This window comes from Orcinus orca, chromosome 8 (genome assembly GCF_937001465.1).
Source record: "Orcinus orca chromosome 8, mOrcOrc1.1, whole genome shotgun sequence".
NCBI classification, from domain to species: Eukaryota; Metazoa; Chordata; class Mammalia; order Artiodactyla; family Delphinidae; genus Orcinus; species Orcinus orca.
In genome coordinates, this window is record NC_064566.1 from 81,534,728 (window position 1) to 81,678,906 (window position 144,179).

Below are 144,179 nucleotides of genomic sequence, written 5' to 3' on the forward strand. Positions count from 1 at the left end.
GTTCTTACTAGTTATCTATTTTATATATATTAATAGTAGTGTGTACATGTCAATCCCAATCTCCCAATTTATAAAACCTCCTTCTTTCCCTCTTGGTAACCATAAGTTTGTTTTCTACAGCTGTGACTCTATTTCTGTTTTGTATATAAATTCATTTGTACCCTATTATAGATTCCACATATAAACAATATCATATGATATTTGTTTTTCTCTGTCTACATACTTCACTCAGTATGCCAATCTCTAGGTCTATCCATGTTGCTGCAAATGACATTATTTAGTTCTTTTTTATGGATGAATAATATTCCATTGCATATATGTACACAGTTTCTCTATCTATTCATCTGTTGATGAACATTTAGGTTGCACCCATGTCCTGGCTATTGTAAATAGTGTTGCAATGAACATTGGGGTATGTGTATCTTTTTGAATTATGGTTTTCTCTTGATATATGCACAGGAATGGGAATGTGGGATCATATGGTACCTCTATTTTTAGTTTTATAAGGTACCACCACACTGTTCTCCATAGTGGCTGCACCAATTTACATTCCCACCAACAGTGTAGGTGGATAACCTTTCCTCAGCATGCTCTCCAGCATTTACTCTTTGTCGATTTTTTTGATGATGATCAATCTGACTGATGTGGGGTGATACCTCATTGTATGTTGATTTGCATTTCTCTGATAATTAGTGATGTTGAGCACCTTTCATATGCTTTTTAGCTATCTGTATGTCTTCTTTGGAGAAATGTCTGTTTAGATCTTCTGCCCATTTATTAATGGGTTTCTTGTTTTTTTTGTATTTTTTTTGATATTTAGCCACATGAACTGTTTGTATATTTCAGAAATTAATCCCTTGATGGTTGTTTCATTTGCAAGTATTTTCTTCCATTCTGTGGGTTGTCTTTTTGTTTTGTTTATGTGCAAAACCTTTTAAGTTTAATTAGGTCCCACTTGTTAATTTTTGCTTTTATTTTCATTACTCTAGGAGGTGGTTCAAAAAGATCCTGCTGTGATTTATGTCAGAGTATTCTACCAATGTTTTCCTCTAAGAGATTTTGTCTGGCCTTACATCCAGCTCTTTAATCCATTTTGAGTTTATTTTTGTGTATGGTGTTAGGGAGTGTTCTAATTTCATTCTTTTACATGTAGCTGTCCAGTTTTCCCAGCACCATTTATTGAAGAGACTGTCTTTTCTCAATTGTATATTCTTGCCTCCTTTGTCATAGATAAAGTGACCATAGATGTATGGGTTTATCTCTGGACTTTCTATCCTATTCCATTGATCTGTAGTTCTATTTTTGTTTCAGTACCTTACTGTTTTGATTATTGCAGGTTTGTAATATAGTCTGAAGTCAGGGAACTGGATTCCTCCAGCTCCGTTTTTCTTTCTCAAGATTACTTTGGCTATTTGGGGTCTTTTGTGTTTCCATACACATTGTTAATTTTTTTGTTCTAATTCTGTAAAAAGTGCTATTGGTAATTTGATAGGGATTGAATTGAATGTGTAGATTACTTTGGGTTGTATAATCATTTTGAAAATATTGATTCTTCCAATCCAAGAGCATGGTATATCTCTCTATCTGTTTGTGTTATCTTTTATTTATTTCATCAGTATCTTATAATTTTCTGAGTACAGGTCTTTTGCCTTCTTAGGTATGTTTATTCTTAGGTATTTTATTCTTTTTGATGTTATGGTAAATGGGATTGTTTCCTTGATTTCTCTTTCTGATCTTTTGTGGTTAGTGTATAGGAATGTAAGAGATTTCTGTGTATTAATTTTGTATCCTACAACTTTACCAAAATTATTGATGAGCTCTAGTAGTTTTCTGGTAACATATTTAGAATTTTCTATATATAGCATCATATTATCTGCAAACAGTGACAGTTTTACTTCTTCTTTTCCAATTTTGATTCTTTTATTTCTTTTTCTTCTCTGATTGCCATGGCTAGGACTTCTAAAACTATGTTGAATGAAGGTCGCAAGGGTGGACACCTTCTTCTTGTTCCTGATCTCAGAGGAAGTGCTTTCCATTTCTTACTGTTGAGAACAAAGAAGCAATTCTTAACAAGCTATCTCCCTAGGGCTCAACACAGGGAGAGCTGACAGAAACACTAATCTCTCAGTTTTTCTCTGAAAGAGGCCTATTTGCATACTTTAAAAGCTGCAGCCTGAGAGTCAAGCTTTTAATTTAGTGTACATCTAGAGTATGACTGTGATCCTTTCATTAGACCCAGGAGTCCTATGGGTGCAATCTCTGTGTTCTCCCTCTGACCCACTCCAAGTACCTAGAGTCTCCCTGGAAGAAGCTTGTTCACAGATCTTGTTCTCCAGCTTTTGTAGCAGCCACCCAGGGAATGTACCCCTTGATTGACTGGCTCCATTAGCCAGATGGGCTTCCATTCCCTAGCCCTGCAGAACTGTAGCAAGGAAAAAAATAGTTCTTTACCAGTTATCCTTCAGGGTTCAGTGCAGATAGTCTGTCCCTGAAATAGGCCTATTTGCATACTTTAAAATCCACTTCCTGAGCATCTGTCTTCCAATCTAGGTGTTGACTGAGATCATCACCCTTGGAACACTGACTAGTCTTGACACAATCTCAACTACTAGGAGCTGCTAAACAAAGATGGTAGCTTGGACAATCACAAAGGATTGAGAGAGAATCAAGAGCTTGGGCTGGGCTGAACAATAAGTTTTATCTCCTCCATGAGACCACACTTTCAAGACTGGGAGAGGTGATTTTATATCCAATGTATAGCACCAACATAGAGAGTTTAGGAAATTGAAGAAACAGAGAAATATGTTTCAAACAAAAGAACATGATAAAACTCCAGAAACAGATCTTAAAGAAATGGCCATAAATAATTAAAAAGATAACAGTATTAAAAATAATTATAACTATAATAATTTGTTAATGGATTCAGAAGGTAAAAATATGTAAATTGTGACATCAAAAGCATAAAATGGAGGGAGGAGAGTAAAAATGTAGAGTTTTAAGTTTTCTATTATTTATATGTGAAATCCTAAAAAAAAATAAAACTCATAGAAACAGAATTTTGAAAAGTAGTTGCTAGAGGCTGGGGTGTGGGAGAAACAAGGAGAAAATGGTAAAAGTGTACAAACTTTAGCTATAAGAAGGTCTGAGGGGGTTTCCCCAGTGGCACAGTGGTTGAGAGTCCACCTGCCGATGCAGGGGACATGGGTTCGTGACCCGGTCCGGGAAGATCCCACATGCCTTGGAGCGGCTGGGCCCATGAGCCATGGCCGCTGGGCCTGCGTGTCCAGAGCCTGTGCTCTGCAATGGGAGAGGCCACAACAGTGAGAGGCCTGTGTACCACAAAAAAAAAAAGAAGGTCTGAGGAGATAATTTAAAATATGGTGACTATAGTTGATAACACTGTATTGTATAATTGAAATTGGCTAAGAGAGTAGAACATAAATATTATAAAAATGAAGATAAGCATATGAGGTGAAGGATGTGTTAATTAACTGGATGGGGGAACCGTTTCACAATACATATATATATCAAATTATTATGATGTACATTTTAAATATCTTATAATTTTATTTGTCAATTGTACCTCAATAAACCTGAAATTAAAAATAAAATAAATAATATAACAAAAACAAAAATCTGCCTCATATTGCTAACATAGAGCCCTTACTTATAATTCATTTTTATATTAAAGTTAATGTAGTTTCAAATATATTTTATATATAGATAAATTCCATTAAATTCCAAGGTAAGGGATGAGGTATATCATTTCTTGTTCTTTCCCTCTTCCCTTCATGTCTAATACTTTATCTAATAGTTCTTTGAATAAATGAAATAATATTAAAATCACCCATTTAATTACTACAAAATTTTCTTCTGCAAAAATATTGGTGACTAAATGATTAAAGATATTTATCAGTATGAGATATTGAATTGCTCTTGAATTTAAGGTAGCCATATTGTCTGGCTGTGTGTTATGTACATGAGGTTGGCCCAACTTGATATAATAAAGGGAGAAACCCAGAAATTTTCTAAGGGAGAGCACAGTAATCTTTATCAATGCCCTAACCTTAACCATTTTGCTTCAACTATTTTGAACTTAAAAGTATTTAGACTAGTCTTGGAAATTTCAAGGTGAACTCTTCATCATGTAACATGACTTTATCATGTCAGCTTATAAATTGACCTTCATCTGTTTCATTTCTCATTTAATTCTCCATCAAATTAGAGAAAAAATATAGTAACTATGACCATTTCCTTTCAAAGTTACTTTAACAGAAGACAACAATATACAGGTAATTGGATCTCTGAAAGTAAAAATGAAAGTACTACCTAAAGTAAATATCTTCTCACTAATAAAAATGTGTTGTTCTCAAGTAACTCAATAACAAAGACAATCTAATAAAAAAAATGGGCAGATGACTTGAATAGATGTTTTTCCAAAGAAGATACAAATGGCCAACAGATGTTTTAAAAGGTATTCAATATTACTCATCTTCAGGGAAATGCAAATCACAACCATAAGGAGATATCACCTCATACATACCAGGATAGCTATTATCAAAAAAGATTAAAGATAACATGTTTTTGAGGGTGTGGAGAAAAAAGAATGCTTGTACTGTGCTGGTGGGAATGAAAATTAGTACAGCCATTATGGAACATAATTGTTCTTCAAAAAATTAAATAGAGGTTCTTCAAAAAATTAAATAAAACTGTTATGTGATCTAACAATTCCTCTTCTGGGTATATACCCAAAGGAAATGAAATCAGTTCCTGGAAGAGGTATCTGCACTGTCATGTTCATTTCAGCCTTATTCACAATAGCCAGGACATGGAAACAACAATCTAAGTGTCCACAGATAGATAAATAAAGAAATTATTGAATAAATCCAACCTTAAAATAGAAGATCTTTACATTTGCAACAACATGGATGAAACTGGAGGACATTATGCTGAGTGAGATAAGCAATACACAAAGAGAAATACTGCATGATTTCATTTATACATGGAATCTTAAAAATATTGAATGTGTAGAAGCAGAGAGTAGAACAGTGGTTATCAAGGGTGGGGAAATGGGGAGATGTTGGTCAAAGAGTACAAAATTGCAGTTATGTAGAAGTCTAGAGATCTAATGCACAGCATGATGACTGTAGTTAATAATACTGTATCGTATATTGAAAATTGCTAAGAGTAGATTTCAAGTGCTCTCACCACACACGCAAAAAATTGTAAATCTGTGACAAGATAGATATGTTAATTGGTTTGAAAGTAGTGATTATTTCACTATTATATGTATATTAAAATATCATGTTGTATACCTAAATACATACAATTTTTACAAAATAAAAAATGAATAAAAATGTATTGTGATTTTATTTTCAAATCTATGTTGTAAATTCATACATAAAATGAAAAGTAATTTTAAAAATTATTTTAGTAAAGTGAAAGTCAGCACCACAAATAACTTTTACATGATTCTGACTAACTGGCATAAAGGAGTCATTGATATGCAAAACCTGTCACTGTCGAGCTTGCACCATCTGTAAAGCATAGAAAGTAGTTTAGTTATAGTATTATGTATTTGAAAGTGTAATTTTAGTTTAGTATATTTTTGTTACACAAATTTGAAGTACAAATGAAAAAGGAATAATAACAAAATAATGAGGCTCTCAACACAGCAAGCAAGTTGGAAATTCACCAATTAACAATGATTGCAGATTCTGTACAGCAAGTATAGCACTTACTGTACACTTTAAATAAATGCCTCTTTAAGGAAACTGCAATTTAATATTTCTCATAAAAATATAGAAAACAACACGGTCTCAATACAAAATAAAATAAAAACACAATGATAGACAGCTGAAGTAATTGCTGTGTTCAAGTTATCTTGTCCATTTTTTCATTAAAAACATATGCCCTACTTTCTTATTCCCAGCTCCAGAGATGAAAATATATATGTGTGTGTGTGTGTGTGTGTGTGTGTGTGTGTGTGTGTGTGTGTGTGTATTGCATTTTAGATTGAAGCCATGCTCACATACCTTTACAAAAAAAAGAAATAAAAGGAAACTAAATTGGAAAAGAAGTAAAGCTGTCACTGTTTGCAGATGACATGATGCTATACATAGAAAATCCTTAAAGATGCCACCAGAAAACTACTAGAGCTAATCAAAGAATTTAGTAAAGTTGTAGGACACAAAATTAATGCACAGAAATCTCTTGCATTCCTATACACTAGCAATGAAAGATCAGGAAGATAAATTAAGAAAACAATGTCATTTACCATTGCAACAAAAACAAAAAAAATACCTAGGAATAAACCTACCTAAAGAGGCAAAAGACCTGTATGCAGAAAACTATAAGATACTGATGAAAGAAATCAAAGACAACACAGATGAGGTGATATACCATGTTCTTGGATTGGAAGAATCAATATTGTGAAAATTACTATACTACTCAAAGCAATCTACAGATTCAGTAAAATCCCTATGAAATTACCAGTGGCATTTTTTGCAGAATGAGAACAAAAATATTTACACTTTGTATGGAAACACAAATGACCCCGAATAGCCAAAGCAATCTTGAGAAAGAAAAACGGAGCTGGAAGAATCAGGCTCCCTGACTTCAGACTATAATACAAACCTGCAGTAATAAAGACAGTATGGTACTGGCACAAGAACAGAAATATAGACCCATGGAACAGGTAGAGTCCAAAGATAAACCTATGGTCACATATGGTCACATTATCTATGACAAAAGAGGCAAGAATATACAATGGAGAAAAGACAGCTTCCTCAATAAGTGATGCTGGGAAAACTGGGCAACTACATGTAAAATAATGACATTAGAACACTCCCTAACACCATACACAAAAATAAACTCAAAACAGATTAAAGAGCTGAATGTAAGGCCAGACACAATAAATGTCTTAGAAGAAACCATAAGCAGACACACTTTAGCATAAAGTGCAGCAGGATCTTTTTTGACTCACCTCCTAGAGTAAAGAAGATAAAAACAAAAATAAACAAATGGGATCTAATGAAACTTAAAAGCTTTTGTACAGCAAAGGAAACCATAAACAAGATAATAAAACAGCCCTTAGCATAGGAGAAAATATTTGTAAACAAAGCAACTGACAAAAGATTAATCTCCAAAATACACACAGTTTTAATATATGTGATTTCTGTAACCACCACCACTGTTATGTTGATGAACTGATATACTTTTGTAGCCACAGCAAACTCCCATTTCCACATCTCTACCCTCTGACAAAACTGGTCTGCTCTTCATCTCTATATTTTCTTCTTATTTCAAGAATTTTGTAACTATGGAATCAAACAGTACATAATCTTTGAGACTGACTATTTTACTCAGAACAATTTTCTTGAGATCCACCCAAGTTGCTGTGTTAATGGTCCATCCCTTTATACTGCTGTATAGTATTCCATCATGTAGAGGTACTACTTTTTATTTAATCATTTGTTCATAGAAGAATACTTGCCTTATTTCCCATTTGGGGCTATTATAAATAAAGTTGCTATAAACACTCATAAACAAGTTTTTGTGTAAACATAAATATTCATTTCTCTGGGAAAAATGTCCAAGAATGTCCAGTTTTTGATAGACTTTATTCTATACATTTGAAAGCTAATAGACTATTAAAGAAAAAGTTTAGTTGAATGAAAAAAAAAGGTATTTTAGTAGGAAGACAGACAATAAAGTAAATAAATAAATTTTAAAATAGTGCAGATCATGATAAATGCTGTGAAAGAAAGAAGCTGTGATGCAATGGAGGGTGAGTAGGGCAGGAATCTACTTTAGATAGAGTAGTCAGTGCAAGATTCTGAGAAGAGGTAAAATTTTTACTGAAAACTGAAGTGAAATGAACCAACTTTGAATATTAGAAGTTATTTTTTATTTTTCTGTATATTTTCTTGGAGAATTTACTAGGTCAGTGATTACAAAACCCTGCCTTCTCTGCCATTACCACAAACAAATGAAGTTAAACTTAAAATATGAAACGTTTGCATGGTGACCATTGATATATAGGTGGCTAATATTTCACAGAAAATGTAGTAACTATTAGATCCTACCACATCAAGTTTAAAGATATATGTAGGACAAGCATTGCCAAAGTTTCCTGAAAATCAAAATCTAATTGAAAAGTGGGCAATTAGTGCAACTCTCTAGGGTAAAGGGTGGGTAATCTAACAACTACTGGGATATTGTACTTTTTTTGACTAGAAGAATTCCTTAAATGTTTCTTCAATTAGATCATGTTGTGACTTCAAAGATCATGACACAGAAACAATATATTGTCATCCATGGAAGTTATCAATAAACCGTCATCCATGGAAGTTATTAACAAGGCTCTTGTTTTGGATAGGCTGTGCTCCAAAGCCTAAAGTCTACATAGATCATCCATAAAATAGGATATAGTGAAAAATAATTTCTGAGTTGGGGAAGATGGCAACATTTAAAAGAGCCTTCTTACCCTCCTGGATGAGTGTAATCACGATGTAAGGAGATGGAATTGGATCAGTAAACCTGTTTGAAGACAGATTACATGGTAAGACTTTAAAATTCAACAGTCGTTAATTAGTCTATTGGGGAGCTCTGTTTTAGAAGCTTGTCTTATTTTCCAAACTGTAGAGGCAATAGTGAATATGATTCTGATCCTACCATGAACTTTTTGATGTAGAAAAATGAAATAGGCTTATAATGCTTAGAACTGTGGGCTGGGGACTGCATTTAATGACCTTGCTTTCTGACCAAGACAGCCTAACATTTTCCTTGGCATGACTAAATTTTAGACAGGCTGTTACCTCACTATAGGACTCTGACCTCCCTTTTCTTAGAGCATTTACCTTAGAAAACTTACAATTGTAGATTTTCTCTCTGTTCCTTGAGATGTAAATCTTCTTCTAGTCTCTTGCCAGTATTACTATCCAAGAACGTCTTTCTCAAGAAATATAGTGCCCCTATCTTCCAGTCTTGGTGAGAAGGCAGGATCCTAAATTCCATAAACACCAATCAGCAAACACATATGGCCTAATGCATTGACCAACCTCTCCACTAATGTCTCTCAGTACTTTTCCACTAGCTCACCCCAGTGCTTAAAGATTCTTCCTGTATTTTTCTCAATGGAGTTGACTTCAAACTTTCTCCCCTATTGCAATAAATTGTTTTTTGCTTATTTTTCTGGTCTGTTGAAAATTTTCTTTTACATTTCCTGAAACAATATTCTGATTAGGTTATACATTTAAGTTGCAATCCAGCGTTTCCTAAAGTTGCTTAACACTTTCATTCTTTCAAAAGTTGAGAGTGAAGGAAGGGTCTGGACCAGAAGATTGACATGTAAACATGTTAGAGTTTAAGTTAATGGAGATTAATAAAGGTAGAATTGTCAGATATAAACAATATGACAACTCAGGAAGGGACTTGAGTACCTCGAGACTAGGTAACTCAAAGTAGAGGAGGAGTGGACACTTCCCCGCAGAAAAGAGATCGACAGAGTGAGGAATTTTAGCCACATAAGCACCATTTAATAGATTGAGAGTGGGTGTGATGGTGGTAGAGAGAGGCAAAGAGCAAGAGATCCAAGCATATAGTATGTTTAAATAAAAGAGCAAATCTCAGCAAGAGTCTGTATATGGCATATGGCATAGGACCCTAGCCATAAAAACTATCCTTCCTTTCCAGGGAATTTACTGAGTCAGTCCCAGACAAACAATGATTACAGTTTGCATTTTAAGAACCAGTACCTCAAAAGAGATATAATCCCATTAATGAAACTTGCCATCATTCATCTATGCTTATATTACACTTATGTTGGGATTTTTTGTCTGAAATTATCTTCTCTGCCCTTTCTTATCTATCATTTACCCAATGTTTAAGACTCAAATATTAGACTCTTTCTTTATAGTGCACCTCTAGGTTATTTGCTCCTCCTTTCTGTTCTCTGTGTATCCTTTGTCCCAGATGCTTACCTTGAACATTAAATAGCTATTTTTGAGAAGACTCCCCATCAAACTGTCTGTGCCTTAAAGTCAAGGACCATATTTTATCTCTCTTTGTATCTCTAACTTCCATTAAAATCACTACATCAACTTTTACTCCAATATAGTTTTATATTGGAGTATAGTTGATTAACAATGTTGTGTTCACGTCAGGTGTACAGAAAAGTGATTCACTTATACATATACATGTATCTATTCTTTTTCAGATTATTTTCCCATTTAGGTTATTACAGAATATTGAGCAGACTCCCCTGTGCTATACCGTAGGTCCTTGTTGGTTATCTATTTTAAATATGGCAGTGTGTACATGTCAATCCCAAACTCCCAGTCTATACCTCCCTCCCACCCTTCCCCCCTGGTAACCATAAGTTCATTCTTAAGACTGTGAGTTTATTTCTCTTTTGTAAATAAGTTCATGTGCATTGCATCACTGTTTATAATAGCCAAGACAGAGAAGAAATCTAAATTTCCATCAACAGATGAATAGATAAAGAAGATGTGGTACATTTATTCAATGGAATATTACTCAGCTATTAAAAAGAATCAAATAATGCCATTTGGGGCAACATGGATGGACTCAGAGATTATAATACTAAGTGAAGTAAGTCAGACAGAGAAAGACAAATATCATATGATATCACTTACATGTGGAATCTAAAGAACATGAAAAAAGGTTGATCTAGTGATTTGAATGGAAGTGAAGGTTTCAAGTTTTATTTTTGGAAATCCATTCTGGAGAGTGCAAATATCATTGTGAAGAAGATTTTCTTGTGGTCAAATAGAATTGAAGTAAAGAGGAATAAATCTCTCAAATTGCAACTCTTTTTATTATTCTATGAGTCCTTATCAATATCTAACACTCTTGAAAGAATCATGGAGGCCATGGATCATGTTTTATCTTCATGCCAAGATGCTAGAATTCCATGGATCGATGGACTTCTAGTATCTTGGCATGAAGATAAAATACTTTGAATTTGAGTCATAAATGGTATTTAAATTCTTATCTATAAGTGATTTTATTTCCATTCCATCTAGCTTAACATCGAGTATATCCAGCATTGGTGAATTCATATACTTTTGGGGAACATATATCATAGTTGGGAATTTTTCCCATATCATAAATATTTCTGAGGACCAATTCTGTTTCATATACTATGGTAGGTGCTATGTATACAGAAATAAAATAGGCATGTTCCTAATCCTAATGGAATGTTTAGTACTAAGGGAAGATAAACATTAAAAAAAATAAAACAAACACACACACTGGAAAATATATAATTACAAATTGTGATGAATGCACTGAAGGAGAAAAAACAATAATTTTTATGCCAGTAAACAGCAAGTAAACAGAGTTTGTGGAGTAACTAAGGTGAGAAATTTCTTGGTTAATTGTGGTTCAGAGAATGGAGAAAAGACAGTCTCTTCAATAAGTGGTGCTGGGAAAACTGGACAGTTACATGTAAAAGAATAAAATTAGAACACTCCTTAACACCATACACAAAAATAAACTCAAAATGGATTAAAGACCTAAATGTAAGGTGGGATACTATAAAAACTCTTAGAGGAAAACATAGGCAGAACACTCTTTGACATAAATTGCAGCAAGATATTTTTTGACCTACCTTCTAGAGTACTGAAAATAAAAACAAAAATAAACAAATGGGATCTAATTAAACTTAAAAGTGTTTGCACAGTGAAGGAAACCATAAACAAATCAAAAAGACAACCCACAGAATGGGAGAAGATATTTGCAAATAGTTTTTGCAGCCGACAAAGGATTAATCTCCAAAATATACAAACAGCTCATACAGCTCAATATCGAAAAACAAACAACCCAATCAAAAAATGGGTAGAAGACCTAAATAGATGTTTCTCCAAAGAAGACATACAGATGGCCAAAAAGCACATGAAAACATGCTCAACATCACTAATTATTAGAGAAATGCAGATCAAAACTACAATAAGGTATCACCTCACCATCTTCTCTCTCTATAGTTTTCTTTAGATAAGGAAGAAAGTCAACACTCTCCTTTTCCAGTTCTAAAGTTTTTAGAAAATGTGAGTGATTCTTCCTGAGAATTGTCATGTCAGACCAAAGATACACTCAAATCCAGTAGAGGATTGAACATTTCTGAGACTGAAGGGCTATGGAAGCATGCCAAAGCAAGGCCGAGTGGGAGGTGTGAGAGGTGTGTCTTCCTTCTCTCATATCTCAGAGTGTGTGTGTGTGCGTGTGTGTGTATGTATGTATGTACACACTAGTTTAGGGAAACTATGTGTATTCTATGTAAGTTTCACTTATATAATTTCTTCTTATCTTCAAAATGCATATCTTCTTTTAAAGGCCAACTTTAATTAGAACATTTCTCCTATTTGCCTTCCTTAAACTCTCAAAGGATCCTAGACTCCCTTTTCCTTTTTGGATCTTTCAAAGTCTGGCGTCTCATATATTGGACTGATGTTAATGGAGGCTTCTTCAGCCTAAGATGGCTAACTCTGATAAAACCCAAGGGCTCCATTCCCTTGAGATAGATAATCTTCTTCATTCTCTCCACCAGTAAATGTTAAAGATAATTTTTTCCCAAATTACTCAAGGGAAAACACATGAGTTTTAAGCATATTAAATATCCTCTAAAGAGTACATGGTTTAGTCTCACTAAAGAATGTAAATTTATCCTATAAACTTGATTTTGATCTGACTTGAAAAGTAACAGCCTTGGCATTATTGTTCTCGAAGCATTTGCCTCCTTTGCAAGTCTTCTTTCAACACAAAAGCCCACAGCATTAGCTGAGAAGTATCATGTAGGAAATTATGTTAATGAAGTGGTAGTCTTCAATATACTAACCGAGAAGTTATCCCAGAATTTGAAACAGAAAGTCTTTCAGACTAAATAAAAATGAAAACGTGGCTTATCAAGTCAATTAAAACACTGAGCAAGAAGGAAGGAGAATGAAATAGGTCAAACTAACACATCTAGATAAGTGCAAGCAGGTTAAAAGGACCACTCTCCTTGAGTCCCGATGTTCCCAATGTTCATAAATCCTGCTTCTCTCTTGCTATATCAACCTTCACAACTGAAGTTTTAGTGATGAGGACCAGAGTTGAGGTTGGATCAAGGAAGAGTAACAGAGGGATATATCTTGAGCCAATGACACACACCTGTTCTGTCAGAGTTGCAGGGGAATTGTACTTGATGCAAGAGTAGCTGCCAATTAGCTTGTTTAACAGCCTTTGGTCTTATTTGCATTCCTTGGGTAGAGCACTTGTATGACCAGAATGGGACTCTATTGGATTGTCAACAAATGGTGTTAAATTCATATATGATCAAGTCCTAGTCTAGAGGTTGCATGATCACAAAGTTGGTCTTTCATCCCTTTGTATCTTTAAGCAGCACATTTTTATTTCATTATATTTTATATTTATTCTGTCTTTGTCAGTCTTACTAACTTACTATCTATACTTACTAAATCATATGAATTCTGCCTACATTCCAAGAGTTACTTTTTATTCATTATATATAAACCTATCCTATGAGTTTTGCTTATATCTCATATGTTTACTTTGTAGCATATTACTATTTATACTTAACATTTCTTATGAATTCCATCCACTTTGTTGTTTTCTTGTTTTCCAGAGTAGAATTGAATATTCTCAGCAGTACAGAAAATGCCCATTACAGAATGCCATTGGCTGAGCCATTTATTTATTATTTTTTTTTGCGTTACGCGGGCCTCTCACTGTTGTGGTCTCTCCCGTTGCAGAGCACAGGCTCCAGACGCGCAGGCCCAGCAGCCATGGATCACAGGCCCAGCCGCTCTGAGGCATGTGGGATCTTCCTGGATCGGGGCACAAACCCGTGTCCCCTGCATTGGCAGGCGGACCCTCAACCACTGCGCCACCAGGGAAGCCCTGAGCCATTTAATTTGATGAGTATCATAATCACAAAACCTATTCTTTCTATTCGCCAATATATCCCCAACAAAAAAGGAGAATTTGCGTGTTTTAATGGCATCAAGACACACTTGCAGTAGTTCAGGTGAGAGATGATGGTGTCTCAGCCTGGACTGAAAGTATAGGATGTTGAGAAATGGATGAAACAGAGAGGGAATCTATATATCTAGGTGACAAAATTTAAGTGGGGTTTTCAGAAGAGAATGATATCAAAGATACTCCCAAGTTTCTTTATCTATACGTGTATCACTAGATAAAAAAAAAAAAGTGAGAAGAGTGGAAAAGAAGTAAGTTGGGGACTGTACAGGTGAGTAATTTACACAAATTCAATTTTGGAATTATGCTCCAAGGGAGATATGTAGTTTGTAATTAGTTAAATACTAATGTGAAATTTAGAAGACAAAACTATCAATTATATACAGTGAGAATATTTTAAAATATATTGATAGATAGTATTAAATACCATAAAATTGAAAAATATCATCTAGGAAGAGAATGTAGAAGGGAAGAGAGACTCAGTGAATCAATATTATGAGCATATATATATACATGTTTATAGGGTACCAAATGCAGGTTACTTTTTAGTTTTGTATTGTGTCAACTTACTAAGCTGGAACTAGGTTTCTCAGAATTTCCTTCCCTGCAAGTTCAAAGTTAGATTCAGCCACAAGAGATATTTTCATGAGATTTGGAATGTCAGTGAGGCAGCAGCCATGTTTTCTTTAAATATGGAAGGTCAGTGAAGGACATGAGACAATTTACAGCATTACCACCTACATGCTTAGCTTGGAAAAACAGCCAGGCCCAAAACTCCTCCAGGTCCAGTCTGATTTCCTCCTTCAGCTTTCTCATCTCTTGGGTCTGATAAATGTTGAATTACAGATGTGAGTCCTGAAGGACACAGCCATCTCTGAAGTTGGAAGCTTGGAGACAGTGAAAGACTGATGACTTTTATCTTGGTTTCTATGTAATCCTCGTAGGTTTCAGCTGAGTTGCTTCCTTCACTTCAAGTCCATCTTCGCTCACCTCTTTTTTTCCCAGTGAACTTTAGGCCCCAGTCATTGACACAGGCATTATCTTTACGCAGACCATTTTATCAGCTTCCAGGTAGTTCTGCTTCTCTGACTGAATCCTGAATGATACAGTTATGAACAACCTGAATTTTGTGGTAATACTAATGTAGCACTGAGAAAAGAAGAGCAGAATGACCTTGACAACCTACAGAACACAAAGCCCGGCACTGTACCAATCATTAAACGATTCTTTATTAATTTCAAATTCACCCTTCCATATTCTCCTTCATGATGTTGGGGCTGGAATTCTGCAAACAATTTTTCTTTGGTCAGCTAGCATCCAGTTAGGCTCTACCAATAAGGGGTAAAGACAGAGATAAGAAAGCATAAGGATAAGAGAAGAAATTACTTGTTTATCTATTCCTGTCAGCATTGGCAAAGCAATGACCCTTTATTCCAGAAGCGGTAATTAGTTTCAGATCTGGGCTTATTGCAACACTCCTAGAAGCAGCTTCATCCCATCCCCTTGAGAGAACTCACGTCAAAAGTGGGTAGAGCCTTTTCCTCAGAGGTCTAGAGTCTACTTCATGGAATTTCCATGATCAGGCTTTAAAAAACCAAAGCTACACCATTATGCCCTTTCTCAGAGGTCTGAGTACTAATTTCGAAGGCCCTCCCCTCTGAATAACTTAGGTTTTGATAACCACAATTACTTCTCTTGAATTCCCTCTACCCTAGATTGATTGGTAAATGCTTCCTGCAGATATCACCTTAGTGTTTCCTCAATATTCCTTTTTTTCTTTTACAGTGTTTGAATACCAAATTAATAAATCCGTATATTAAGTTTCATCTCTTTATCTATATACAATAGTATCTTTTGTTGTCCTGTGTGGACAGTGCCTGATAAATACTGCCCCCCAAGAACATGTGAAAACATATTGGAGGGGCTTCCCTGGTGGCGCAGTGGTTGAGAGTCCGCCTTCTGATGCAGAGGACACTGGTTCGTGACCCGGTCCGGGAAGATCCCACATGCTGCGGAGCGGCTAGGCCCGTGAGCCTGCACGTCCAGAGCCTGTGCTCCGCAATGAGAGAGGCCACAACAGTGAGAGGACCACGTACCGAAAAAAAAAAAAAGAAAGAAAAAAGAAAATGTTGGAGGAGTACCCATAGCTAGGAGAAAAATATCAAAGAAAATTACCCTGGAAAACTGAATCTTCAATAAGAAAATATTTATAAAGTGTTTTGTGAGTTGTTCCAGGGAAGCAAGGTTAGTACACAGAAAGGCATATAATGCATTCAGAGGCATATAAAACATGGAGACTTGAAAGTATTTCAACATAGCTGGGATTCAAAATAGAAGAGGAAATGTTGGAGGAAATAAGGACACAACAGAGTTTGTGAGTTATGAGAGTATGTTTGTAGCTTACTCTGAAAAGAATAGGGAACTAATAAATTTGTGAATGATGAATGACATTCATTTCAGAGCAATCTCACCAATGATAGTCTAGTGTATTAGAGGAAGACAAATGTGAATTTATGTTGACCAGTGATGAGTCTATGTATTACTTCAGATGAGAAATAAAGGGGGTTTGACCTGAACAGGTGAGAGTGATTATGGGGAGAACAAAGAAGATTTGGAAATGCCAAAGTAAAGCTGGCAGATTTGGTGATTGATTTCATGTCAAAGGAGGAAAAAGAAGGAGCTAACTTACAAAGCTGGGATTCTGGCAAGGAAAAGTATGGGGATGGAAATGCCAGCCATCAACATAACAATTTTGGAAAAAACAGAATTGGACTGAGATTCTTAGTTCAGTTTTCAGAACATGATATTCATTTTAACATTTGGGCTGCTGTAACAAAATACCACAGACTAGTGACCTATAAACAGAAGAAATGTACTGCATACAGTTCCAGAGGCTTCCAGTCTGAGATCAGGGTGCCAGCAAGGTCAGGTGAAGTCCCTCTTCTGGTCACAGATTTCCCCTCATATGTTCACAAGAGGAAAGGAGCTAGGAATCTCTCTGGAACCACTTTTATAATGGCAGTAATCTCATTCACGAGGGTTCTACCCTCATGACCTAAGCATCTCCCAAAGTCCTCACTTTCTAATACTATCAAATTGAGCATTAGGATTTCAACGTATGAATTTTGGGGGGAACACAAACATTCATTTGATAACAGTGTGTTTTAGATATTTATGTTAAATAAACTCTATATAAGTAGCAAACCTGTCTATCTTTTTCATTGTTGTATCTCCAATGGCCACTATTGAATTAGTCAGAGAACAATCACACAAACAGTATTTATAGAATGAAAAATGTTTGGTTGTGAAGAAAAGAATGTATTATGAATTTCTAGCACATAAATAGTAGATGTTCTCAAGAAGAATCTAGAAAAAAATGGCTTAGGTTTAATAAAATAAGAAATAGCAATTCTCAACAAAAACTAAGTTTTGCACTGAAAAAAAGTTTGTATTGCAAAGCTATTTGCAAAGTGTATTACATATTTTATCTCTCTAGCTACATGGCAAAATGTTTTCTAGATGTATTGATTCACCTAGTCAAAAATTGGTGTCTTCTCTGTGCCAGACACTATTCTACACTCTGTGAATACAATAACAAACAAAGTCACTGCCCTCATGGAGCTTATAGTCTCATGAAATGAGATGGACATATAAATAGTGAAAACAAAATTATATGGTGTGTCGTACGGTAATCAGTACTGTAAAACAAATAATGAAGCAGGGTAAGGATGTAGGGAGTATCAGAGACAGGAAAGGGCATGCTGTGTTATTTAGAGTGGTTAGGGAAAGCTTCACTGATAAAGTTAGGTAATTTAGCAGACATCCAAAGAAGGGATGTAGCAAGTCTTATAGATATGGGGAAGGGAGGGGTTATTTTTCCAGCCAGGGGTTTTAGCAAATTCTGAAGTAAGAATGTGCTTTTAGTTAGAAGGAGAAGCCCTGGAAGGGTTTGAAGTCACTGAGGTAGCCTAGGTGCCAGTTCCTATGAGTTTAAGACAACCCTATATAGAACTTGTGGGCAAGAGGAGGCACCAGCTAACATTTAAATAGTATACAATGACCAGTAAGTGTGGGAAAGAAGCTTAATCAATTTATAAATCAAATACATAAAAATTAAAATGATTTTGTTTTAACCTGACAAATTAAGGAGATTGATCATGCATGATATTGATGAAAATATAGAAAAAGAGACTATATCACTTTTGGCTCATGGGGAGGGCACATGTGGACAATTTTTTGAATAATACCTTACATAGAATTTTAAAATTTTAATGCTTTTGACCCTGTCATTTTAGTTTTGAGAGTTTATCCTAATAATATTATCAGAGAGAAACTTAAAGATATATTTATAAGGATTTTTTAAATTTTAAAATTGCTTAAGATAAAAAATTTGGAAATTACCTAAATTAGTAATATACATTCTAATATATCCATTAAATGGGATATTAGGTATCCATTGACTATGGAAACAATGTATGGTAGAGACACTGTTGAGACTAAATATGTTTTCTTTTTCCTTTCCTAGTAGAAACTCCAATTTTTTTGGTTAGGCATGTGGCAACATGCAATAAACACTTAATTTCTCAGCTTCCATTGGAGGTATGAGTTGCTTTTTGACTAAGTTACGGTTAATTGCTTATTGGAAGAAAAGATCGTCTGAAAGGGATTGGGCATGTGCTTTTTCATCTCTTCTTTTTTCTTGACAAAGATTTTGTCTCAGTAATATAATCATTACTTGATATCAGAACACCTATTAATATACTCTATCAGTAGTTCAAATAGAAAGATCATATTTTCTTTCTCTTTGCTCTAGTCTACATAAGGGCCCAAATAACATTCATCTCTTAGAGGGAGAAAAAACATATGAAAATAACAATGTAAATATACACTTTATTATCAAAAAATCTTGCTTAAATCAATAGAAGGAAAACTATCCTTACTGATGAAACACTGGAGGCATTTCCACTAAAATAATAATTAAGAATGCCCACTATCACTATATTAATGTTTATTTTATCTAGAGGTATGTGATAAATATAAAATTTCATGAATATGAAATAAAAGCTGTGAATAGTGGCAAGGGAAAGACAAGTTTATGATTTGCAGATAACAAAATTTTATATGTAGAATTTTCAAAAGAAAAACTAAGTGAAAGATTCTCTACAACAATGAATGTTCAATATGGCTGCTGAATTAAATTTATATATAATTAAGAATCAACAGTGCCTGTCATTTTCTTTTCTTAACACTCACAGCAATAACCAGTTGGAAACTATGGAGGAAGTTATTTTCATTCAAAACAGTAAAAAATACAATCTATTCAGGAATACCTTTATTGAAAAATTTGAGGAAGTTATGTGAAGGAAAATCTAAACTTTTGCTTAAAGATAAAAATATAATATGTGGCTTAATGATTACATAAAACATAGTCCTAAGGATGTACTTATTTTAATTCCATTAAAACCCCCTTTTAGCTGTCAGAAAACTTATAACATCTTTCTAAAATTCATCTGAAAACATGTACAATACAAGAATAAGAAGATTGTGAACAGGGAGAACTAAAGAAGACTATAAAGCAATAGTAATTAACAGTGTGATGTGGCATAGCCCTGAAAGATAAATCAGTGCATGTAACAGTAATGACTTCTACTATCAAAATTACCCACTATGTGACAGGCAGTGTAACAGGGAGGCACTTCATACACATAATATTGTACCTGCTCTATATGAGTCAAGTGTTAGTGTATCCACTTCATACTTGGAAAATTGTGTCAGAGAAGTTAGCTAATTTATTAAAAATTATAGATTTTTATAGATGCAAGATTTAAAAGAAAGACCCATGCTACATTGGAGGGGCTAATCAGAGAGAATGATTTCCTGACTTTCAATTTTCTAGACCAGATTTCCAGAGACATGGCTATTTTTTTGTTTTCCACTTGTAGGAATATTAGATTACCTGTTGTATGCTTACTTTAAGACTGTTATTTTGGTGGTTTTTTTTTTTTTTTTTTTGAGACTAGTTTGAGTGGATTCCAATCCCTGGTAGTCAAAGATTCCCTAATGTAAAAACCAAAGTCTAGTATCTTTATTATATATTATCAAAAAACAAGTAGCCCAGAGCACATTCTAAATTAATATTAAACAATTAGTAAGAAAATGAAGCATGAATCAACAAGTATTTCTTTCACAATTTGTAATTCGTTGGAAAAAATATCAATAATATTCTTAATAATAGTATCCCACAATTCATAGGAAACAACATATATAATTTAGAGAAAGATAAAAAAATCTTAAAAGCAATTTTAAAAAATTATGGATGAAGTAGTGCAATATTTAATTTAAAAAGTAGAAGTAAATGCAGAAAAAATATAAGTGGATGTCATTACTGAAAATGTCAATGTTCTACATGTCACATAATATCATACACAAAATACAATATCAAACTAAGAAATACTTGCTAACATATGACCATGATCTAATAACATAAGTACATGGTCTAATCCTTCCAATACAGGGAGTATTTGCATAAGTTGATAAGAAAAACACAAAAAACTTGAAACAAAATAGGAAAATAATATGAATTAATAATTCATATTAAGATCTAGCTAATAAAGACATTAAAGATATGTTCCAATGAAATTGACTATTTTTTTTAACATCTTTATTGGGGTATAATTGCTTTACAATGGTGTGTTAGTTTCTGCTCTATAACAAAGTGAATCAGTTATACATATACATATGTTCCCATATCTCTTCCCTCTTGCGTCTCCCTCCCTTCCACCCTCCCTACCCCACCCCTCCAGGCGGTCACAAAGCACCAAGCCGATATCCTTGTGCCAGGCGGCTGCTTCACACTAGCTATCTACCTTACGTTTGTTAGTGTGTATATGTCCATGCCACTCTCTCACTTTGTCCCAGCTCACCCTTCCCCCTCCCCATATCCTCAAGTCCGTTCTCCAGTAGGTATGTGTCTTTATTCCTGCCTTACCCCTAGGTTCTTCATGACATTTTTTTTCTTCTTAAATTCCATATATATGTGTTAGCATACGGTATTTGTCTTTTTCTTTCTGACTTACTTCACTCTGTATGACAAACTCTAGGTCTATCCACCTCATTACAAATAGCTCAATTTCATTTCTTTTTATGGCTGAGTAATATTCCATTGTATATATGTGTCACATCTTCTTTATCCATTCATTCAATGATGGGCACTTAGGTTGTTTCCATCTCTGGGCTATTGTAAATAGAGCTGCAATGAACATTTTGGTACATGACTCTTTCTGAATTTTGGTTTTCTCAGGGTATATGCCCAGTAGTGGGATTGCTGGGTCATATGGTAGTTCTATTTGTAGTTTTTTAAGGAACATCCATACTGTTCTCCATAGTGGCTGAACCAATTCACATTCCCACTAGCAGTGCAACAGTGTTCCCTTTTCTCCGCACCCTCTCCAGCATTTATTGTTTCCAGATTTTTTGATGATGGCCATTCTGACTGGTGTGAGATGGTATCTCATTGTAGTTTTGATTTGTATTTCCCTAATGATTAAAGATGTTGAGCATTCTTTCATATGTTTGTTGTCAGTCTGTATATCTTCTTTGGAGAAATGTCTATTTAGGTCTTCTGCCCATTTTTGGATTGGGTTGTTTGTTTTTTTTTGTTATTGAGCTGCATGAGCTGCTTGTAAATTTTGGAGATTAATCCTTTGTCAGTTGCTTCATCTGCAAATATTTTCTCCCATTCTGAGGGTTGTCTTTTGGTCTTGTTTATGGTTTCCTTTTTTGTGCAAAAGCTTTGAAGTTTCATTAGGTCCCATTTGTTTAATTTTGTTTTTATTTCCATTACTCTAGGAGGTGAGTCAGAAAGGATCTTGCTGTGATTTATGTCATAGAATGTTCTGCCTATGTTTTCCTCTAAGAGTTTGATAGTTTCTGGCCTTATATTTAGGTCTTTAATCCATTTATAGCTTATTTTTGTGTATGGTGTTAGGGCGTGATCTAATCTCATACTTTTACATGTACCTGTCCAGTTTTCCCAGCACCACTTATTGAAGAGGCTGTCCTTTCTCCACTGTACATTCCTGCCACCTTTATCAAAGATAAGGTGTCCATATGTGCGTGGGTTTATCTCTGGGCTTTCTATCCTGTTCCATTGATCTATCTTTCTGTTTTTGTGCAGGTACCATACTGTCTTGATTACTGTAGCTTTGTAGTATAGTCTGAAGTCAGGGAGCCTGATGCCTCCAGCTCCTTTTGTTGTTCTCAAGATTACTTTGGCTATTCGGGGTCTTTTGTGTTTCCATACAAATTGCAAAATTTTTTGTTTTAGTTCTGTGAAAAATACCAGTGGTAGTTTGATAGGGATTGTATTGAATGTATAGATTGCTTTGGGTAGTAGAGTCATTTTCACAATGTTGATTCTTCCAATCCAAGAACATGGTATATCTCTCCATCTATTTGTATCATCTTTAATTTCTTTCATCAGTGTCTTATAATTTTCTGCATACAGGTCTTTTGTCTCCTTAGGTAGGTTTATTCCTAGATATTTTATTTTTTTGTTGCAGTGGTGAATGGGAGTGTTTTCTTGATTTCACTTTCAGATTTTTCATCATTAGTATATAGGAATGCCAGATTTCTGTGCATTAATTTTGTATCCTGCTACTTTACCGAATTCACTGATTAGCTCTAACAGTTTTCTGGTAGCATCATTAGGATTCTCTATGTATATTATCATGTCCTCTGCAAAGAGTGACAGCTTTACTTCTCCTTTTCCGATTTGGATTCCTTGTATTTCCTTTTCTTCTCTGATTGCTGTGGCTAAAAATTCCAAAACTATGTTGAATAACAGTTGTGAGAGTGGGCAACCTTGTCTTGTTCCTGATCTTAGTGGAAATTCTTTCAGTTTTTCACCATTGAGGATGATGACAGCTGTGGATTTGTCATATATGGCCTTTATAATGTTGAGGAAAATTCCCTCTATACCTACTTTCTGCAGGTTTTTTATCATAAATGGGTGTTGAATTTTGTCAAAAGCTTTCTCTGCATCTATTGAGATGATCATATGGTTTTTCTCCTTCAATTTGTTAATATGGTGTGTCACGTTGATTGATTTGCATATATTGAAGAATCCTTGTATTCCTGAAATAAACCCCACTTGCTCATGGTGTATGATCCTTTTAATGTGCTGTTGGATTCTGTTTGCTAGTATTTTGTTGAGGATTTTTGCATCTATGTTCATCAGTGATATTGGCCTGTAGTTTTCTTTCTTTGTGACATCCTTGTCTGGTTTTGGTATCAGGGTGATGGTGGCCTCGTAGAACAAGTTTGGGAGTGTTCCTCCCTCTGCTATATTTTGGAAGAGTTTGAGAAGGATAGGTGTTAGCTCTTCTCTAAATGTTTGATAGAATTCGCCTGTGAAGTCATCTGGTCCTGGGCTTTTTTTGTTGCAAGATTTTTAATCACAGTTCCAATTTCAGTGCTTGTGATTGTTCTGTTCATATTTTCTACTTCTTCCTGATTCAGTCTTGGCAGGTTGTGCATTTCTAAGAATTTGTCCATTTCTTCCAGATTGTCCATTTTATTGGCATAGAGTTGCTTGTAGTAATCTCTCATGATCTTTTGTATTTCTGCAGTGTCAGTTTTTACTTCTTTTTCATTTCTAATTCTACTGATTTGAGTCTTCTCTGTTTTTTTCTTGATGAGTCTGGCTAATGGTTTATCAATTTTGTTTATCTTCTCAAAGAACAAGCTTTTAGTTTTATTGATCTTTGCTATTGTTTCATTCATTTCTTTTTCATTTATTTCTGATGTGATTTTTATTATTTCTTTCCTTCTGCTAGCTTTGGGGTTTTTTTGTTCTTCTTTCTCTAATTGCTTGAGGTACAAGGTTAGGTTGTTTATTCGAGATGTTTCCTGCTTCTTAAGGTGGACTTGTATTGCTATAAACTTCCCCCTTAGAACTGCTTTTGCTGCATCCCGTAGGTTTTGGGTCATTGTGTCTCCATTGTCATTTGTTTCTAGGTATTTTTTTATTTCCACTTTGATTTCTTCAATGATCACTTCATTATTAAGTAGTGTATTGTTTAGTCTCCATGTGTTTGTATTTTTTACAGATCTTTTCCTGTAATTGATATGTAGTCTCATGGCATTGTGGTCGGAAAAGATACTTGATACAATTTCAATTTTTTAAATTTACTAAGGCTTGATTTGTGACCCATGATATGATCTATCCTGGAGAATGTTCCATGAGCACTTGAGAAAAATGTGTATTCTGTTGTTTTTGGAGGGAGTGTCCTATAAATATCAATTAAGTCCATCTTGTTTAATGTATCATTTAAAGCTTGTGTTTCCTTATTTATTTTCATTTTCGATGATCTGTCCATGGGTGAAAGTGGGATGTTAAAGTCCCCTACTATGAATGTGTTACTGCCAATTTCCCCTTTTATGGCTGTTTGTATTTGCCTTATGTATTGAGGTGCTCCTATGTTGGGTGCATAAATATTTACAATTGTTATATCTTCTTCTTGGATCGATCCCTTGATCATTATGTAGTGTCCTTCTTTGTCTCTTCTAATAGTCCTTATTTTAAAGTCTATTTTGTCTGATATGAGAATTGCTATTCCAGCTTTCTTTTGGTTTCCAGTTGCATGGAATATCTTTTTCCATCCCCTTACTTTCAGTCTGTATGTGTCTCTAGGTCTGAAGTGGGTCTCTTGTACACAGCATATATAAGGGTCTTGTTTTGTATCCATTCAGTCAATCTGTGTCTTTTGGTGGGAGCATTTAGTCCATTTACATTAAAGGTAACCATCGATATGTATGTTCCTATTCCCATTTTCAAAATTGTTTTGGGTTCGTTATTATAGGTCTTTTCCTTCACTTGTGTTTCTTGACTAGAGAAGTTTCTTTAGCATTTGTTGTAAAGCTGGTTTGGTGGTGCTGAACTCTCTCAGCTTTTGCTTGTCTGTAAAGGTTTTAATTTCTCCATCAAATCTGAATGAGATCCTTGCTGGGTAGAGTAGTCTTGGTTGCAGGTTTTTCTCCTTCATCACTTTCAGTATGTCCTGCCACTCCCTTCTGGCTTGTAGGGTTTCTGCTGAGAGATCAGCTGTTAACCTTATGGGGATTCCCTTGTGTGTTATTTGTTGTTTTTCCCTTGCTGCTTTTAATATGCTGTCTTTGTATTTAATTTTTGACAGTTTGATTAATATGTGTCTTGGCGTATTTCTCCTTGGATTTATCCTGCATGGGACTCTCTGTGCTTCCTGGACTTGATTAACTATTTCCTTTCCCATATTAGGGAAGTTTTCAACTATAATCTCTTCAAATATTTTCTCAGTCCCTTTCTTTTTCTCTTCTTCTTCTGGAACCTCTATTTCGAATGTTGGTGTGTTTAATGTTGTCCCAGAGGTCTCTGAGACTGTCCTTAGTTCTTTTCATTCTTTTTTCTTTATTCTGCTCTGCAGTAGTTATTTCCACTATTTTATCTTCCAGGTCACTTATCCGTTCTTCTGCCTCAGTTATTCTGTTGTTGATCCCATCTAGAGTACTTTTAATTTCATTTATTGTGTTGTTTATCATTGTTTGTATCATCTTTAGTTCTTCTAAGTCCTTGTTAAATTTTTCTTGCATTTTGTCCATTCTATTTCCAAGATTTCGGATCATCCTTACTATCATTATTCTGAATTCTTTTTCAGGTAGACTGCCTATTTCCTCTTCATTTTTTAGTTCTGTTGCATTTTTATCTTGCTCCTTTATCTGCTGTGTGTTTTTCTGTCTTCTCATTTTGCTTATCTTACTGTATTTGGGGTCTCCTTTTTGCAGGCTGCAGGTTCGTAGTTCCCGCTGTTTTTGATGTCTGTCTCCAGTGGCTAAGGTTTGTTCAGTGGGTTGTGTAGGCTTCCTGGTGGAGGGTATTAGTGCCTGTGTTGTGGTGGATGAGGCTGCATATTGTCTCTCTAGTGGGCAGGTTCATGTCTGGTGGTGTGTTTTGGGGTGTCTGTGGCCTTATTATGATTTTAGGCAGCCTCTCTGCTAATGGGTGGGGTTGTGTTCCTGTTTTGCTAGTTGTTTGGCATAGTTTGTCCAGCACTGTAGCTTGCTGGTCGTTGAGTGAAGCTGGGTGCTGGTGTTAAGATTGAGGTCTCTGGGAGATTTTTGCCATTTGATATTATGTGGAGCTGGGAGGTCTCTTGTTGACCAGTGTCCTGAAGTTGGCTCTCCAACCTCAGAGGCAGAGCCCTGACTCCTGGCTGGAGCACCAATTGCCTTTCATCCACATGTCTCAGAATAAAAGGGAGAAAAAGTAGAGAGAATTAGTAGAAGTATGAAGAAAGAAAGGAGGAAAGGAGGGAAGGAAGGAAGGAAGGAAGGAAGAAAGAAAGAAAGAAAGAAAGAAAGAAAGAAAGAAAGAAAGAAAGAAAGAAAGAAAGAAGCAAAGAAGGAAAGAAGGCAAGAAGGAAAGAAAGGAGCGAGGGAGGGAGAGAGGAAGGAAGGAAGGAGGGAAAGAAGGAAAAAAGACAGAAAGAAAGAAGATACAGTAAAATAAAATAAAGTATAATAAAGTTATTGAATTAAAAAATACTTATTTAGAAAAAAGAAAAAAGAAAAAGGGACGGATAGAACCTTAGGACAAATGTTGGAAGAAAAGCTATACAGACAAAATCTTACACAGAAGCATACACATACACCCTCACAAAAAGAGGTAAAGGTGAAAAAATCATAAATCTTGCTCTCAGAGACCACCTCCTCAATTTGGGATGGTTCGTTGTCTAAAGGAGGGAAGGAAGGAAGGAAAGAAAGAAGGAAGGAAAGAAAGAAAGAAAGAAAGAAAGAAAGAAAGAAAGAAAGAAAGAAAGAAAGAAAGTAAAGTATAATAAAGTTATTAAAATTAAAATTAATTATTAAGAAAAAAATTTAAAAAAAACATGGACGGATAGGACAAATGGTGGAAGCAAGACTATACAGACAAGATCTCACACAGAAGCATACACATACACATTCACAAAAAGAGGAAAAGGGGGAAAAAATCATACATCTTGCTCCTAAAGTCCATCTCCTCAATTTGGGATCATTCCTTGTCTATTCAGGTATTCCACAGATGCAGGGTACATCAAGTTGATTGTGGAGCTTTAATCCGCTGCTTCTGAGGCTGCTGGGAGAGATTTCCCTTTCTCTTCTTTGTTCTCACAGCTCACAGGGGCTCAGCTTTGGATTTGGCCCTGCCTCTGCGTGTAGGTCGCTGGAGGGCGTCTGTTTTTTGCTCAGACAGGACGAGGTTAAAGGAGCCGCTGATTCGGGGGCTCTGGCGCACTCAGGCCGGGGGGCAGGGAGGGGCACTGCTTGCGGGGCGGGCCTGCGGCGGCAGAGGTCGGTGTGACGTTGCACCAGCCTGAGGCTCACCGTGTGTTCTCCCGGGGAAGTTGTCCCTGGATCCCGGGAACCTGGCAGTGGCGGGCTGCACAGGCTCCGCGGAAGAGGGGTGTGGAGAGTGACCTGTGCTCGCACACAGGCCCCTTGGTGGCGGCAGCAGCAGCCTTAGCATCTCCCGCCCGTCTCTGGGGTCCGCGCTTTTAGCCTCGGTTCGCGCCCGTCTCTGGAGTTCCTTTAAGCAGCGCTCTTAAACCCCTCTCCTCGCGCACCAGGAAACAAAGAGGGAAGAAAAAGTCTCTTGTCTCTTAGGCAGGTGCAGACCTTTCCCCGGACTCCCTCCTGGCTAGCCGTGGTGCACTAACCCCTTCAGGCTATGTTCAAGCCACCAACCCCAGTCCTCTCCCTGCGCTCCGACCGAAATCGAAACCCGAGCCTCAGCTCGCAGCCCCGCCCGCCCCGGCGGGCGAGCAGACAAGCTTCTCGGGCTGGTGAGTGCCGGTCTGCACTGATCCTCTGTGCGGGAATCTCTCCGATTTGCCCTCCGCACCCATTGCTGTGCACTCCTCCGCGGCTTCGAAGCTCCCCCCTCCGCCTCCCGCAGTCTCCGCCCGCGAAGGGGCTTCCTAGTGTATGGAAACTTTTCCTCCTTCACAGCTCCCTCCCACTGGTGCAGGTGCCGTCCCTATTCTTTTGTCTCTGTTTTTTTCTTTTTTTCTTTTGTCCCACCCAGGTACGTGGGGAGTTTCTTTCCTTTTGGGAGGTCTGAGGTCTTCTGCCAGCCTTCAGTAGGTGTTCTGTAGGAGTTGTTCCACGTGTAGATGTATTTCTGGTGTATCTGTGGGGAGGAAGGTGATCTCCGCGTCTTACTCTTCCGCCATCTTCAAAGTCCCCCGAAATTGACTATTTTTATCTATTAAATTAGTAACAGTATTAAAAAGAGACATGTATCTTTATTCCTCTGCCAATCATTATCAGCATTATTTCTTGTATGCATATAACAAATCTTGGCAACAAAAAAATGTAGAAGTATTTAGACTTGCATCTAGAAATACCAAAAAGGTTAACAAGTATTATTTCTTCATTAAAATTTTTGTTTTTCTATACTTAAAATTTGTTTTGTAATGAGCATGACATATTTATGGTAAAATGAGAAAGCAAGCATAATTTTAAAAGAATTTATGAAGCATTAATACAGCAGTAGTATAGGAGTGATTTTACCCTGTTATTTTTGGAGGATGGGCAGTTGGGAAGTTTATATAAAAATATTCTTAATTAAGTTGACCTTTTAAAATAGTAGATTCATAGGAACCATAATGCCTTAATTTTCCTGGAAAAAATAAAGAGAAGAGAACATGAGTAATTGGGCTTCTAGAGATAAGATATAAATAGAACTCATCTCTCCTGTGAGATGTATCTTCACAAAAGGGCTATGGACCCGTCATCCCCAAATGGGAAGATCTACGCTAGAAGCTCATTGCCTCAGCATAGATCCAGCAATAACAGTTGACACTGTGGTCCAGGCAGCCCTCATCACAAACAGAGAAGGGATGTGACTCAGCAAAACTGACTTCTCAGAAGTCAGGAAGCTAAACACCTGCTCTACATAGCATGTCCTATTATTTGGTTTTGTGCATGCATAAAAACTAAATATTTTATATTCACTGAGTAGATCCTTGAGAGAAATGAGGACTGAAATGTTTTCTAGCAAGCTACCATTGGACTTATCATTTCATGTGCAGTCATTATACAATGGCTAAAGTCAAATAAAACTACAGTTTCACCAGCAGCCAGTAAGAAAAGGCAGATAAGGCAAGCCTCGGTGACTACGGTGCTGCAGCACTCTGTCATTGTTCTCCATTCTGTACAGACTTTTTGTATAGACTCTGAGCAGGGAGCACCCAAATCCACTTCTTGGATACATTTACCTGGATGCTTTGCATGATTTTAATTCCCAGGGAAGAGGTAGAAATATCGTGTCATGGATAGTCTTTCAATCGTGGGCATCTGGGTCAGTACATTTGGGGTCTCAAATGTATGTTGAACCTAAAATAGTAAAGAAATCTTTTTTAAAAAATTTAAAAGGGAATTCTGGACTTCTTCTCAGAAGTGAGTATATAGTATACAGTTTGTATTAAGGCTGTGGTCAGATAGTACAATATAAACAGAAGAACTTTTTAGCTTTTCCTTGGATATAGTACCTACACAAATGAAATAGTACTCTCAAAAGCACTCATTAAATAAGCAAGCCTATCAGAATAAGAAAAACTCACTCTGGTTCTACGTAGTGTGCTTCCAAAAACTTCCTCTTTAAATAAACTTGGAGTACAGGAAGGAGCATCAAGATGACTTAAGAGCTTCAGGATTCACAGAAAAGCTTTGCAAACAGTTCTACAGAGTTTTCTGGGACATAAATTGAAAAGACATAGAGATTCCTACCTTTCGAAAAATCTCCTCCAACTGGTAACACCAAGAATATTCGTTGAAGTAGTAGATAAGTTGGGAAATGAAAAGAGAGCCATTTGTGTCAAGTATCCAAGAAACATTGCCTTAAAATAAACAGTTTTAAAATAATGGGGGGATTCAGCCACCATATAAGTGTACAAGACTCTTAGAGCCATAACTTTTGAACAAAGTTTGATTCTGGTGCTTCGTAGGAAGGAGGGAGGTCAAATCTGGACAATGCTGAGATGTTTACATAACAGTCCCAAAGAAGCCATCATAGACCCTCAATTATAAATTCCTTTGACTTTCTTAGTAGGCAGGACCAACATTACAACCTCTAGAACTGCAAGTAGTAGAAAAGAACATAAATCCTTTGAGCATTTACTACATAATAGAATAAAAGAAGCCAGGTCTTGGCAGTCCTTGACTCTGGGCCTGCTCTTCATCCATACTGTTTTAATACTATAATTTTTTGCACTCACTGTTTTATTGAGTGAACATCTATTTCTTTTTAACATCTTTATTGGAGTATAATTGCTTAACAATTGTGTGTTAGTTTCTGCTTTATAACAAAGTGAATCAGTTATACATATACATATGTTCCCATACCTCTTCCCTGTTGCGTCTCCCTCCCTCCCACCCTCCCTCTACCACCCCTCTAGGTGGTCACAAACCACCAAGCTGATCTCCCTGTGCTATGAGGCTACTTCCCACTAGCTATCTATTTTATGTTTGGTAGTGTATATATGTCCATGCCACTCTCTCACTTTGTCCCAGCTTACCCTTCCCCCTCCACATATCCTCAAGTCCATGCTCTAGTAGGTCTGTGTCTTTATTCCCATCTTACTCCTAGGTTCTTCATGACCTTTTTTTTTTTTTTTTTCTTAGATTCCATATATATGTGTTAGCATATGGTATTTGTCTTTCTCTTTCTGACTTAACTTCACTCTGTATGACAGACTCTAGGTGAACATCTTTTGAATTATTACCTCTCTTTACCATTGCAATGTGATCAAATTTCTCTTATCAGAAAAAGCTAATATTCTCTGGTCACTTTATCTGCAACTACCTTCCTATTTCTCCTTCCTTTTTATAGTTAAATTTCTCCAATTTATCTATACTCAACATCTTCATTTCCTCCTAGCCTGCTCACTCCTGTCTGTCTTCTCCTTCCCACAACAACTTTACCAAATGACTTTCCCCAAGGTCATACATGACCTTTAATTCATTAAGTCTAATGGTCATTTATCAGGCCCCACATTTACCTGGTCTCCCATTCACATCAGAAAATATTGGTAACTCCAACAGATTCTTTCTTCATAACTCTGACAACACATCCTCCTAGTTTTCTTATTCCCTGACCATACTTTCTTAGTATAATTTGTTGACTAATATTTCTGTCTCAGATCATGAACTCTAGAGTTCTTCAAACCTTAGCTTTAGGATCTATTCTCCTTCTATTCTCTGTTGCTAGATAAATTGATCCATTTTTAGAATATTAGATATCATTCTTAGGCAAGCATCTCCCAAAATTCAAACGCTCTCTCCTCTGGAATATACAGCTATGTAACTCTCCACTCTTCATTTCATCTTGAAATATGCCAAAGGCATCTCAAATTTTCTGGCAGGATTTCCATTTTAATGAATAAACCATAGTTCTCCACTGCAAACTTGAGTCACCTCAATCATGTCTTCATGTTCATCAGACATACTTGCTAAACTACTAGGCCATATAAATTTTATATACTAATTATTTCCTGGATCCAAATATTTACCTCATCCCAAGAATATCATTATCACCTATGGCTTGTAATACTGCAATAGCATTTTAACCTATCTCCCTACATCTAATTTTGTTGTACTGTAATTCGTTCTCCACAGAATCCTCACAGTGATCATCTTAAAAGAGACACACAGATGGCCAAAAAGGACATGAAAAGATGCTCAACATCACAAATTATTAGAGAAATGCAAATCAAATCTATAGTGAGGTATCACTTCACACCAATCAGAATGACCAACATCAAAAAGTCTACAAATAATAAATGCTGGAGAGGGTGTGGAGAAAAAGGAACCCTCCTAAATTATTGGTGGGAACGTAAATTGGTGTAGCCACTATGGAAAACAGTATGGAGTTTCCTTAAGAAACTAAGCATAGAGCTACCATATGATCCTGCAATCCCACTCCTGAGCATATATCTGGAGAAAACCATAATTCAAAAAGATACATGCACCCCAATGTTCATAGAAGCACTATTTACAATAGCCAAGACATGGAAGAAACTTAAGTGTCTATTGACAGATGAATGGATAAAGAAAATGTGAGATTATATATATATATCTCACAATGAAATACTATTCAGCCATCAAAAAGAATGAAATAATGCCATCTGCAGCAACATGGATGGACCTAGAGATTATCATACTATGTGATGTAAGGCAGACAAAGACAAATATATGATATCACTTATATGTGGACTCTAAAAAAATGATAAAAATGAACTTATTCATAAAATAGAAATAGAATCAGAGACATAGAAAACAAACTTATGGCTTCCAAAGGGGAAAGGGGGGGATGGATAAATTAGGAGTTTGGGGTTAAAATATACACACTATGATATATAAAATAGGTAACCAACAAGGACCTACTGTATAGCACAGGAAACTATACTCAATATCTTGTAAAAACCTATAATGAAAGACAATGTAAAAAAAGAATCACTTTTCTGTACATCTGAAACTAACATAACATTGTAAATCAACTATATTTCAATAAATTTTTTAAAAAGAAAAAAAAGCAAGAAAATCTTATCATTTCATTGCTTAAAGGTCACCTAAGCAATGAAATAGTATAAAGTAAAATTAGTAGTATAAAGTAAAATTAGTATTAAAATATATTAGTACAAAAGACCAAATCCTTCCTTAACATATGAGGCCTCAAATTATGTGGCTCTTGTGTACTTCTCCAAATTCCTTCTGGTTACTGTCCTCTGGCTCTGTGTTTTAGCCACACTGGTTCTCTGGTTCTCTTTTCTAAGCTCCTTTCTTTCTTTCTCACGCCTTCCTCGTACACTGCTTTTTTTTTTTTCTGTCTGGAATATTCCTCTCTTACCCTTGTCAGCCTAAAAATGTTAAGAGGCAATAATCAAGCAAAAACATTTATTTGGGATCAAAGAATTGTTATTCAGGGCACACAGATTAGGGTAGCAATCCAAATAGTGTCCCACTAAGGGTCAAAATCAGAGGTTTTTAAAGACAAAAAAGGGAATCTTTACATAATTTGCTTACAAAGAATTTTGATTGGTGTTGCAAGGCAGAAAGCTAGACTTGACTGAACATGATTGGTTGCCAACGCTATCACTCAGCAAAAGTCCATTGCTGGAGCAAGTAGCAGGTATTCTTGCAGAGTTATTGGAATATTTGGCATATATGTAGTTTGGTCCAGCTCAAAAGTTCATGTTTCAGGGCTTCCCTGGTGGCGCAGTGGTTGAAAGTCCGCCTGCCGATGCAGGGGACACGGGTTCGTGCCCCGGTCCGGGAAGATCCCACATGCCGTGGGGCAGCTGGGCCTGTGAGCCATGGCCGCTGAGCCTGCGCGTCCGGAGCCTGTGCTCCACAATGGGAGAGGCCACAACAGTGAGAGGCCCACATACCGCAAAAAAAAAAAAAAAAAAAAAAAAAAAAAAAAAAAGTTCATGTTTCAGCTGGTGAGGATGTGCATAAAGCTCACTTCGTTAATGGCCTCTCGGCTCCATTTTAAAACCATGTGACATAAGTGAGTCTGTTTGATTTTGTCTTTCATGCCCTTGATATGGGTAATTCCTTCATCTTTCAAATGTGAGCACAAAGTTTTTCTTTAAAACACATCACATTTGACAATCATTATTTATTTCTGTTAAACATAACAGATATTTTCCCCCAATTAATTTCTGTCTCTCTGGCCTGACCATACACTCTGTAATCTGTAATGTTTAGTGACCATGCCTGCTTTAACTGTGTATCACATGCCCTGCACCTAGTACATTATCTGCACATAGTTATGTATATAAAAATATTAATGCAAGAATTTCACATATTAGACTTTATTTCCTCAATTAAATTAAATAATCTCTTAGAGTATGTATCAGACTGCATATACTTTTTGAACTTCCTTCAATAGCTAAAAGCACAGAACTCTTCTTTCAAATAAAATATAATTAAAACTCCAATATGTAAAACAAAGAGAAGTAGAACTATTCCAGTTGTGTAATGGGTGTTTCCTGTATGGTCTCTTTCCTATTTCCCCAGGTAGACTCAGAGGGTCCTCTAATCCCTTCCTAGTCACAAGCAGCCATGAACCAACAACACTGCATCACCATGGAGCTTTTAAAAAGTGAAGAATCTCAGGCCCTGCCCCAGACATACTGAATCAGAAATCTATGTTTTAATGAGGTTCTCAATGATTCCCATGCACATTAAAATTTGAAATTACTACACTAAAGCACTTAGAACTTGTATAAACTAGGTTTTAAAACTTCCCTTGTTATCTAAATCATTGATAAAACAATATCACGAATGACTGTTAAATAGATTTTCTACAGGTATGACCATGAGCAATCAAGAATATCTTTTATTTCTACCTTCTACTCTGACTTTCCTGCCAAAGAAGGATTTTCAGTCACTGATTGCACTCTCATGAAGTCAGGTATTTGAATGTTAACTAATAACCTAAGACTAGATTCAAATAACAGGCCGATAGGTGTTGAGCAAGCATGTGTTGAGCAAGCTTTACAGTTTCACTGGTTGGCTCATTTAGTTGTTAGTAGATCATCAGGTGGACCAAATCTGAGAAGATGATACATTTCTGTGCCATTGCTACATCTAAAAAACCTCTTGACTTATGTATAGACTATCTTAAATCTGGGTCTTCACCGAAGTCCTGTTTATTTTGAAAATTTCCTCCAGTATCAATACATACACGTTTCCAGTCATGAAAATCTCAATACTTAAATATCTTCCCCACCTAAATATCTCATTAGTTAGGGAAGAAATGTTCTTATATTAGTGATAAGATATGATCATAACCAAGCCTGTGATCAAGAAACTAATAGGAGATCTAGAAATTTTTCTCTCTGAAGTCACTTACATGGAGTCAAAGATTTGAAAGCAATGAAGTCTTTCTCCACATGGCCGTTTGTAATGGCATCATTCCAGATGGAACACTGCAAGAACTGGTCATACCTATATGCAGAGGCTTCTCTCATGTCAGTCACCCAAAAAATCCCAGCACCTTCTGAGACATCCATGTCTTATAAAAGATGTTATATTAACACACACACATACACACAGAAAGTCTTTTACAATTATTCCTTTCAATATGGCATTTATTAAAAATGCAAATGTCTTGCTACTAGAAAAACTGCCTCACTGACTGGGAACCACATAAAGCCCACTTAAGTTTAGAATGACCATGTTGAAAACCTAGTCTCAAATAATCAGGATATTCCTCATTATTCTAGGCTACTTATCATTTCTTAAAAAAAAGAAAAATAGTACAGGCTTATTACAATTTCTTTCTGGACTGGACCTAAGAGTTGTACTGAAATATTGTTTCTCTCCCCATTCCTGGGAAAATGAAGGTTAGACTAGACTAATAGAAAGAAGTACATGGCCACTCCCTGGGTTTCCTGAACTCAGACTCACTGCCTCGGCAGGCCTGCATAATGATGACCTTGGGTTTATCTTTTAGACTCTGGCAGTTACAGCTGTTGAAAATTTGGAAGATGGTATCATCACGAAGAATATCTGGGTCTGTTCCACAGATTCCATCCAGGGTGCCATGTGACATAAATACAAGGAATATGCTGTCTGAGGATTGGGGATCTTGGCGGGCAGCAAACTGTCTTAGTGCTGTTTCCATTTCCTGAAAAACACTCCAGAATTACTATTGAGGAATTCTCCTTATATAGTTTATACTCAAATACTAGGTGGAATTCACAAAAAGGAGCAAGCACTAAAGAATCAGGTGATTTGGACTGAATGGAATTGTAAGAGAAATTACATTCTGATATAAAACCAGGAAATTAGATGTGTAAAATATTAAAGTTAGTAGAGGTTTTACATAACATCTAGCCCAATGGTTTTCAATGGAAGCTTACACTTAAGAAGATACTGGGAGATGGAGTATAATGAGGGGCAAGTGAGATGATATGTCTCTAATACGAGAGCTTTGCTTTCATCTGTTTTACATGTTGGAGTTCCTGTAAGTTTTTATTAAAAAAGGGAGAGACAGACACAGAGGCAGAGACAGAGACAGAGAGAACTTTCTATTGACAAAAATTAGAAACACAACAAATTCCTTCATCTTGGAACAGCAGAAAGTTAGGTTTAAAATGGTTTGTCTAAAGCCCTCTGGGATTATTTTTGGCATGGCCAGAATAACAACATTTTCTTTATGTGTGTATGTGCAATTTTTTTCTACACACTTTTACATTTACACACATGATGTTGAGATTGTAAAAGTCTCATAAGCTTTTTCTGTAGATATCAGTAACTTTCAGGGTCCAGAGCTTATGTCTCACCCAGGCTATCAAGTAATAGATGCCTCCCAGATTGAGAACTTTAGAAAGATCCCACATTTGGGGGGAAATACTGCTACATAGAGCTGATCTAAATATTTTCTATGAGACTGTGCACGGGAGGAGGCTGAAATAAAGGGAATCATATTCTGGAGCAAATATAATTTCTATAACATGCATTTTATTCTTACAGCTGCTAAGAAAGAAGTTCAAAACTGTTTAGGAGGGAAGGAAGCTTGTCCCACTCTCCTGGTCCATTACCAGAACTGTGAGATCCTCTTTTACAACCACTGAGTATCCAAGGTTTTCAAGCAAATCTTGCATTCCCAAAAGGTCAACCTCAGAACCATATCGATTAGAAAGACAGTCAAATTCTTTGTTGCAGATGATGAGGGCCAGGCATGTCCAGACTTCATTCTCCATTACTGGATATAAATGCAATTAACAGACACAAAATGAGTTGCTCCAGACCTCCTAATTTTGCCTCCAAAGTTCATACAAAACAGGCCCTTTCAATTAAATAGTGGATGGCTGGAGAGCCTGGAAATGGAAATATATTCTCTTGAGGAAAGAGACAATACCTGAAATTGAAAACATATACTAGGTCTGAGTATACACTCTAGGAACTTGGCTTTGGTTGGGTGGTGGATAGGAGTTCAGAATGTGATGGAAGAGACAGGAAATCAAATGTAAGAACCAGTTAATTAGATAAGATGATTAAATAACATCTTGTGCCTTTGGTCTGATCTTAGGACGTTTGTAACAAGAACTAAAATTGAGTGAGTCCCAGTATCTTGTTTAAATGGAAAATCTTCCAAAGCATATCACCTCATCTGCCTTTGTTGTCTTCAGTGTATGGAAATGATCAGGAGGACAAAGTTTTAACTTCCCATGTTGGGAAGCCTGTGTTTCCTGAGGAGCTAAAAGAGAAAAAATAGCTCATTAAACAGTAGCATCCACTGCCATGAAGTCATGCAGATCTTTTGACTGGGCTTTCATTCTCCAGAAATGCTTACTGCCAGCCCACCACAAAGTTTAGTATAATAAGAAAATCATTTCATATTTAAAATGACTAAAACACAAATCTTGAATACTCCCCCTTTTGCTTTCTGCTTCTTACTGAACCCACCATAAATTTCTGTTTTTGGTAGTGGTCATAACTTTGATTGCTTTCTCAGACCCAACACACTAGACTCACATAAACATGATATCTAAGATTGGGAAGGAAGCCTAATGTTCATCTTGCCTAATAAGGTCATTATTCAGATATTTGAACTCTGCTGACTATATGCCTACTTTATTATTACCACTCTCTGAAATATCTCCACTAACAGGGTACTTACAACATTCTAAGGCATTTTTGAACAGTTCTGAGCATCATAAAGTGTGAACTTTCCAAGCACTGATATATATTTTCCACATTGGGAACATACAGAAAGAAACATCTAATTCCTCTTCCTGTAAAGCCCATGAATTCTCCCATGACTTCAATATATCTTTCTCTATGTTTCTATTTTTTTATGTAAATGCCCCATATAAATAATTATTTTTATATTAATTGTGTTTAATCTCTGTATTCCTAGTATCTAGAATGATACCTGGCACAGATTAAAAGTTAATGACTGCTTGTTAATGAAGAGTTATCTTCTCATACTTCAAAACAGCTATCAAGTATCCCCTGGTTCACATTTTCCCTTAGGCAACAAACATTCTATTCCTTCTAATATTTTTGCATAAGAATATCATTGATGGAGGTCAAGATGGCAGAGAAGTAGGAGAATGTGGATGGAGCTCATATCTCCCCACAAATACATCAAGAATACATCTACAAATGGAAAAATTCTCACAGAACATGGCTAAACACTAGCAGAGGGGGGCTTCCCTGGTGGCACAGTGGTTGAGAGTCCGCCTGCCGATGCAGGGGACACGGATTCATGTCCCGGTCCGGGAAGATCCCACATGCCGCGGAGCGGCTGGGCCCGTGAGCCATGGCCACTGAACCTGCGCGTCCGGAGCCTGTGCTCCGCAACGGGAGAGGCCACAGCAGGGAGAGGCCCATGTACTGCAAAAACAAAAAAATAAAATAAAATAAAACACTAGCAGAGGACCTCAGGCACCTAAAAGGACAAGAAAAATCCCTGCATAACTGGGTAAGATGAGGAAAGGAGAAGGGAAAAAGAAGAGGAGAGGAAGCAGGATGGGAACGGCACCCCTGGGTAGGGGAGCTGAAGGAGGGGAGAGGTTGCTGCATCCAGGGAAGCACCTCACCTGTGGGAAGATCAGTTGGGACAAAAGGGGAGCTTCTGAGGCTGTTGGAAGAGAGTGCAGCAACTGGTTTGTGGCAGGCAGGACAGAGTGAGAACTACACAGACAGTCTGTGCCACAGCCCTGCATGCCCCAGCCTGAGATGCGTGTCCACTGGTGTGCACAGGGCCTGGGTGTTGGAACATGGTGTATGGAGAGCAAACCCAGGGAAAGGACTGCTGTTGGCTGCAAGGAGATAGCTTGAGGGGACAGGAGTGAGGAAATCCACAACCAGGAATTCTTGTGGAGGAAACCTGGACTGCCGTAGAAGAAAAGTGCTAAGGTTAAGTGACAAGGGGTGGAGATGTCATTGCAGCCTTTCTCCCCACATGTTGGCCGCTGCCTCCCCAGGCCAGCTCCCTCATGCCCAGGACCACTGCCTTACTGCATTCCCATAACCACCAGGGCTCTTGTGACCCTGGCCTCAGTGCTGCATCCAAGCTCCCTCCCCACTGGGGCAGACTCGTGTGCTCCAGGGAAGACTCAGGGGCAGACCTCTGTGGGTGGCCCACATGCAGAGGTGGGGCTGAAACCACAGCTGAGCCCACAGGGAACATGCAACTAAGGAAGAAAAACTCAAATCTCTCCTCGCAGCTGTGTGAAGATTCAACTGACACCCCCGTGACCAGCCTTGTAATCTCAGCACCTACAGAATGTCTGAATGGGCAACAAGTGCTCCCACAGCCAAGATGGACCTAGCTTTAGCATTTGTAGACTTTGTGGGCACATATACATAGGGTTTGGGCCAGGCTAGAGTCAGAGCTGCCCCCATAGCACCCACAGTAGGTCCAGATCCATGACTACTTGCAATCCTGGGACCTGAATTCAGTGGATCTATGCTGGAGGTCTGGTGAAAAAAACATCTGAGAGATACCAGGGCCAGTGGCTGGCATACCCACAGTTAAGGTGGGACTGAAAGCAGTGCCAACAGCAGTGTAACCTGAGAGCTCTCACAATGGGTGAAAGGTGACACAACAGAGCACACCCATAGGTGAACAGCTCCAGAGGAGGAATACTCAGTGGCTTCCTTCCCAGTAGGAGTACTGCAATCCTGCCTACCTCAAACCACAGATCAGAAACACAGCTAAGAAACAGATCTGGGGGCCTCTCTTCCAACAACTAGGGATCATACCCCACCTCTGGCAAGGAAGTAGCAACCACAGGGCAAAGGGGAGGCCCTGCTCAATATCCAGTGCAAGCTCTGGACACTACAACATCAGTCACACCTCCTATAAAGGGAATAACATTCATCATACAGTGAGGAAAGAGGTGGCAGACATCTATATTAAAAACAACCCTTGCACCAAAAAATATTAAACCCATGCAGGCTACACAGAGAGGTTCCACATAAAATAGCCCTCCAATACAGTCTGAGGGTCTGGCATTGGATGGAAGAAGCCACAGAGCATTTTAGTCTTGAAAGCCAGCAGGCTTGAGTGCAAGAGCTCCACAGTGCTGGGGGAAAAAGAGACTCCACTCTTGGAGGGACACAGCACAAAGCAGTACCTCCATAGGAACCCAGGCTACAACTACCTAGGGGTCTTAGAGGGTCTCCTGGGAAGGCAGATGTTAACTATCACTCACTGTGAAGGCAAGGAAACTGGTAGTAGAAGCCCCAGGGAATATTGAATGGAGATCTCCCAGAGGTCCAAATTTCAGCAGAAAGACCTGGTCCCATCCAACAAACTTTAGGCCCCAGAGCTGGAAAGTCTCATGCCAAACAACAACCAAGGTAGGAACACAGCTCCACCCATCAGAAAACATGCTGCCTAAAGTTGTACTGAGCTCACAACTGCCTCAAAACACACCCCTAGACATGGCCCTGCCCATCAGAGGGACAAGACACAGGCCCATCTGTGAGAGGGCAGGCACCAGTCCCTTCCACAAGAAGACCTACATAAGCCCCTTGACCAACATCACCCACTAGGGAGCAGACACCAGAAACAAGAGGAACTAAGATCCTGCAGTCTGTGGAAAGGAGACTGTAAACATAGAAAGTTAGATAAAATGAGATGACAGAGAAGTATGTCCCAGATAAAGAAAGAAGATAAAACCCCACAAGAACAACTAAATGAAGAGAATATAGGCAATCTACCTGAAAAATAATTCAGAGTAATGATATTAAAGATGGTCCAAAATCTCAGAAAAAGAGTTGAGGCATGGATTGAGAAAATACAAGAAATATTTAACAAGGAACTAGTTGATTTAAAGAACAGAGATGCACAATACAATACATGAAATGAAAAATACACTAGAAGGAATAAAGAGCAGAACAACTTAGGCAGAAGAATGAATAGGTTAGCTGGAAGACAGAGTGGTGGAAATCACTGCCAAGAACAGAATAAAGAAAAAAGAATGAAAAGAAATGAGGACAGTCTCAGAGACCTCTGGGACAATATTAAATGCACCAAAATTTGCATTATAGGGGACTCAAAGGAGAAGAAAAAGAGAAAGGGCCTGAGAAAACATTTGAAGAGATTGTAGATGAAAACTTCCCTAACATGAGAAAGGAAACACTCACTGAAGTCCAGGAAGTGCAGAGAATCCCATACAGGATAAACCCAAGGAGGAACACAGCAAGACACATATTAATCAAACTGTCAAAAATTAAATACAAAGAAAACATATTAAAAGCAGCAAGGGAAAAACAACAAATAACACACAAGGGAATCCCCATAAGGTTATCAGCTGATTTTTCAGCAGAAACTCTGCAGGCCAGAAAGGAGTGGCACGATATATTTCAAGCAATGAAAGGGAAAAACCTACAACCAAGATTATTCTAACCAGTAGGTCTCTCATTCAGATTCGTTGGAGAAATCAAAGACTTTACAGACAAGCAAAAGCTAAAAGAATTCAGCACTGTGAAGCGAACTTTACAACAAATGCTAAAGGAACTTCTCTAGGCAAGAAAGAGACCAGCAACATAAAACAATCTTGTACATATATAGAGTACTAAATCAAAACCTCAAGGGAACAACAAACCCCAAAACTACAATAGATATATACATAAAAAAGAAAAATCAACACAAACACAACACTAAAGATGGTCATCAAACCATAAGAGAAGAGAACATAAGAGGAAGGGAAAAGAAAAAAGACCTACAAAAACAAACCCAAAACAATTAAGAAAATGGCAATAGGAACATACATATCAATAATTACCTTAAATGTAAATGGATTAAATGTTCCATCTCAAAGACATAGACTGGCTGAATGAATATAAAAACAAGACCCATATATATATATATATATATATATATATATATATATATACACTGTCTACAAGAGACCCCACTTCACACCTAGGGACACATACAGATTGAAAGTGAGGGTATGGAAAAAGGCATTCCACGTAAATGGAAATAAAAAAAAAGTTGGGGTAGCAATATTTATAGACTTTAAAATAAAGACAAAAGAGGACAAAAGACAAAGAGGACACTACATAATGATCAAGGGATCAATCCATGAAGAAATTATAACAATTGTAAATATATATGCACCCAACAGAGGAGCACCTCAGTATGTAAGGTAAATGCTAACAGCCATGAAAGGGGAAAATGACAGTAATGCAATAATAGTGGGTGACTTTGGACTTCCCTGGTGGCACAGTGGTTGAGAGTCCGCCTGCTGATGCAGGGGATACGGGTTTGTGACCCGGTCCAGGAAGATCCCACATGTCGTGGAGCGGCTGGACCCGTGAGCCATGGCTGCTGAGCCTGCGTGTCCGGAGGCTGTGCTCCGCAACAGGAGAGGCCACAACAGTGAGAGGCCACAACATTAAGAGGCCCGCGTGCCGCAAAAAATAAAAATAAATAAAAAATAAATAGTGGGTGACTTTAATACCCCAATTACACCAAAGGACAGATCTTCCAGACAGAAAATTAGTAAGGAAACACAGAGTTAAATGACATATTAGACCAGATAAACTTAACTGATATCGATAGGTAATTCCACCTAAAAGCAGCAGAATACACTTTTGTCTCAAGTGCACATGGAACATTCCCCACAACAGATTACATCCTGGGCCACATACATCAGAGAAAGGAACATTCCCAAGCTCATTCTCCAAGGCCACCATCATCGTGATTCCAAAACGAGCCAAACATATCACAAAAAAAGAAAATTATAGGCCAATATCACTCATGAATATAGATGCAAAAATCCCCAATGAAACACTAGCAAACTGAATCCAACAACACATTAAAAGAATCATACACCATGTTTGAGTGGGATTTATCCCAGGGATGCAAGGATTCTTCAACATATATAAGTCAATCAATGTGATACACCACATTAACAAACTGAAGAATAAAAACCATAAGATCATTTCAATACATGCAGGAAAATCTTTTGACAATATTCAACACCCATTTATGATAAAAACTCTCCAGAAAGTGGGCATAGAGGGAACCTACCTCAACATAATAAAAGCCATATACCAGAAACCCACAGCAAACATCATTCCCAATGGTGAAAAACCAAAAGCATTTCCTCTAAGATCAAAAACAAGACAAGGATGTCCACTCTTGCCACTACTATTCAACATATATTTGGAAGTCCTAGCCACAGCAATCAGAAAAGAAAAAGGAAAAAAAGGAATCCAAATTGGAAAAGAGGAAGTAAACTGTCACTGTTTGCAAATGACATGATACTATACATAGAAAATCCTAAAGATGCTACCAGAAAACTACTAGAGCTCATCAATGAATTTGGTAAAGTTTCAGGATACAAAATTAATGCACAGAAATCACTTGCATTCCTATACACTAACAATGAAAGATCAGAAAAAGGAAATTAAGGTAACAATCCCATTTACCATTGAATCAAAAAGAATAAAATACCTAAGAATAAACATACCTAAGGAAGCAAGAGAACTGTACTCAGAAAACTATAAGATACTGATGAAACAAATACAAAAAACAAAGAACCTTCTGTTCTTTCCCTCCTACCAAAAAGAAAGATATGGGGCTTCCCTGGTGGCGCAGTAGTTGAGAGTCCGCCTGCTGATGCAGGGTACACGGGTTTGTGCCCTGGTCCGGGAAGATCCCATATGCCGCGGAGCGGCTAGGCCCGTGAGCCATGGCCGCTGAGCCTGCGCGTCTGGAGCCTGTGCTCCGCAGCGGGAGAGGGCACAACAGTGAGAGGCCTGCGTACCGCAAAAAAAAAAAAGAAGAAAGATATGTTCTTCCTCTGATCTAAGCGTGATACCACTCCTTATGAGTCCCTTTCCCTCTCACACACAGGAACTTTATTCAAGCATTTATTCAGCCCTATCTTCTAGAGCATCAATTTCTACCTCTCTCCCTTCTATGCTATCCCCGTTGGCATATTAGAATCTTAATTTATCTTTTAAAAACACATTTCCTTGACTCTGTTTCCCCTCCATCTATTGTACCATTTCTCTCCTCCACTTCTCAGCACAGTCGTTAAAGGCATTGTCTATTTTCACCATTTTCATGTTTTCAACTCTGATTTTTTTTCTTGTATGCATAAAATGGCTATTATCCTCACAACTTAAGCAAAATACCTGTTATCAAAGTTACCAGTGACTATTTGTTGCTTTCTTAGCATTTAGCATGGTTGAACACATCTTTCTTGAAACATGCTCTCTAGGCTTCTATGATCCTACATTTTCCAGCTACTCTTTCAAAATCTGTCTGTTCATTGCTAACTTTTCCTCTTCTGCCAAACTTCCCAAAGTGGAATTATTCTGTATTAGAGTCTCTGTTATTCTCTATCAACATCTCTCCCTAGGTGGCCTCTTCTAGGTGGTACCAATATCTCTCTGTGAATTCCTCAGTTGTACATCACCTGTTTATTCAACATTTTCTCTTGGATGTAACATGTTTTAAACTAAACTTACAAGGAAGGACTTCTGATACCGTCTTCTTCTACAAATAGGTTTCTCGCAAGTTTTCTCTAAACCACAAATTTTCTCTCTCTCAGGAATTGATATCTTTCACCCAGTTGCCGAGCCCAAAACTTAGAATCGTTTTTTTTCTATTTTTTTTATTGGGGTATAGTTGCTTTACAATGTTGTGCTGGTTTCTGCTGTACAATGAAGTGAATCAGCTGTATGTATACATATACCTCCTCTTTTTTGGATTTCCTTCCCATTTAGGTCACCACAGAGCATTGAGTAGAGTTCCCTATGCTATACAGCAGGTTTTCATTAGTTATCTATTTTATACATATTAGTATAAAATACATACAGGTTAGTGTATATATGTCAATCTCAATTTCCCAATTCATCTCACCTCCCTCTTTCCCCCCTTGATGTCCATACATTTTTTCTCTACATCTGTGTCTCTATTTCTGCTTTGCAAACAAGTTCATCTGTACCATTTTTCTAGATTCCACATATATGCGTTAATATACCATATTTGTTTTTCTCTTTCTGACCTACTTCACTCTGTATGACAGCCTCTAGGTCTATTCATGTCTCTACAAATCCTTCATTTCTTTCATTAGCCCATATCCAATCCATCTGTAGTTTCTATTGATTCTATCTCCAAAATAGATCCCAAATATAACCACTTGTTATCATCTCTATTACTGCAACCCCAGCTTAAAAGCTATTATCTCTTAACTGAAACACTTAAATAGCTTACAAGTAGATTTTCTATTCTATGTTTATCACTCCTCTGCTCAAAAAATTCTAAAGGCTTTGCATTGCAAATAAAATCCGAATTGTTTTTCCTTCTCTCAGAGACCCCACATACTGTGGCCATCCCAGTGTATCTGACAGCTCCTGCACCCATATTCCCCTCATTTCCTACTCCCCAGCCAGACCAGCCTTCTCTATTACCCTTTTGCATGACAAGACCTTTCCTGACTCACAGCTCTTGTTCTTGTTTCCTCTTTCCATGGAATGTTTTTGCCTTAAAGTTTGGCACAATTCCCTTCCTATTGTTCAGTTATATACTGAAATATAATCTCAAAAGAGTTCTCATAACTGTTCACCCTGACTCATATGTACCACTACCCTCAACAACAATATCACTTTCTATGACCTAATCCTCTTTCTTGTGTACATCCCCTGAATTTATACTGTTTATTTTTTGAGAGTTTACTATATATCTGCCCTCACTACACTGTATGAAAGCAGTAACTTTATCTTGCTCACTGCTATAAACACAGTAATTAAAGTAGCATACTGTAGATTTTCAATTAGTGTATGAATATATAATGTATGAATGAATATAACAATGAATAAAGATGACAAAGTTTTTATTCCTTTTGTAAGTTTTTCTGTAACTTTTGAAAATATAGTACTCAGAAGACAATACTATCATTACCCTTTTTATGGATGCTATGGTTCTTTAAAGTGGCCCAATAATTCATCAGATTCTTTGGTGACCACATAAGTATGTGTGACTCATGCTGTTTTTTTTAATGTGTTTCTTAATCACTTCCTTATTCTGTTTTGTGCAGTTGGTAGTTGCCTATATCTTTGATGTTTTATGAATCCTTTCAAAGATGTGATCAACTCCATTTAAAAATGTGAGTCTCAGAAACGTTGGTTATACCAGCAAATATGGTTAATCAGTGACAGTGGTGGGCTCAGTGTTACAGATTTCTTGGGTTTTACTTCAGTTCTCTTTCCACTACACCATAAGGAGTTTCTTTATCTGTCTTTGCTCTAATAATGTCATTATGTGTCCATGATATTACCTATCATAGTTAGAACAGATACCTGGGACAATCTAGCATTCTTCTCAGTTTCATAATCTTCACTTTCAACTTCTACATTCTTAGGAAAATTGAATATCAGGGATGTAAATGCTAACCTTACTTTTAAGGGACTTTGTTAGGTGCAGAGGAGAGAAATAAGCCAGATTTTCTGAGCCTCAGTTTAGTGGTCTTTCCACTATAATGTAGGGACGTTGTACAGCTGCCTTATCCCAAGTAATGAATGAGGGTTCCCATGAGCCACTGGGTTTGGGGGCAGTTACCTGTTGGAGGGAGAGCCAATGCCTGGGCTGATTCAACTTTTTCCTCATCTCTACTTTTTTCACTTTCATCTTCAGATTCTGAGGTGGAATGAAAAAAATTAAGGATCAATGCTCTATTCTGAAGGGTATTTCCAAAGATGAAAACTGACTGAGAACATAGAATTTCTAGGCTTTTAAGGAAATACTTTCTAACTGCACTAGAGGTCTAAGAGTTTTCACTTGAGATGTGAAATTTGGAGTCAGTTACCTGTCAAAGAAGAAGATGACTCAGTGCTCTCAGATTCATCATTCTCAGTTTCCAGATGAGATCCTGAAATAATAGTAAAATAAAATTTGTTAGCAGAACTAAATTTATAGAACCTATACACTTCAAACTCTTTCCCTTTCACTGACTAGGAAATGACTATGCTCAGCATGGGGCTGACTACTCTGTGGAGCATGGAGATTTGCCCCATTCTCTAAGTTCCAGGTTTGTTTTAGAAAACTGTAACTTTGTGCCAAGTGAAAAAGGAGGCAGATTTTCTCTGAAACAAAAAAGAGCTCATTATCTTCTTCTTCTGTAATTCAAGGAATATTCAAATTCATTAATCAAGGTTTTCTGAAATAGCACTTTTCATTATGAGGAAGAAAAATACATTGTTGTACAAAAGTTAGTCTTTCAACAATAGCAAAATAGTCTCAGAGGGTGTTCCAAGAATTGGGGATATACTGATGTATAATTTTACTCTGAACTAGGGGTCAGCAAACTATGGCCCACTGTCCAAATTCAGCCTGACACCTGTTTTTGTAAATAAAGTTTTATTTGAACACATCCACACTTATTTTGTACTTACTTTCTATCACTGATTCTATACTACAACAGCAGACTTGAGTAATTATTACAGAAACCATATGGTCCAAAAAGCTTGAAATATTTAACCTCTGGCTCATCAAAGAAAAAGTGTTCCAATACCTGCTCTAGAGAGAAGGACACATCTGTGTTCCTCAAACTTTCAATTTCCCTTTGTCTTCCTTTAACAAGGAGAAATACAGGTTCTCAGAGATTTTTTCCTTGGGTAATCCACAGCTAAGAATAAGATGGTGGATTTTGTTCTACTGATCATTCTGTATCTGGGAATGACTCTAAAGGCCACAGTGTATGGCCAGAGTAGCACAGATTAATTAAAGACTATCATTTAATTTAATACAACACCAGCACCATTTATTCCTTTAACAAATATTTACTCATCACCTAATCTGTGTCAGACTGGGGATGATAGAACAGGGACTGGGTAGATCAGGGCATTTTGTGGCAGTAAATAAGATAGACAGTCAGGCAAAGAAGGTGCTAGAAATGTGAATAGTATATTATCCACTTGCAAAAAGAAATACGAAGACAAAAACTGCATGAGGATAGTAGATAAAGAACAAGTTACTAGCCCTTTACTGAGATACTCACTTAAACTCAGTTGTTTCTTGGGGTTGAAGAAATGGTCCTTAAATATTTTGCCTGCCATTTGCATTTTCTCAATGAGATCATAAACCAGGTCTCCAGTCCTTTTCACGATGTGGTCCACTTCTTCCCCTAATCTTTGTAACTCACCCCTATTTAACACTTTATTTTCCATCAATCATCAAAAATACCATCAAGCACGTTCCTGGACCTTAACTTCACCATGTTGACTGGACCTTCTTTTGGTAGTCTCTTCTCTGTGAGAATGATAGGATTTTAGATACGGAGAGGAGCTTAGATATCTGATTCCAGGCCAGTGGTTCTCGATTTTAAAAAGAATCTCCTGAAAAAGCTTGATAAGCAGAACTTTTTGCACTCCATTCTCAGAAATTCTTTTTTGATAGATCAAGGTGGAGCCCATGAATTTACATTACTAACAATTTCTGAGGTGGTGCCAAAGCTGCTAGTCTGAGGACCACACTTAGACTAATACTTATGGATGATCAATTCTCTAATTATTTTTTGGATGGGGAAACTGAGGTCCAGAGAAGTGAAGCAACTTCACTGTAAGTCAGTGAGAGTTGACTGACTTCCTGTCATTTTTATCAATACCTAATTTAAAAACACATTATATTCAATATGTATAGCAGTAAAACATATTACACCTGTAAAAGAATGCATTTTTATTTCCATGGGCAGGGCTGACAGGGCAACTCTCTGTGCAGAGATTGAGAGCACAAACTGTATCTGGTTTGCTCACTGTTATAAACAAAAATTCACACAGAGAGCAGAAATATGGAGGAAACTCAAGTTACTCTGCATTTTTACTGCATGGCCTTTCACTATGACAAGGTAACATTTAGGTGAGAACTCTGGGTCAAGTCCAAAGTGCAAAGAAAAGCCTAAAATCAACAAGAAAGATTTAAGAACATAGGTCCGGATTTTCTAAATTTTCCATTTTTCCAAGAAGTTGTAATGTATTGTCTAAAACACTTTGTTACCATACTCATTACTGTGCCCCAAGCTTCCATCCCTTACAGTCTCAGAGTAAAATAGTTGTGTCTTGTGTGTGCCCCCTTCATTGCTCCTTCTCCTCTCACCCGTTCCTTCCTCCTGAGCTCTTTCTCCCCACAAAACATAGCCATAATGGAATATTACTCAGCCATAAAAAGAAACGAAATTGAGCTATTTGTAATGAGGTGGATAGACCTAGAGTCTGTCATACAGAGTGAAGTAAGTCAGAAAGAGAAAGACAAATACCATATGCTAACGCATATATATGGAATCTAAGAAAAATAATTGTCATGAAGAACCTAGGGGTAAGACAGGAATAAAGACACAGACCTACTAGAGAATGGACTTGAGGATATGGGGAGGGAGAGGGGTAAGCTGTGACAAAGCGAGAGAGAGGCATGGACATATATACACTACCAAATGTAAGGTAGATAGCTAGTGGGAAGTGGCCGCATAGCACAGGGAGATCGGCTTGGTGCTTTGTGACCACCTAGAGGGGTGGGGTATGGAGGGTGGGAGGGAGGGAGACACAAGAGGGAAGAGATATGGGAACATATGTATATGTATAACTGATTGACTTTGTTATAAAGCAGAAACTAACACACCATTGTAAAGCAATTGTACTCCAATAAAGATGTAAAAAAAAAAAAAAAAAACAGAAAACCTGGAGTGACTCACCAGCCATTGCTGCTCCAGCTCCCTGGGCAGGAAAAGCAATGAAAATGAAAGCAGCTTTCTTTCTTTGTTCTCAGTGGACCAGCATTACCTAAAAAGGAAACTGTAGCTTCTCAAATTCTCTCATACTTTGACAGGATAGAATTTGACTCCTCCTCTGATATGTAGCTTCTCTTTTTTAGAACACAGGAAGTGAATACTGACTTTTCTCCTTACTGTAACAAAGTCACCAGAATGAAATACATACACACACACACACACACACACACACAAGGGTACAAACATAAGTTTCTATGTTCTGTTTTCCAGACTATTTTTAACACAGTTAATAAGTCAAATTGACCCTTATTTGTCTCTGTGCCACCCCTTAGCCACTAAATAGTAGGGGTGCCTCACTTGACTGATGTCTCCTCAACCCCGGAAATGAAGTGTGAACTTAGAAGCCTTGGGTGAAGGGGAGAGAGAAATTGACTGAGATATGCCAAACAGTTTTAAAAACCCAGATAAATGATCTCTTTACTTCTCTCCTCATTTGCTATTTTGTCAGTTCTGGGTATTGTTTATCCATGAGATTCATGTGTATACTTTTATCTGTTAAATGCACAAGGAACTCTTAAAAATTTCTTAAAATAATACATAGATGTTTTCCATGAAAATGAAACAATAGAAAATTTTGTGAAACAGAGTAAGATCATCCAGCTTCTTTAATTTCACATTATAAACATACAACACTATAAATATATAATGCAATTATATGTTTAGCTTCTATCTTTGTGAATCTTTTTCTATTCTTATAAAAAACACATAATACAATACTGACTTTATTAATGGCCACAATCATTGGCCTACTTGTATCCATGCCCTTTGCTCTGACTACAGACTGGCCTTGTAAGTTGTTTTGGCCAACATGATACAGTAGAGGGACATTGTGTAGTTCTGAGCACAGATCTTCAGAAGCATTGTGCACTTTAACCTCTTGGACACCTGAACTTCCATGTGAATAAGCCTGGCCTAGTTTACTAGAGAATAAGAGACATCACATACAGGAAAGCCCAGTTGTCTCAGCCAAGGTCATGCTAGACCAGTTTTTTTTTTTTTTTAATTGGAGTATAGTTGTTTTACAATGTTGTGTTAGTTTTTACTGTACAGTGAAGTAGAGCTCCCTGTGCTATACAGCAGGTTCTTACACATTAGTGTATTTATGTCAATCCCAATCTCCCAATTCATCTCCCCCAACCTTCCTCCCTTGGTGTCCATACGTTTGTTCTCTACATCTGTGTCTCTGTTTCTGCCTTGCAAACTGGTTCGTCTGTAACATTTTACTAGATTCCACATATACGCATTAATATATGATATTTGCTTTTCTCTTTCTGACTTACTTCACTCTGTATTTACACTTTAGAAAGCCAGATGCTTTCCAAAAATATAGTAGGTCCCAACAATGTCAGTATAGATGCTTACCCTACATGCAGGTGATCTCAGACACATGAATAATTCCAAAGACAAGAGCCACTCAGTGAACTGGTCAACTTGTGAACAATAGTAAATGTTTATTGTTTTAAGCCACTGCAGTTTGGGGTAGTTTGTTGCTCAGCAATAGATAACTGATAAACACATATTTACCTATAACTTCTTTCCCATATTATCAATAATTTGCTTTTTAAAAAATTGACAATGTATGACAAACCTCTAAAAAAGTCAAGACATAAAGAACTATCTCATTTTTGATGACTATACAGTATTAAAGTGTTGATAGATTATAATTTTAAAATATTTTGTCAAATTATGCACACTTAAGGTAAATAATCCAGTAGTACAGCAAAGTGTTTAATAAAAACCATATTCTGCAGTATCGCTCCCAATCTTCGATCCTGTATCCTACATGTCACTTGCCTAAATGATTTCTATTTTTATTTTCTAGTGGTAATCTTCAGAATTCTCAATAACTTGCCTATTTTATCCCTCTATTTTCTTATATATCAAATACAAACAATGCCATTGATTACCTTGAAAAATGAGATGCAGTTCATTTACACTGCCTCATTTACATCTTATTCTACCTAATATTTGATATCACAATTTTTAAATATTAAATAATATATTTAACCCTCATTTCCTCTTCCATCAGTGTTGCTCAGTAGCTTACTTTTCTTCTACGTAAATTGAAGATTTTTGCCCTCATACAATCTCCTCTGTCTTTTCTCACTTCCAATTATACCAATATTTTTAACCTATATTTTTATTTTACATTGTCAACTTATTAAGATTTTCATTCACTTGTGTATCCACAACCAAGCCTTCTGTGCTTTGTCTGTTATAATAACCAAATGTTAAAGAACCAATGAAGAACATTTACATTATTTTTGGCTATGTACATATTGCAATCTGTCTGGAAAAGTGATATGTTGGGACTATACTTCCTTCTCTTTGGGTCCAATCTCCCAAATAATTTTATCCCAAAGAATATTTCTAGTCTCAAGATCTACTAACTCACAATTACCTGGTCTCCTATACTTGGCCTTCACTCCTGTAATTCTATCTAAGGCCAAACCATCACTCTCTTCATTCTATTCACTCACTCTCACCTACACAAGGACATTGTTTAACAATAGTCACATTGCTCTCTTACATCATTGATTTCCCCACTTACTCATATCAACACTATAACCATAAAAATACATTATAATACTCCATATTAAAAAATCCTCCCTGATCCCACTTCCCCATAACTCCTCAAAATCATTGTCTATCATTGCTGTCTCCAAATGTTTTTTATTCTGTCTTGAACCAGCTCCAATCACCATTTTGTCTCTAGCCCCCTACCAAAATGACTCTTGTTAATGTAACCAGTGACTTCCACATTGTCAAATTAAATATTTAATCCCCAATAGCCTTTTTGACCTATAGAAGCACTTCACAGTAATATTTTCACCTCTTCCTGAAACCCTTCATTCATTTGCCTTTCAAATAACAACCCTGTGTTGATTCTCCTGCTACTTCAGCTGGCTGCTTCTTCTAGTAACACTTGCCAGTTAATTCATATCTTTTGTCTCTGCTCTGTTTTTCCTCACTTATTTAGCAGCCTCATCCAGTATCTTGGTTTTCAATACTGTTTATGTATAGGAAGGCACCCAACATTTTAACATTCAGCCTATGCCTGTTCCCTGAATACCATATTCATATAGCCAATGTCAACGGGCATCTATTTGAATGTCTGGTAGATATCTCAATCTTGACACTTCAACCCCCACCTCCCATCTACCTCCTCTGAGAGTGTTTTCCATTTTATTCTTACAGTTATTCAAGCCAATTTCATTGTTCCGGTTATTCAGAGTGGAACATGTAATTCTTTTTTTTTTTTTTCAAAACTTTATCCAGTCTGTTGACTTTACTTTCAAAACATGAATTTTGCTCATGACCGTCACTTCTACTCTTATCTATTCTTACTGTCTCACCTTCCAAACAAACAGTATAAACAATCTGTGAAGTTCAAGAAAATACTCTGTTAGATTTTCTATGGGATTCTGTTGGGTTTATAGATTAATATGGGTAGAAAATTGATATTTTTACATTTATTTGTCTTATCAATGATGGTGATCTATCCCTCATTCTAGTCAATCTTCTCTTATATCACTCAATGTTTTTAAAAAAATATTTTTCCACATATACTTTGCAACTATTTGTTTAGAATTTTCTATAAGTATGTTATATTTGTTGCTTTTGCAAAGAGAGGCTTTAAAAAAGCAAAAAGTACTTCCTAATTGGTTGTCTTTTGAATATAAGAATGCTATTAAATGTTGTATATTGACTCAATTCTTGCAAATGTGGGGACTATATATTAATTCTAAGAAATTTTCAATAAATAATGTCATATTTTTCAGGAATAGTGATGGTTTTGTTTCTTGGCTTCCAAATATTTTTACTTTTGGTTTTATTGTCTTGGAAGTCTAGTGCAAAATTGAATTTTTATCTAAAGATAATACTTCAATATTTCTGTACAAGAAAGCTATAGATTTTCTCATATTAAGTGCTATTACTCTGTTCCTTTTTTCCTGATAGGCTTTTATTAGATACATGCTTTTAGATTAAGGGATTGCTTTTCTCTCTGTTTTTCTTTTTTATTATGAACAAATTCTGAATACTATTGAATGCCTTCTAAACTTCTTAAAATATCACAATTTTCCCTTTGATCTCTTATTTTGAGGAATGCTATCATAATTATTTTTATTATCAAACTATAAGTGCATTCCCAGAATAAATACTAGCTGGTTAAAAAATATTAGTAATGTTTCATATATGGCTAGAATTGCTTTGCTAACATGTTATTTAGAATGTTTACATCAATGTTCCTGAAAAATCATCCTGTATTTTTCTAACTTTGCTTCTACCTCTCTAGTTTCATATCAGTTTTGTACTAGATCTTTAAAAGAATTGGAGTTCACTTATCTTTTCATTTTATGGAAGCATTTATGTAAAATTGAGTTTATCAATTTCTTAAACGTTTTGTAAGACATTTGTCTACAGTCACTTGGATCTGTTAATTATTTTTGCAGTAGATATGACAAAAAATAATTAATTTAATGTTTATTGATCCATTTGTCTTTTAATTTCTTTATATATTAATCTTGTTAATTCACTTTTTCTAGAATTCCATCTATGTTATGTATTGTATTCTCTTATGGTTTTTTTAAAATTTATGTTTATCTCTATTTGTTGCACTTTTTTTATCTCTAATATTGTCTTTGTGCTAATTCTATTTTTTCATACTCAATCTTGCTGAACATCTGCTATCTGACCATTCTTTTTTAAAGGACCAGGATTTTTCTTAAGTGATCTGTTCAATTTTTTGTTTTGTTACCATCTCATAATTTTTTTCTTTTTAATATTTATTATTTGCTTTCTTCTATTTTCTAAGTGGTTCAGTATTTTTCTGACTTCTCAAGTTGAATGCTTAGTTTATACTTTTTTCCTTTCTTCTTTTTATATGTGTTTATGTATATTTCATAATTTATGTTTGTATATGTATATACTATCTGTGTGTGTTCTTATTTCCAACTATGTGGAAATGTGTGGCAGTCTTTATGTTATTAGGTTTCTAATATTATCATGCAGTAGTCAGAGAATGAAGTCTCTCCCTGTATATTTTTGAACTTTGGGATGTGTCTCATGTCTCCACATGGACAAATGAAGTCCAGAAACCTAAACATCATGAATCTTTGTAGTGTTAGTTAACCTTACAATTCAAACTTCAGTTAAATTGAAGTTTGAATTACAATTCAAACCCATACAATTTCAGTTTCTCCTTGCTTTGGAGATGTAAGGTGGTACAGTGGTTAATAATTCAGATTCCAGAGCAAGCCAGATTGCCTTGAAATCCTGGTGCAGCCACCTACTAACTGTGTAACTTTGGGCACATCACTTAAGCTCTATTTTCTTTTGTTTCCTTACCTGTAAAATGGTAATATTGCTAGTGATTACTTTATAGGGCTGTTATGAGGGTTAAAGTAGCTACTTATATACACACAATCCCTTATAACAATCAAAATCCTTAAAATAATCCTGACATACAATAATAAATATTACCTATTATGGTTGTACTTGACATCTAGAGAATCTTTTTATTTTTTTAATGCAGTTCATCATGTACTAAAATATTTATTCAGAATTCTGTGTGTATGTAACAGAAGTGGTACATCTCCTTACTTAGTAGCTCAGATGACCATGTGCCAGAATTCTTCTACCAAGATTCACCCTTCCAGAAATTTTAACATTCTCCTCTTCCATTGCTGACACTCCCCAATCTCTTTGCTGTTCTTTATCTAATAATATTTGTCTTTCCAAACAAACATACTCAGTTACACAATCTTGAATCAAAAGCCCAATTTATTTTAGACAATAACCAAATATTTGCTAAATAATAAAATTTTCCTGAAGCTTGGAAATATGCAGAAATCTGGAAAGAAAATAATCAACAAGAAAGCAAATTAACTTATAGATGGGAAGAAAGACACATAGGCATAATTTGCTAAAATCATAACTTACTGAAGAAAAAAATGAACTCAAGCTATGATGTTGGTTAAATAATATATTAGGAAACTTCTTCTGCACAATTCTAGGCCTGGGGCTTAATGAGTGTATAAAGGAGGAGCTGACCAATTTACAGCTCTTGTCTCCAGATGGGCACCATCTCCTTTCACCCTATTGCTGAGGGCAAGTCATGACCAGTTCCCCTTACTCAATGAAGTGCAGATATTATATGCAATAAAACTAGAAAATCCAGTTTGCTTCTTCCACTTCATTTCCATACATCCACCATTTTAACTGAAATTCTATTCTCTATTAGAAGACCCCCCAAAACGACAGTTCATTTGTTTTCATTTTCACTGAAAGACAAAAGGTTAAACATGCGTTCTGTACTGGTAAAAGTGCTTCTTGAAGTTGAAACAGCTGAACTTCCTGTGATTTTCTGAAGAAGAGAAAAAGAACAGACGGTTAAGATAGTGATCCCTGGAAGCCTTCAATCCAACCCTTACTGTGATTCTTCCATATGCTTTTGCCATTTCCCTTGGCTTCTATCTGTGACCTTTGTAGTCTATTCATCAAAAAGTACTCAGAGTGATCTTTGCAAAATCTAAGTTAGATTATATCATTTCTCTGTTCAAAAGCTCTTGAAGGGTTTCCTATCTCACTTAGGATAAAAGATTTTAAAACATTTACATGTGATCATCAAGGCCCATGTGATCAAGCTTCTCACCATTTTTCTGAATTTTACCCTGCCATTTTTCCCACTCTTATTCTCTAGCCAGCTGCCTTCTTGCAGTACTTTAAAAGTCTTAAGCACACATCTGCCTCAGGGCATCCGTACTTCCTATTTCTGGTGTTGGGATTCATTTCCCACTAGAGCCATAAGGTTCACTCCCTTACTCTATCCATTCTTTGTTCTGATTTCAAATCACTTCATTACTTCAAAGCAGCCTTTATTGAGTAATCTATTTATAACAGTATGGTATTCATCTTTTTTTTTTTTTTTTACCTTGCAGTACGTTGGCCTCTCACTGTTGTGGCCTCTCCCATTGCGGAGCACAGGCTCCGGATGTGCAGGCTCAGTGGCCATGGCTCACGGGCCTAGCCGCTCCGCGGCATGTGGGATCTTCCCAGACTGGTGCACGAACCCGTGTCCCCTGCATCGGCAGGCGGACTCTCAACCACTGCGCCACCAGGGAAGCCCCGGTATCCATCTTTTTGTGTCTCTTTAGCCCTTTTTATTTTTTCTTATTAGCTCTTACCACTCTCTAACATATATTAACTTGCTTGTGTATTTAGAGTCTGTCTCCACTCACTAAAGTATGAGCTTTCTGAGAGCAAGGACTCCATTTATTTTGTTCACTGGTACATTCCAAGCATCTAGAACAGAACTTGGAACATAGTAAGTGCGTGATAAATATTAGTCAAATAAATAATTCAATCCCCAAATATGGTTCTATTGGACTAATTAGGCAGTCAAAGCTATTCTGCTGAAGTATCTATGCATTTATTTAGCCAGGGTGTCAGAAACCAGGGGTAGAAGATGGTGGGTAAATATTTCAAGAATTGAGATAAAATTTACTATAAAATATAAACTTAATTATGTTTCTGAGAGGGAGATTAATAATATGCTTATAATATAGTGTGATATAAAGCTGTTATGAGTGAGTAAATAATTGTTGGGTCTAAACTCAATAAACACATTCTAAAATAATTTGACCAAAAATTTTTTGTTTAAGTGTTAATATGGGTGATTGAAGGGGTTTCTGAACAGTAATTAAGAATCTGAGGGGCTTCCCTGGTGGCGCAGTGGTTGAGAGTTTGCCTGCTGATGCAGGGGACACGGGTTCGTGCTCTGGTCCAGGAAGATCCCACATGCCGTGGAGCGGCTGGGCCCATGAGCCATGGCCGCAGAGCCTGTGCGTCCGGAGCCGGGAGAGGCCACAACAGTGAGAGGCCCTTGTACCGCAAAAAAAAAAAAAAAAAAAAAAGAATCTGAGAACTGACTCAGAATGTTCTGTGATCTACACTGTGAGAACAGTCAGAGAACCAGAGTCTTCATTGACACAAACTCTTCCAGGGTGCATTTTATACTGTATAGTAATGGTAGCTCAGTATCAGTAATATGACACCTGCACTCAGAGGACCACAGTCCTGCTTTCTCTACAGTCACCTCTTTTTTCTGTTTTTTTTTTTTTAATCTGAGGCAATATTTGGTAACTAATAATGTGTGTGTGTGTGTCAGAGAGAGAGAGAGAGAAAGAAAGAGAGAGAGAGAGACATGAATATAAGTAATAATGGAAGCATGAGTACATGTCTATGCTAATAATTGTTACCCTGTGTCCTTCACTGTTTATTACTTTCTGTCTTGATTTGGCTTACCTTCTTGGTTGATTGATTTATTGATTGATGATTGTAGAGATGGAGGGGTGGATCCAGATGCATATAAATAAGGTAAAAATTAGCAACTAATCAACAAACTACATAAACAAGGAATACTAATTTACTAATTTGACTACTAAAGCAATAGGCTGTCATTGGTCATTGGACCTCACTACTAATATCACTGTCCCACTTATTCTGCCTGCCAACAAAAACTCTTGATACTTACTATTTTCAATTGCCAGGAAAGAGGTAGAAATATCTTGTCATGGAGAGTCGTTCAATGGTCGGCATCTGGGCTTTAACACTTGGTTTTTCAAATGCTTTTTGTACCTAAAAACAAAAAGAGGTTCTGGCTGATACGTACCTCTTATGCATTCTCAAAATATGTTTTGCACAATGAGCCAAAAAATTCTTCGAATGAAGGGTGCTCCTAGGATCGATGGAACCAAGCCCTTGGACATTCTTATTCCCTGTCACTGCTACCCTACCCCTTAGAAATGACACCTAATGTCAGAATATGCTCTTTATCTCAAAATACACACTTCATGCCTAATTCAAGTCTTTTCAAACTGCATTTTTTTCCTAGTTTCCACTTCTGATCTACAGATCTGATGATTAATTATCCCTTGGTGTTCGTTCATGAAAAGTGGACCTCAGAGATCCTCTATCTTCAAACTCTAACAAGGTTAACTCCTCAATTCAATAAGGTTAAAATCCCAGGATTTTGTCCTTAAAGCCTGAATGATGAGCAATATTCACATTCACCATCAAGATGAGCTCTGAAGTATTTTTCTGTAGACTGATCAATGAGATCCTACTTACCTAGATCCACTATTTCTAATCTCTTCTGAGGAATTCCCTTGAAAGTATGTCTAAATCCTATTCATCCAATAGGACTTAACTTCCTAAGCTCCTAGTCACAGAGACTGTGACTCAGGTTACAATGCAATCTTCTCCAATTTACTAAAGGTATATCCTTCTTTTCCCATGGGAGTGCTATTGTTCTTTATGGTTTTAGTTTAAAAATAACCACACTTTCCCACGTTCTTAATACCAATACTTTTCTCCCTAAAAAAGGAGGGACATTTATTCACTCATTCATACATTTATTTATTCAGTGAATATTAATTCCTCCCTTCCAGCTTGTTGAGTGTTGAACAAATCCCTGCCTTCATGAGCTTGCATGCAAGTGAGTAAATACAGACAATAAACAAACAAAATATATACTGGGTGGGTGGTAGTAAGAGCTATTGGAGGAAAATAAATTAGGAAGGAAGGGGTAAATAAGGAATGTCCTGAGTTGGGGAAGAAGTATCAAGTCTTCCCTTCTGGGCCACTCTATTCAAAGAATTTTTCTCCTACATTCTCTTTCATGTGCCCTAGGACTTTCTCTTTTGGATCCTATCACAACCTGTATCACACACTTTTTATTGTTGTTGTTGGACTACTTATTCAGTACCCATCTCTCTCACAAGAATGTTAGTTCTAGGTAGCCTTATGTCACATATGTCTCATTTACCCCTGTGTCATGAAGATATAAACCATTACCAAGTAGACCATCCAATGTATATTTATTGAATAAATGAAGCAGTGAAAATTAATCCAAAATACTTTCCATTCTTTGAATTTTAAGAACTTATAGCCCATAACACACAAGCTCACATGTTATAATATTTTGTTCTATTTTGATCTTTTGCTGTGGTACATTAACATAGTCTTTTTGTAAATCAGATTTTAAACACATGGATTACAGAAACCAGTACCACTCTACTTTCGTTTGTCTGACAAAAATCTGTCATTGTCACTTGAAAGGCAAATAATAGTAAACTCTTCCTGAACAAATACATGATTAGAAAAGGAGAGAGGAGCTTACCTTTCTAAATACTTCCTCTAGATGACAACACCAAGAATATTTTTGGAAGCATGTGATGAGTTGAGTAATGAAGAGAGAACCTTTTGTGATGTCTCTCCAGGCCACATTATCTATGACGATAAGGAATGGTAAGCCTTGGGCTGTGGCCTTCACCATGTTTTTTTTTTACATTTTTTGTCTTTTAAAACATAGCTTGGGAATTATCTTGACATGTTTAGGGGAAGAACTTACAACCTTTCATTAACTCATTTTCCATAAAGAAGTTGAACTAAAGAAGCAGCTCATCAAAACTGTAGGTCATTGCATAGTGATTACCTTGTATTTTGGGAATTGACTTTCTACTATGTGACTTATGCTTATTCATTTGGCTTTTAAAGGAGGCTTGAGAGATAATTGTAATTATCCCATTTTACAGATGAAAAATAGAAGCTCAGAAGGATTAAAGAATTTCCTCATGTTCACATAGGTGATTGTTTACAGATTATATACCATGATGTCTTTCACAATACAGTGAGCAAAATAAATAAAAAGATCTAATGAAACTTTTGGAGGGAAGGGAAATGTTTTTGGTATAGATAGTGGTAATAATTTCACAGGTATATACTTATCTCCAAACTCATTAAACTGTATACATTAGATATGTGCAGCTTTTTGTATGTTAATTATACCTGCATACAGTGGTAAAAGTACTTAAAAATATGTAAATTAGAAACCCTCAGATATAAGGCTTCTCAAGATGATTACCTAAAGTTCAAGGACTAGATACTGTTCCCCTAATAGTAGGCCTAATAAGTCCCATTGTATCATTTTCTTCTTCCTTTAAAAGGGCATCCACCTTCTTGCTGGGATACCACTCTAAATAGTACCAGATGGGAAATATGGAGAAAATGGCTTGGAGTTGATAATTTTTGAGAAATGGCCATCAGTCCCTAGATCCATAAAACTCTACTCAAAATGTTGAATGGATTTAATAGAAAACTGAATCAATCATTTGTTTTTAACTAGTGTGATGGTAAAGGGATTTTCTTGTATTAGGTTGTTTTAATGGTTACTATACCTTTGTCTGTAAAGTGCAACATATAATAAAAGTCAATTTTTAAAAGTGAAGAATAAGTAAAATATATTCACAGCATTCAAAATTTGCGTCAAATAATTGCTGCCCAGAGCTTATCTTGTTTTTTTAGAATCTTCAGAGGTAGCCTCAGACCCACAAATCCATGTCTGCAATTGAAAGACACATACGTGGGGTTGAGGAGCAGAAAGCAATGAAGTCCTTCTCCACATGGGTCTTGTAAATGGCATCCTCCTCCAGGTTCTCAGGTGACTGTGAAGAGCTGTCTGCCAAGGCTGCTGGAGAGTCACTGACCCACAATTCCCCATGATTTGCTGTAGAGACATCAATTTCCTACACACTGTGTGTCTCCCTCAGTATGACTGTTACAATTGCCCACTTCATTCTTTTACAATGTTTATTCTAACCAGTTTCACACACACATGTGCACACATACATACACACATACAGGTGTATCTCCACCCCACATACAACAGTTTGCCTTTTTATTGTGTTGTTGAGCAACATGCCAATTAATAGTGACAGCATTTTAGAATTGGAAGAACCCACTTGCTGAGAATAACAAAGAAGTTAAAGCCTTATCTGCATAATTTCAGAGCATAGTTATCATTTTATAGCTAAATTATTTTGGCTTTTCATCTTCAAACACTGTTCCAAAAAGCTAAAAGGGAACTGGGAGTCAGGAAAAAACAGCAAAGAAAAATGTCACTGCAATCCCAGTTTCCCTCATCTACTTATTCATTTCCCTTTCAATAATATATGAGAAAAAAAAAAGATACTGCTATCACATAATAGCTGACTTTCAAATGAAATTATTCTCAAGCCAGAGAATGTCAAAATGTCTGTAAAACATTTACAAGTAAAGTTGTCATTTAAATGATTTCATTCCAAGGTTGGAATATTTTTGTTTAACTTTGATTTGAGAATTCTGGTGATCTCCTTCACCACTTACCTTGAATCAAATTGAACAGAAATTTCTCAGCTAACAAAACAGAGTCTCATGATACCAGCCCCCTAATTGGAATTTCCTAATAATTCAATTTAGTTTATTTTCACTGGATGGGGTTTAAGATTGTTTCCCCTAGAAACAAAACATACTACAGTCCTCTGTAAACACCTTTATGACTTTTGGATTTTTCATCTCAGAACTTACCACCTCTGCAGGCCTGGACAATGATGACCTTAGGTTTGTCCTTTAGACTGAGGCAATTGCGGTTGTTGAATATCCGGAAGATGGTGTCATAAGGTAGCACATCTGGGTTTTCATCACTATGCATAGTCCCACAGATCCCATCCAGGATGCCATGAGACATGAACACCAAGAATGTGCTGTCTGAAGATTTGTGCTCTTCACAGGCAGCAAATCTGCACAGCACTGATTCCATATCCTGAAAAAGACTGCAAAGTGTTACTTTAACAGGACAAGCATTAAAATTAAACTGACCTCCTATTTATTATGATCAGTATAAGAAACATCTGTAACGTTCCAATAATGGTGGCTTTACATAGTGGTTACTTGATGATAGTTTTATTTTTATTTCTATAATGGATCAATGGGTTCAACTTTTTGTTCCTTCTGACATTATATAACCTGTCCCCAATACATTTTACATTTGCTTATTGTCGTTATATACTTTCATTTTCATCTCTGTATTTTCTCTCATTACTTAATAAAAACCTTGAATAATAAATGTATCATACCACTTCCCTTCTAAGGCACTCCCCACCATACTTAGAATAAAATAAAACTTGTGACGTAAGTATACTTCTCCCTTCTGACATTCTTCCTCCTCCTCTAGGCTCTAATCACACTGGTCTTTCTGTACTTTTCAAGTGCCAGTTTCATATTAGGTTCAGACTTTTCACTTGTAGTCGAGCCTGCTTGGAATATATTTCATTCACATCTTTCCAGAGTTATCTTGTCTCTGATAGTCATGTGTCAGATCCCATATTACCTCCTCAAAATGTCTTTCTTGGCCATTCCATCAAACATTATTACTCCTCACTCACCAATTTGTTCTTATGTTTCCTTTTTCCTTTTCATTTCCTTTTCACTTCTTTTCAATCTTAGAGACACACAGATACATCAAATCTCTGAAATGTTCTGTTTTGCTTATAGTTTGATCACCCCCCACCAAGTGAACCTAGATCAGTGTGAGCTGGGAACCTTCTGTCTCATTTACAGACCCATCCCCAATGCCAAAATAGCCCCTGGAACAGTCAGGATTCAGTATTTATATGGTGATCACACTCCTGCTAACATTCATTACTCCAGAATTTTCTGGGAAATATTGGGGCTGAATCTCAATCATCCCACTTCAGAATTAAGAATTTTGTGGGTACATATGCCAATCAGTTTTTGTACAGTTTTATGGAACTGAGGATATTTGAAGATCTAAAGAGATATAGATTTCACCTGTCTTAATATTTTTATTTTATAACACACATTCACACACTTAGATACACACACACACACACACACACACACACAACACACACACACAAATGAGACCTATGGTTGTTAAAGTTATTTGCTTAATATTATAAAGTTCACTTGTTAGGAAGATATGTGTTGAATATGTATGTGTTTGGGGTGGGTGAGGGGCCCTTACCCTGGCTGTGAGTTTCTCTTCCACATCCACACTGTAGCCAAGGCCCTCAAGCAGCCCCTTCATTCCCATGATGTCATGGGCTGCCCCATTCCTGAGAGGGAGATGATCAAACTCTGTATTGCATATGATGAGAGCCAGACGAGTGCGGGCCTTTATCTCCTTTATTGGATAGATCTGCAGGAAATTGATATGCAGTGAGTTTGATTTACCTAAATCTCTCTTAAACCCTCATACACCAATCACTGTTGCTTTTAAGGGCTTGCATAGATGTCCTCTCTCCTATCCTGTACCAGAAGACACTGTCTTCTCTCTTTTAGTAATGGATTGAATCGACAATAGAAGGAAGTACAAATTGGAAGGGAATTATTTTTCAAAAGCCCAGACAATGATCCAGATTATATTTGTGATGGTTACTTGAGAATCTTCAGGAGACTAGAACAATTCCTACCCTCTCCTTCTCCTCTTTCTTCTCCACCTAGTCAAATCTTTCTTAACAATCAAGTTTCAGATCAAATTTTGTAAAAACCAGGAGATATTTGCCATTGACTCCAGCTAAAAATAAAGATCCTTTGCCTTGGGTAACATTATTCTGGTACTATTTTTTTTTTTTTTTTTTTTTTTTGCGGTACGCGGGCCTCTCACTGTTGTGGCTTCTCCCGTTGTGGAGCACAGGCTTCCGAATGCACAGGCTCAGCAGCCATGGCTCACGGACCCAGCCTTTCCGCAACGTGTGGGATCTTCCCGGGCCGGGGCACGAACCCGTGTCCCCGGCATCGGCAGGCGGACTCTCAACCACTGTGCCACCAGGGAAGCCCATTCTGGTACTATTTTAATTTATAGTGTTTTGCAGGTGTTAATAATTTTTAACTGGAATGCAAACAATTACTACTCAGCCATGTTATCTTATAAATATTTTGATTCTATGACTACAGCTAAAATTCTAATAAATCCCAAATATATAGGACAACAAATAAATGAAAAAAGTGAGAGACTTGTATTTTATCATAGGGTTGAAAGAGAATTGGAATCTGTGTGAAGCCATGTGATTTCTTCCTGCTCAAAGCATCTATGAAAAAGGAATCCACTGTCCCACCCTGCCACTCTGTAACTAATGCTTTAAGAAATTGTGTAATTAGTGAAAGCAATTGTTTTTCTCTCTTCCTCTCTTTCCTGTACAGAGCACAGTACCTCTTCAGCCCTTTCTTTACACAGTTTAAGAAATTCTTCATGGGGGCAAAGCTTGAGGGTATCTGTAGTTTCTGCTGACTCATCTGGTCCAGTCACGATTTCCTCAGGAGCTGCAGAATACATCGCATAATATAAATTGTGATATCTGACGATGTGACCCAGTTATCACCTAAGAAAACTGACAGAAAAGGGTTATCCTGGGAAAAGATTTTTAACATGTTGGGTTATAGTTGTATCTAACCTGTGTGTGAGGAGACAGATGTATTACGACTGGGAAAGAAGGGAGAAATCCTTGGTAGTAAAAACAGATCCACTCAAAAATGCAATAATAGATTTTGATATTATGAAGAAGACACCTTAATGATTTAGGGTCAAAGTTAGCCTTCCCTTTACTCATGAAAACAGTTTGATTTTTCCAGTGGTTTTACTCTAGGGTATTACTCATCTGTGTGGACTTTCTACTGTCTGTGAGCAAGAGTACATTTAGTAAATATTTATCAGAGTGCTATCTACTAGAAATAGAATTAAGTCACACTCACATTGAGTCACTTTTTTTTTTTTTTTGAGAGTATGCAGCACTTATTACAAAGCCAGGAGATACAAATATCCCAGGGCAGGAGGAGGATACAGCCACAGCACCTCAGACACAGGACAAGGTGCAAACACAGACAAACCTGTTGGGGGACACCTGACCCCAAACACATAGGTTGTGATAGAGTCTTGCCTCCTCCCTTCATCCTGATCTGATCTATGCACATTGGAGAAAAAACTGGTGGGTGGGGGTCTGTTGGGGTCTGTCCCTCAGGGGTTGGACCACTTGATTTCTTGGGGATGGAGCTGAGGTCAGATCTCACAGGTTCTGCCTTCCTGTGCTTTTAGATGCCTGTTGCTCTTTCCTGACTTGGCCTCAGCTGCAGGTGGGGAGGGCACTGCAATTTAAAATTTTCTAATGTCCACATTGAATATAAACAGACAGAATCAATTAATTTAACAATATATTTTGTTTAACAATATATCCAAAATAGTATCATTTTAACCTGTTACTAGCCACAATTTATGCACTTAAAAGCCACGTGTGCCCAGTAGCTATCATATTGGGTAATATGACATCTCAAGTCCACTCCTAATTCACACAACAAACACAGACACATACACACTCAAATACTTAATAGAATCCTAAATCCGGTACCAACCAGGTATTATTTTTTCAGCAACCTCAGCGTGAATTCTTAACCTTTCCGGAGGAGATAGGCTTCAATGATTCACCGAGTTGTGAAATCAGCTATTTAAAGTAGAAATGCTATGCATTAATCATAGTATTGCATCCAGTGTCGAAGGTACAATTTTTTTGTCAGAGATGCTACATTACTCTGAATGTCCTTGCCTCCAAAGTGCTGAATAACCAGCCCTAAATTTTCAACCCATGTTTTAAAATGTGAGGAAATAACTTCTCCTTGTTGGAAATGAGAAATGTAATATTTTCTGAAACTGTTTGGCCTCATTTGACTAAGATTGTGCAAGAGACTGGGAAAGTCCAGAGCCCTCCCTTGGAGAAGGAAGGAAGAGATTCCTCATAAAAAAAATCAGAAGAGGTTTATCAAGACCTAACATAACAAGGTTTTTGTCTATGAAAGGAATAAACCTTTATGTTCATTTACATGAATGAACCAAGACAGTCTCTTATTTTATTTTATTTTAATTAGAAAGGCAATATTATCTTCTGTAAATTTTTCAGTTTTTAAACTTTATAATTTTTTTCAATTTCATTTATTTGTTTCCATTAGTTTTTAAATAATATTTTTTTATAAATGTCTTTCTAAAAAGTATGCTAAAAATGTAAGCTCTGGAGATACAGCAAATGGTATGTCTTTAAGTCTACCAAACTGTCTTAACATTTATTTCTGTAGATAAAGTACTGACACATACTCTCCTTTCCTACTGCAGAAGATTCTGCCAATGTGAAGAAGTCCAGGGTCTTGGGATAGTCCCTGGTCAGAGGGTATGTTTTGTCATTGAAAGTCTCCTGTTTCCAGGTCATTGACAAGTTTGGTGTACTCTTGAATTTAATAAATGTCATCTCCTAATGACCATTATATGTCTATATATAGATACACTATTTACAGAGAAAACTGAAAATTAGACTATCTTATGTCTAATAGTAAAATTATCATGAAACTGAATCATTTCATTACAATGTAATATAGTGTAGCCTGCTGTTCAAAAGGAGTACCCATGGACCTGAGAGCACAGCAAAAAGAAATAAGAAAATAAGCAGATTAGATAAAAACTTTAATATCTGAGTTTTATCTGTTACCTAATGAAATGCTCAAGAAACCCCTTAAACTGAAACAAAACTAAAGATACTGATATTAGATAAGACAAGTCCTTCTCCCTTGGCAAGTAGGAATTTGAGTAATTATCTCTCTGACTGAATAACAGTGCTTGGCACATAGTATGTACATATACTGCTAAATAATTGAAACAAATAGCTTAGATTCTTCCTATCCCCCACTCCATTTCCTCAGTATCTCATTAAGAACCCTCTGAATTATATCCATGCCCAAAAGGCCTGGCTAGGACTTTTACATATTCTAATAGCCCCACTCACCAAGCTTCCTGTTCTCCTGGGCCAGTATACTCTAGGTGTCCTGAGATTCCTCTGGAGGTTCCATGTACAATAGAACTCAGGGGGCTACTGGATACTTCATGAAACGGTCTATACCTGCCACCTGCCTGCCACAGACTCTGCTGATGGGATAGGTTATTTCAGTTTAAGGTTCATTCTAGTTCCTGGGGTTGCTAAAATCATTTTGAAGTTCCCCTTATTTAAATTCTGATTCCCATTTGTTGAATTATCTCTGATCTTGTTTTTATTTATTTTATTTTATTTTATTCTATTCTATTCCTTTATGGCTTATTTTAGGATATTGAATATAGTTCCCTGTGCTATACAGTAGGACCTTGTTATTTATCCATTATATATGTAATAGTTTGCATCTGCTAACCCTAAACTCCCAATCTATCCCTCCCCCACACCCCTCTCCCTTGGCAACCACAAGTCTGTTCTCTTATTTTGTTTTTAAATCCAAATTGTTTTTATCCCATCCCAGGTTTAAGAGAAAGTAATAAACCTGCACAAGGACCAAATTAAATGTTAATGATAACATAGCCTAGGCCACAATCTTGGACATCTATTAGACTAGTGTATAATTCCTGCTGGTGGGAGTGTCCCTTCTCCATAGAGAAGGGATTATTGAAAAAGCTTATTTGCTATAGTGAGGTCTCTACAGTTATGTTGCATGTTGTTTATTATTGCTTATCATTATTGATAAATGCTAGTATTCAGGCTGGAATTTTAGGTTAAACTCTATACCAAATTGAGTCCATCACTGGTGAACTTGGATCTGAGGATATTTAGACTCTAGTAATATTCATAATTCATTTAAAGTGAAGTTTTGAAAGATGTTAATATATTGGACAGTTTATATTGAATAAGTATTCTCCTGATCATATTTTGTAACTCACAGAAATGAATAAGCACAGTAAACATTTAAATATTATAAGCTAAAAATAATTCTGGTAACTAATATTTATTACATGCATGTTCTTCATTTGCCTATTCATCCTATATTCATTACATGCCTGCTATGTCTCTGGCACTCTGCTAAGAGCTATTATTCATTGGTGAAGAAAACATTTGTGATCTGGATTAAGAAACTCAGTGGATTATAGTCCTGTCTAATGAGATAAACAGGGGAAAGAAGTGTAATAGATTTGATGTGGAGAATAAAGTGTTTCATTTTATATATCTTAGCTTTGTGAAGCCAGTGGAACCTTCAAGTGGAAATGCTGAATATGCAGCTAGAGCTAAATATATCTGGAGTTCAGAGGAGAGTTCCAGAAAGGAGCTAAAATATTAGGAATTGTCAATCTGTGTCTGCCATTATGTTCCTAGCTTTACAAAGCCTGTGATGAAGTGACTGAAATTGTCCCCATTTCACAGATGCTCATACTGATGCTTAGGGAGGTTAAGAAACTTGAATGAAGTCACATAGTGTCCAAAGTGACAGAAACCTGAGTTCAACTCCAGGTATCCCTTACTACAAAGTCTCTACAATTAACGATCTCTATGATCAACCTAAACACAAGGACTCAACTTCTAAGCTAATTGGAAATTAGATACCTTCCCACAAATGACAAGGTGGCCTCTAAAAGGACAATGATAGGTTTAGTGAAAATTATACTTTAGTAATAGGAGGATGGGGAACTTAGAGGACAGTGGAGCAGCCTTGGAGCCAAGTAGATCTGAAAAATTTAAGATATCCCTTGAAAATAATTCCAGTCTTACGTTTTATACTGGTGGAATTTTTGTCTATGTTTAGGAAGGTTTGAACAAAGATTTGACCTGCTTCATGGCGTTTCTGTTGCATACAGTCCACCAAGACCCGTGCCTTGTCTTCAAGCTTGGCATTATAAATTTTTTTCTTCTCCTCTTCCTCCAATTTCAGGACATTTTTTCCCACCAAGTCATCCAAAACGCCAGTAATGAGCTCTTTGCCCACAGATTCCAAAATCTTAAGTGGGTTTTTGTTGTGTGTGTCTTCTGTCAGAAATACAAAGCTTCCTTTTACTTGATCTTGTCTCAATAAAAAATTCAGAATTGAAAATAATCTGATGACTGATCTTTCAATATGGTAGATCAATATGACACCAGGTTAATATATTACTGTCTGGGATAATTAGAACTTTTGTGGGTGATTAAGGAAGTCAAATTAATAAGTATTTTATTGTAATACCACAGGTATTATTTGAATGGATAGTGCATGGGAAGGCAGGGTATCTCATCAATACTTAATTAAATCTACAAAGACAGTTATAAAGTTCATCTAGATATAAAGATAGTCTTGACACAAAATGACATATTCTAAAAAAAAATGCACCAAGACATTGAACAAGAACTTTGCCCCAGAAGCACCAGCCTCATTGTTCATGTTGTCTTGAAGTATCCTTTCAGTAAATGTTTATTGGGCAAATATTATGAGAAAGAAACATGGACATTACAAAGCATGAATAAAAAGTTACCCAATATCAGTTCATTTAATAACAGCTAACATCTATTATGCATTTAGGATTTAAAAAGAAATACATTTAAAGCAATATACAATATTTTTATTATTTAGAAGTCTCTGTACTAAATACTTTATAAATATTAATATGATGGACCCTCACAATAATCCAATGAGATGGTTAATATTTTCCCTATTTTACAGATCATTTAAATAAAATGCCCAGATCACACAAATTAGGATTCAAATTCTGTTCTTACACCATATTCTATAAAGTTAAACATAGTACAGCTTCAGTAATAATAGTTGATATTCATTGAGGCCCCATTGGTCTCAAGTGCTTCATATGAATCTTATAAGTTAAAGTTAATAAAAATTCCATGTAACATGTATATTAATATTTCTATTATATAGTAAAGGAAACAGACACAGAGAAGTTAGTTAAATATTTGATCCAAATTGTGTGAATAGTACACCATGTTTAGTAAGAGGGTAGGAAGGGATTCAAACTCAGGGGTTCAGAATCGACTCCCCACTCAAATCATCAAACTACTTTACATGATACTTGGTAAAGAGTTACTTAAGAGAATAGAAAGTGATTCAGGGACTCAGAAAAGACTGGGTAAATTTCTGCAGATGAGGTCACAAAATGCTTCTTCTTAGAAAAGGTGGCAGAAACACTGGTCTTACACTAGAGTATACACATGTCAGAACAGAAAGATTGAAGAATTATGAACAACATGCAGGTTAATCTATGAAATGTTTACTCTGACTGAATTCTGGGTTTCTATTTTATTTATTTCTGCCTTCAACAGGTTGAGTGTTGACTGAATAAGTGGTACTGGGAGAAATATGGTAAACAATAAAACCAAAGAATGTTTACTTTACATCCTCTTATTATCTACACATTCTCATGTCTTCAGTTATTAGCTTTAAATAATAAATAAATTATCCCTGAATTTATAGATTCAGCCCAAAGGTGGATCCCCAATTTGAGGCTCATATATTCATCCCTTCTCTGTATCCCACAAATTCATTACACTCAACTTTTAAAAAGCTGAACTTCTCATTTTTCATCACCTTCTTCATTCCCTATATGTACTAGTTAATGGTATCTTACAGTCAAGTACACCAAATCAGTAAAAGTTGGTGATACTGAACCTCTTCTGCTTTCTTTGTATCTTATTTTCCATCTCACTTCAAACTGTATTGATTTTATCTGCTATATATTTGCAGAATCTGACTACTTCTCCCTCTCTAACTGTTTGATACTCTAGTTCAGGCCAACATCCTTTCTTGTTTAATTACTCTAAGAGTCTGATAAATCTACTCTTGTCCCCTTCTAATCTGTTCTTCTCAATGAAGCAAAGTCAGTGTTCTAAAAATCTAGACGTAACCATGAAATGTCTCAGCTTAATCTAATCTAGGTCTTCTCATTCAGCCTCATCCTCTGCTACTATACCCACCTTGCTCATTACATTTTAAACTCTTTACCTTTCTTTCAGGTTCTACAAAGCCTTTACTTAGGGATCCTTATGTGTACAGTTTCTCACACCCAACATTCCTTTCTATTTCTCAACTGCTTCCTGTTTATCTTCAGGTCTCAGATGACATGGCATTTTCTTTAGGAAATTCTCCCTGATGCTTAAGACTAGACTGAGTGTCAGAGCAATATGCTCCCAGAGAAACTTGTTTCTCCCTAAGCTAACATTTTTTTCCTTATAGTTGTTAATTAGTTAACAATGGCAACCAAACTCATTAGTTTATGTTTATTGAGTCACTTTACTTGTTTTGTCTACCGCTTTTCAGTTTATCATATCTATTATCTAATGATGTCCTGATTCCAATTCAATAACAAGTAAGGTCATCCTGCCTAGCTAAAGAGGCAGCCATGAGTGTGAATTTAATGTACTACTCCCCAGTCAAATGCTGTATGAGCACCATGAAGAAGATAAGAAAACAGTCAGTCCTTACATTTTAGGAGCTTAAATTAAATGTGTGAGATGAGACAGAAACCTTGGAAAGAATTACACTACAGGGAAAATAAGAAATAAAGAAACACAATAGCAAGAAAGTGTGAGCGGGGGCGGGGGGGGAATGCAAGTAAATGTTTGTTAATGAAGCTGAAATCATGCTTTAGAGAGATTAATGGTAAAGTGAATAAATATATTTTGAAAGGTAGGAAAACCTGTCTGACAAGTTCAGACATTTTTTAAAAGGCAATACAGAGCCATTGTATGTTCCTGAGTAAGAAAATTGCATTTGTAAATACCTAGAAGGTAAGAACTGAAAGATAAGGATCTGATCATCTTTCCTAACAATGCTAATCTGCAGACAAACCTAGTCCAGCTACATAAGAATCATTTGTAGATCTTTAAAAGATTATAAATGCTTACAGTCTATCCATGGTTGAGTAATTCGGGGTTATGAAGGGGGAAATAATCTAAATTTGTTAATGTCTACAGATTATTTAGATTTGTTGTAAGGTTTAGAAACCACTGATCTAGTTGAACCTCTTCCTTTTCAAATGAAGAAAATGAAGCCAAAGAAGTGATATATACACTAATATGTATAAAATGGATAACTAATAAGAACCTGCTACATAAAAAAAAAATAAATTAAATAAAATTCTAAATTCAAAAAGAAGTGATATGATATACCTGAATACTAGCTACATAAATAGCCAATGATTCCATCTCTTATACTTTCCAGTTTCTGTGTGTAAGATATGTGACCTGAAAGCAGTATGCAGTATGGATAGGAGGGTTAAATCCTGGAGAGAGGGAGACCAATTAAAAACTGTGATAGCAATCCAAGAAATACTGTGCTAGAGTAGTTAGCACCACAGCTAGAATGGGAGGAAAATGTAGTTACTTTACAAAGACAAAGAGCATAATTCAATATAGGATATAGTAAGGGGGGGTGGGAATTCAAAGACTCACTTATCTGATTACGGGGACAATTTTATGGAATCAAGAGGAAGCTGAGAAGATTTCAGAGTGCATTTAGGAATTTTCAGAGTTTTCTCACACATAAATAACTTACTCTATTTGTCTTTATCCACCCTTCACTTTGATTACCAGGAGCTGCAAAAAAGGAAATAACTTCTTCCTGGCTCTGAGATAATCTGGACACCATACTCTCCTTCAGCATCTCCGAGACAGTGTCCCCCCGTTCAAGTTACACAGAGCTAATAAGGAATTTAGTTTGCACAGGATTGGCTCACTTCCCTTTTGTATATTTCTTCCTGTCACAAAGCAATTAATAAGTGTTTTCTAAGACCCAAGTTCCTGACCCTCAGCTAGGAAAGGACCCTTACTCACCAGCCATATGTAACAACCGTAGTCCCTTCCTGATGCCTTGAGAAGAGCACAGGCTTGAAAATGAAAGTTACTGGACACTTCCTCCATTCAGGGGGCGGGGACTCCTAATCATAGATTGGGAAACTGCTGCTCAGAACTTCTGCGTTCACTGTCAGGAAGTCCCCTGTAGTCAGCAAATGGATTTCCCAGTCCTTTGGGAAGGATTACTTCTTCCTTTTGGAAGAAAAAAAATGAACTGACAAAATATTTTCCAACCTATGTTGGAACCTCTGACTGTTTTTTTCCCTCATTTTCTTTTTCTTTCCTCATTGCTCCACACCTCGTTCTCTCTGTCCTTCTGCTTCTGATCTCTCATTATTTCTCCTTTGCTCAGCTACTAGTGCAAATCATGAGAAGTTAAAACTAACAGGTTCCCTTTCATTTCTGGATAAGGATTACCCAAATAACTTTAGTTTCCTGTTTTAACTGTGCTGATCATGGTGGTATTATTCCCTCTCCATCTCCCTATCATCTTACACTTTTATTGGAAATAAGTTCTGAACCCTTGTCTCCATTCCTTTCATGATTTTCTTTAACTGCCTAAGCTTCCCTTAACATTTAATTTTTACTGAGGGTGACTATTCACCTCCCTTTTTGTTATATTCTGAACAAAGACTGACCATAGAAGTAGTCTCAGGCTGTAGTAGAATGATTGTGTGATAGTACAAAAGATATATATCCAGAAGAACTGTTAGTGAAAGGGAAAAAAAAAAAGACTATGAAATGCTCAACTTGAAGGTCTTGAAAAGGTCAGAAATTCTAGGTCCATCCATGCTGCTGCAAATCATACTAAGTGAAGTAAGTCAGACAAGAAAGAAATATCATATGGTATCACTTATATGTGAAATTGAAAACAAATGGTACAAATGAACTTATTTACAAAACAGAAATAGTCACAGAAGTAGTAAACAAACTTATGGTTACCAAAGGTGAAGGGGGGTGGGAGGGATAAATTAAGAGATTGAGATTAACATATACACACTACTATAGATAAAATAGATAACTAATAAGGACCTACTGTATAGCACAGGGGACTCTAGTTAATATTCTGTAATAACCTATATGGGAAAAGAATCTAAAAAAGAGTGGATATATGTATATGTACACCTGATTCACTTTGCTGTACACCTGACACTAACACAACATCGTAAATCAACTATGCTCCAAAATATATATATGTATGCCAATTAAAAAAAAAAAAAGTGTATTTTTGACAAGTCCAAAAAAAAAAAAAGGACAGAAATTCACCTTCATTGTTAACGGGTTAGGATTAGAAAAGGCTCATATTTGCAAGTAAAAGAGTAGTTTTTCCAGTTCTTCCTAAGTCTAACCTTGCTAAGTAAAAACTTCACCCCAAACTCATTATCTGTGCACCACACAGGGACATTGTTTTGCATACAAGTCACCCTAGCATTTATTCATAGGGTGTCATGTACTGTCTGCTGATTGTTTCATGTTTGTTGACTGTCCCATCTTATCAATAAGACTGTAAACTACTATGTACCTAGAGTTGAATCAAATTACTTTGTATATTGAAGAATCCTTGTATCCCTGGGATAAACCTCACTTGATCATGGTGTATGATCCTTTTAATGTGTTGTTAGATTCTGTTTGCTAGTATTTTGTTGAGTACTTTTGCATCTATGTTCATCAGTGATATTGGTCTGTAATTTTCTTTTTAGCGTGATATCTTTGTCTGGTTTTGGTATCAGGGTGATGGTGGCCTTTTAGAATGAGTTTGGGAGTGTTCCTTCCTCTGCAGTTTTTTGGAAGAGTTTGAGAAGGATGGGTGTTAGCTCTTCTCCAAATGTTTGATAGAATTCACCTGTGAATCCATCTGGTCCTGGACTTTTGTTTCTTGGAAGGTTTTTAATTGCAGTTTCAATTTCATTACTTGTAATCAGTCTCTTTATATTTTCTGTTTCTTCCTGGTTCAGTCTCAGAAGGTGTACCTTTCTAAGAATTTGTCCATTTCTTCCAGGTTGTCCATTTTATTAGCTTACGGTCGTTTGTAGTGGTCTCTTATGAGCCTTTGTATTTCTGCAGTGTCAGTTGTAATTTCTCCTCTTTCATTTCTAATTTTAGTAATTTGAGCCCTCTCCTTTTTTTTTTTTCTTGATGAATCTGGCTAAAGGTTTATCAATTTTGTTTATCTTTTCAAAGAACCAGCTTTTAGTTTCATTGATATTTTCTATTGTGTTCTTTGTATCTATTTCATTTATTTCTGCTCTGATCTTTATGATTTCTTTCCTTCTACTAACTTTGGGTTTTGTTTGTTCTTCTTCTTCTAGTTGCTTCAGGTGTAAAGGTAGGTTGTTTATTTGTGATTTTTCTTGTTCTCTGAGGTAAGATTGTATTGCTATAAACTTCCCTGTTAGAAATGCTTTTGCCACATCCAATAGGTTTTGGGTGGGTGTGCTTTCATTTTCATTTGTCTCTAGGTATTTTTTGATTTGATTTCCTCTTTGATCTCTTCAATGATCCTTTGGTTGGTTACTAGCATATGGTTTACCCTCCTTGTGTTTTGTTTCTTAAAGTATTTTTCTTGTACTGGATTCCTAAGTTCCTTGTGTTTTGGTCATAAAAGATGGTTGATATGCTTTTAATTTTCTTAAATATACTGAGGCTCACTTTGCGGCCCAGCATGTGATCAGTCCTGGAGAATGTTCCATGGGCATTTCAGAAGAATGTGTATTCTGTTGCTTTTGGATGGAATGTCCTATAAATATCAGTTAAGCCTATCTGCTCTACTGTGTCATTTAAAGTTTTTGTTTCCTTATTTATTTTCTGTCTGCATGATCTATCCATTGGTGTAAGTCAGGTGTTAGAGACCCCCACTAGTATTGTGTTACTGTAGATTTCCCCTTTTATGGCACTTAGCATTTGCCTTATGTATTGAGGTGCTCCTATGTTGGGTTCATAAATATTTATAATTGTTATATCTTCTTCTTGGATTGATCCTTTGATCTTTATGTAGTATCCTTCCTTGTCTCTTATAACAGTCTTTATTTTAAAGTCGAGTTTATCTGATATGAGTATTGCTACTCCAGGTTTATTTTGATTTCCATTTGCATGGAAAATCTTTTTCCATCCCCTCAGTTTCAGTCTGTATGTGTCTCTGGGTCCAAAATGGGATTCTTTTTTTTTTTTTTTTTTGCAGTACATGGGCCTCTCACTGTTGTGGCCTCTCCTCCTGTTGCGGAGCACAGGCTCCGGACGTGCAGGGTCAGAGGCCATGGCTCATGGGCCCAGCTGCTCCATGACATGTGGGATCTTCCCAGACTGGGGCACGAACCCATGTCCCCTGAATCAGCAGGCAGACTCTCAACCACTGTGCCACCAAGGAAGCCCCAAAGTGGGATTCTTGTTCACAGTATATATATGGGTCTTATTTTGGTATCCATTCATCCAGTCTGTGCCTTTTGGTTGGAGCATTTAATCCACTTATATTTAAGGTATTATCGATATGTATGTTCCTATTATCATTTGTTTTTTGCTTTGGGGTTTTTGTTTTTGTAGGTCTTTTTCTTCTTCTTCTCTTGTGTTTCCAGCCTAGAGAAGTTTCTTTGGCATTTGTTTTAAAGCTGGATTGATGGTGCTGAATTTTCTTAGCGTTTGCTTGTGTGTAAATCTTTTGATTTCTCTGTCAAATCTGAGTGACAGCCTTGCTGGGTAGAATATTCTTGGTTGTAGGTTTTTCTCTTTCATCACTTTAAGTATATCCTGCCACTTCATTCTGGACTGCAGAGTTTCTGCTGAAAAATCAGCTGATAACCTTATGGGGATTCCTTTATATGTTATTTTTTTGTTTTTCCCTTGCTACTTTAAATATTTTTTTCTTTGAATTTTATTTTTGTTATTTTGATTAATGTGTGTCTCAGCATGTTTCTCCTTGGGTTTATGCTGCATGGGACTCTGCACTTCCTGAACTTGGGTGGCTATTTCCTTTCCCATATTAGGGAAGTTTTCTACTATAATCTCTTTAAATATTTTCTCAGACTGTTTCTTTTTCTCTTTTTCTTCTGGGACCACTATAATTTGAATGTCGGTGCATTTACTGTTGTTGTAGATGTCTCTGAGACTGTCCTTATTTCTTTCCATTCTTTTTTTTCTTTATTCTGTGCCTTGGCAGTTATTTCCATTGTATGTTCCAGCTCACTTATTCATTCTTCTGTCTCAAATCAATCAATGTGATACACCATATTGACAAATTAAAGAAGAAAAATCATACAATCATCTTAATAGATGCAAAAAAAGCTTTTGACAGAATTCAAAACCCATAATAAAAACTCTCCAGAAAGTGGGCATAGAGGGAACCTACCTTAACATAATAAAGGCCGTATACAACAAACCCATAGCAAACATCATTCTCAATGGTGACACACTGGAAGCATTTCCTCTAAGATCAGGAAAAAGACAAAGATGTCCTCTCTCACCACTCTTATTCAAGATAATTTTGGAAGTCCTAGCCATGGCAATCACAGAAGAAAAAGAAATAAAAGGAATCCAAATTGGAAAAGAAGAAGTAAAATTGTCACTGTTTGCAGATGACATGACATTATTCATAGAAAATCCTAAAGATGCCACCAGAAAACTACTAGAGCTAATGAATGAATTTCGAAAAGTTTCAGGATACAAAATTAATGCACAAAAATATCTTGCATTCCTATACACTAACAATGAAAAATCAGAAAGAGAAGTTAAGGGAAAAAATCTCATGTACCATTGCAATAAAAACAATAAAATACCCAGGAATAAAACTGACTAAGGAAGTAAAAGACCAGTATGCAAAAAACTATAAGACATTGGTGAAAGAAATCAAAGATGACACAAACAGATGGAGAGATATACCATGTTCTTGGATTGGAAGAATCAATACTGTGAGAATGACTATACTACCCCAAACAACCTACAGATTCAATGCAATCCCTATCAAACCACCAATGACATTTTTCACAGAACTAGAATAAAAAAATTCACAATTTGTATGGAATCACAAAGACCCTGAATAGCCAAAGCAATGTTGAGAAAGAAAAAGAGAGCTGGAGGAATGAGGTTCCCTGTCTTCAAACTGTACTACAAAGCTACAGTAAAAGCAAAGCTACAGCACTAGCAGAGAAACAGAAATACAGATCAGAGTAACAGGATAGAAAGCCCAGAGACAAACACACACACACATGACCACCTAATCCACAACAAAGTAGAATATATAATAGAGAAAAGACTGTCTCTTCAATAAGTGGTGTCTGGAAAACTGGACAGCTACATGTAAAAGAATGAACTTACAACACTCCCTAACACCATACACAAAAATAAACTTAAAATGGATTAAAGACCTAAATGTAAGATGGGAAACTATAAAACTCTTAGAGGAAAACATAGGAAGAACACTCTTTGACATAAATCACAGCAAGATCATTTTTGACTCACCTCCTAGAGTAATGAAAATAAAAACACACAATAAAAACCAACAAATGGGACCTAATAAAACTTAAAGCTTTTGCACAGCAAAGAAAACCATAAATGAGACAAAAAAGACAGCCCTCAGAATAGGAGAAAATATTTGTAAACAAAGCAACTGACAAGGAATTAATCTTCAAAATACACAAACAGCTCATGCAGCTCAATATCAAAAAAAGCACATGAAAAGATGCTTAACATCACTAATTATTAGAGAAATGCAGATCAAAACTACAATGAGATCTCACCTCACACTGGTCAGAATGGCCATCATCAAAAAATCTACAAACAATAAATGATGCAGAAGGTGTGGAAAAAAGGGAACCCTCTTATACTGTTGATGGGAATGTAAATTGATGCAGCTGCTTTGGAGAATAGTATGGAGGTTCCTTAAAAAACCAAAAAATATAACTACCATATGACCCAATAGTCCCACTACTGAGCATATACCATGAGAAACCCATAATTTAAAAAGACACCTGCACCCCAATGTTCATTGAAGCACTATTTACAATAGCCAGGACATGGAAGCAACCTAAATGTCCATCGGCAGATGAATGGATAAAGACGATGTGGTACATATACACAATGGCATATCACTCAGTCGTAAAAAGGAACAGAATTGGGTCATTTTTAGAGATGTGGATGTACCTAGAGACTGTCATACAGAGTGAAGTAAGTCAGAAAGAGAAAAACAAATATACATTAACTCATATATGTGGAATCTAGAAAAGTGGTACAGATGAACGTATTTGCAGGTCAGGAATAAGGATGCAGATGTAGAGAACGGACATGTGGACATTGTGAGGGGAGGGGGCATGAGATGAATTTGGAGATTGGTATTGATGTACGTGCACTGCCCTGTGCAAAACAGATAGCTAGTGGAAACCTGCTGTACAGTGCAGGGAGCTTCTGCACTGCAGTGACGTAGATGGGTGGGAAGCGGGGAGGTGGGAGGGAGATCCAAGAGGGAGAGAATATATGTATACTATAGCTGATTCACTTCTTTGTACAGCAGAATCTAACACAACATTGTAAACCGACTATACCCAAATTAGAAAAAGAAAAAACTTACTTTGTATTCCTGAAATTCATTAAGGAAGGGTTAGAATTACATTAAGTGTAGTCATGACTTTTTCATCCTAAATTCTGGGATTTTGGATGAGTTACTTATCACATTACCTTCTCTGAATCTCTTGTTGAGCTCTAAATTCTTTGAATTCAGGTACCTACTGTAATTTTTTCTGTATTCCTAAAGCAGAAAGTCTAGCAAATGGTTTCTAGAAGGAAAGAATGGTGTTAACCAGTTCAGGTCTTATGAAGTCTAAAGACTCCAAATCCATTACTTGCTCCAAATTCCATCCCCTGCCTTCTAAGAGTGGTGGAAAAAAAAAAAAAAAAGACAGCCTTTCATTTTTATTTCAGATTTATTGGAATGTTTAAAGAAATGTCTCTTTTCTGCTGACAGGATCCCAAAACATGTATACAGTGGCAGAACTCCTGGCTTCCTAAAGAAAAGGAAGAGGAAATAAAAGAAAAAAATGAATTCTACTAATAGAAATTCAAGTTATAAAATCACTCCACCAAGGGGTCACACAGACTCATAAGAGGGAAGAGCCCATGTTATGTCTAAATATTGCCCTGCTGAGGTAAAGGGGAGGAAGATCTAAAACTGAGCTTTCATCATCTCTGGCCACCTCTCAATCTATATCAGCTAACCTTGAGAAAGGGCCATCTATCTCTGAAGAACTTTGAGAGGAGTGCAGTGTGCTCTGCACTAAACAACAGAAAGGCATCCTTTCATTATCCACTGTTTATTATATTAGACCTTGAGATCTTGACCAGGATGTAGTTCAGCACTCTTCCCCCAACCTCGCCCCACCCATACTACACACACACATCTGTCCCTACAACTTACTTTTTTAATATCCTGGAAAGAGGTAGAAACATCTTGTCAAAGTCACTCTTTCAGCAGTGGGCATCTGTGCCCTACCATCTGGCAGCTCAAATGAAAATCGAACCTAAAAGTAAACGAAGGTCTGTAGATTTTTTTTTTCCTGAGTAAAAGAATTTTCACTTATGCTGGAAAAATTGCAAAAAGTATAGCAAAATAAGTGATAAAAACAAAAAGTTTGTGCCTCTGTACAGATCAGCAATACACATCTAAGATGGAATGACCATGCTTTTAAAAGCTACTGAATCTAATAGATATGAATACAAGCAAATTAAAGTCCACTCATTTGTCTATTCAGAAAAGAGAGGAGTTCAAATAATTGATTGTCTTCTAGGGGGTTTCTAGGTCACAAAACTTGGAACTGGCTTCCAGGTTGGCTGACTCATCAAAGACCCTCAAAACTCATTTGAAATGGAGAGCAGTTTTTAGTAGAAAAACATGTCCAGAGCTGCTCCGTAGAGAGTTAGAACAAACAGGTAAGTAGAGTGTGAGAAGTATCTAGCACCTACCTTTCGGAAAATTTCTTCCAGGTCACAAAACCAGGCATATTCTTGCAAATGTTCAATGAGTTTAATAATAAAAAGAGAACCCAATACAGGATGTCGCCAAGAAACATTATCTGTGAAGAAAGCACATTCCAAATTTCATGCAAAGTCTTGCCTGACCACAAAAATGGAGTCCTAGGATTTCTATTCCAGCTGAGGCAGGATGTTGAGTTTATGTTGTTTCCTACAGACTGTATGCCATTTTAAACTGAATATATTCATCATTTAGTGTGTATATTTTCACTGATACTTGACAATAGTTAAAGTCATGTGAAGTATGCTATATAAGGTATAGATGTTAGGACAGCACAGTCTCTGAGTTCAAGGAAACACAAGTCTAGTAAACAAGGAGAGAAAGGCAGAATGGGGTGGAAGGGAGTGACTGGGCTTTGAGAAAGAAATACCTGAGTGTGGATCCCAGGAGTACTACTTAGTGACTTGATAGTTAATTATATGTTCTGAAATGCAATGGCTTTGACTGCAATGGGTAGGGTAATAACTTCTGCCACAAAGATATATTTTCATATTAGATGTAATGTATCACAAGGATCTGGGGGAATATAGGATATATAATACCCAGTCTATACAAGGTAATCATATTAATAATATTTCAGTTTATCTACTTTATAATTTAATTAAAATCAAATAATACTGACCATAAGGTATTTAGACAAAGAAAATATTAACTAAATATGAAAATGGTACCAACAGCAAAGAAATACATACCTAGAAAACATTTCAGAGGGAAAGATCATATTCTATTGGAGGACAAAACAGTCTTATGGAAAAGACATTGAAAAAGAATAATTATACAAAATAGTAGGGACATAGAAGTTATAAGCCATTTTAAAGTTATGCAAAGGAATATATAAGAAAAGTATCAATACCTGTGCATTTAACATGGTTACATGCTTTAAAAACCTTTTTGCCAATAAACATGGTAATAAAAGGTAAAATAGTAATGGATTAATATCCTATCTAAAACTACAACTGTCTTACGAAGCTGGTTCCAGTTAAAGGAAGTAGGTGGGAGAGAGTTGCAAGCTGGTATCTCTGTAAGTTCTTTGTGAAATTAGGTAGGGGAAGGTCACTTTTCTTCAGGAGAGCACTACATACAATGTAATTGGGATTAATACCAGAGAATGTGAAACTAGGTTTACTTTTGGAAACTGAAGACAACTGAACTGGAGTTTCTATGAATCATCTGGAAAGGAGGGTAAGGAAAGTGAATGAAAAGGAGACAGAAATCACCAAGATGGATGACAAGAAGACAGGGGGCTACGAAGTCTATAATTGCCAGGGGTAAATCTCTTGTGGAAGACTGGGATCAAAGGATTAAAAAAAAATAGTTATGTCTAATATTAAGTCTGCTAAATATACACAAACTGTAAATGTGTGGAGGTTTTGCTTAGTGTCATTGTTTTCAATTGTTGAAAAAAATTGATTTCTACATCAAGATATAGTCAACACACGAAGTGAGAGAGTGTCATGGACATATATACACTGCCAAATGTAGAATAGATAGCTAGTGGGAAGCAGCCACATGGTACAGGGAGATAAGCTCGGTGCTTTGTGTCCACCTAGAGGTGTGGGATAGGGAAGGTGGGAGGGAGACGCAAGAGGGAGGAGATATGGGGATATATGTACATGTACAGCTGATTCACTTTGCTATAAAGCAGAAACTAACACACCATTGTAAAGCAATTATACTCCAATAAATTATTATAAAAAATAATAACTCCAAAAAAAAAATTATACTCCAATTTAAAAAAAAGGTTATGATCAACAGAATGCAAAAAGCAGGCTATCTCTGGAGAGATGCCACCTTATTATAGAAAATAATCTGGAAATGAAACTATTTGATCAGAGGCAAGTCTTTAAGGTTGGAAGTAATCAAGAGAATGTCAATGTCCAAGAAATTCCAAAGCATAGTGTATGACTTTTATTTAAACCTTTATATGGAAAGTAACTCAAGGTAAAACCTTGAATTAAGTTACAACATAGAAACATTTTTAATAGTTGCCATCATTTAATGTGCACTTTACTCTGTCATGCTCAATATTTCATATTTATTATCTCATTTAATCCTTACAACAATGATATTTGTATTCACATATATTAGTGAGGAATTCAAAGAAAGCCCAGAGAAGCTACATACAGAGTACTAAATGACAGAGTCAAAATATAATTGGCAGTACTCTTAATCTAAAACCTAGACTTAGAATCATTCAGGTTGTTTCTGTTTCATAAACTCCATATTTCTGTTTGAAACAACTTTAACTTAGGGACCCAATATGCTTTGTCTGCTTTTCTCCTTCTCCCTACCCCTTTTATAAATACCACAGTTTTATAATACTTGTCTAGGCAAATTGAACTGTTGAGAGATCCCAAAATGTAGACCTTTTGGTATGTGGAGTCAGATTCTAATTTACTTCAGTGTGGATATGTTTCTATTTATTTCTCACAGTCCAGGAAAATATTTTGCACCATGGGAGTTTACTAGTTACTAATTTAGTAAAAATATATGTATATTTATTTGGTCTCCATGGATAAGGGGAATTGAAGGTGTAACTGAGAGGAAGGCTTGAGTTAGTCTTCAAGAGTCTCATGAAAAGTTCAACACAGATATCCACACTCCAATGGATGGTTGTGAGTTTCTGCATTGGTAATGCCCACAAACGTGTCTTACACAGATACCCGTTACCTGGTGTTGAAGAGCAGAAAGCAATAAAATCCTTCTCTACGTGGGCTTTCTTAATGGCATCATCCTCAAAATCTTCTGGAGCCAATAAGGAACAGTTTCCAGAAGCTTCTACTGAATCTTTTAGCCATACCACTCCTTGATTCTCTGGAAAGACAAGATTTGGTCCCTTGTTCTATCAATAGTCAAGAGAACTTTCTCCCCTAAACATCTGTTCAACCATATTTACTAATTTATTTGTCATTAGCTTTAATTCACATGCAGATACACACATAACTTTCAAAAACTATCTTTTCAACAACGCTTATCTTAAGAGGCTCATCTTATCTCTCCTAACCCTCAAATGAATATATCCCATCCAAGTATCCCAACCAAGTATCAAAGTCTTAAGATTAAAAGTGGTATCTCAGCTGAAAATGGAACAAATATCTTCCAACCAGTCATACAATTCATAGAAGCTACACTCTTGTTTGTAATGTCAAAGAACATCTACTGTCACCAAAAAAGATTGTAACCTTTTTTGAGTAGACTCAAAGGAATTGAAAAATACTGGATACATACAGATGATGAGATCAAAACTTCAGCGTCTGTGTTCTAACAGACATCAGCACTCACCACCACGGCAGGCCTGGATAATGATCACCTTGGGTTTGTCTTTCAAACTTGGACAATTCCATGTGTTCAAAATTTGAAAGATGGTGTTGACTTTTAATACATCTTGGACTTCTTCAGAGTATTTCTTCCCACAAACGCCAGTCCGGATTCCATGAGACATGAGCACCAGAAAAGTACTATCAGAGGTCCGGTGCTCTGGGCGAGCAGCAAATGCCTTCAGCTCTATAGTCATATCCTGAAAGAGACATACCACTGATTTTGAACTATGTGATTGGTTATCATGGCACCTTGGAATCCAATAAAGAGACATTAAGGAATTGCTGAATGATATGAAAATCAATGAAATACAAAAGGAAAATTTAAGTTTCAATTCACGGAAAGGTGAAGAAAGTGTTATGGGGTGCCATTCAGGGATTTCTGGTAGAATGTAAGGGACTATTTATTTATTTATTTAGCTGTGGACATTATTGAATTAATAGAACACTTCCCAGTTAAAAGTTTTACCAGACCCTTGCTAAAAGACTCTATGTTAAAAAAAAAAAAAAAAAAAAGACTCTAGGTTAGAAGCATGAAGTACCCTACAAGAACAAATTTAGATTTTAGACTGTCAAGAGATTAAGTTTCTGGTTCTACAACCAATCTTTCTAACATATTTAGGAATATAAAGGGCATGACCATTGTCTCTACATTATGACAGACATTACCGAAGCGGTGAGATTTTCTTTCACATCCACACTGTACCCCAGACCTTCTAGTAGCATCTTCATGTTTCTGATATCAACATCAGCTCCATCTCTCCTGGGAAGATTTTCAAACTCTGTGTTGCAGATAATGAGGGCAATACGTGTGCGGATTGACCTTTCCATTATTGGGTAAATCTGTAAGAAATGCAGGTTGGATGCACAGTCTTGTTCTCTCTAATTAAATATTCATCTTGTAGGTATAAGACAGCTTCTCCTCCCTTAGTCCTACATAGAAACCTAATCTCTTGTAAATGGATAAAAGCAGAGAGGGAGAATGAGTCCTACCATAGGAGTAGAATGAAATTTGCAAATGCCCAGATGGCAGCTGAGCACTTGATTTAATTACTTTTGAGAGGTAGGGCTGTGTGAGATGAACTGGCTTGGAGTCATAATGACTCAATTTTAAAATGTATTCCTTGACTTACTGGTTTAGCCAAAATAGTTAACAATCCATGTCTCAGTTTCCTGATCTCTAAAATGGGTTATTTTGAGGGTTCAAGGTGTTATTAATAGCAACTTCCTTAGAACAGTGTCTGATTCATATTAAGCATTAAATAGATACTATTGTTGTTATCATTATAATTATTCACTCAGGGGATTGGACCAAACTTGGAAATCTTTACATAAACCTGGGAAATAGGAAACCTTTATGTAAGGGAAGAGCAGGATGGTTTTCCAGAACCTCTCAAGGAAATTAGCTCTAAGGCAGAACACTGCAGTTTTGAATGGTCTCCAGTGTATATTTCACCCGGATCCTTATGTTCTGAGCACAGCACCTCTGCTGACTTTTCTTTCCATATCCTTTGGGCTGTTTCTAGGGGGCAAAGCTTGAGGTTCCCTCCTGGCCCTGAAGATGCAAGCTTAACTGGGTTGTCCTGCATTGCCTGAGGAGCTGCAAGAGACAAGAAACATTATGAATAATGGCATTCCTGAGTGTCCCATTTGGTGCTCCTCCTAGAATCATCTGTGTGTGAAGCCACGGAGGAGGAAATTAATCTTTAGGAAGACAATCCTGGGCTAGTCCTTAGCATCATTAAATGCATCTCTGCTAAAGGAATATATTCCAAGCCAGAGATTTCCAGTGGTGTGATACAGTTATCACAACGCTTCATCTCTTGGAATCAGCATTTCATAAATCTTTTTCATTAAAATAATCGAAAGGGAGTTTTTTAAGGCCATGCATGATAAAATTCTCAGAAAACAATATGTTAGATAAAATAGTTAAGATATAAATGTATTTCAAATAATTGAAAGTTAGGATAATGGAGGTAGACCTTAATGAATCTATTTCAATGATTTTTTTTAAAAAATACGTTTATGTATCTATTTATTTAGTTATTTATTTGCTAAACAGGCATGATAGGCATTAGAGATGTGAAGGAAAGAAAGAAAGAGAGAAAAAAAGTAAGAAAGAAAGAAAGTGAGCCTTTGTCCTAACCTTTAAGGTCTCTCTACTGTGTGTACATATAGTGAGAAGGAGAAGATATTGAATACATGAACTAGAATTAATATGAAATAGAATGATAAATACGAAAATCAAGGTGTACTCTTAGAGAGATTTAAAGCACTAAGCATTGATTGCACAAATATATGAGGAAGAGTTTCCACAGCAGTTCATGTGAAAAAAGCCTTGGGGGTTTCTTTGATCACAAGTTCAACACCATCCAATAATGTGATGTATTTTCTAAAGAAATTAACATAATCTTTGTCTCCAAATAGAAATAAGTTTTCTTGATATTTGGAAGATCCTTTAGAAACTAAACTATTCAAGCAAGAAACATATTCAATTTTGAAAGGGAATTTGAAGAAAATGATGTATATTCAGGTAAACCAAGGTAGCATGAAGTGTGTTGACTGTGGAGAAAGTAAGAGATAATTAGAATGGATATATCTGAGAAAACTATAGAAATCAGTATTATGTGGAAGAAATGTATTCCTTCATAAAGGAGTCTGAAGAACAATAGAAAACATTAAAGATAAATATTTGGATTTTGTTAGAACTAATTTTTCTTATGGCATTTGGTTTTATAGTGAGTGTCCCATCCCATGAAATAGCTAAGAAAATATGCACCCTTAATTGATTCACTAGAGTAATTTCTAAACTTGGTGAAATATTTGCTTCTGTGGCCTCTAAATTTCTTCCAAATTAAGGGTATTTTTATTTTAAGAGAAAAGGGTCACTTTGTGATGAAATCTATCCACAACTGTGGATGAAATACTGTTCCAGGACAAGTAAAGCACTGATTATTTGATAAGCAAGAAGCTAGATTCAGACAAATATAAAGTTTGCTAATAAGAAATCTAATGCATATTGACCTTGATTCAATAAAGCTGAGACCACCATTTTCAGGGTAGAGAATGAAATATTTTTAAGAACTTCTTTGTGATTTGGGACCTAGGTATTTCTTGTGCTACCTTCGATATTGTGTAGAATTAAAAGTTTTTCATTTAAGTTTTGTGGCAGAGACTGGCTAGCTGTTCAACAAGACACTTTATTCTTTTTTTCCTGGACACATAGCTGATCTATATTGCCAACAAATCCAGTGACTTGGTGTGACCATATAACTAAGTTCTAGACAATGGGATGCAAGCTGAAATACTGTGTGATTCATCCAGGTCAAGCCTAGCAAAGTCTATCACAAATGATCCCACATACTCTTTCCAATGTCATTAACTTGACTGTTATTACCACAGTTATTCTGACATCATATGTTGCAGATATCAGATGATGGAAGAGACCTAGGTATCTGAATTAGCACTTGGAGGAAAGCTGCCTTCTGATGAAAAATGCCCATTTTAGAATTTTTGTGATTTGGGAAAAGCTTTTCTATCATATCTGAGCCATTATAAATATGTCTGTGTTATAACGTTCCATATCATCTTAACTGATACAGATATGTGTAGTGTCATTTCCATCCCTAAATTTATGGTTGGCTTTAATTTGATGGTGGAGCTTCTTAAATGCCTATTCATTCACTACTCATATATTCATGTAAGTTCAATAAAAGCAAGACCCTTTCTTGTTTCGTTCATTACTCTCTAAATAGTTTATAGAATAGGGTCTGTAACACAGTTGGCATGTGCTAAATATTTTCTAATGGCATAGCAAATAGTAGTGACTCTGGCCACATTAGTCAGTGAAATAGTCTTAACAAATATATGTTCATACACATTACAGGTCAACTTCTATTAGATGTTATCTATAAATAAATCAGATATGTTCAATTTCCTCATTAAGCTTAAAGTTCTGTGAGGGAAAAGGATGTATTTACTAAAAAAAAAATTACAAGAAAAATATATTGAGAGTTATGACTGGAGAATTATGGAACACTGTAGCAATGGGGGCTCTGAAATCTAATTGTAGAAGTAGAAATGCAGAGACAGATCTGAATTTGAGAGAGAAATCAATAAAATCTGGCTGCTGCTTGAATGTTGGAAGTGAGGAAGAAGAAAGAGTCTATGATAATTTCAGGTTTCTGGTTTGAATAACTGGGTGATGGTGGCACCATTAATCAAGATAGAGGAAAGTGGAAGGGAAGCAAGGTGGGGGAAGGATGGAAAGCTATCTCTGGGCTCATGTAGAGTAAAAGTGTCTGCAGGAGATATGAGTGTACACGTTCAGTAGACACTTAGTGAAGTGTGGCACTCAAGTGGTTAGTCAGGATTTGAGATACAGATTCAGAATTTGTTGGTATAAACATGATAGTGAAGCTATAGAAACAGCTCCTGCTAAAGCAGAATAGAGTAAGAAGAGAAAATGGTATAGAATAAATCTGTGGGAATTACTCATAGCACCCCTTACCCTGGATTCATCCCATTAATCTGTAGTTAATGTCAGGGAAGGTGGGGTTCAAAGAATGACATTGCTTTGAAAATACCATTACCTGGGAAAGGAGGAACCACCACTTGGGATTCTTGTGTATTAAGATAATTCCCAGATTGTGAACCTGAGGAAAGATGAAGGACATTAAAATAGTCACAGTCTCTGAAGATTCTTACCCCAATGTGTTAGACACACAGCCTCTGTAATCTGCATTTGACTTACTCACTCAAATCTATTAATATCTTCTCTGGGGTCACTATGCATTGTGATTGTCAATTTCAAGGACAAGGATTGAGATTTAATTTATTTAAGGTTTTATAAGGATCTCACTGTAGCAACACCCACCTGAGAAACTTATTCCAGAAACTTAAGAATTGGCATGAGCCAACAAATTATAAATACTCCAAGTTTTTCTCTCATAGTACCTATTGAAGACAAGATTTCTATAGGCAAAATATGGTTCATGTCTCTGTTGTGAATGGAGGAGAGCCATAGGACATCCCACAAAACTTCAAGTCCAAGGAAGCAGGCTGCAGTTTGTCCCATCTTTCCCATGTAGACTGCTGGACTAAATTAACCATCAATAAATTCAAGAACATTTTCTGGAGGAGGCCATGCTATTGTAGTATTTTGTCTGCTAAGAAGTTATTTTATATCTCTCCCTTTACAGTACATTTAAATATTACATCCAATTATCATATACTAGCACCCTGAAACAACTGGCAAATAGATGAGGAAGAAACAAGTCATGACAACCCTGACAGAGGAGGCATCATCTGACAACTAGGGAGGCAGACTCCAGGAATTAGAATTATCACGAGTTGTATAAGTGCCTCTACAGTTCAAGGACTGTGAGTTGAAAGAAATATGACAAGGAAGAAGACACTTTGGTTATTATACAAATATTCTAGAACCTTACTGTTATTGATTGATTGTCTTTAATTCTTGAGGCAGGGGTTAAAGTAAAATATGTATCAAAAAAAAACAAACACACACAAAGAAATTCGACACAGAAAACATTTGCTGTGTCACTCAGAGGGGCACAGGCTTCTCTCAATTCTTAGGAAAAAAATGGCTTCTTGCTTTCAAATAACATCTTCTTCCCCTGAATGACTTCCAGAAGCACAAAAGAAACCCGTAACTGTAAGTCCATCAGAGCTCCTGTTTTTTTTTTTGTTATTTGTTTTTTTTTTTTTTTTTTTTTATGGAGGAACTAGGGAACTACAGAAGTGGCAGCTCAGATGGCTGAACCTGTACTGGGCCCTCAGGAGACTAGAGTAGGGGAGCTGGGCCTCCCAGAATGGTCCCCAGCAGAGTACCATGCTAGTGCACAATCTTATTCAAAAGAAAATGCAAGGGGGCAACTAAAAGAGTCTGCTTAAAATCCTTACTTTTCTGTAAAAGTTGAATTTATTCTCTGAGAGTTCCACTATCCCTGAAATATATTTTATTCCACCTGGAGAGCAAAATTTGGAGAGAAGTTGGACAAAGTATTTGATTACAGACCTTAAACCTTTGTGTCTGATGACTACATAAGTTCCTAGGGACCTCTAGGCTTTAACTAACTATTTTAACTAACTAACTAGATGAATCAATAGTGCCTTGCTAGGAGGACTAGAGGATATAGCATGAAGCTTTTCAAGACTGTTCTCATGACCTTCAACAAATGAGCTACGACATTCTCAGGATAGGAAATAAGCTTTAATCAAAATAAGGCCACTAAGGGCTTCCCTGGTGGCGCAGTGGTTGAGAGTCCGCCTGCCAATGCAGGGGACACGGGTTCGTGCCCCGGTCTGGGAAGATCCCACATGCCACGGAGCAGCTAGGCCCGTAAGCCATGGCCGCTGAGCCTGCGCGTCCGGAGCCTGTGCTCACAATGGGAGAGGCCACAACAGTGAGAGGCCCGTGTACCGCAAAAAAAAAAAAAAAAAAAAAAGAGAAGCCCTGTAAGACCAAAAGAACAGGAACAAAGAAGTAAAGAGACAGAGGGGATGCAGAATGACCACTGATATAGAAATGGGGCCCTGAAGCCAGAGGTAGGGAAGTTGTTTGCAAACTAACATGACCAATGAAGAAATCAGATGTTAGGCATAAAGAAACATGGCCTACATGAATTTCAGTCTGAGTCATTGACCCTTACCTGAGGAAAGCCCCAGTGTTCCTGCAAGGAGGGAGTCATCTTCACGAATATGACTGATGCAAATTTGGCATGCCTGGGGCCCTTTCCGAATAACAGAGTCTATTAAAGCTCGGGCCTTATCCATAACTGTAGCATTTTCATCTCTTACTTTCTCCATCTCCTGCTGGTTCAGCACTCTTTTCTCTAATAGCTCATCCAGCAAGCCATTTATTGTACCCATGCCCACTGAGTGGACAAACAGCTTTCTCTTCTCCTTCAGGACCTTGTCTGTTGGAAACACAAGGATGCCTCAAGTCACAGAAACAGCCTCATTTTCCTTTCATCTCAGCAACGGATTATAGAATCCTTTAGATTTAATCAATAAAATGTCCCTCCCCACACAGTGTGGTAATCCTGAGGACACCCACATCTCTTATTCTTCCCTCAGTATTACCCATATGCTCACTGTGTGGCCTGAAGACTCAGATTTACTACCTCCCACTTAGTACCTGAAAACCAGGGGTCGTCATAACGTACCTCATGTTTATTCAACTGTGCGTAATAAAATAATGAAATAGTGATTGCCCATTTCCTTTGGGGACAACAACTGCTGGTACCATTCTATGCCAATTCTGCATCGTCTGTCAGACTATGACATTTAAGAATTCAGTTAAGATTGCAAAATGACAGCAGGATACCAGCCAGTAAAGCCCGGTTCCTTTCTGGACCTTGTCTTCCCTTTTTAAAGACTGGGGGGCTTCTGGGCCCCTTCTCTCCTTCCCTTTGCCCCCACCCCTCCCTCTCTTTGCACTCCCTCTGTTCTGCTCACCTAAACATTCACAGAACTTAATTATGGTTTCTGCAAAAACCAGCCCCTTCCAAAACTATTCTTTCAAGAAAGAAACTCACCGGCCATAGCTTTTCTCTCTTAGCCTTGGTGTGTTGTATGAAACTGAAAGCATGTTCCACCTTCCTTTTCAGCAGGGCGTGTACACATTGCAAAATACCCATGACACATGCATATATATGCATTTTTTGTTGTTGTTCCAAAGAAATTATCAGATTACTGAAACTTAGGCCACATCAGGGAGTGTATCCTTCACGAGAACTTGACTCACGTCAGGGTAGGAAGGGAAAGGGGCTTACAGAATAAGAAAAGAGTGAGAAAGTATATATACAATTAAACTCACATAATAATGAAGTGTGATCTGCAAAAGCAGCTCATTCTTTGGTATCTTCATTCATTCAGGCTGCTCTAACAAAATACCACAGACTGTATGACTTATAAACAAGAGAAATGTATTCCTCACAGTTCCAGAGGCTCAGAGTCTAAGATCAGGGTGCCAGCATTGTTGAGTTGTGGTGAAGTTCCTTTTATGAGTTGCAGACTGCCAATCTCTCACCATTGTCCTCACATGGCAGAAAGAACAAGGTATCTCTCTGGGAATCTCTGTTATAAGGGTTCTGCCCTCATGATCAATTCAACACCCAAAGGTCCCACCTCCTAATACCATCACCTTGGGCATTAGGTTTTGAACATGTGAATTTGGCACAGACATTCAACCTACAGTACTGGGAGAAGATGAACCACTGTGATCCATGGTCCCACCTCATGACTCTGGGCTGTGTCCTAGGAGCTGTTTGTCTCTGTGAAGCTTTTAGGAAGGGAACTTCCTAAAAAGTTCTACTGAAAGAACTTCCTACATTTTCTATTTTTAGGAAAGAAACATTTCTCACCAGAATCAAATCTAACACTCTTCTTTTCAAGTGGCTCTGTTTTGAGGGGCAATGCAGAGATAAAAGCACAGGCTCCAGACTCAGAATGTTGGACTTAGCATTTTAACTATATGTTCTTGGGCAAGGTATAGAACTTTTCTATGCTTTGCTTCCTCTATCTGTAAAATGCTTTCATTAATAGTACATACATACACAGTTTTGAGCATTAAGTAGGTGAAAATGTGGAAATTGCATAGAACATTTCCTGACACATGATAAACAAACAATAAGTGGTGTTATTATTTATAATATAAATATTTTACACTAGAAAAATAGCCAAGGTTAATTATCTGCAGATTTTCCTTCTATCTTTTGTGCAACACATTTATTCATTCATCTAGCAAATATATATGGATGACCTACTCCATACCAGACACTGTTATAGGTGCCAGGGTTTAACCAAAACAAACAATGGTCCCCTACCCACCATGGCCTCACATTCAAAATGAAAAGACAAACATGAAACCGAACATGCGTAACTAGGATATTCAGAATATTAGATGTGGTAAGTGCTACGGAGGAGAAATTAATTAGGGAAGCAGGTTATGAATGTTGGAAGACTCATTAATACTAAAAATAAAGGAGTCCGGAAAGGCACAAGAAGTCATTGCTTTTTGTAAACACATGTACAATTAATTATCCCAGAAATAAACTCAATGTGGCCAATTTATTTTAGATATATTTGATATATTTGATGAAAAATGGGCTAGTAAAAAAATGCATATATTAGGCCTTCATGCTTATCAGTTTACTTACTGAAAATACTTTTGGAGAATGTAAATTGGTACAACCACTATGGAGAACAGTATGGGGGTTCCTTAAAACACTAAAAATAGAACTACCATATGATCCAGCAATCCCACTCCTGGACATATATCCGGAAAAAAACATAATTTGAAAAGATACATGCACCTCAAAATTCACTGCAGCACTATTTACAACAGCCAAGGCATGGATGCAACCTAAATGTCCATCAACAGAGGAATGGATAAAGAAGAGATGGTACATACATACAATGGAATATTACTCATCCATGCAAAAGAATGAAATAATGCCATTTGCAGCAACATGGATGGACCTAGAGATTATCATACTAAGTTAAGGAAATCAGACAAAGACAAATATCATATGATATCACTTATATGTGGAATCTAAAAAATGATAAAATGAACTTATTTCCAAAACACAAACTGACTCACAGACTTTGAAAACAAACTTATGGTTACCAAAGGGAAAACGTGAGAGGGAGGGATAAATTAGGAGTTTGGGATTAACATACACATACTAGTATATATAAAATAGATAATCAGCAAGGACTTAATGTCCATGGGAAACTCTACTCAGTATTCTGTAATAACCTATATGGAAAAAGAAGCTGAAAAAGAATGGATATATGTATATGTATAACTGAATCACTTTGCTGTACACCTGAATCTAACAGAACATTGTAAATCAACTATACTCCAATATAAAATAAAAATTAAATTAAAAAAAATTAAAAATAAAACAAAAAATAAAACACTTTGGGCATTATTACCTTATTATCTTAAGACAATAAGGATCCAGAGTTACTAAAATGTTCTGTGTGTGTGTGTGTGTGTGTGTGTACATTCACACATGCTTGAAATATCTAAATTAAATATTGATAGCTCTATGACTATTGTTTTAAAACTCTGTACAATTACAAACAAACTGGCTTTTGCATGTGGGCACCAGTTTTGCTCCCTGCACTCTAGGCTAAGTGTTAAATTTATTTTAATTAGAAAATTCACTGTGTAGATTTTAGTAGTATGCCAGTGTATGCATATAATACAGTTTGTTTACTCCAGCACCTATAATGGGCATTTGGGATATCTTCCATGACTCTACTTAAATATTTGAAGATATAGAATACTGTCACAATACCTGTTTACTTCCTTTTCTGCTAATCCTAATATTTGTGCCAGTTATGGATCAGTTTTGAGTGACTTATTATTCAGCTAATGGTGAGTTTTACTTTCTTGATTCTTTGCATACTTGACATTTTAAAATTAGATGTCACGTATTTTGAATTATATATTTTCATTTGAATTATATATTTTCAAGTGCTGAATATATATATATATATATATATATATATATATATATATATATATATATATTTGTAGTATGTGGGCCTCTCACTGTTGTGGCCTCTCCCGTTGCAGAGCACAGGCTCTGGATGTGCAAGCTCAGTGGCCATGGCTCATGGGTCTAGCTGCTCCACAGCATGTGTGATCTTCCTGGACCGGGGCACAAACCCATGTCCCATGCATCGGCAGGCGGGCTCTCAACCACTGCGCCACCAGGGAAGCCGCTGAATATTTTTGTATGTATTCTTGTGCTTTGTTCTCAGATTCATTAAGTTACTTTATAACAGTTTGATCTTTTTGGGTCTTGCTTTTAAGATCTGTTAGGAAGGACAGAATTATTTATTTCAGTGCTTTTTATACTCTACAACTTAGAAAAGACAATTATGAATAGTCTGCAGGCAAATTATGAGATTTTCTAGTCTGGCTGGTGGCAATAGGCACTATTCCTGGCTCTGTATATGCACCATAGTATTGTTCCCTCTAATTCCTTAGGATAGTTTTGTCTTGACTCAAGTAGTTTCCTCACACACATGCTGTACATTTCTAAAAACTCAATGAGGACCCTCTGAAGACCTCCAGAGTTCTCTATGATAGTTTCTTCTCTTTGATAGTTTATTCTGTGAAATCCATCTACATTTTTTTCTCCCTGAATTCTCAGTTCTGTCTCCTAAGGGATTCAAACAGCTTCTGCCTTGCTCCTGCCTCCCTGTGCTTTCACCTGGAAACTTCCTCGAGATAGTAAGTTGAGGTAATTGTAGGACTCGTCCTTGTTTATTTCACATTTCTCAGAGATCAGTATCCTTCATTACCTGATGTTCATTTCACTGAAAACTGTTGCTCATATTATATTTTGTTTATTTTTGTTTGTTTATTTTAGATAGGAGTATAAATCTAGTCTCTATTAGGCCATCTTAGCTGGAAGCAGAAGTCTCTTACTCCTAGATTTTAACAATAATTTTTACCTCAGGGTTTATGCACTGGAGACCTTAACCCCGAAGAATTTTTTCTTCAATCCCCATTGAAACCTGATTGGCTCAGTCTTCTGAGATTCTCATCCCAAATTCTTGTCCCTTAAGGCTTTACCTCAGATTCTTTTTCACTCATTTCCCACTCCCTGCCATCTCTCTTCCATTGGCCAGTAAATAAATGTTATGCCAGTCAAAAACACACAAAAATTGCCCCATGCTACCAAACTTACAATTTGCAGATGACCGCATCTGACATAGAACTTTTCCCGTATTCTTTCTCAAAGAACCCCATTATTCTTTTCCCTAGAAGTTGGAAATTACATATTTTTTTAACAATGTGATATTTACTAGTTGTACCTCCTATTAGAATATTAGCAGGAACGCATCTGTCTTTTTTACTGCTTTATCTGCATCAGATAGCTCTAGTTCTTATCTATAAAGGAAATAAATATATATCAAAAATAAATTTTTATACAAAAGGTGTCCCATAATCAAATATTTAAGTAAATACTGTTTCATACCACGTTATCTTAATAAATTATATTTTTCTCTACAATATTCTTTATCTCTTTCTTATAAGATTTTTAATATTTTGAATAGAGAAGTTCAACATGTATCAACTTTCTTCATCTACCAGAGCTTAGTAATTTAGAATAATTAAAAAAGCAAGGTGTGTCACAGTGAGAATAGTACTCTGTCATTGGTATAAAATATGAGGATGAGTTGTTATACACGTTTGTTTTGGATTGTATGAATAAATACACAGCATGTCAGATAATATGGTACTTACCATCACAAATATTTCTGTCAGATAACACCAAGAATATTTTTGAACATAATTTGAGTTGTGATATTAAGAGAGAACAACTTGCACTTCTCCGGGGGACATTATCTGTGTATAAAGGAAATTATAAATCCTGTGTTACAACATCTATCCCTTAAATAATGTCATAGATTGTGAATATCTCTAGACAGACTTAAGCAAGTAGGAAAAATAAAGACAGATTTCTGGGCTGGCTTTATATGTAAAGTAACATAGTGTACTTTGAACCACAGAAGACATCATGCAAGGGTTATAACATAGATGAGGGAATAAAGTTATATGGTTTAAAATGTAAAACTGATAAGTTTAAATTGATACTATAGATCATATTTTCTAATAAATATTCTCTCACCTAATCTTGCAAATTTTCTCAATTCAGAACAGCTACAAATTGATAGAGCAGTTATTGAACCTATGTCTATTTGGCTCAGAAGATGATTCAATACAACACCATTGATGCCCTCTTTAGATAACAGGCCAGCCAGCAGGTAACCCTGAGAGTGTTCTCTCTTAATTAACAGTGTTTTTTCCAATTCCTAGAATAGTCACAGAGACTGCTTTTCTAAGTCTGCTATATTCTGTTTTTTTAGTAGCTCATTCCTGGACATAAAAGTCTACATGTTTCTGACTTTGGAATTATCCAAGGTTCTAAATAATATAGTCTCTCTATTGTTTTTGTTGGTTTAGCTAAAATGGTCTTAACTTCAGAGTTAAACTGACTTGAATTCAAATCTAGCAAAATACTACCACTGTTTATTCAGGCAATTTATATGATTTTTGTGAACTTAAAACTTCCTTATATAAGAATGAAACAACAGAGTTTATCTGACAGAAATGTGCTAAAGATTACATAAGAATATACCTATATCTATCTATCTATCTAATACATGAATACATATAAATGTATAGGTATAAAATAATTAGATAAATAAAATAATATATATTAAGAATAAGCTTTTACTTGAGCATTTTAGAAATTCTGCCTGTTTTTGTCCAGACCTGGAAATTCTCTTCTCTCTATTATACTATCTTCTTTTTCAAATTATATCACCTTAAATATGATGGGCTTTGGACCCTCTAAAACTCTAAACTCTTTTTTATCCCTAGTTTGCAATTTCACTTTACCAGGTGCTACTAATTATGATGATCTTTTAACAATATTTTATAACTGTATTTCTTATTTTACAAACTAGAAAATACACTTTCTGAAAAGGAGTTCACCTCATTTTTCTCTTTTAAAAATCTCCTCAGCAGTAAAAACAATATTATTGTGCAAATTAGATTCACTGAACCAATACTGTTGTATGTCTAGTGACTGATCACTTACTCAGAGCATAAAGAAGGCTGACATATGTGTAGATGTAGAGGCAGAAAGAGACTGGATGACCATTAAGAAGCTATAAAAAAGGCTTCAGAAACTTAGATGGGCTCTCTGTTCCTTTAAAAATGCCTTCCAAAGACTTTTAGCCTATGTTCTTTCCTGGGATAATGAGCCAAGTCATGTAGGCAAGCAGGCCTTATCTCCATAAATCCTTGACTACAAATAAAAGATACATACATGGGGTTAAGGAGCAGAAAGCAATAAAAACCTTCTCCACATGAATCTTGTGGTCACCATCATCCTTCAGCTTTCTGGAGACTCTATGGAGCTGTCTGCTAAGGCTGCTGGGAATCACTAATCCACAGCTCTCCACTGTTTGCTGAGGGGACACCACCCTGTTATTCACTGACGAGCCCATTTTAGCAATTCTTTGACAAGCAAATATTGATAAATAGGACACCCTTTTATGAAGGTGTTCCAGTTAATTGCACGCATGTGCACAAACACACAGTATATAGGCTTAACACAACTGTATCTCTACTGACATCTAACAAGATGTAGATGAATAGCAACTACCTTCTGGACCTGGAGGTACCTATGGATCAGGGGCAGTAATGGTGTAAAAAATACTATTGACTATTCCTAAGTAAAGTGAGCAGTTTTTGGTTTAGTGATAGTACAATAACAACAGTGCAAAGTCAAGGAAGGTAATATCTGCTCTATTCAACAATAGACATAAGATACTAAAACAATCTTTTCATTCCCTTTTCTTTCCTATTGCTGCTCCTCTCTTCTAAGCTATTCCTCAAGTGAAATAATCATATTAAAGTCTGAAGTAAAATATTTATGAGAGAATGCAATATCATAATAATTTGTTTTAAGTGCTGGAGAGGGTGTGGAGAAAAGTGAACCCTCTTGCACTGTTGGTGGGAATGTAAATTGATACAGCCACTATGGAGGTTCCTTTAAAAACTAAAAATAGAATTACCATATGATCCAGCAATCCCACTACTGGGCATATACCCAGAGAAAACCATAATTCAAAAAGACACATGCACCTCAATGTTCATTGCAGCACTATTTACAATAGCCAGGTCATGGAAGCAACCTAAATGCCCATCAACAGACGAATGGATAAAGAAGTTGTGGTACATATATACAATGGAATATTACTCAACCATAAAAAGGAACAAAATTGAATCATTTGTTGAGACGTGGATGGATCTAGAGACTGTCATACAGAGTGAAGTAAGTCAGAAAGAGAAAAACAAGTATCATATATTAATGCATGTATGTGGAACCTAGAAAAATGGTACAGATGAACTGGTTTACAGGGCAGAAGTTGAGACAGAGATGTAGAGAAAAAACGTATGTGAGGAAAACCACGGTGTGGTGGGGATGCTGGTGTGCTGAATTGGGCGATTGGGATTGACATGTATACACTGATGTGTATAAAATTGATGACTTATAAGAACCTGCAGTATAAAAAAACAAACAAACAAACAAAAACAATTAATACTAGACTTTCTTTGGGTTATTTGTATGGAAATATGTTAACATAAATGTTTCAGACATTACATGAAATCTCTAAAAATCTTATATGTTCTGGTATAATGTTACAAGTCATAATTCTAGTTATTACTTTAAAATGTATATCTCAGAAATAACTAAATTTCCTTGTCAATTTCATTGTTATGAATCTTCATCAAATCTTTAACCGTGGTCATTTTTAAGTCTTCTGTCACTTACACACAGTTCTGGGTGTACTCTGATGCTTTTGCAAAAATGTTCCTATAAAAGTGTTTCATCTTCAAGGAATTCATGAAAAAGACTCTGACAAGTACAGGTTTCTGGTAACTGACTATACTGCTGAACTGAATGAATAAGCATTTTCAGAACTCTAATGGAAAACTGATGAATTCATAAAAGTGCCAACAAAAGATCAAGATTAAAAAAATTAATTACATGGGACTGTGTGAACTGATGAGGATGATTATAATTTTTGTGACTTTCTGTTTGAATTTAAAAAAAAAATCCCACAGAGACTCAGAGGCAAAAAATATACAAATCAATTATCGCTGCAAAGTAAAGGAGCTGTCACAGTGGAGGATTACTAGACTGAATGTCAATATTATGGCATAGTATGAGTGTGTTTCGTGTTTGGTAATTGCAATCATTGTTGCTTTTTCTGTGGTCATACATTTACAATGCTTGATGTCAGTTTATCTCTTGTAAAAATAAAATACAGTGTGTATGTGTGAAAAAAAAATTTGGTTTTGATTTATTGAGGTATAATTTACATACAGTAAAATTCTCCCTTTTCAAGTGTACAGTTACTTAGTTTTTATAAATACATAAAGTCATGTAACTACCATTACAATCAAGATACAGCATAACCCTTCCATCTTCAGCCCCTGACAATCATTCACTTGATTTTGTCCCTATACTTTTGCCTTTTTCTTAATGCCATATAAATGTAATCATATAATATGTAGAACTTGAGGTGTGGCTTTTTCCATTTACTTAGCATTGTATTAAATTTTGTTCCCTCACTATCATGTGAAACACTTCTCAGTTAAGAAATCATCAAATTTGATTAGCAAATGTTGAAATTAAAGCCATTTTATGGCACAATTTTAATAATTCTATGTAAAGATAATTTAGAGTTAACGTTAATATCATCATTTGCTGTAGTTCACTGAGAGTGGATGGCATTTATATTTAAGGTGTATACCAGTTTCTATTTGTCACCCCTAAGTATTCTTTCCAAAGATATCTATTTAGTATAATGGCACTAAAGTGAGGCACAAGGTCATTTTCACTAGATATAAAACACACAGTAAAACCTTGCATGATACACACATCCCTGACCTCTGGATCCCATCAGAATCATCACCTCTGCAGGTCTAGATGATGATGACCTTGGATTTATCCTTAAGATAAGAGCAGTCTTGGTTGTTGAAAATTTGGAATATGGTATCATAAGATAGCACATCTGGCTTTTCATCTCTATGCATAGTCCCACAGATTCTATCCAGGCTGCCATGAGACATGAACACCAAAAATGTGCTGTCTGAGGACCTAAGTTCTGAGTGGGTAGCAAATGTCTTTAGGACTAACTACATGGTCTAAAAGAGATCCTTTAAACATCAGATAATAATGTCCACCCTTTCTAACAGTGATGCTTTGAGCAAGGGAAAGAATAAATGTAAAGTGCCTGGCACTTTGCAGTGTCTGATGTATAGAAGGAGCTCAGAAGTGGCCGTTGCTATTGCTATTTTGTTGTTGCTGCTGTTTGTATCATATTATTATATTAATGCTGGCAAATTTACATGATATAACATTTTCATTTTAACCATTCATAAGTGTAAAGTTCTGTGGCATTAAATACATTCACAATGTTATATGACATCACCATTATCTATACTAACACTTTTTTATCATCTCCAAGAAAATCTCTCTACCCATTAAACAATAACTCCCACTTATCCCCTTCTCCCAAACTCTGGTAACCTCTGTTCTACTTTCTTTCCCTATGAATTTGCATATTCTAAGTACAGCATATAAGTGGAATGAAATAATAGTTGTCCTTCAGTGTCTAATTTATTTTAGTAAACATAATGTTTTTAAGACCCATTCATCTTGTAGCATATATCAAAATTTCATTTCTTTTTATGGCTGAATAATATTCCATTTATATTTATACCATATGTTGTTTATCCATTCATTTGTTGATGAACGCTTGGATTATTTCTACCTTTATCTATTGTGAATAATGCTGCTGTGAATATTGGTGTACAAATTTATATTAAAAGTCCTGATTTCAATTCTTTTGAATATATATACCCAGAAGTGGAATAAAACTTCTTAATTTTGATGAAGTCTAGTTTATCTATACATTTTTTTTTTTTGCCTGTTCTGCTGATGTGAAGTTGTTTCCAAATCCAATGTGATGAAGATTTTCTCCAATGTTTTGAGAGTTTTACAGTTTTAGCTGTTAAATTTACTTTGATTCATTTTTGAGTTAGTTTTATATATGGTATAAGGTAAGGGTCCAGCTTTATTCTTTTGCATGTGGTTTATCCAGTTTTCCCAGTACCATTTGTTGAAAGACTGTCCTTTCCACTTTGAATAGTCTTGGCACTCTTCTAGAAAATTAATTAACCATATATATGAGATTTATTTATGGTTTTTCTATTCTGTTCCATTGATCTATATCTGTATCCTTATGTCAGTACCATATTGTTTCAATTACTATAACATTATAGTACATTTTAAAGTTGGGAAGTATGAGTCCTCCAACTTTATTCTTTTGTTTCAAGAATTGCTTTGGCTATTTGGGGCCCCTTGCAATTCCATATGAATTTGAGGATTGGCTTTTCTATTTCTAAGAAAGAAAAAATGCTATTGGAATTCTGAGAGGAATTGTATTGCATCTGTAGATCACTTTGGGTAGTATTCGTATCTTAACGATATTAAGTCATGAAGATGGGCTGTGTTTCCACCTACATAGACCTTCCTTAATTTCTTTTAGCATTGTTGTGTAGTTTTAAGTATACAAGTCTTCATCTCCTTGGTAGATTTATTCCTATGTATCTAATTATTTTTAGTTCTATTTTATAAGAAATTACTTTCTTGATTTTCTTTTCGTATGTTCATTGCTGGTGGACAGAAACACAACTAAATTTTGTGTGTGTTGATCTTGTACACTGCAACTTTGCTGAATTTATTAGTTATAGTAGATTGTGAATTATTTAACATTTCCTATATTTAGGAGATGTCATCTGTGAATGAAGATAATTTTACCTCTTCATTTTCAGTTTGGGAGTCTTTTATTTATTTTTCTGTTTGATAGCTCAAGCTAGAACTTCCATTACAATGTTGAATAACAGCAGTGAAAGCTGTACCCTTCTATTGTTCCTGAGCTCAGTGGGAAAGCTTCCACTATTTCATCACTGAGTATGATGTTAGTTGTGGGTTTTCTATAAACATACTTTATCATGCTGAGAAATTTCCCCTTTATTTCTAGTTTTCTGAAGAGTTTTTTTCATGGAAGGATGTTGGATTTTGTCGTATGTCATTTTCTGTATCAACTGAGATTACCATGTTTTCCCCATTCATTCCTTTAATATGGTGTATTATACTGATTTATTATTTATATGTTGAAACACCCTTACTTCCCCAGGACAAATCACCACTGGTCAAGATGAATATCCTCTTAATATGCTGTTGGACTCTATTATAATGTTTTGTTAGGATTTTTACATCTATACTCACAAGGGATATTATTCTATAATTTCCTTATGATGACTTTATTTGACTTTAGTATTAGAATAATTCTGGTCTCATAAAATATGTTAGGAAGTATTCTTTCCTCTTTAATTTTTTTGAGAAGTATTGGTGTTAATTCTCCTTTAAATGTTTGGTGGAATTCACCAGTGAAGACATCTGGTCTGAGACTTATTTTTGCTGTGAGGTTTTTATTATTAATTCAATCTCCTTACTAGTATAGGTTTATTCTGAATTTCTTTATCTTCATGATTAGGTTTTATTAGGTTGTATGTTTCTAAGAATTTTTCCATTTCATCTAAATTATCCCGTTTGTTGGTATACAATTGTTCATATACTCTTTTATAATACTTCTTTTATCTCTGTAAGGACAGAATTAATATCCCCACTTTCATTTCTGATTTTTTTTGTGTGTGTGTGTGTGTGGTATGCAGGCCTCTCATTGTTGTGGCCTCTCCCACTGTGGAGCACAGGCTCTGGACGTGCAGGCTCAGCAGCCATGGCTCACGCTCCACGGCATGTGGGATCCTCCCGGACTGGGGCACGAACCTGCGTCCCCTGCATCGGCAGGCAGACTCTCAACCACTGCGCCACCAGGGAAGCCCCAATTTCTGATTTTTTTATTTGAATATTCATTCTTTCTTTTTTCTGTCAGTTTAAAGTTTTGTCCATTTTGTTGATCTTTTCAAAGAACCAAGATTTTCCTTGATTTTCTCCTTGTCTTTTTATTCTATTCAGTTATCACACTTTTCAGTTCCAAAATTTCTTTTTGATTCCTTTTTGTAATTTCTATCTTTTTATTGATATCCTCATTTTGTACATATATGTTATTTTTGTCTTTGCCCATATCTTCCTTTAGCTTTTTTGTGCATTTTTAAAACAGTTGTTTAAAGACTTTATCTAGTAAGTCTGGGCTTCCTCAGGGATATTTTTTTTCCATTTTTATTTTTGTTCTTTTTGAATAATTTGTGCTTCATTGTTTCTTCATGTGCCTTGTGATATTTTGTTAAAAACTGGGTATTTGAATTTTATAAAGCAATGACACTGGAAATCATATTATTCTCTTACCCCAGGGTTTTCTGTTGTTGTTATTGATATTGTTGTTATTATTGTTACTATTATTTATTATTAATTATTCATTATTATTGTTTTTGTTTCAGTGTATCTCTGTACCAGAGATCAGCCTGATATCTTAAGGTCTTATCCAGTATTTTTGATCCTGGGTACAAGTGGTGGCTTTTATTTTTGAACACTGAAGATATTCTCCACCTATTTCAGTCTACACTAACTTTCCCTCGTATTTTCAGTTGTTTTTGAGTGTCCAAAAATAATGTGTCCAAAAAATAATAACTGACTCCTTTAAGTCTCCTAGAAGCCATTTCAATCCATGTGTATTGAATATATGGTATCCAGCTTCTGCACCCACTGCTCAGCAATCCAAAGCAGGAATGCACAGTCAGAACACAAAACCCTGATATGTGGAGGACAAGGCTATTACTGCCCATTCTGGATCCAAGAAGTGGCACCATAAATGCATACCATAGGACTTGGGAGAGGGGTTATCCAATACTGCGCTCAAAGTTGAAATGGACTGAAATTAGCTGAAATTTACCAGTGAGATGTTCCCTGGAAGCTGCAAGTTTTCAAATAAGCTCCAGAGTTCCAAAATAGTAACTTCAGAATGTTTCTGTCAGGAGGAGAGATGGATTCTGGCCACTTCCTACTTCACTACCTCCCTGATGTCACTCACTTGGGCTGGTTATTTTTTACTTGCTGTCCCAAGATCCATTCTCTGCTCTTATCTTCCCTGTTTTATGACTATGGATCATACCCATTGGACTACTATTGTCAACAAATTTGAATTGTGATTGGCCAGTAGGATTCACTACCTGAGGAATGAAGGAAATTGGAGAGTAGTAGAAGACAGAAGTTAAGATATTCTACACTTCCACATACCTACATGCCCCAGTGTTAGCACAATTCTGTCAGTGGCTGTGTCCTCTATGACTGCAGTGCTTTCTGGATGAACCCCTTCCTCAGCTGTTACCACATCACCACGGTCTGGAACAAAGTGTGTGTGTGTGTGTGTATAATTCCTAAGAAAAGTGAGCAGTTTTTGGTTTAATAATAATCAAATAACTACAATAATAATGACAATATTATGGCTGAAATACATACACACATGGGCACACAAATATGTCTGTGTCATATATTTGTATATGTATGTATATACACTGCTCAAAGGAGGTATAGACAATTATAGACACCAGGTTAAACTTTTTAAAGTTTAAGAAAGCAAACTCCAGGAAAGTAAATGAATGACCTCAAATTACAAAACTATTTAGTCATTAGAGCTATATGGGCATGTAGGTTTATATGTACTGCACAGGGAAGGGACTCTTACCCTTGCTGTGAGATTCTTTTCCACACGCACACTGTAGCCTACATCCTCAAGCAGTCCTTTCACCTAAGTGATGTCACGATTGGACCCATTGTGCCTAGAGAGGTGGATAAACTCTGGGTTACAGATGATGAGGACTAGTCCTCCTTCTCTCATATTGGATAAGTCTGCAGAATAAAGGCAAGTTAGATGCATTGCGTTTCTTCTTACATATCCACATCATAGTCAGAGTTACACTCTAAAAGATATGACAGCTACTTGATTGTCTGTTAACTTTTCCCAGAACTATTTCTTCATTCTTCCCTACTAATGGATAGTAGAAGGAGTTTCTGAAATGAAACAGAGGCAATGGGGAAAAGATTCTAACTCAGGGTACGACAAAAAGAGCAAAATGTCAGAGTGGTAAGCAAGAACAGACATGAGTTTTTTACTCAATGATTTTGTACAGTTTGCTAGAATATTTTCTCTCCTTGTTTCCCTCCTCTCTTCCATTTAGTCAAAGCTTATCTAATATTCAATATTCATCTCAAATTTTTTGAACATTGAAGATATTCTCCACCTATATCAGTCTACACTAACTTTCATGTCCCTTATAGGGACATTATTTTTAATATCTATATATTAAAATATACATATTTTAGCATCTACATATAATGTATTGCATCATTATTATTTCATTATTGCATAAATAATATGTTTGGAGAGTAAAATTGCTTTACAATGTTGTGTTAGTTTCTGCTGTACAATGAAGTAAGCCAGCTATATGTATACCTATATCCCCTCCCTCTTGGACCTCCCTCTCCCCACCATCCCACCCATCTAGGTCATCACAGAGCACCGAGCTGAGCTCCCTGTGCTGTACAGCAAGTTCCCACTAGCTATCTATTTTACACATGGTAGTATATTTATGTCAAACCTAATATCCCAATTCATCCCACCCTCCCCCTCTATGTCCACATGTCCATTCTCTATGTCTACGTCTCTATTCCTGCCTTACAAATAGGTTCATCTGTACCATTTTCCTAGATTCCACACATATGCATGAAAATACCTACCTGTAATTGTATTTTAACTCCTATAATGCCTTAAGACAGAATTAGAAAATATAACTTTCAGAACCTCTGCATATTTCGTATCTAGGGAAACTTCCACTTCATTTTACCCTCCATTTCATTCATTGATCATCTTATCCTTCCAGCCTCTTTTTTGTGTAGTTCCAGGAATTTTTCATGAGGACAAAAGCTTAAGTTTTCCTATGAGTTTTCTGCATTCTGACTCTGTTCTTCTAGCAAGAATTTCTGCAAAAGTTTTAAAAGACGTGGCATAGAGTTGTGATATCTAGTATATTGGCTCTCTCCTTGGTCCCAATACCCTAGAAATCATCACAGAGAAGGGGACTTATTCTCTTGAAAGAAAGAAGAAAACTTTGTAAGAAAATATCTTAGCTTTTAAGAGTTATAGTTTTGTCCAACATCTTGTTAACAGAGATGAATTGTCAGGCAAGAGACAGCTCCTTTGTCAGGAAAGTTATCTGATTTTGAGATCTACACACAAGATTCAGAAATGCATACGTGTGACTCTTTGGTGAAGACTAGAAGGAAATGTGTCTGATAATAATAATCTATTGATCTACCTCAATTCTTGGAATTCACTAAGAATCTCCTTTAAGTCTAATCTCTGATTCATAAGGATTGTCTGGCTTGTCCCTGAGAATAATAGGGGAAGTGACTTTTGTTTTGCATAGGCTCCTCCCTCTCTTCTCCCAGATTAAAAAAAGATCTGGGTTCTTGCTTCAATTGAACAATGGAGGAAATGTTTTGTTTGTTTTGTTGTTGTAGCTGTTGTTTTCCTTTCCTTGCTCAATAGTGGAATAAGTGAGTGACAGGACAACATGAGGCCTACTGTGGTGTTGGTGACAGGATTGGGTAGAGGAAATGTCCTTGCTGAAGATCCAGAGCTCAGAACAAATGTCAGTCTCCTGGAGCAAGTGTGTTCATGATGATCAGGAAGCCAGGTTCCAGCTGGAGAATATTGATAATCATTTCTTCCCTGACTAGTCTTTAGCTTACTTTTGGGGGACATTGCACCCAAAAGCTCCAAATGAGCTTCCAAAGAAGGAAACAGAACTGGACAGAACAGGTCTTTTGGCTTCACTTACTATAATCCTAGAATAGAGTAATAAAACAATGAGATTAAGGTGTACTTGATGCTGAGTCACCAATAACAGGATTCCCATAGACATCTATTTTATCATTTTAGCATCATTTGATAGAAAACCCTGCTTGTTCAAGAATCACTATAGCTTAATAGTCATAAGGATGAACTTTGGAAGCAGGCTTGAATATTCTTTCTACCATCTATTAGCCAAGTCAACTTAGATTTCTTAATGTCTCTGTTCTTCAGTTTCCTCAGTTGAAAAGGGAGGACAAAAATAGCAGCTTCCTCATTAGATTTTTGTGAGTTAATATTGCTACATGAGAAATGCTTAGAGCAGTGCTTGCATATATTAAGTTTTATTTTAGTGTTAACATCATCATTATTATCTAGCTAATACAAATATAATGTGGACTCATAAAACAATGGAATCATAATTAGATATTATATACACATGTGTAGTTCATATTGAATCACAAGGAAGCAATATTCCCTACCTGACATTGCTCCTGCAGATTGAGGTGAGTTATTTAATCTAGAGTTCAGTACTGTCTTTGATTCCAGGGATTGTGAAACTGTCCTGGTGCTTTATCATAGGCTCCTTTTTTACTTTTTATCTCATTGTGATTTCATCCATTCCCATGACATTAAACTGAGAGCTCCCAACTGTATGTCTCCAATTCTTCTGATGTCTAGATTTATGTAATCCACCATCTTTTTAACATCTGCTCTTGGATACATAATAGGCATCTTAAATTTAATGCATAAAAACTTTTGATATCTTCAATAATACTAGCTGATTTTCTCTCATGTTTCTGCTTCTTAATAAATAACACTACTCTCCACTCATTTGTCCAAGTTGAAAACCTAGAGATCTTTGACTCCACTAGTTCCTTCATCCTCTACCAATTCCATCCTCCTCCAGTATCCATTTTATTAGCATATCCTGTTAACTCTACCACCAAAATGTATCCTATTTATCAGTTCTTACCTTCTCACTGCTACCCTCCTATTCCCATAACCCATAGTCTCCCATACAGATAATTGAAACAGCCTGAAAACTTAACCTCTCTATATCTATTCTTATCCTACTATTTTCCACTGTCCCAATAGTGACCAGAAAAGTCTTCTGCCTTCAGTTCAATGTCTTTCAGAACAAAGATCCTACAAAAATACCAGTGTAAATATCCTCGAGTAAAACTTAGATCATAATCATAGACATCCATCAGACAATCTCACAGTCCCTTCTCTAAGGAGAAACAAGGTGTCAGAGATTTCTCTGTCTTCACAATTAAATGTAATTGCCTTCTGAGCAATTATATTGACACTGAATGAAACACTCCAGTGGCTTCTCATCCTACTTAAAATATCCTTTTGACTTTAACATGCTATTTAAAGACCTATATGATCAAGTCCCTGGCTAAAATTTGAGTTTATTTCATTCTTGCCTAGCAACATATATAATTTTTCTGTGTGTTTCTCAAACACCCCATGCCTGTTACTGCCTTGAGACCTTTGTACTTATTGTCCTCTATATTTATGGTTTCATTTCCCTAGATATTTGTAAGACTGGGTTTTATTACTTATATCACTTGTATGACCTAACTGACTACTAATCCAGGTAGTCTTTCAGTCATTTTCCATCCTAACCTATCCCCTTATCATATTTTGTTTTTCTTTATAACTCTTTTCAACATCTGAAATGCTTCTTTTTAACTTCTAGTGGCCACTCCCTCCCCACGCCAGTCTAAAATCCATATGTTTTATTTTTAAGTTACATATGCCCAAGATGAAAAATACTGTTTGTTAGTAGTTACTAAAAGTTTTTTAGAGAAAAATGAACCTGAACCAGGTTAAGAGTTGTGAGCTTTGGCCTCAGGAAAGTGGGAAGTCCATGTGTTTTAAGTTATGGAAAGACAGTCTATTGAGTTACTTATTTTGTACCTGTTAAGCTGACTATTGACATTAATATTTAGTATCTTTCATGAAGGAAAAGCATTTGGGTATCTCACAGTGAAGACTATGAAAAACATTTCTAAGATTTCTAATTGTAAAAAAAAGAATGTAGGGAAAAGAATAACAATTTGTTTATGCAGAAGGAGTGGCATGTCTGTCCTATTGTTTTTGAAAAACATGAGTTGTATATTTTGGTAGGGGGAGGGAATGTTGCTAAAGAAATGGCTTAAAAGCATATCTAAATCAACTAGGTAGAGAGGAGGGGAGGGGGAAAGTTCTTCTACTTTCAAGAGCCTTAATGGACAACAAGGGCCTACTGTCAATGAACAAAGTAAAGTTCTTTGTCTTTTATTTACTTAGAGAGATTAGAATAAAGTCTTCCAAATGATTTCTGTAGGACTGAATTATTATTCTCTAATATCCCCTTCAAACAGAGAGTAAGATATGGTCTAAACATGAAGCAGAGACCTGGAAGGTTTTTCAAGGACAAAGCAAAGGAGAACAGAGATAGCAGGCCAGCATGGTCTGTGGCACATGAATGGGTGCCTGAGGGTGAGTAAATATGAGGGTAAGAGCTCATAAGTCACTTATTAACTGGCAGGTGAATAAGAAAGCAGATATTAGGTACAGAGATACAAGGGTAAATTGAGACATCCCTTGAACAGAATTAAGGAATCTTACCTGAAAAAATCCCAAATTGTAAGCAAGGGTAGAATCTTTCTTGCAGATTTGGCAATAAATATTTGTCTAGCATAGGACACTTTGAGAATCACAAAGTCACTCAAGTCATGAGTCTCAGCTATAGTTGTAACATTATCCTTTTTCCCTATTTTGATCTCATCTTGGTTCAGCACCTTTTTATTTAGTACGTCATCTGAGTTATTGTGTTCTCATATACTGAGTTAACAAATATTTTTATTTTCTCTGTTAGTCTATTATCTGTTGGAAGCACAGAAATGTTGAGACTTATAGCCATCTTAATAAATAACACTCTGTGACCTCAATAACTGAGATTCTCTTTCTTCTATATTCCTTCTTTAATGGCTAGGAGTCCCAGGGAGTGGCTAATTTACCGTATCCAAGATCCCTTTCATTCTTTCTAAGTCCATGGATGCCCATGCCCATAATTCTACCCAGCTAAGTCAAAACAATTCTGTACTTATCCAAACCATTCTTCTTGTTCTGCTTTGGTGAGTTACCATACAGGGCAGAAGGAACTTCACCTGTGCTACTTCTTTGTTGTATATGGATAGGAAAATCAGAATCACTAATGGTCACATTCATGTTATTTTTATTTATTTTATTTAGGGACAACAGCCCATGGTAATCCTGTCATGCAAATTCTGAAATTCAATCATATATGAACATTTGAGCATTCAGGAAGACCCACTAAAGAACCTCAGAAAATGAGGTCACGAGACTTTCCGGCATTTTCCCTCTGAAATGCCAGGAAAGTCCAGCTGAGTACCTGACTTCTCATAACCTGAAGAATATAGGTCAAGGAAGAAGACTCCTTCCTTTCCCCTCTAGCTAAATATCGCTCACACAAACAATAGAGTCCAGTAAAAAAAAAAAAAATTAGTCAATATCACCCCCCAAATATCTCTCCTAAAGACACAACTTGATGAAACAAAATAAAACCAAATGTTACCAGCCTTTGTGACTCTCTTTTCTGCTTTTTTTGTTTGTTTGTTTGTTTTTGTTTTTTTTTTTTGACCATGCCATGAGCCATGTAAGATCTTAGTTCCCTGACAAGGGATGGAACCTGTGCCCCCTGAAGTGGAAGAACAGAGTCTTAACCACTGGACTGCCAGGGAAGTCCCATGTGGCTCTCCTCTTATGAGTCAGAAAAAAAACAAAGAAAAAAAAATCCTCAGAGCAATCAGGTTCTTCCTGTCCAGGCAGGGCACATTCACATCTTGATACATAGCTATTGCATTGCACATGTGGGTGGCTATATATATATATATATATATATATATATATATATATATCATTTTTAAATGAGACTCTGTTTTCATCTCTCAGGATTTCTTCTTATGAAAGAAGGAGGTAGAATTCCATAGGCTGCCTTTCCATTTTTGTGATTCTTTCCTTTGCCATGAAGCTTTTCAGTTTGATGTAGTCCTATGCTATTATTTTGCCTTTGTTGTTTGTGCTTTTGGTGTCATATTCAAAAAGTCATTTGCAATACCCATGTCGATAACATTTCTCCCTATGTATTCTCATAGGAGTTTTAGGTCTTACATTTAAGTCTATCCATTGTGAGTTAATTTTTGTGAGTGATATAAGATAGGAAACCAATTTCATTCTTTTGTACATGAATATACAGTTTTTCCAAAACAATTTATTGATGAGACTATGCTAATCTTATTGAGTATTCTTGACCACCTTGTCAAATATTAGTTGACTGTATATGTATGGGTTTATTTCTGGGCTCTTGATTCTGTTACATTGGTCTATGTCTGTTTTTATGCAAGTGCCATACAGTTTGGTTTGCTATAGATTTGTAATATAGTTTGAAATCAGAATATGTGATCCCTACAGCTTGTTTTTTCTCAAGGTTGTTTTTGCTACTTGGAGTCTCTTATGGTTCCATATGAATTAAAGGGGTTAATATACAAAATATACGAGGAACTCATACAGCTCAATAGCAAAAACAAATTGTCTGATTAAGCAATGGCTAGAGGACCAAATAGATAGTTTTTTTAAAGAAGACAAACAAATGGACAACAGGTACATGAAAAGGTGCTTAAAAACACTAATTATCAGGAGAATAAAAGTCAAAACCTCAATGAGATATCATCTCACACCTGCTGCAATGCCTATTATAAATATAACAAGAGATAACAAGTGTTGGCCAACATGTGGAGAAAGGGAACCCTCATACACTGTTGGTGGAAATATAAATTAGCACAGCCACTATGGAAAATGGTATGGAGGTTCCTCAAAAATTTAAAAATCAAACTACTGTGTGATTTATCAATCCCATTTCTGGGTATACATCTGAAGGAAATGAAATCACTATCCTGAAAAGATGTCTTCATCCCCATGTTTATTACAATATTATTCACAACAGGCTGACATGAAAACAACCTAAGTGTCTATCTACAATTAAATGGATAAGTAAAATGTAATATATATATAAAATTATCTCACTTACATGTGGAATCTAAGAAAGCTGAACTCATAGAAACAAAGAGTAGATTTTGGTTGCCAGGGGCTAGGGGTGGGGGAAATGAGGAGATGTTGATCAAATAGTAAAAACATCCTGTTATAAGAATAAGTCCTGGGGATTTATTGTATAGCATGGTGACTATGGTTAAAATACTGTATCATGTACTTGAGAATTCTGAGAGTAGACCTTAAAATGTTTTCAACAACAACAGCAACAAATAAACCTATCTGAGCTGATGGAGGTGTTAACTAAATGTACTGGGGTAATCATTTTGCAATATATATCAAATCACCACGTTGTACACCTTTACACAATATTTATTATACATCAATTATATCTCAATAAACCTGGGGAGGTGGGGAAGAATGACATAGTAGAATTAAGCATTGACCTGGGAGATTGCTAAGCTGAAGATTAAATCAATCAGATTTATTGCAAGCTCCCAAGCTCATGGGCACCTCCTCACAGCTCTGATTGGCCGGTTAGTCAGGCATCACAGATAGAAAGCAGACTCCAAGCAGCACCTACACAGACCCTCTGTGCTCTCATCATCACCCAAACTGAAGCCTCTTATCTTATAGAGGCTCTTTTTTACCTAAAAGAAGACTGACCTAAGTGATTTTTCTGGCCAGTTTTAACAGGTTGTTTTATCATATGGGGGCCCATGAAACAGTTCTGCTACTCATCTCCTCCACCCATACACATGTTCTGTTTATAATTAGAGATAAATTCCATACTGTCCTTTACTCCCATTTGCAACTTTAATAGAAGAGGGTGTAAAAATACTTTAAAATAATGTTTGTCTTTGTCCTCAGTCTTTATTTAGCAGAGAAACATCAAAACAACTATGAAAGCAACTTATAAGATAAGATCTTTAGAAAGACCTGGTACCTAGCACCCCAGTTGACTAAGAAGACCTGTTATAGTTTCCTCTATAGATGCAAACTGGTTCAGTGGTTCCACATGTAACACAAATTCAGTAATTTTCTGTCTGTTATTAATCACTTGCTTCTTTTTAATTACAGCCCATGTATTGAATGCCAAATTTCTGAATCAATAAATTAAGGACAATAAGAGTGTAGTAAAAAGTCACTAGTAAATGAATTTATAAGATTCCTGTATCCCAACCTTAGTTTTTCTACTTTCTAGTTCAATGATCATAAACAAGTAAGTTAACCTTTCTTAGTCTCATTTTCATAAGAGGTATCTCATGTACTACCAATTCACAGAGTGTTTGTGAAGAGTTACTAAGATACTTTCCAGCTAATACTTAACAAATAAAAAGACAAGACTCCCAGTTAAATAATGTCCCAAGTATGTCATGGGGCATATTTATCTAAATATCTGGGACTTACTTATAGTAAAAATACTATGTTATTTAAATTGTCCAGTGTTTTATCTGGAAACATTATCAACATTTTGAGCCAAATAATTCTTTATTTTAGAGGGCTGTCTTGTGCACTGTAAGATGCTCAGGAGCATTGTTTACTTCTATCCACTGGGTGCCAATAACACTCCCTCAATTGTGACAACCAAAAATGTCTTCAGATATTTCCAAATATCTCCCCCCACAATCCTCCCTCCACACTGAGCCTCTCTAAATTTTGAGTTAGATGTAAGGTCCCTGCTCTCTCGCTTACAATTTATATCACCTTGGGCTTAGTTTCAGTTGCTTTTAATATATAATGGGGATAACAATAATATAAAGCTTTTTTAGATTGTTATGTGGATTAAATGACAAAGTTTATTTAATGAACCCGTATATAGTGATATGTGCTTACACATTTCAATTAGGTACTAATTTAATATACATGATGATTCTGTAAACTGGTCAATATTAAGTTCATTTTACAGATTAGAAAATCAAACTGAGGCACAGAGAAGTTAGACAACTTGCTCAAGGTCATACAGCAAGTAAGTGGCAGAGCCAGAATTCAAACTCAGGTGGTCTGGTAGCAGAATCTAGTTCTTCATTATGCCAGACTGCCTCTCAGAAATTGGGTGTGGATTACATGGCAGGCATCTGGCACATAGTAAGAGATTAATAGATTATATTGGTTGCTAGGGTTAGATTTGTGTTATTCTTTTATACAACTGTGAATTCAGGTGTTGTGCCATATGGTTTCTTTTGTACTTTTATACACAGTGTCCTTACAATTACCTTGTAAACTAGAGAGGACAGGCAGGTAGCAGCATCTTTATCTGATGAATAGTGAGCCTATATAATTGCCGGAGAGATGGAATGAGCCTGAATGAGAATCCAGTTTTTCTCATCCCTGGGCCAGCTTTCTTTCATATCAAAAGTCACTTCCCTTTTGAACATTGTGTCAAGTCCTCTAAGAAGACGAGGAAGGTAAGATTAAAAGGCTTAAGACAGGCTGGAGGACAAAAGCACAAGAGAAAAATATGTCACAATAAAAGAGAACAGAGAATCCCTAAATGGTAGGACAACCTAAAAACCTACCTGTATTTAAGGGGCACCTACTAAGTGTCATGAACTGTGGTGGGTGCTTTATATACAATCAGGTATTATTCAGTCACAGTCCTGTGGAGAAATGTTAGTGCTGTATCATAATTATACAACTGATTAAAGCTCTAGTTTACAGCTCTTGTGGGAAGTCACATTGTTAATATCTGGTAGAAATCAAATTTAAATTCACTCTTCCAGTTTTGAAACCTGAGCTATTCCATGTGCAAATACAAGAGAGGGAAGGACATTATATATACACAGAGAAACATAAAAGTTGAAAACACAGAAATCAGAGTGACATAGATGGAGAAAATGACAGAGGTGGGGAGGAAAACCTATTTCCTTTTAAACAGAGAATGCTTGTTTTAGAGCAAGGTAAAAAGAAAATTATCTAAGTAAATTGTTTTCTTTACAAAGGACTTATCACTAACTGATATTTTCTGTTGTTTATGTATTGCCTGTCTTTTTCTACTACAAAATGAGTCTCCTGGAAAGAATGACCTTTTCCATCTTCTTTGTTTTCTATGTCCACATCACCTAAAATAATGGTTTTGGTCTAGAGGGTAATCAGTATATATTGTAAAATATGAATGTTTTATAGAGTGAAAGGGAGAATAAATGTCAAACATATTTGTGAATAAAAATAGTTTTGAAAAATATCTGATAAAGTAGGGCAATTAATTTAAATTACAAAATTAAACATGAAGATAAATGTAGGAAAGATAAATATGAATTATTGAATTTAATCATAATACATTCTCCTATTTATTTTGATTCATTAAATACATATTTATAGAGTACATAATAAATGTCAGACATCTAGGGAGGCAAAACAAGAATAAGATATTGTTCTTGCCAAATATTTGTTACTGACTACTTGGGGAATACCAACATGTGGTATCATTGCTTTTACAAAATTAAAATATGCATATGTGGGGAGGACATGCATGTGATCAATTGCTCCACTGCTAGGTGAACAAATTTGGCAACAGCTTTTGTGTAAAATAAAAGTTCTGTACTATTTTAGTCTCATATTTTTTTTTCTTGCGGTACGCGGGCCTCTCACTGCTGTGGCCTCTCCCGCTGTGAAGCATAGGCTCCGGACGCACAGGCCCAGCAGCCATGGCTCATGGGCCCAGCCGCTACATGGCATGTGGGATCCTCCTGGACCGGGGCACGAACCCGTGCTCTCTGCATCGGCAGGTGGACTCCCAACCACTGCGCCACCAGGGAAGCCCTAGTCTCATAAATTTAATCAGTGCTAGGACAATTCAATAATATCTTAGGCTCTATTAATCTTAATTCACTCAAAAATATGTACTGTGACCCTACTAAATATTATACACTGTTTTCAGTGAGAATAGCACAAGTTATAGAATCCTGGCTTTATAAAACTTACATTCTAGTAGGAAGACAGTTAATAAGTTCATGGAATCTTCAATTTTAATAAAATATATATTTCCTTGCTCTGTGAAAAAGGCCTAGAAGCCATAATACTCTAGTAACAATGATTACTTCTGGTGTGCAGATATAATTTCTAAATATTATTTTTTACTAAAAGGGATGAGGGATCCTTGGAAAAATATTGAATAGTTGATACCAGGTCATAGGCAGGAAATGTACAAAATGAATGTGGGATGTCTACTTGAACCAGAAATCAAGGAATCTCTCATGGGGTCATGCTAAAGAGACATAGGGAGCCAACTCCCACTTGCCAAACATGGAGCAATTTTTCCTTCACAAATAATGTCTAAAAATGATTAAGAAACATATGATTAAAAAAACATATGATGTATTTAAAAAAACAGTGTGCACCAATTTTTTTATGGGGTAGGAGAAACAAAAACTCTTCATTTAAAGTTCAAATTGCTAGAATAGTTGTTAATTATTCTGAAATTTGATACTTAAAGAGAAATTAACCTTTTATCTTCTTTTTCCATATGAATTGTATTTTAGGATAACCAAGTTATGCCTAGTACACAAGGGGAAATTCATACTAAGAATAATTCCGAGAGAGGTGGCATCAAGATGGAGGAGTAGGAGAATGCTGAGTTCACCTCCCTCCATGAATACATAAAAACTACAACTACATATAGAGAAACTAATGAAATAAAATTATCTTTAAAGCAACAGAAGAAAATTTTTAAACATAGAATTATCTCTCTGCCCATTTGAGCAACTACTCCCTTGCCTTTAGTGTGCACCGTGCATCTTCATTATATACTAACTAAATCCCCGTAGAAGACATAGGAATGCCTACTCACCAAAAAAAAAGAAAAGAAAAAAAAAAGCAATTAATTTCCTTCTGGGGCCAGTAAGGTAACTCCTTAGGAGATAACATTTCTTTCTCAATTCTGTAGGAATCATGAGAACCCACTACTTATTAGATTATTAGATTATATAAACTAAATATGTTACCTTGATATATAATCCTTTGTCTCAAAAACTTATATAACTGTGCCTTGACCTCTAACAGGTGGAACAATCCTCAGAGCTTTCTGAAAGACTATCTTCCAGGTTATAATCCTCGTGTTGGCTTGAATAAGATTCTCCATTTCTTTCTTTGATTGACTATTTCTTAATTTTTATTGACACAACTGTCACTGAAAATGACATGATGGCTAGCAGAACAGCTTTTCTACAACCAAGGTTGTACAGACAGAACCACATGGTGTCTGTAGGAGGGGAGGAGAAGCCATCTAGTTGGGACCTATGTCCCAAGAAGCCATCTAGTTGGGACCTATGTCCCTATGTCCCAAGAAGAAGAGGGGGATATCACAGGCTTGGGGATCCTTTCTGTGGAGTGAAGAGTTTGAGCCACATATGATGCACCTGAGTTCTGGAGTCTGACACTGGGAAGACAAGCCCCCTTAGCTGGTTTGAAACCCAGTGGGGCTTACTGGAGGATTGTAAGTAACCAAGACTCTGCTCTTGAAGCAGCAGACTGAAAACCACCTGGTGCTCTGGCTGGCTTTCCAGGACCACCCCAGAACACACTCCAGACTGCAGCAAGCTTCTGCTCCAGTCCCTCCTGCTCAGGCACTGCTCCCTGCTAATTTGGTGGCTGTCATTGCCAATGAAAGTATGCAAACTTGGAGGGAACAGAGCTAGCTCAGGCCCCAGCCCTGTCTCTGACCAGGGCAGAGGCAGCCATTGTCAGCACATGCTTTAGTGCACACACACAGGAGGAAGTGAAACCAGCTTCAGGCAAAGGATGCCATTGCTGACTTACAAGTTCATGCACAAACTTGAGAGGGGGTAGAAGAAGCTCCATTGAAGAGATTACCATTGCAGGCACACATGTCCATGTGCACATGTGGGAAATGACAGAACCAACCAGCTCAGTAGTTTGGATCCAGATCTCTGACCCCAACCTAGCCTCTATCCAAGGTGTATATTCCAGGGAAACAGTGAAACAAGCTCGGAAGTGCAGCCCCAAGCCTGCAGGCCTGGTCATGGCCTGAACCAAGACAGAAATTGCCATCACACCCTGAGGAAACCCAACTCCTTCAGAGGTCCTCCTCTAGCACCTTGGGACCCATCTCCATGCCCCAGTAAACCAGTGAGCATAGGAGAAGCCCTGGCTTGCACCTGGCTCTATCCACAGCTCTTCCAAATCCTACCAGCCATCCACCAAAGATGTTGTTAGCACAACACAGGGAAAGATGCAGCCTATGCTCACTTCAGATTCAGCTATACCACCAAACCATGAGGCACACATATACTGCATAGGGACCCTCCAACACAAAGAAAAACCTTCAAGACTGGAATAAGTAAGTGTTTCACCTAATTTCATAGAGACAGAGAAAGTTAAACAAAATGAGAAGACAGAGGAATATGTTTCAAAAGAAAGAGCATGAAAAAAACCCTAAAGATACAGAGATAAATAATTTACCTGATAAAGAGTTAAAAGCAGTAGTAATAAGAATGCTAATGCTAACTGAATTAGGGAAAAGAATAGACAAGCACAGTGAAAACTTAAGAAAGAACTAGAAAATATATAAAAGAACCAGTAAGAGCTGAAGAACACAATAACTAAAATGAAAAATAAAATAGAAGAAAATAACAGCAGCTTCGATGGTACAGATGAACTCATAAGAGATCTGGAAGATAAAATAATGGCAGTCACCCAATAAAAATATCAAAAAGAAAAAGAAATTTTTAAAAAACATAATAGTTTATGAGACCATTGGAATAACATCAAGTATACTAACATTCACATTATAGCAGTCCCAGAAGGAGAAGAGAGAGAGAAGGGGGTTGAAAATGTATTTGATAAAATTATGGCTGAAAATTTCCTGAACCTAAAGAATGAAACCACTATACAGGTACAGGAAGCACAGAGTTCCATACAAGCTGAGCCAAAGGAGACCAACATCAAGACATATAATAATTAAAAAGACAAAAGTAAAAATTAAAGAGAGAAATTTTATAGGCAGCAAGAAAGAAACAAAGAATAACATGCAAGTGAACCTCTATAAGGCTATAAGATGATTTTTCAACAGAAGCTTTGCAGGCCAGAAGGGAGTCACATGATATATTTAAAGTGCTGAAAGGAAAAAAAAAATAAAAAAAATCTGCAGCCTAGGATACACTACCGAGATATGTTATCATTCAAATTTGAAGGAAAGATAAAGAGTTTCTTAGAAAAGCAAAAAAATAATGGAGTTCATCAATACTAAACCAATTGTACAAGAAATGTTAAAGAATCTTCTTCAGGTGAAAAAGAAATAGTTACAATGATAAATAAGAAAATATAGGAATGGAAAAACCTCACTGGTAAAGGCAAATATATAGTAAAGGCAGGGGATCAACTAGCTAAATAAGCTACTACTAAAATTAAAAGAAAAAAATTGTAAAAATCAACAATAACTACAAAAAACAGTTAAGGGATAGATATGAAAAAGGAAAATATGACATCAAAAATACAAAATACAGTGGGGGAGTAAAAATGTAGATTTTTAAAAATGTGTACAGGGCTTCCCTGGTGGCGCAGCGGTTGAGAGTCTGCCTGCCGATGCAGGGGACACGGGTTCGTGCCCCGGTCCAGGAAGATCCCACATGCCACGGAGCAGCTGGGCCCGTGAGCCATGGCCACTGAGCCTGCGTGTCTGGAGCCTGTGCTCTGCAATGGGAGAGGCCACAACAGTGAGAGGCCCGCATACCACAAAAAAAAAAAAAGTGTACAAAATTAAATAACTCCAAGTTTAAAACAAGTAGAGTTACAAATCAACATGTATGAACCCAGTGTAACCACAAATCAAAAATCTACAATATATATACAAAAATTCGGATATAGTAACACAAACATAATATGAAAGAAAATCATCAAACCACAAGGGAATGCACTAAAAGAAGAAGAGAAATGTAGAAAAGAACTACATAAACAATCAGAAAACAACTAACAAAATTTCAATAACTACATACCTATTAAAATCTACTTTAAAATGTCATGGAATAAATGCTCCAAACAAAAGACACAGGGTGGCTGACAAGATAAAAGAAACAAACAAACAAAAACACTTCTATATACTGCCTACAAAACCCTCACTTAAGAGCAAGAGACACACAGAGACTGAAAGTGAGGGAAGACGTTGAGATCAACTTCCTCCCCCAAAATACATCAAAAATACATGTACATGTGGAAAACTCCTACAAAACACCTACTGAAAGCTGACAGAAGACCTCAGACTTCCCAAAAGGTAAGAAACTCCCCATGTACCTGGGTAGGTCAAAAGAAAAAAGGAAAAACAGAGACAAAAGAATAGAGACTGGATCTGCACCAGTGGGAGGGAGCTGTGAAGGAGGAAAGGTTTCTACACACTAGGAAGGGCCTTTGTGGGAAGATACTGCTGGTGGCAGAAGGAGGGAGCTTCAGAGCCACAGAGGAGAGTGCAGCAACAGGGGTGCAGAGGGCAAAGGGGAGAGATTCCTCCACAGAGTATCAGTGCTGACCAGCACTCACCAACCTGAGAGGTTTGTCTGCTCACATGTTGAGGTGGATGGGGGCTGGAAGCTGAGGCTCATGCTTTGGAGGTCAGATCTCAGGGAGAGGACTGGGGTTGGCTGCATGAACACAGCCTGAAAAGAGCTAGTTTTCCACAGTGAGCCAGGAGGGAGTCCGGGAAAAATTCTGGAACTGCCTAAGAGGCCAGGGAACATAGTTCGGGGTGCATGAGGAAAGGGGATTCAGAGCACCACCTAAATGAGCTCCAGAGAAAGGAGTGAGCCACAGCTACAAGCGTGGACATCAGAGATGGGCAAGAGATGCTAAGGCTGCTGCTGCAGCCACGAATAAGTCTGTGTGCAAGCACAGGTCACTATCCACACCTCCCCTTAAAGGAGCCTGTGCAGCCTGCCACTGCCAGGGTCCCATGATACAGGGACAACTTCACCGGGAGAACACGCGGTACATCTCAGGCTGTTGCAACATCATGCCGGCCTCGGCCACCGCAGGCTTTCCCCACATTCCATACCCTTCCCTCCTTCCAGCCTGAGTGAGCCAGAGCCCCCTAATCAGCTACTATTTTAACCCCATCCTGTCTGGGCGAAGAAGATATGCCCTCAGGCGAACTACACACAGAAGCAGCACCAAATCCAAAGGTGAACCCCAGGAACTCTGCAAAAAAAGAAGAGAAAGGGAAATTTCTCCTAGCAGCCTCACCAGCAGTGGATTAAATCTCCAAAATCAACTTGATATAGCCTGCATCTGTGGAATACCTGAATAGACAACTAATCATGCCAATATTGAGGCAGTGGACTTTGGGAACAACTGTAGAATTGGGGTTTCCTTTCTGCTTCTAATTTGTTACTAGTTTTATGTTTATTTTAGTTTAGTATTTAGAGCTTATTACCATTGGTAGATTTGTTTATTCATTGGGTTGCTCTCTTCCTTTTATATATATATATTTTTTTTCCTTTTTCACTTTTTGTGTGTATGTGTATATTTCATTGTGTGATTTTTGTGTGTATAGCTTTCCTTTTGCCATTTGTCTTAGAGTTATGTCTGTCCTTTCTTTCTTTCTTTTTTTTTAGTATACATTTTAGCACTTGTATAATGCAAGGATTTTTTGTTTTCGTTTCTGTTTGGTTGCTCTCTTCTTTCTTTCTTTTTTTTAAAATACTTTTAATACTTTTTAATTTTAATAATATTTTTATTTTAATAAATTTATCTCATTTTATTTTTTTCTTTCTGTCTTTCCTTTTTTTTCTCCCTTTTCTTCTGACACAGGGTCTTAGTGCTCTGGCCAGGTGTCAGGCCTGAGCCTCTGAGGTGGGAGAGCTGAGTTCAGGATATTGATCCACCAGGGACCTCCCAGCTCCACTCAACAACAGCCAAACTACATTGTTGGACACCCTAGGCCAAACAACTAGCAAAACAGGAACACAAAACCACTCATTAGCAGAGAGGCTGCCTAAAGTCATAATAAGCTCACAGACACCTGAAAACACACAACCGGATGTGGTCTTGCCCACCAGAAAGACAAGATCCAGCCTTATCCACCAGAACACAGGCACCAGTCCCCTCCACTGGGAAGCCAACACAACCCACTGAAACAACCTTAGCTACTGGGGGCAGACACAAAAACAATGGGAACTGTGAACCTGCAGCCTGCAAAAAGGAGACCCGAAACACAGTAAGTTAAGCAAAATGAGAAGACATAGAAACACACAGCAGATGAAAGAGCAAGGTGAAAACAAACCAGACCAAAAAAAGAAGAGGAAATAGGCACTCTACCTGAAAAAAAGTTCAGAGTAATGAGAGTAAAGATGATCTGAAATCTTGGAACTAGAATGGAGAAAATATGAGAAAGGTTTAACAAGGACGTAGAAGAACTAACGAGCAAACAAACAATGAAGATGAACACAATAAATGAAATTAAAAATTCTCTAGAAGGAATCAACAGCAGAATAACTGAGGCAGAAGAACGGATAAGTGACCTGGGAGATAAAATAATGGAAATCACTACCACAGAGCAGAATAAGGAAAAAAGAATGAAAAGAATTTAGGACAGTCTCAGAGATCCCTGGGACAACATTAAATGCACAAACATTCAAATTTTAGGGGTTCCAGAAGAAGAGGAGAAAAAAAGAAAGAGACTGCTGAAATACAAAGGATCATGAGAGATTACTATAAGCAAGTATATGCCAATAAAATGGACAATGGAATAAATGGACAAATTCTTAGAAAAACACAATCTTCTGAAACTGAACCAGGAAGAAATAGAAGATATGAACAGACAAATCACAAGCACTGAAATTGAAACTGTGATTAAAAATCTTCCAATGAACAAAAGCCCAGGACCAGATGGCTTCTCAGGTGAATTCTATCAAACATTTAGAGAAGCGCCAACACCTATCCTTCTCAAACTCTTCCAAAATATAGCAGAGGGAGGAACACTCCCAAACTCATTCTACGAGACCACCATCACCCTGATACCAAAACCAGACAAGGATGTCACAAAGAAATAAAACTACAGGCCAATAACCCTGATGAACATAGATACAAAACTCCTCAACAAAATACTAGCAAACATAATCCAACAGCACATTAAAAGGATCATACACCATGATCAAGTGGGGTTTATTCCAGGAATGCAAGGATTCTTCAATATAGGCAAATCAATCAATGTGATACACCATATTAACAAACTGAAGGAGAAAAATCATATGGTCATCTCAATAGATGCAGAAAAAGCTTTTGACAGTATTCAACACCCATTTATAATAAGAACCCTGCAGAAAATAGGCATAGAGGGAACTTTCCTCAACATAATAGAGGCCATATATGACAAACCCACAGCCAACATCATCCTCAATGGTGAAAAACTGAAACCATTTCCACTAAGATCAGGAACAAGACAAGGTTGCCCACTCTCACCACTCTTATTCAACATAGTTTTGGAAGTTTAAGCCATAGCAATCAGAGAAGAAAAGGAAATAAAAGGAATCCAAATTGGAAAAGAAGAAGTAAAGATGTCACTGTTTGCAGATGACATGATATTATACATAGAGAATACTAAAGATGCTACCAGAAAACTACTAGAGCTAATCAATGAATTTGGTAAAGTAGCAGGATACATTAAAGCACAGAAATCTCTGGCATTCCTTTACACTAATGATGAAAAATCTGAAAGTGAAATCAAGAAGACACTCCCGTTTACCATTGCAACAAAAAGAATAAAATATCTAGGAATAAACCTACTTAAGGAGCCAAAAGACCTGTATGCAGAAAATTTTAAGACATTAATGAAAGAAATTAAAGATGATACAAATAGAGGGAGAGATATATCATGTTCTTAGATTGGAAGAATCAACATTGTGAAAATGACTCTACTACCCAAAGCAATCTACAGATTCAGTACAATCCTTAACAAATTATCACTGGCATTTTTCACAGAAATAGAACAAAAAATTTTACAATTTGTATGGAAACACAAAAGACCCTGAATAGCCAAAGCAATCTTGAGAACGAAAAGCGGAGCTGGAAGAATCAGGCTCCCTGACTTCAGACTATACTAGAAATCTGCAGTAATCAAGACAGTATGGTACTGGCACAAAAACAGAAAGATAGATCAATGGAAGAGGATAGAAAGCCCAGAGATAAACTAATGCACATATGGTCACCTTATGTTTGATAAAGGAGGCAGGAATGTACAGTGGAGAAAGGACAGCCTCTTCAATAAGTGGTGCTGGGAAAACTGGACAGGTACATGTAAAAGTATGAGATTAGATCACTCCCTAACACCATACACAAAAATAAGCTAAAAATGGATTAAAGACCTAAATGTAAGGCCAGAAACTATCAAACTCTTAGAGGAAAACATAGGCAGAGCACTCTATGACATAAATCACAGCAAGATCCTTTTTGACCCACCTCCTAGAGAAATGGAAATAAAAACAAAAATAAACAAATGGAACTTAATTAAACTTAATGACTTTTGCACAGCAAAGGAAACCATAAACAAGACCAAAAGACAACCCTCAGAATGGGAGAAAGTATTTGCAAATGAAGCAACTGACAAAGGATTAAACTCCAAAATTTACAAGCAGCTCATGCATCTCAATAACAACAACAACAACAACAAAAAACACTAAATCCAAAAATGGGCAGAAGACCTAAATAGACATTTCTCCAAAGAAGATATATAGACTGCCAACAAACACATGAAAGAATGCTCAGCATCATTAATCATTAGAGAAATGCAGATCAAAACTACAATGAGATATCATGTCACACCAGTCAGAATGGCCATCATCAAAAAATGTAGAAACAATAAATGCTGGAGAGGGTGTGAAGAAAAGGGAACACTCTTGCACTGCTTGTGGGAATGTGAATTGATACAACCACTATGGGGAACAATATGGAGATCCCTTAAAAAACTACAAATATGACCCAGCAACCCCACTACTGGGCATATACCCTGAGAAAACCATAATTCAAAAAGTGTCATGTACCTAAATGTTCATTGTAGCTCTATTTACGATAGCCAGGTGATGGAAACAACCTAAGTGTCCATCATTGGGTGAATGGATAAAGAAGATGTGGCCCATATATACAATGGAATATTACTCAGCTATAAAAAGAAACGAAATTGAGCTATTTGTAATGAGGTGGATGGACTTAGCGTCTGTCATACAGAGTGAAGTAAGTCAGAAAGAGAAAGACAAATACCATATGCTAACACATATATATGGAATTTAAGAAAAAAAAAATGTCATGAAGTACCTAGGGGTAAGACAGGAATAAATACACAGACCTATTAGAGAATGGACTTGAGGATATGGGGATGGGGAAGGGGAAGCTGTGACAAAGAGAGAGAGTGGCATGGACATATATACACTACCAAAAGTAAAGTAGATAGCTAGTGAGAAGCAGCTGCATAGCACAGGGAGAACAGCTCGGTGCTCTGTGAACACCTAGAGGGGTGGGATAGGGAGGGTAGGAGGGGGGTAGAATATGTGTGTGTATAACTGATATCACTTTGTTATAAAGCAGAAACTAACACAACATTGTAAAGCAATTATACTCCAATAACGATGTAAAAATAAGAAAAATAAAAAAAATTTGTAAAGGAAGAACTATATGTTGATCTTCAAGAGTCATCTGGAAAGGCAGGAGGCAACTGCAGCTCACTGTGGGTACATAGACATTGGCAGCAGTCATTTTTGGAAGCTCTTTCTACCATGTGGACACTGGAGCTCACAAGTGCCATTGTGTAATACTCCCTCTAGCTCATTAACAGCAAGATCTGTCCCCATCCAATGGCCTATTGGTGACAGTGCTAGAATGCGACAGCACAAGAAATTAACTGGACAGTAACACAATACCATTCCATCATCAAGAAGGATGACTTAAGCCCCCCAGAGCCAACAGTGGCCTCTAGGCACAGACCTGCCTACCAGGGGGCTCATGACCTAGCTCCACCCACCATTGGGCAGGGACCTGTCTCAGAATTCCCTGAGCCGCTGGCCCAGCTCTCCAGGAAGCCTGCTATGGCTTCTGGATGAGCCTCACCAAACAGGGACAAAGAACAGACTCAAGAAAGCCACAAACCCTCAGGCTGCTGACTTAGACTGACATGTAGCAGGCCAGACTCTGCCTTGGGAATATTTGGGCACTTGCTCTGACAACTAGCAGGGACACAATCTTCGGGACACCCCAAACCATGTACTCTGTACTGTTAAAGGCAAACATAGAGTAAAGGTAGGAATCATCCACACAAAGCTAGTAGAAAGGTTAAAAAACAAAAGTAGCAAAATCATTTATATTCACAATAAGAAATTAAGAAATACACAAAACAATTAGATGTAATATATGTTATCAAAAACAGTAATCATGAGTGGAGGAGAGTATAAATGCATGGCTGTAAAAATGCATTAGAAAGTAAGAGAACAGTAACTTAAAACAACCACATATATATGTATAGATTGCTATATAAAAACCTCATAATTACCACAAATCAATAATCTATAATAGATACCCACACAAAAATGAAAAATGAATCCAAACATAACACAACACACAGTCATCAAATCACAAGATAAAACAAAAAAAGAAAAGAACAAAAAAATAGGTATGAAAACAACTCTCAAACAATTATCAAAATGATAGTAAAAACATACATATCAAAAATTACCTTAAATGTAAATGGACCAAATGATCCAATCAAAAGACATAAAGTGGCTGAATGGATACAAAAATATCAATATACATGCTGCCTACAAGAGAGTAACTTCAGATCTAAAAACATACACAGACTGAGAGTGAGGGGATGGAAAAGGATATTTCATGCAAATAGAAATCAAAAGAAAGCTGGGTAACAGTACTTATACCAGACAAAATAAACATTAAAGTAAAGACTGTTACAAGAGGCAAAGGAGGGCATTATATAATGATCAAAGGATCAATCCAAGAAGATGATAGAACAATTATAAATATATATACAGCAAACAAAGGAGCACCAAAGTACATAAAGCAAATATTAAGAGACATAAAGGGAGAAACTGACAGTAACACAATAATAGTAGTGGACTTTAACACTCCACTTACATGAATAGACAGATCATCCATACAGAAATTCAATAAGAAAACAGGAACATCAAATGACATATTAAATGAGATAAATTTAATAGATATATATAAAATATTCTATCCAAAAGCACTAGAATACATATTTTTATCAAGTGCACATAGAACATTCCACATGATAGATCACACGCTAGGCCACAGAATAATCCTTGGTAAATGTAAGAAAATTGAAATCATATCAAGCAACTTTTCAACCAAAATGCTATAAGACTAAAAATTAACTACAAGAAAAAAAAATTCCAAAAACATAAACACATGGAGGCTAAACAATATGCTACTAAACTATCAATAGATCACTGAAAAAAAAGAAAGAGGAAATTTAAAAATACCTAGAGAGAAATGAAAATGGAGAGAAGACAATCCAAAATCTATGGGACACAGAAAAGCAGTGTGTCCTCTAAAAGGGAAGTTTATAACGCTATAAGCTTACCCCAGGAAACAAGAAAAGTCTCAAATAAATGACCTAACCATACACCTAAATGAACTAGAATAAAACAATACCCAAGGTTAGTAGAAGAAAAGAAATTATAAAGATCTGAGCAGAAATAAATAAAAAGGAGACTAGAAAACAATAGAAGTGATCAACAAAACTGAGTTAGTCATTTGAAACGATAAACAAAATAGATAAACATTTAGCCAGAAGCATGAAGAAAAAAAGAGAGGAAGCTCACATCAATAAAATCAGAAATTAAAAAGAAGTTTCATCTGACACCACAGAAATTCAAGAGATCTTAAGAGACAAACATGAACAACTATATGCCAATAAAATGGACAACCTAGAATAAATGGACAAATTTTTAGAAATGTACAATCTCCCAAGACTTAGCCAGGGAGAAGTAGAAAATATGAACAGATCAGTTACTAGTAATGAAATTGAATCAGTAATTTAAAAACTCACAACAAACAAAAGTCTAGGATCTTTGGCTTCACAGTTAAATTCTACCAAACAATTAGAGATGAATTAACACCTGTCCTTCTCAAACTATTCCAAAATATTGCAGAGGAAGGAATGCTTCCAAATTCATCCTACAAGGTCATCATCACACTGATACCAAAACCAAACAAAGATATCACCAAAAAAAAATCACAGGCCAATATCTCTGTTGAACATAGATGCAAATATCCTCAACAAATTATTAGCAAACCAAATACAACAATACATTAAAAGGATCATACACCATAATCAAGTGAGATTTATCCCAGCAATGTAAGGAATTTTCAATATCCACAAATGAATCTATGTGATATATCACATTAACAAATTGAAGAATAAAAATTTTATGATCAACTCAATAGATATTGAAAAAGCTTTATACAAAGTTCAATATCCATTTATGATAAAACTCTCTGTAAAGGGGACATAGAGGGAACACACATCAACATAACAAAGGCCATGTATGAGAAGCCCACAGCTAATATCATATTCAACAGTGAAAAGTTGAAAGCATTTCCTCTAAGATCAGAGAAAAGACAAGGATGTCCACTCTTGCCACTTTTAAACAACATAGTATTGGAAGTCCTAGCCACAGCAATTAGACAAGAAAAAGAAATAAAAAAGAATCCAAATTGGAAAGTAAGAAGTAATCTGTCACTGTTTGTAGATGACATGATACTATACATAGAAAACTGTAAAGACAGCAGCATAAAACTACTAGAGTTCATCAATGAATTTGGTAAAGTTATAGGGCACATAATTAATATTCATAAATCTTTTGCATTTCTGTTCACTAACAATGAACTATCAGAAACAAATTAAGAAAACAATCACATTTACCATCACAACAAAAAGAATAAAATACCTAGGAATAAACATACCTGAGGAGGTAAAAGCCCTGTACTGGAAAAAACTACAAGACAGAAATGAAAGAAATCAAAGAGGATATGGCCAAATGGGAAAATATATAATTGTCATGGATTGGAACAATCAATATTGTTAAAATGATCATACTACCCAAGGCAATCTTAAGATTCAATGCAATCCCTTTCAAAATACCAAGGGCATTTTTCACAGAAGTAGAACAACTAAGTTTAAAATTTGTGTAGAAACACAAAACACCCTGAATAGCCAAAACAATATTGAGAAAGAAGAACTGAGCTAGAGGAATCCTGCTCTCTGACTTCATACTGTACTATGAAGATACAGTAATAAAAAACAGACACAGAGATCTTGGAACAAATAGAGAGCCCAGAAATAAACCCACATACTTATGCTCAATTAATTTACAACAGAAAAGACTAGACTATACAATGAAGAGACCATCTCTTCAAAAAGTAGTATTTGGAATACCAGTCAGCTACATGTAAAAGAATGAAATTAGAACATTTTCTCATATACAAAAAGAAACTAAAAATGGACTAAGAATCTAAATGTAAGACTGGAAACCATAAAACTTCCTGAAGAAAACGTAGGTGAAGTAGAGGGGGAAGATGGTGGAAGAGTAAGACGTGGAGCTCACCTTCCTCCCCACAGATACACCAGAAATACATCTACACGTGGAACAACTCCTACAGAACACCTACTGAACGCTGGCAGAACACCTCAGACCTCCCAAAAGGCAAGAAAGTCCCCGGGTAGGGCAAAAGAAAAACGAATAAACAGAGACAAAAGGATAGGGACGGGACCTGCACCAGTGGGAGGTAGCTGTGAAGGAAGAAAGGTTTCCACACACTAGAAAGCCCCTTCACAGGCGGAGACTGCGGGTGACAGAGGGGGAAAGCTTCAGAGCTACGGAGGAGAGCACAGCAACAGGGGTGTGGAGGGAAAAGTGGAGGGATTCCCGCACAGAGGATCGGTGCCAACTGGCACTCAACAGCCCAAGAGACTTGTCTTCTCACCCACCAGGGTGGGTGGGGGTGGGTGGGGCTGGGAGCTGAGGTTCAGGCTTCGGAGTGCAGGGAGAGGACTGGGGTTGGTAGCGTGAACACAGCCTGCAGGGGGTTAGTGCACCACTGCTAACTGGGAGGGAGTCCGGGGAGAAGTCTGGACCTGCCAAAGAGGCAAGAGACTTTTTCTTCCCTCTTTGTTTCCTATTGCGCGAGGAGAGGGGATTAAGAGTGCTGCTTAAAGGAGCTCCAGAGACAGGTGTGAGCCGCAGCTAACAGTGCGGACCCCACAGAAGGGCATGAGACGTTAAGGTTGGTTGCTGCTGACGCCACCAAGAAGCCTGTCTTCGAGCACAGGTCACTATCCACACCCCCCTTCTGGGAAGCCTGTGCAGCCCACCACTGCCAGGGTCCCGGGGTCCAGGGACAACTTCCCTGGGAGAACGCACGGTGCGCCTCAGGCTGGTGCAACGTCATGCTGGACTCTGCCACTGCAGGCTCGCCCTGCACTCCGTGCCCCTCGCTCCCCCTGGCCTGAGTGAGCCAGAGTCTCTGAAGCAGCTGCTCCTTCAACCCCGTCCTGTCTGAGTGAAGAATAGATGCCTTCCGGCAACCTCCAGACAGAGGTGGGGCCAAAACCAAAGTTGAGCCCTGGGAGCTGTGAGAACAAAGAAGAGAAAGGGAAATCTCTCCCAGCAGCCTCAGAAGCAGCGGATTAAAGCTTCACAATCAACTTGATGTACCCTGCATCTGTGGTATACATGAATAGAAAACAAATCATCCCAAATTGAGGAGGTGGACTTTGAGAGTAAGATTTATGATTTTTTCCCCTTTTCCTCCTTTTGTGAGTGTGTATGTGTATGCTTCTGTGTGAGATTTTGTCTGTATAGCTTTGCTTCCACCATTTGTCCTAGGGTTCTATCTGTCCATTATTTTTCTTTTTTAAATTGTTTTTTCTTAATAATTAATTTTAATTATTTTATTTTACTTTATCTTCTTTTTTCCTTCTTTCTTTCTTTCCTTCCTTCCATTCCTTAGAAAACGAATCATCCCAAATTGAGGAGGTGGACTTTGAGAGCAAGATTTATGTTTTTTTTCCCCTTTTCCTCTTTTTGTGAGTGTGTATGTGTATGCTTCCGTACGAGATTTTGTCTGTATAGCTTTGCTTCCACCATTTGCCCTAAGGTTCTATCCGTCCGTTATTTTTTTAAAATTTTTTTCTTAATAATTATTTTTAATTTAATAACTTTATTATATTTTACTTTACTTTATTTACTTTATCTTCTTTCTTTCTTTCTTTTTTCCTTCCTTCCCTCCTTCCTTCCTTCCTTCCTTCCTCCCACCATCCCTCCGTCCCACTCTCCCTCTCTCCTTTCTTTCTTTCCTTCTTTTCTTCTTTCTTTCTTCCTACCTTCCTTCCTTCCTTCCTTCCTTCCTTCCTTCCTTTCTTTCTTTCTTTCTTCCTTTCTTTCTTTCTTTCTTCCTACGTCTACTAATTCTTTCTCTCTACTTTTTCTCCCTTTTATTCTGAGCCGTGTGGATGAAAGGCTCTTGGTGCTGCAGCCAGGAGTCAGTGCTGTGCCTCTGAGGTGGGAGAGCCAACTTCAGGACACTGGTCAACAGGAGACCTCCTAGCTCCACATAATGTCAAATGGTGAAAATCTCCCAGAGATCTCCATCTCAATGCCATCACCCAGCTTCACTCAATGACCAGCAAGCTACAGTGCTGGACACCCTATGCCAAACAACTAGCAAAACAGGAACACAGCCCCACCCATTAGCAGAGAGGCTGCCTAAAATCATAATAAGTGCACAGACACCCCAAAACATACCACCAGACGTGGACCTGCCCACCAGAAAGACAAGATCCAGCCTCATCCACCAGAACACAGGGACTAGTCCCCTCCACCAGGAAGCCTACACAACCCACTGAACCAACCTTAGCCACTGGGGACAGACACCAAGAACTATGGGAACTATGAACGTGCAGCCTGCAAAAAGGAGACCCCAAACACAGCAAGATAAGCAAAATGAGAAGACAGAAAAGAACACTGCAGATGAAGGAGCAAGATAAAAACCCACCAGATGTAAAAAATGAAGAGGAAATAGGCAGTCTACCTGAAAAAGAATACAGAATAATGATAGAAAAGATGATCAAAAATCTTGGGAATACAATAGACAAAATGCAAAAAACATTTAATGAGGACCTAGAAGAATTACAGATGAAACAAGCAATGATGAACAACAAAATAAATGAAATGAAAAATACTCTAGATGGGATCAATAGCAGAATAACTGAGGCAGAAGAACGGATAAGTGACCTGGAAGATAAAATAGTGGAAATAACTACCACAGAGCAGAATAAAGAAAAAACAAAGGATAGAAGTGAGGACAGTCTCAGAGACCTCTGGGACAACATTAAACACACCAACATTCGAATTATATGGGATCCAGAAGAAGAAAAGAAAAAGAAAGGGACTGAGAAAATATTTGAAGAGATTATAGTTGAAAACTTCCCTAATATGGGAAAGGAAATAGTTAAACAAGTCCAGGAAGCACAGAGAGTCCCATGCAGGATAAATCCAAGGAGAAATACACCAAGACATATATTAATCAAACTGTCAAAAATTAAATACAAAGAAAACATATTAAAAGCAGCAAGGGAAAAACAACAAATAAGACACAAGGGAATCCCCATAAGGTTAATAGCTGATCTTTCAGCAGAAACTCTATAAACCAGAGGGACTGGCAGGACATATTTAAAGTGATGAAGGAGAAAAACCTACAACCAAGATTACTCTACCCAGCAAGGATCTCATTCAGATTTTATGGAGAATTTAAAACCTTTACAGACAAGCAAACACTGAAAGAGTTCAGCACCACCAAACGAGCTTTACAACAAATGCTAAAGGAACTTCTCTAGGCAAGAAACAGAAGAGAAGCAAAAGACCTACAATAACAAACCCAAAACAATTTAGAAAATTGGAATAGGAATATACATATCAATAATTACCTTAAATGTAAATAGATTAAATGCTCCCACCAAAAGACACAGATTGGCTGAATGGTTACAAACACAGGACCCATATATATGCTGTCTACAAGAGACCCACTTCAGACCTATAGACACACACAGACTGAAGGTAAGGGGAAGGAAAAGGTATTCCATGAAAATGGAAACCAAAAGAAAGCTGGAGTAGCAATTCTCATATCAGACAAAATAGACTTTAAAATAAGGACTAATAGAAGAGACAAAGAAGGATACTACATAATGATCATAATGATTGATCCAAGAAGAAGATATAACAATAGTAAATATTTATGCACCCAACATAGGAGCACCTCAATACATAAGGCAAATACTCAGCCATAAAATGGGAAATTGACAGTAACACTTTCATAGTAGGGGACTTTAACACCACACATTCACCAATGGACGTATCATCCAAAATGAAAAATAAATAAGGAAACACAAGTTTTAAATGATACATTAAACAAGATGGGCTTAATGGATATTTATAGGACATTCCATCTAAAAACAACAGAATACACATTTTTCTCAAGTGCTCATGGAACATTCTCCAAGATAGATCGTATCTTGGATCACAAATCAAGCCTTGGTAAATTTAAGAAAATTGAAATTTATCAAGTATCTTTTCTGACCATGCTCTGAGACTACATATCAATGACAGGTAAACAGCTGTATAAACTACAAACACATGGAGGCTAAAAAATACACTACTTAATTACAAAGTGATCACTGAAGAAATCAAAAAGGAAATCAAAAAATACCTAGAAACAAATGAAAATGGAGATACGACGACCCAAAACCTATGGGATGCAGCAAAAGCAGTTCTAAGAGGGAAGTTTATAGAAATACAATCCTACCTTAAGAAACAAGAAATATCTTGAATAAACAACCTAACCTTACACCTAAGGCAGTTAGAGAAAGAAGAACAAAAAACCCCCAAAGTTAGCAGATGGAAAGAAATCATAAAAATCAGAGCAGAAAAAAATGAAAAAGAAATGAAGGAAACAATAGCAAAGATCAATAAAACTAAAAGCTGGTTCTTTGAGAAGATAAACAAAATTGATAAGCATTAGCCAGACTCATCAAGAAAAAAAGGGAAAAGACTCAAATCCATAGAAAGAGAAACGAAAAAGGAGAAATAACAACTGACACTGCAGAAATACAAAAGATCATGAGACATTACTACAAGCAACTCTATGCCAATAAACTGGACAGCCTGGAAGAAATGGACAAATTCTTATAAATGCACAACCTGCCAAGACTGAATCCGGAATAAATAGAAAATATGAAGAGACCAATCACAAGCACTGTAATTGAAACTGTGATTAAAACTCTTCCAACAAAGAATAGCCCAGAATCAGATGGCTTCACAGGTGAATTCTATCAAACATTTAGAGAAGCGCCAACACCTATCTTTCTTAAACTCTTCCAAAATATAGCAGAGGGAGGAACACTCTCAAACTCATTCTGCAAGGCCACCATCACCCTGATACCAAAACCAGACAAGGATGTCACAAAGAAAGAAAACTACATGCCAATATCACTGATGAACATAGATGCAAAAATCCTCAACAAAATGCTAGCAAGCAGAATCCAGCAGCACATTAAAAGGATCATATACCATGATCAAGTGGGGTTTATCTCAAGAATGCAAGGATTCTTCAATATATGCAAATCAATCAATGTGATACACCATATTAACAAACTGAAGGAGAAAAAGCATATGATCACCTCAATAGATGCAGAGAAAGTTTTCGACAAAATTCAACACCCATTTATGATAAGAACCCTGCAGAAAATAGGCATAGAGGGAACTTTCCTCAACATAATAAAGACCATATATGACAAACCCACAGCCAACATCATCCTCAATGGTGAAAAACTGAAACCATTTCCACTAAGATCAGGAACAAGACAAGGTTGCCCACTCTCACCACTCTTATTCAACATAGTTTTGGACGTTTTAGCCACAGCAGTCAGAGAAGAAAAGGAAATAAAAGGAATCCAAATGAGAAAAGAAGAAGTAAAGCTGTTACTGTTTGTAGATGAGATTATACTACACATAGAGAATCCTAGAGATGCTACCAGAAAACTACTACAGCTAATCAATGAATTTGCTAAAGTAGCAGGATACAATGTTAATGCACAGAAATCTCTGGCATTCCTATACACTAATGAAAAATCTGAAAGTGTAATCACGAGAACACTCCCGTTTACCATTGCAACAAAGAGAATAAAATATCTAGGAAAAAACTTACCTAAGGAGACAAAAGACCTGTATGCAGAAAATTAAGAGACACTGATGAAAGAAATTAAAGATGATACAAATAGAGGGAGAGATATATCATGTTCTTGGATTGGAAGAGTCAACATTGTGAAAATGAATCTACTACTCAAAGCAATCTACAGATTCAATACAATCCCTAGCAAACTACCACTGGCATTTTTCACAGAAATAGAACAAAAAAATTCACAATTTGCATGGAAACACAAAAGACAACGAATAGCCAAAGCAATCTTGAGAATGAAAAATGGAGCTGGAGGAATCAGGCTCCCTGACTTCAGACTATACTAGAAATCTGCAGTAATCAAGACAGTATGATACTGGCACAAAAACAGAAAGATAGATCAATAGAACAAGATAGAAAGCCAAGAGATAAACTAATGCACATATGGTCACCTTATGTTTGATAAAGGAGGCAGGAATGTACAGTGGAGAAAGGACAGCCTCTTCAATAAGTGGTGCTGGGAAAACTGGACAGGTACATGTAAAAGTATGAGATTAGAACACTCCCTAACACCATACACAAAAATAAGCTAAAAATGGATTAAAGACCTAAATGTAAGGCCAGAAACTATCAAACTCTTAGAGGAAAACCTAGACAGAGCACTCTATGACATAAATCACAGCAAGATCCTTTTTGACCCACCTCCTAGAGAAATGGAAATAAAAACAAAAATAAATAAATGGGACCTAATGAAACTTAAAAGATTTTTCACAGCAAAGGAAACCATAAACAAGATGAAAAGACAACCCTCAGACTGGGAGAAAATATTTGCAAATGAAGCAACTGACAAAGAATTAATCTTCAAAATTTATAAGCATCTCATGCAGCTCAATAACAAAAAACAAATAACCCAATCTAAAAATGGGCAGAAAACCTAAATAGACATTTCTCCAAAGAAGATATATAGACTGCCAACAAACACATGAAAGAATGCTCAGCATCATTAATCATTAGAGAAATGCAAATCAAAACTACAATGAGATATCATCTCACACCAGTCAGAATGGCCATCATCAAAAAATCTAGAAACAATAAATGCTGGAGAGGGTGTGGAGAAAAGGGAACACTCTTGCACTGCTGGTGAGAATGTGAATTGGTACAGCCACTATGGGGAACAGTTTGAAGTTTCCTTAAAAAACTACAAATATGACCCTGCAATCCCACTACTGGGCATATACCCTGAGAAAACCATAATTCAAAAAGTGTCATGTACCAAAATGTTCATTGTAGCTCTATTTACAGTAGCCAGGAGATGGAAACAACCTAAGTGTTCATCATCGGATGAATGGATAAAGAAGATGTGACACTTATACACAATGGAATATTACTCAGCTATAAAAAGAAACGAAATTGAGCTATTTGTAATGAGGTGGATGGACTTAGCGTCTGTCATACAGAGTGAAGTAAGTCAGAAAGAGAAAGATAAATACTGTATGCTAACACATATATATGGAATTTAAGAAAAAAAAATGTCATGAAGTACCTAGGGGTAAGACAGGAGTAAATACACAGACCTACTAGAGAATAGACTTGAGGATACAGGGAGTGGGAAGGGTAAGTTGTGACTAAGCGAGAGAGTGTTATGGACATATATACACTACTAAACCTAAAATAGATAGCTACTTGGAAGCAGCCACATAGCACAGGGAGATCAGTTCTGTGCTTTGTGACCACCTGGAGGGGTGGTGTAGGGAGGGTGGGAGGGAGGGAGATGCAAGAGAGAAGGGATTGGGAACATATGTATATGTATAACTGATTCACTTTGTTATAAAGCAGAAACTAACACACCATTGTAAAGCAATTATACTCCAATGAAGATGTAAAAAAAAATAAAGAAAAAGAAAACATAGGCAAATCTTTGATATAATCGTAGCATATTTATTTTTAATTATGTATTTATTTTTATTAAAGTATAGTTGATTTACAATGTTGTGCATTTCTCTGTTGTACAGGAAACTGACTCAGTTTTACACATATATACATTTTTAATATTCTTTTCCATTATGTTTTATCACAGGATATTGAATACAATTCCATGTGCTATACATTAGGACCTTGTTGTTTATCCTTTCTATATATAATCATTTGCTTGTACCAACCCCAAACTCCCAGTCTATCCCTTTCCCTTCCACCCCACCCTTTGGCAACAAGTCTCTTCTCTATGTCTATGAGTCTGTTTCTGTTTTGTGGATAGGTTTATTTGTGCCATATTTGAGATTCACATATAAGTGATATCATATGGTATTTGTCTTTCTCTTTCTGACTTACTTCACATAGTATGATAATCTCTAGTTGCATCCATATTACTGCAAATGGCATTATTTCATTCTTTTTAATGGCTGAGTTGTATTCTATTGTATATATGTACCTCATCTGCTTTATCCATTCATCTGTTGATGGACATTTAAGTTGTTTCCATGTTTTGGCTATTGTGAATAGTGCTGATATAAACATAGGGGTGCATGTTTCTTTTTGAATTATACATTTGTCTGGTTATATTCCTTGGAGAGAGATTGCTGAATCTTATGGTGATTCGATTTTTAGTTTTCTGAGGACCTTCCATAATCTTTTCCATAGTGGCTCTACCAACTTACATTCCCACCCACTGTGTAGGTGGGTTCCCTTTTCTCCACACACTCACCAGCATTTATTTGTAGACTTTCTAATGATGGCCATTCTGACCGGTCTGTCGTGGTACCTCATTGCAGTTTTGATTTGCATTTCTCTAATTATTAGTGATGTTAAGCATCTTTTCATGTGCCTACTGGCCATCTGTATGTCCTCTTTGAAGAAATGCTTATTAAGGTCTTCTGCCCATCTTTCAATTAGGTTGTTTGTTTTTTTCTTGTTGAGTTGTATAAGCTATTTGTATATTTTGGAGATTAAGCCCTTGTCTGTCACATCATTTGCAAGTATTTTCGCCCATTCTGTAGGTTTTCCTTTCTTTTTTTTTTAAATGGTTTTCTTTGCTGTGCAATAGCTTGTAAGTTTGATCAGGTTCCATTTGTTTATTTTAGTTTTTATTTCTGTTGCCTTGGGAGATTGACCTAAGAAAACATTGGTAAAATTTATGTCAGAGAATGTTTTGCCTATATTCTCTTCTAGGAGTTTTATGGTGTCATGTCTTATAATTCAAAAAGACAACATGCACCCCAATGTTCATAGCAGCATTATTTACAATTGCCAAGATATGGAAGCAAGTGATGAATGGATAAAGTAGATGTGGCATATATGTACAATAGAATACTACTCAGACATAAAAATATTATCCAGACAGAAAGTCAACATGAAAACAGTGGCCTTAAATGATATATTATACTAGTTGGAATTAATAGATATTTTTAAAGGACATTTCATTAAAAAATAACAGGATACACATTATTTTAAAGTGCACACAGAACACTATCCAGGATAGATCACAAGATAGGGCATGAAACAAGTCTCAACAAATGTAAGAGGATAAGCATTATATCAAGAATCTTTTCCAACCAACATGATATGAAACTAGAAATTGCTATAGAAAGAAAAATGTCAAATCCACAAACATGTGGATATTAAACAAATGCTACTAAAAACCCAGTGGGTCATGAAGAGATTATAAAATAACTTGAGACAAATAAAAATAAAACCACAACTTTCCAAAATCTATGGCACCCAGAAAAGATAGTTCTAAGAGTGAGTTTATAATAATACAGGGCTAACTCAAGAAACAAGAAAATTCTCAAGTAAACAACCTAACCAAACATCTAATGGAATAGAAAAGAAAAACAAAGCTCAAAGTCAGCAGAAGTATGGAAATGTTAAAGATAAGAGCATAAATATATAATATATAGATAAAATATTGAAAGGATCATTGAAACCAAGAGCTGATTTTTGGAAAGATAAAATCAAGAACACCTTTGCCAGGCTCATTAAGAAAAAAAGAGAGAGGATCAAAATAAACATAGTAATAAATGAAAGAGAAGTTACAGCTTATATCACAGAAATACAAACAATCATAGAATATTACAGAGAGTTATATAACAAAAATTGGACAGTCTAGAAGAATGGATAAATTTATGGAAACATACAATATTCCAAGACTGAATCAGATGGAAATAGATAATCTGAACAGACTGATTACTAGTATTGAAATTAATTCAGTAATCAAAATTCTCAAAAAAAAAAAAAGTCCAGAAAAGGATAGCTTCACAGTGGAATTTTACTACATATATAAAGAAGGGTTAATAACTATCCTTTTTAAACTTTTCAAAAAGTTGATAAGGAGAGAACACTCCCAAACTCATTCTATGAGATCAGAATTATCCTGATAACAAATCTAGATGAAGACACTACAAAAAATACAAGACAGTATTTTTGATGATTTAGATATAAAATTTTTCAACAAAATATTAGCAAATCAAATTTAAAAATAAAAGTGATCATATATGATCAAGCAGGATTTATTCCAGATATGCAAATATGGTTCAATATCCACAAATCAATTAATGTGATACACCACAGTAACAAACAGAACAATAAAAATCACATAATCATCTCAAAGGCAGAGAAAAACATTTGCCAAAGTTCAATGAGGCAGAGAAAAACATTTGCCAAAGTTCAATGAAAACTCAACAAAGTTGGTATAGAGCACACATATCTCAACATAATAAAGGCCGTTTATGACAAACCCACAGCTAACATGATACTCAATGGTGAAAAGCTGAAAACTTTCCTTCTAAGATCAGGAACAAGACAAGGATGTGTGCTCTTGTCAATTCTATTTAACATAGCATTGGAAGCCCTAGTCACAGCAATCAGACAAGCCATCAAAATAAATGCATCCAACTTGGAAGGAATTGAAGTTAAATCATCACTATTTGCAGATGACATGATACTATATAGAGAAAACCCTAAGTCTCCACCAAAAAGACTATTAGAACTAATAAGTGAATTCAGTAAAGTTGCAATGCAAGATTAATATATGGAAATCTGTTTCTTTTCTATACACTAATAATGGACAAGCAGAAAGAGAAAGCAAGAAAATATTTCAATTTACAATTGCATGAAAAAGAATAAAATGTCTAGGAATAAATTTAACTAAGGAGGTGAAAGTCCTATACTTTAAAAAACAAGACATTGATGAATAAAATTGAAGATGATACAAATAAATGGAAAGATAGCTCATGTTCACGCATTGGAAAAATTAATATTATTAAAATGTCCATACTACTCAAAACAATCTACATATTTAATGAGTCCTTATGAAAATACCATGACATATTTCACAGAACTAGAGCAAATAATCCTAAAATATGTGTGGAACAACAAAAGACCCTGAATAGCCAAAGCCAAAGAAATCTTGAGAAAAAAAAGACAAAGCCAGAGTAACAAGCCCCCAGACTTCAGAATATATTACAAAGTTACAGTAATCAAAACAGTTTAGGACTTCCCTGGTGACGCAGTGTTTAAGAATCTGCATGCCAATGCAGGGGACATGGGTTCGAGCCCTGGTCTGGGAAGATCCCACATGCTGTGGAGCAGCTAAGACCATGCACCACAACTACTGAGCCTGAGCTCTAGAGTCCATGAGCCACAACTACTGAAGCCTGCATGCCTAGACCTTGTGCTCCACAGTAAAAGAAGCCACTGCAATGAGAAGCCAGAACATCACAATGAAGAATAGCCCCAGCTAGCTGCAACTAAAGAAAGCCTGCATGCAGAAACAAAGACCCAATGCAGCCAAAACAATAAACAAATGAATTTATTAAAAAAAAAAAAAAGAGTTTAGTACTGGAACAAATACTGACACATAGATCAATGGAACAGAATATAGAGCACAGAAACAAATGCACACACACATAGTCAATTAATTTATGACAAAGGAGGCAAGATTATACATTCTCCTTTATAAGTGATGTGGAAAAAACTGGATAGCTGTATTTAAATAATTGAAAACATTTTTTCACAATGTATACTAAAATAAACTAAAAAAAAAAAGATTAAAGATCTATACATAAGAACAGAAACCATAAAACTCCTAGAAGAAGACACAGGCAGTATACTCTTTGACATAAGACTCAGCAATATATTTTTTTAATCTGTCTCCTCAGGCAAGAGATATAAAATAAAACATAAACAAAGGGGACCTGATTAAAATTAAAAGCTTTTTCACAGTAAAGGAAACCATCAAAAAAAGAAAAATCAACCTACTGAATGGGGCAAGATATTTGCAAATGATATGTCTGATAAGGGATTAATATACAACATACATATATATATATATATATATATATATCATACAATTCAATCTCAAAAAACAGATAATCCAAAACAAAAAAAAATGAGTAGAAGACCCAAATTGGAATTTTTCCAAAGAAGGCATACAGATGGCCAATGAACACATGAAAAGATGTTCAACATCACTAATCAGCTGGGAAATTCAAATCAAAACCACAACAAGATACCACCTCACATTTTTCAGAATGTCTATCATCAAAAGGCAACAAATAAGTGTTGTCAAAGATGTGGAGAAAAGAAAACCCTAGTATTTGTTGTTAGGAATGTAAATTGGTATAGCCATTATGGAAAACAATATGAACGTTCCTCAGAAACTTAAAAATACAGCTACCATATTATTCAGCAATTCCCCTCGTAGGTATATATCTGAAGAAAATAACTAATATGAAAAGATATATGCACCCCAATGTTCCTAATAGCATTATTTACCACAGCCAAGATATAGAAGAAATCTAAGTGTCTATCAATGGATAAAAGGATCAAGAGGATATATTTTGTATATATATTCAATGGAATATTAGCCACTGGAAATTTTGTCACTTGCAACAACATGTACGGAATAGGAGTGTGTGATGCTTAGTGAAGTAAGTCAGAGAAAGACGAACACTGTATGATATCACTTATATGTAAATCTAAAAAATAAAACAAAAGAAAGAGTATAACAGACAAACAGACTCAGGAATAGAGAAGAAACTATTAATTATCAGTGAGGAGAGGGGTGGAGGGAGAGGAAAGATAGGGGAAGGGGATTAGATGTATAAACTACTAGGCATAACATAAAAAAGATGTTAGAATAGAAAGTCCAGCACAGGGAATATAGCCTGTATTTTATAATAGCTTTAAAAAGATTATAACATATAAAAATATCAAATTACTATGTCATATACCTGAAACATAATATTTTAAGTCAACTATAGTTCAATTAATAAAAAAGTAAAAAAAGAACAATTCAGCAGGTTATTGGAATAAGATCATGGAAAACCATCATTTCATATCTGACAATGAAAGTTATGTCAGGGAAATGGTAATCAGCAAATGAAAAAAATTGTTAATAAAAGGTTGACAGGGACCTTTATAAAGAAAGGATCAGACTTTCATCGCCTGAACCCATTGGTCATTTTTAGCATTATTAAAGCTGAGACATCTCAGACATTATGTACATTCTGATAGGATGCAATCTATCTTAAGTACTCAGTGCAACCCAAGAAATATCCTTATAAAATAAATTTAGCTTTAATCTAGATTTTAAAATTGACTTCCTGTCTACAAAAAATCCAGGACATAGATAAACATTTTAAACACTGACACAGACAATCAGTCAGCAAAATCCAGAATATGGGATATTCTGTAGGACAATTTACTCAATTTCCCCAAAAAGTTCATTTCATTAAAAGGGGAGGGGTTGTTTTATTTATTTATTTTTAATTTT

General features: G+C 36.4%; 3 protein-coding genes and 1 pseudogene across 11 annotated transcripts; all 4 read right to left on the minus strand.

Moving 5' to 3' along the window:
- Positions 1-26,930: 26,930 nt before the first annotated feature.
- On the minus strand, positions 26,931-49,998 carry LOC101272972 (caspase-12). Of its 4 annotated transcripts, none has more exons than XM_049714133.1 (6): positions 48,066-48,411; positions 46,875-46,937; positions 46,628-46,705; positions 29,806-29,826; positions 29,295-29,412; positions 26,931-28,279 (listed from the first exon to the last, which is right to left on the minus strand). In XM_049714133.1, exons 1-5 carry the CDS (start codon positions 48,232-48,234, stop codon positions 29,396-29,398), a joined length of 348 nt encoding a protein of 115 aa, XP_049570090.1. In that variant the 5' UTR covers positions 48,235-48,411; the 3' UTR covers positions 26,931-28,279; positions 29,295-29,395. The 4 variants fall into 4 exon arrangements, with proteins under 4 accessions (XP_049570090.1, XP_049570089.1, XP_049570091.1 ...); XM_049714132.1 differs by lacking the exon at positions 26,931-28,279 and adding an exon at positions 28,531-28,696; XM_049714134.1 differs by lacking the exons at positions 26,931-28,279; positions 29,806-29,826 and adding an exon at positions 28,531-28,696.
- Positions 49,999-55,613: 5,615 nt separating this feature from the next.
- LOC101290090 (caspase-13) lies at positions 55,614-73,732 on the minus strand. Of its 6 annotated transcripts, none has more exons than XM_012537587.3 (9): positions 73,292-73,355; positions 69,251-69,502; positions 64,903-65,012; positions 63,715-63,888; positions 62,256-62,490; positions 61,273-61,416; positions 60,031-60,140; positions 58,384-58,487; positions 55,614-58,157 (listed from the first exon to the last, which is right to left on the minus strand). In XM_012537587.3, the coding sequence occupies exons 1-8, from the start codon at positions 73,296-73,298 to the stop codon at positions 58,389-58,391; spliced, it is 1,131 nt and encodes a 376-aa protein (XP_012393041.2). In that variant the 5' UTR covers positions 73,299-73,355; the 3' UTR covers positions 55,614-58,157; positions 58,384-58,388. The 6 variants fall into 6 exon arrangements, with proteins under 6 accessions (XP_012393041.2, XP_012393040.2, XP_033265928.2 ...); XM_012537586.3 differs by having other exon boundaries at positions 55,614-56,214; positions 73,292-73,354; XM_033410037.2 differs by having other exon boundaries at positions 55,614-58,487; positions 73,292-73,354.
- Positions 73,733-80,198: 6,466 nt separating this feature from the next.
- On the minus strand, positions 80,199-92,264 carry CASP1 (caspase 1). Its single transcript, XM_004282184.3, has 10 exons — positions 92,200-92,264; positions 91,312-91,578; positions 89,233-89,295; positions 86,125-86,240; positions 85,310-85,483; positions 84,606-84,840; positions 83,994-84,137; positions 81,254-81,363; positions 80,709-80,811; positions 80,199-80,298 (listed from the first exon to the last, which is right to left on the minus strand). The coding sequence occupies exons 1-9, from the start codon at positions 92,204-92,206 to the stop codon at positions 80,713-80,715; spliced, it is 1,215 nt and encodes a 404-aa protein (XP_004282232.1). The 5' UTR covers positions 92,207-92,264; the 3' UTR covers positions 80,199-80,298; positions 80,709-80,712.
- Positions 92,265-96,371: 4,107 nt separating this feature from the next.
- Positions 96,372-106,174, minus strand: LOC117197607 (caspase-4-like; annotated as a pseudogene).
- Positions 106,175-144,179: the final 38,005 nt, after the last annotated feature.

What these genes read in the sequence shown, in the direction of transcription:
- CASP1 (XM_004282184.3), bottom strand. An exon ending in AACACTGGGGCTTTCCTCAG is followed by an intron (nt 89,296 to 91,311) that starts GTAAGGGTCAAT and finishes ATCTTTCCTCAG; the next exon opens with GTTCACAATCTGGGAATTAT. An exon ending in GGAAAGAAAAGTCAGCAGAG is followed by an intron (nt 85,484 to 86,124) that starts GTGCTGTGCTCA and finishes CATTTCTTACAG; the next exon opens with ATTTACCCAATAATGGAAAG.
- LOC101272972 (XM_049714133.1), bottom strand. Translation starts at nt 48,234, where the DNA reads ATGGAAAATAAAGTGTTAAATAGGGGTGAGTTACAAAGATTAGGGGAA. An exon ending in GTCATCTTCTTCTTTGACAG is followed by an intron (nt 46,706 to 46,874) that starts GTAACTGACTCC and finishes ATTCCACCTCAG; the next exon opens with AATCTGAAGATGAAAGTGAA. An exon ending in ATTGGCTCTCCCTCCAACAG is followed by an intron (nt 29,827 to 46,627) that starts GTAACTGCCCCC and finishes TGGTGTTACCAG; the next exon opens with TTGGAGGAGATTTTTCGAAA.
- LOC101290090 (XM_012537587.3), bottom strand. An exon ending in AAATTCCACCAGTATAAAAC is followed by an intron (nt 65,013 to 69,250) that starts GTAAGACTGGAA and finishes TGTATTCTGCAG; the next exon opens with CTCCTGAGGAAATCGTGACT. An exon ending in AAGAGAAACTCACAGCCAGG is followed by an intron (nt 62,491 to 63,714) that starts GTAAGGGCCCCT and finishes AGTCTTTTTCAG; the next exon opens with GATATGGAATCAGTGCTGTG.